Genomic DNA, 119,345 nt, shown 5'->3' with positions numbered 1-119,345 from the left:
CTTCCCCTCCCACTCTCATTATTTGTTTGGTGCTAGGGAGTGAACTTCAGGGCCATGCTCACACTAAGCGTATGTTCTATTGCTGGACTCCCTGTCCACCCTCCCCAGCCTCTATCTCATCCTGGCCGTCTGGGTGATGTCAGAAAATGACGAGGAGTCCAAAATATACCCTGTAGCTCTGCAGACATAGCCCCACTTATTAGGGGTGCTCTGAAAAGACAGTACAGGAAACTGAGGTACTACCAGTTAAGAGAACCTAAAACCCTGCTGGGCATGGTGGCACACGCCTGTAATTCCAGTACTTGAGAGACAGACAGGAGAATTGCAGGTTTGAAGCCAGCCTTAGCAACTTAGAAAAACCCTATTTCAACTGGGCATCGTGGTGCATGCTTGTAATCTCAGTATTTGGGAGGCTGAGACAGGAAGATCTGGGTTCGCAGCTAGCCCCAGCTACTTAGAGAGGCCCTTTGCAACTCAATGAGACTCTGATTCAAAAATAAAGAATAAAAAAATAGGGCTGGGAGTGGAGCTCAGAGGAAGAATGCACCTGGGGTTCTATCCCCAGTACCACAAAAATGTAAATTAATTAAATTAAAAATTAAATTAAAAATAAAAAGGACAGGAGGTGTAGTTCAGAGATAGAATGCCCCAGGTTCAATCCCCAGCACCAAAAAAAGAGAGATAACCTAAAAACCCTGACATTTCTTCCCCTTAGTGATCTCCCAATCAAGAAGAGGTAGAAATGGAGGGAAAAGAATTTGGGGACCGTGTATAGAAGTTAAGGATCCAGTGGCTGGAAGAGATGAGAAATTGGAAGATTAGCAAACAATTCACCTATTAATCACCTCTTCCCATTAGGGCTCCAAGTTATGGATCACCAGAGAGGGAGCCCAGAAAGGGACCATGCCTGACTGAGCCTGGCCTTTTTGCTGTGGGAGTGGTGGTGCTGGGCTTGGAACCCGGGGGTGCTTTACCTCTGAATTACATTCCCAGCCTTATTTTATTACTAATTTTGAAACAAGGTCTTACTAAGTTGCTGAGGGCCGTGCTGAATTGCTGGGGCTGGCCTTGAACCTGTAATCCTCCTGTGTCAGCCTCCTAAGTACTGGGATCATAGGGTATACCTCCATACTTGGCTGGCCTTGCTTTTTTTTTTTTTTTTTTTGGTGGTACTGGGGTTCCTGGAAATCCTTCTACCTCCGGGCTATACTCCCAGACCTATTTTTATATTTTTATTTGGAAACAGGATCTCACTAGGTTGCTGAGAGCCTCACTAAGTAGCTGAGACTGGCTTCAAAACTGTGTGATCCTCCTGTCTCAGCCTCCCAAATACTGAGATTACAAGTGTGTACCATGCCTGGCCCTTCTTTTCTTTTTATTTATTTATTTATTTAGTTAGTTAGTTAGTTTTGTGGTACTGAGGGTGGAACCCAGAGTCTTTCTACCTCCAGGCTATACTTTCAGAACTATTTTCTATTTTATTTGGAAACAGGGTCTCGCTAAGTTGCTGAGAGCCTCACTAAGTAGGCTAAGGCTGACTTCGAACCTGTCTCAGCCTCCCAAGCGTGTGGATTACAAGCGTGTGCCACCACGTCTGGCTTATTTATTTATTTACGTGTGTGTGTGTGTGTGTGTGTGTGTGTGTGTTACTCAGGATTGAACCCAGGGGTATCCTACCTCTGGGCTACATTGCTAGTCCTATTTTATTTTTATTTATTTATTTATTTATTTTGTGATACTGAAGGTGGAACCCAGGGGCTTTTCTACCTCCGGGCTATACTCCCAGACCAATTTTTTATATTTTATTTGGAAACAGAGTCTCACTAAGTTGCTGAGAGCCTCACTAACTAGCTGAGGCTGGCTTCGAACCTCTGTGACCCTCCTGTCTCAGTCTCCCAAGCGCTGGGATTACAAATGTGCGCCACCACGCCCAGCTCCTATTTTATTCTTAGTTTTGGAACAGGGTCTTACTAAGTTGTGGAGGGTCTAAGTTACCATGTGCTAGCTTCGAACTTGAGATCCTCCAGTCTCAGCCTCCCACAGGTGTGGGCTACCACACCAGGTTTCTACTTTTTCCTGGTACTGGTGATAGAACCCAGGGCCTTATGCATGCTATAAGTGTTCTACCATTGAGGTACACTCCCAGCTGGCCTTAAACTTGTGACCCCTCTATTTTGCTCTCTACATATGTGCACCACTACGTCCAGCCTTTTCGTGTGTGTGTGTGTGTGTGTGTGTGTGTGTGTGTGTGTGTGTGTGTGTAAGAGAAAGAGGATTTTTTTTTTTTTTTTTTTTTTTTGTGGTATTGGGGATTGAACCCAGGGGCGTTCTGAGCTACATTCCCAGCCCTAGTTTTTTTTTTTTTTTTTGTACTGGAGGTGGAACCCAGAGGCTTTCTACCTCCGGGCTATACTCCCAGACCTATTTTATACTTTGTTTGGAAACAGGGTCTCACTAAGTTACTGAGAGCCTCACTAAGTAGCTGAGGCTGGCTTCGAACTTGTGTGATCCTCCTGTCTCAGCCTCCCAAGCGCAGGGATTCCAAGCGTGCACCACCATGCCTGGCTCCCAGCCCTATTTTTTTATTCTTTATTTTGAAACAGGGTCTCACTAAGTTGTGGAGCGCCTCACTAACTAGCTGAGGGTGTCCATGAACCTGCGATCCTCCTGTCTCAGCCTCCCAAATGCTGTGATTACAAGTGTGTACCACCATGCCCAGCAAGAGAGAGAGAAAGAGAGAGAGAGAGAGAGAGAGAGAGAGAGAGAGAGAGAGAGAGAGAGAGAGGATTTAATATATGCCAGGTAGCCAGGTATTGCTTGAAGCTCCTGGCTTCATTTTTCCCTAAAGCCCCCCACCCCACATCTTGTCTTTGCCAACAGGAGAAAGAAAAGGAAGGGGTCGAAGACATTCTACTTTGCTGCCAGAATTTGGAGCTTACCATCCTGCAGCCCTCCTCCTCCAGTTAGAGGAGAGGAAGGGGCAGAGCTGTGTGGTGGTTACAGTATAGAGTGGCTCTCAGGGGCGGCAGGGATGGGCAGTAGAAAGGAAGAGACCTGCTGGTCTCCCTTCCTGCCTCTCTCATCAGACCTCTCCTTCCCCTCTGTGCTGGGAGTATGGAAAGGGAAGGCGTCCCCAGCATGGAGAGGAAACTACCCTGAGAGTTGGTTCAAATTCTGCATTTTGCCAGGCATGGTGGCGCACGCTTGTAATCTCCTCACTTGGGAGGCTGAGACAGGAGGATCGCAGAAGTTTGAAGCCAGCCTCAGCTACTGAGTGAGGTTCTCAGCAACTTAGTGAGACCCTGTTTCCAAATGAAAATATAAAATATTGTGTGGGAGTATAGCCTGGAGGTAGAAAGCCCCTGGGTTCCACCCCCAGTACCACCAAAAAAAAAAAAAAATTGCATTTCATTCTCCTAGAGCAGTATGAAGACAGAGGCAGGGATCTGGGGACCCGGAGCTGTCTCTGTGGTATAGCCACTCCATAAGGTCATATAGGACTCTTCCCATCATCCTTTCCCCCAGATAAATAGAAAGGAGGGATTTTTATTTAGGAACTGGTAGGGAGAAGAAACTGTTTTGTAAATAGCTGTGTATGAGTGTGTGGGAACAACTCTCCCCATCTTCCCATTGTGTGTGTGTGTGTGTGTGTGTGTGTGTGTGTGTGTGTGTGTGTTGCTGAGGATTGAACCCAGGGCATTCTATCTCTGAGCTACACCCCAGCCAGTATTTAGAAACAGTTTTGCTAACTTGCTGAGGTACTTGCTAAATTGCTGAAGATAGTCTCAAACCTGCAATCCTCCTGTCTCAGCCTCCTCAGTACTGGGTTTACAGGTGTGCACCACCACGCCCAGCTTACAACTGTCATTTTTTCCCCATCAACCTGCTGCTCATAGTGTGTGTGTGTGTGTGTGTGTGTGTGTGTGTGTGTGTGAGAGAGAGAGAGAGAGAGAAAGAGTCCTTTCTTCCTTCCTCCCTTCCTTCCTCCCTCCCTTCCTTCCTTCCTTCCTTCCTTCCTTCCTTCCTTCCTTCCTTCCTTTCTTTCTTCCTGTAGTGGGAATTAAACCCAAGGGCATCCTACCTCTGAACCATACCCCCAGCCCTTTATTACTATTACTATTATTATTATTTTGTGGCAGTGGGGATTGAACCCAGGGGCATTCTACCTTCAAGCTACACCCCCATTCCTTTTTATTGTTTTTTTTTTTAAACAGGGTCTCTAGGTTGATGAGAGTCTTGCTACATTGCTGAGGCTGTCCTTGAGATTGCAGTCCTCCTGTCTCAGTCTCTCAGGTATTGGGATTGCAGATATGTGTCACCATGTCTGGCTCCTTTTTAATTTTATTTATTTTGGTACCAGGGGATAGAGCCCAGGGGCATTGTACTACCAAGCTATACATATCCCTAGGCCTTTTTAAAAAAAAATATTTGTTTTGAAACAGGGTCTTGCTAGGTTGATGAGAGTCTCACAAAGTTGCTGAGGCTGGTCTTTTTTTTTTTTTTTTTTGTGGTACTGGGGGTGGAACCCAGAGGCTTTCTACCTCTGGGATATATTCCCAGACCTTTTTTATATTTTATTTGGAAACAGGGTCTCACTAAGTTGCTGAGAGCCTCACTAAGTAGGTGAGGCTGGCTTCGAACCTGTGCGATCCTCCTGTCTCAGCCTCCCAAGTGCTGGGATTACAAGCGTGCGCCATCACGCCCGGCTGCTGAGGCTGGTCTTGAACCTGTGATCCTGCTGTCTCATCCTCCACCACATCTGGCTTATTTTTTTTATTGAACCTAGAGGCATTCTACCTCTGAGCTATACCCCCAGACTTGTTTTATTTATTTGGAAACAGGGTCTCACTAGGTTGCAGAGAGCCTCACTGAGCTGCTGAGACTGGCTTTGAACTGCAATCTTCCTGTCTCAACTTTATTTTGAAACAGAGTTCCACTAAATTGCTGAGGCTGGCCTCAAACCTGCAAACCTCCCAAATACTGTGATTATAGGCATATGCCACCATGCCTGGCTAAAAATGCTATATCTTATATGCTTACTAACGATTTCAGTGTTTCTGGGTTTTTAGGTCTGGATTTTTGCCACTTTTTCTTATACAGTCTTTACTAACCTAGATAAGGAAAGTCCCCTTCCCCTTGGGTACACAAAACCCTGTTTCTTACAATATCTTTCCCTGCTCTGGCTTGGATGCCTTTTTTATTTTTGGTACTGGGGATTGAACCCAGAAGCTTTCTACCTCTGAGCTACATCCCATCCTTATTTAATTGTTATTTTGAAACAGGGTCTCACTAAATTGCAGAGGGCCTTCACTGAGTTGCTGAGGCTGGTTGCAAACCTGTAATCCTCCTATCTCAGCCTCCCAAGTACTGGACTTACTGACAAGCCGTGTACCACCACACCCAGCTTAGCCGATATATTCTTTTTTGCTCCACCCCAGCCAGTATTTAGAAACATTTTTGCTGACTTGCTGAGGGGCTTGCTAAATTGCTGAAGATAGTCTCAAACCTGCAATCCTCCTGTCTCAGCCTCCTCAGTACTGGGTTTACAGGTGTGCACCACCACGCCCAGCTTTCCACTTGCCCCTCTTCTCCAGCAAGACCCCATTCCCAATAAGATCAGCCAATAAGATGAAGATGTTGGGGCTCAGGTGTCAGGGTTGGGAGAGCAGAGCTGAGATCCCAGCCTCTGTTCCTGCTGAAGGACAGACAGTGGAGCAAGTAGGGGCTTTTGAGAAGGAGGAGGATTTTCTCTGCATACCTAGAGAGCGGGTCTACTCTCATCCTCTGGAAAATTATCATGGAGGCTTGAGCTTGTGGTGAACAAGCCAAAGAGCTCGAGGGTCCCCACGAGGATGTTGTGGAGGGCTTGAGGTGATGTAGGAAAAGGGTTGTCTCTGGTATCTAAAGAGGAGAGAGGCAGGAAGGTCAAGTCCTTAGGGAGACCCTGCCAGGCCTAGAGAAAAGACTGCTGGTGAGTGGTAGGGGGACAGGAAAGACAGGGGTCTGACTACAAAAGCAGCCTCCCCATCACTATGAAGTGGGGAAGATACACCTCTCTAGAAATCTGCCAGGTTTTCCATCTAAGGGGATGGTTTGAACTCAGGGTATCACTATCCACAGGGTCCAAATACTGCCCCCTTCCCATGGGTCTGGATCCAACACTCACTAAGTCAGTGTTGGACAGTCACAGAGTTGACAACTTCTTCCCAAGAAGGGGAGTTTGGGCTATTAGAGTTGGGGAAGAAGCCGGGCATGGTAGCTCACACTTGTAATCCCAGTACTTAGAAGGCTGACATAGCAGCCAGCCTCAGCTACTTAGCGAGGTCCTCTGCAATTTAGTGAGAAGCTATTCTCAAAATAAAGAATAAGCCGGGCATGGTGATGCAGGCTTGTAATCCCAGCATTTGGGAGGCTGAGACAGGAGGATCGCAGTTCAAAGACAGCCTCAGCTACTTAGGCCCTTTGCAACTCTGAGAGCCTGTTTCAAAATAAAGCATAAAAAAAGCCGGGCGTGGTGGTGCATGCTTGTAATCCCAGCATTTGGGAGACTGAGACAGGAGGATCGCGGTTCACGGACAGCCTCAGCTACTTAGTGAGGCCCTCCGCAACTCAGTGAGACCGTTTCAAAATAAAGAATAAAAAATTGGGCAGGGGTTGTAGCTAGGAAGTCAAATGCCTCTGGGTTCCATCCCCAGACCCACAAAAAAGTAAATAAATAAATAAAAAATAAATAAATAAATAGGGCAGAGAGTATAGCTCGGAGGTCGAATGTCCCTGGATCCAATCCCCCAGATCTGCAAAAAAAAAAAAAAAAAAAAAAAAAAAAAAAAAAAAAAAAGAATATAAAATAGGGCTGGGGGTGTAGCTTAGAGGTACAATGCCTCTGGGTTCCATCCCCAGTACTGGGGGGTGGGGAGGAGAGTTGGGAAAGGAGATGCAGGATTCAGAATATCCTCAAGGTAGGGGGGCAGCAGGGGCTTCTTAGGTTGCTACGGTGGAGGCAGGCACAGGTGGAATGGGGGGCCTGGGGAAGAAGGGACGCTAGCTCTGTGAGAAGCAGCAGACGCAGGGCTTGTGGTGGTGTCCAGCCTAAGTGCGGCAGGGTGACCCTGAACTAAGCAGGAGACTCTGGGTTCTCCTTCTTTTCTGCTTTGGAAGCTTCAGCTACACATATTTGGCAGCTGTTTTGTATAAACACTGTTCCCCAGTTGTGTCAATTGGACAGGCTCAAAGGGAGCAGGACGGAGGGGGTGCGGGTGGGGATCTGGAGTGGGGAGAGCCATAGGCAGTTCCAGTCTTAGAGGGATGTGGTCTGGTCCTCCTCCAGCCACACTCCTCTCCCCTTCAGACAGGAATCCTTGTCTCCCTATTTAGACCATGCTCTGGATACACAAGACCCTGCTATTCTCTGCCCAAATGGCCAGAAGGCCACTTCCAGAGCCTGAGTGGGACGCTCTTCCCGATTCATCCTGACTTTCATACATTGGTGGCAGAGAGGAGCTTGGTATGGTTGTGCATGCTTCTGATCCCAGCTACTCAGAAGGCTGAGCCAGGAGGATCACAGGTTCAAGGCCAGCCTGGGCAACTTAGTGAAACTCACTCTGTCTCACAAGAAAGAGAAAGAGAGAAAGAAAGAAAAAAAGAAAGGGGGAGAGAGAGAGAAAGAAAGAGAGAAAGAAAGAAGCTGAGCCTGGTGGCGCACGCTTGTAATCCCTGCACTTGGGAGGCTGAGACAGGAGGATCGTGCAGGCTCAAAGCCAGCCTCAGCTACTTAGTGAGGCTTTCAGCAACTTAGTGAGACCTTGTTTCTGAATAAAATATAAAAATAGGTCTGGGAAGCCGGTCGTGGTGGCGCACGCTTATAATCCCAGCATTTGGGAGGCTGAGACAGGAGGATCGCGGTTCAAGGATAGCCTCAGCTACTTAGTGAGGCCCTTTGCAACTCAGTGAGACCCTGTTTCAAAATAAAGAATTAAAAATAGGGGGGTGTAGCTTGGAGGTCGAATGCCCCTGGGTTTCATCCCCAGACCCGCAAAAAAAAAAAAAAAAAAAAAAGTCTGGGAGTATAGCCTGGAGGTAGAAAGCCCCTGGGTTCTACCCTCAGTACCACCACCAAAAAAAAAAAAAAAAAAAAAAAAAGAAAGGAGAAAGGGAGAGAAAGAAAGAGAAGCAAACTGGTACTCTGGTGCGCTCCTATAATCCTGGTACTTGGGAGCCTGAGGCAGGAGGATCTCAGGATCAAGACTAGCCTGTTTCAAAAGAAAAAAATAAAGCCGGTTGTGGTGGCGCACCCTTGTAATCCCCGTACTTGGGAGGCAGAGGCAGGAGAATTTCACAGGTTCAAAGCCAGCCTCAGCTACTGAGTGAGGCTCTCAGCAACTTAGTGAGACCCTGTTTCCAAATAAAGTATAAAATAGGTCTGGGAGTATAGCCCGGAGGTAGAAAGCCTCTGGGTTCCACCCCTAGTACCACAAAAAACAAAAAAAGAAAAAAGAAAAAAAAAAAAAGAAAAGAAAATAGGGCTGGAGATGTAGCTCAGAGGCAACGTGCCCCTAGGTACAATTCCTAGTAACACACACACACACACACACACACACACACACACACACACACACACGAGGAGGAGGAGGAGGAGGAGGAGGAGGAGGACGACGACGACGACGACGACGACGACGACTATAGTTATAGTTTTTGGGGATTATAGATGGAGCTTGATTACTGAACTGGGATTCATGTTCCTCAAAATGGGAATGGGAATTAAAAGAAGGCTGGCAGGACACTGGTTGGGGCCTCCATGTCTACTCTTATCCCTGGTTGTAAATGTTGGGAAGACTTATCCATAGTACAGGTCAGGCAACAAATCTGTTTATAGAGAGGCTCTGACATTAGAGCCAGAGTAGATAATATGTGGTGTTGGGCATCTCATTAACAAAGGCTAATGCTAAGAGATGTGGACATAATAATCTGCAATCTGGTTCTTGGTGAAATAAGAGATTTAAAAAATAAATTTAAGCCAGGTGTGGTGATGCACACTTGTGATCCCAACATTTGGGAGGCTGAGACAGGAGGATCCTGGTTTGCGGCCAGCCTTAGCTACTTAATCAGGCCCTTTGCAACTCAGTGAGACCCTGTTTCAAAATAAAGAATAAAAAATAGAGGTAGGGGTGTAGTTTGGAGATAGAATGTCCCTGGGTTCCATCCCCAGTACTGAAAAAAAAAAAATCAAAAACGTTTATAGGAGCCTGGCGTGGTGGTGCATGCTTGTAATCCTAGTATTTGGGAGGCTGAGACAGGAGGATCACAGTTTGCAGACAGCCTCCCAAATACTGGGATTATTGGGATTATAAGCGTGCACCACCACGCCCAGCTATTTAGTGAGGCTCCTTGCAACTCAGTGAGACTCTGTTTAAAAAAAAAAATAAAAAAAATAGGGGCTGGGGGCTTAGTTCAGAGGTATAATGTCCATGGGTTCCATTAAAAAAAGTTTATGAGCCGGGCGTGGTGGCGCACGCTTGTAATCCCCGCGCTTGGGAGGCGGAGACAGGAGGATCGCACAGGTTCGAAGCCAGCCGTGCTGGCGTAAGAGACCCTGTTTCAAAAATATAAAATAGGTCTGGGAGTGTAGCCCGGAGGAAGGAGGGCTTCCAGGAACCCCAGTACCACCAAAAAAAAAAAAAAAAAAAAGTTTATGGGGGGGTGGTAAATTGGCCCAGACCACCCTCCCCATAACTATTTTCTGTATTTCTATCTTTTTAATAAACTTCTTTAAATCTTCAAAAAAAAGTTTATAGTATATAAAGATTGAAGATACTAGAGTGTCCCCATATACTATTTACACGATGCTTTTTTTTTTTCTGTGCTGGGGATTTAACCCAGGTCTTCTGAAAGTGCTCACTTGCCTCCAGTTTCCTTTTTTTAATTTTCTCCCCCTGTGGTACTGGGGCATTCTCCCTCTGAGCTACACCCCCAACCCTACTTTTTTTTTTTTTGTGTGTGTGTGGTACTTGGGGTGGAACCCGGGGGCCTTCTACTTCTGGGCTACACTTCCAGACCTATTTTATATTTTATTTGAAAACAGGGTCTCACTAAGTTGCTGAGAGCCTCACTAAGTAGCTGAGGCTGGCTTTGAACCTGTGTGATCCTCCTGTCTCAGCCTCCCAAATACTGGGATTATTGGGATTATAAGTGTGCACCACCACACCCAGCTTCCCAGCCCTAATTTTTTTTTTTTTTTTTTTTTTTTTTTTTTTTGTGTGTGTGTGTGTGTGGGTCTGGGGATGGAACCCAGTGGCATTCGACCTCCAAGCTACACCCCTTGCCCTATTTTTATTCTTTATTTTGAAATAGGGTCTCACTGAGTTGCAGAGGGCCTAAGTAGCTGAGATTGTCCGGGAACTGGGATCCTCTAGTCTCAGCCTCCCGAATGCTGGGATTACAAGCATAAGCCACCATGTTCGGCTTTTTTTTTTTTTTTTTTTTTTTGCTACTGGGGATGGAATCCAGGGGCATTCTACCTCTGAGCCTAGCCCTATGTATGTATGTATGTATGTATGTATGTATGGTCCTGAGGATGGAACCCAGGGCTTTTTACCTCTGTGCTACACTCTCAGACCTATTTTATATTTTATTTTGAAACAGGGGCTCACTGAGTTGCAAAGGGCCTGATTCAGTAGCTAAGGCTGTCCACAAACCAGGATCGTCCTGTCTCAGCCTCCCCAATGTTGAAATTACAAGTGTGCAACATGCCCGGCTCCTATTTTATTCTTTATTTTGAAACAGGGTCTCACTAAACTGCAAAGGGCTTCACAAGTTGCTGAGGCTGACCATGAACCTGCAATCCTCCTGTCTCAGCCTCCCAATTATTGGAATTATAAGCGTGCACCACCAGGCCTGGCTTCCCTAGGCCTTCTTGCACTCCCTCCCTTCCTTCCTTTGTAGCCCCAGGGATTGAACCCAAGGGCATTCTACCTCTGAGATACAGCCCCCCCAGCCCTATTTTTCTAACTGGATCTTGCTAGGTTGGTGAGAGTCTCAGTACTGCCTGAGGCTGTCCTCCAACCTTCAATCCTCCTGTCTCAGCTTCCCAAGAACTGGGATAATCTGCTTGATTGTTTAGTTCTTGCTTTTGAACCCGGGGGCTTCTTTTCTACCTTCGGGATATCCTCTCAGACCTATTTTATACTTTATTTGGAAACAGGGTCTCACTAAGCTGCTGAGAGCCTCACTAAGTAGCTGAGGCTGGCTTTGAACCTGTGTGATCCTCCTGTCTCAGTCTCCCAAGCGCTGGGATTACAAGCGTGCACCACCACGCTCAGCGGTTTTGTTCTTGCTTTAACAATCTCAGTTTCCTTCTTACTCCCCCCTGCATGCAAACAGTTTGCAGGTTAAGAGATTCTTGGAAGAACTGTCAGATTTAGGGGTGAAGTGGTTAGTGCAACTAACTACCCTTTAGTGTCGCTTCTGTAATACAGGTGTGGAAATGAGAACTCTGGTACCTGTGGCTTAGGAGACACACACACACACACACACACACACACACACACACACACACACACACACACACACTTGGGAAAGAACGTTTTTTGCTGAAAGCCACACCCTTGCTGTGCCTACTAACTAGAGGATAAAGGTGTTGGGATATGATTGAAGGCCCGGTATGCAGTGACGTCATTGGGCGACGCCCGGTTGTTTTTCTAGCCTCTAAATCTCTGTGGTGTCTCAGTTCTTTGGAGGTTCTCCCTTAACGGAGAGAAACAATGCTGGCGGATGAGATTGATCTCAGCTTTCCCTGGAGTTCAAACGCGGTCGCGTTCTACGAAACTACAATTCCCAGAAGACACTGTGGCAGGCCCTGCCTCTTGTTGCGTTCCTATTGGTTAGTGTCTGTTCCCCGCAGCCAATAGAAAAGGAGCTCCCTTATAGGTGCCAAAATGGCGCTGCCTAAGATCTAGAACTCGATTGTCCGGTAGGCTTAAATTTGGGGAGGTGGATGGAAGGGAAATAGAGAATTATAATTGCAGGAGAAGGTAGAGGAAAAGAAGGGGAAATCAGGATTGGGGTGACAGTGGCTGAAGGACACAGCCAGAGCTAAGGGCATAACTAAGCACCCAGAGCTTGCTTAACCCCTCCCTACCCTCTTTAGTTTTGGTATTGAGACCAGTTCCAGGAAGGATGGTTTGGGAGGGGAGATCCTGACAGGTTATCTACCTCGTAGTCTATCTGTCTGTCTCTCTTTTCGTCCGGCTCTTTTGCCTTACTTTAATCTTTTGGAATTTCCATTCTCTTTATTTTATTTTTATTTATTTATTTTTGCGGGTCTGGGGATGGAACCCAGGGACATTTGACCTCCGAGCTACACTCCCTGCCCAATTTTTTATTCTTTATTTTTGAAACAGGGTCTCACTAAGTTGCAGAGGGCCTCACTAAGTAGCTGAGGCTGTCCGCGAACCGCGATCCTCCGGTCTCAGCCTCCCGAATGCTGGGATTACAAACTTGCGCCACCACGCCCGGCTTCCATCCTCTTTAATTCTGCCTTCCTAGTTCTTTGCTTCAGAACCTCATCTCTCCTCTGGTTCCATTTCTCTCACATCAGATCCTGGAGGCCACTGGCCTCGCTCCCTCAGAGTGAAGTCATGAAGGTGGTGAACCTGAAGCAAGCTATTTTACAAGCGTGGAAGGAGCGATGGAGTGACTACCAATGGGCAATCAACATGAAGAAATTCTTTCCCAAAGGAGCCACCTGGGACATTCTCAACCTGGCAGGTCTCAAATGAAGTGGGAAGGAAGGATGGGAGGGTTAAACCCAGAGGAGTAAACCCTCGGTCTTACTTTGTTGTTATTCTTGCAGAAGCACTATTGGAGCAGGCCATGATTGGACCTTCCCCAAATCCTCTCATCCTGTCGTACCTGAAGTATGCCATTAGTTCCCAGGTAAACTGCCCCAGTCCCCAAAGAGTGGGGGGTTTTAGAGATAAAACATTTGAAATGGAATTGTCACTACACATTTATTTATTATTTATTTATTTATTTATTTATTTATTTATTTATTTTGCGGGTCTGGGATAGAACCCAGAGGCATTTGACCTCCGAGCTACACCCCCTGCCCTATTTTTTTATTTTTTTTATTTTTATTCTTTATTTTGAAACCGGGTCTCCCTGAGTTGCAGAGGGCCTCACTAAGTAGCTGAGGCTGTCCGGGAACCGCGATCCTTCGGTCTCAGCCTCCCGAATGCTGGGATTACAAGCGTGCGCCACCACGCCCGGCTGTCACTACACTTTTAAAGTGAATTTGTGTGATCAGATCACTTCTTTGAGCTTCGGTTTTCTTGTAAAAAATAATAGTATTCCATTTATTGTGATGGAGATGACATTCACTTGATGTTTAAAGGTAAGTGCTTACAGATGCTTATGTTTGCCACACAGTATTAGGCTGTGGGGACATAACTGAACAAAAGCTGATCCTAGCACAAAAGGACTGGAGTGTCTAAAAGAAGTCACAGGATAGGGCGGATTATAGGGGACATGGGAGGGACGGTAAGAGAAGGATTTCTGGAAGAAGTGATGTTTATTTTTAACTTTTTTTTCTTACGGTGGAACTGGGAATCGAACTCAGGGTAAAGCAAATGCTTTACCACTTACTCTACCAGTGCTTTCCTAGCCCTTTTTATTTTTATTGTATTTTATTACTTTGTGGTGCTGGGGATTGAACCCAGGGACATTTCATCTCCATGCTATACCCCCAGCCCTTTTTATTTCTTGTTTTGAAACGGCTTCCCTAGGTTGCTAAGAGTCTTGCTATGTTTCTGAGGCTGGCTTCACAGTCCTTTTGTCGTAGCCTCTCAAGTACTGGGATTACAGGCATGTATTACCACCCTCAGCTCCTTTTTATATTTTATTTTAATTTTGAGACAGGATCTCTCAGCTAAGTTGCCCAGGCTGGCCTTAAATTTGTGACTTTCCTGCCTCGGCCTTCCAAGTAGCTTGGTACAGTGCTGTACACTGTTTGTTTGTTTTGTTTTGTTTTGCAGTTCTAGGGATGGAACCAAGGGGCATTTTACCTCTGAGCTACACCCCCTGCCTTATTTTTTATTTTTATTTTTTTGATGGTACTAGGGGTGGAACCTAGAGGCTTTCTACCTCCGGGCTATACTCCCAGACCTATTTTATATTTTATTTGTAAACAGGGTCTCACTAAGTTGCTGAGAGCCTCACTAAGTAGCTGAGGCTGGCTTTGAACCTGTGTGATCCTCCTGTCTCAGCCTCCCAAGCGTGGGGATTACAAGTGTGTGCCACTACCCCTGGCTCTATTCTTATTTTGAAACAGGGTCTCGCTAAGTTGCCAAAGGCTTCACTAAGTAGCTGAGGCTGTCCGCAAACCACGATCTTCTGGTCTCAGCCTCCTGAATGCTGGGATTACAAGTGTGCACCACGGCCAGGCGTGGTGGCGCACACTTGTAATCCCAGTATTTGGGAGGCTAAAACAGGATCATAAGTTCAAGGCCAGCATGGAGAACATAAAAAGGGATGGGATATAGCTCAGTGGTAGAGGACCCCCTGGGTTCCACCCCCGATACTGAAAAAAAATTGAGACTTACATGGACCTTTTGTTTATGTACATGGTATGTATTCATATTTACCATCTGAGAAATTCAAGGTTGTTAAAGCAAGAACAAAACTTGTAATCCCAGCATTTGGGGGGCTGAGACAGGAGGATCGCACAGGTTCGAAGCCAGCCTCAGCTACTTAGTGAGGGTCTCAGCAACTTAGTGAGACCCTGTTTCAAATTAAAGAATAAAAACTAGGGCAGAGGGTGTAGCTCGGAGGTCGAATGCCCCCTGGTTCTATTCCCAGACCTGCAAAAAAAAAAAAAAAAAAAAAAAAAATATATATATATATATATATATATATATATATATATATATATATATATATATATATATATATTCAGAGAATGTAGTCCCGGGGGTAGAAAGCCCCTTGGTTCCATCCCAGTACCGTGACAACAACAACAAAAAGACCAGTCTCAGCAAAAAGACCAGTCTCAGCAGCTTAATGAGACTTAGTAACCTAATGAGACCTGTTTCTAAACAAAAATAAAATAGGGCTGGATGTGTAGCTTGGAGGTAGAATGCCCTTGGGTTCAATCCCCAGTAACACACACATCATAGTACATGTGGAACAGTATGCAGCAGTTCAGAAAAATAAAGTAAGTCAATATGTGCTACCATGGAAAACAGACATAATTCCAAGAGGAAAAAGGAAGTGTATTATGTGTCAACTGAGGAATACTGTTCTTAACTAAAAAGAAAAAATGAACTACTGACATACACAAGATCAATATAGCCTAGTGGGTACAAGGCCTGAGTTCAATCTACAATATTGCAAAAAATATATATTGTAAACATCGTTGTAATCAATGTAGAACATTGTCATCACTCCCAAAGAATTCTTAGTGATTTTTTTTTCTTTCTTTTTTTTTTTTTTCTTTGTGGTACTGGGGTTGGAACACAGGGGCATTTTACTTCTGAGCTACACTCCCAACACTATTTTTTATTCTTGATTTTGAAACAGGGTCTGAGTTGCAAAGGGCCTAAGTAGCTGAGGCTGTCTGCGAACCATGATCCTCCAATCTGAGCCTCCCAAATCCCGAGATTACAAGCATGCGCCACCATGCCTGGCTTCTTGTTTTCCTTGTGGTGCTGGAACTGGAACCCAGAACTTCATACATGCTAGACAAGCACTCTACCCCTGAGCTACACCCTCAGCCCAGAATTTTTTTTTTTTTTTTTTTGGTGGTATGGGGGATGAACCCAGGGATATTCTACCTTCAAGCTACACCCCTAACCCTATTTTTCTTTCTTTTCTTTTTTTTTTTTTTTGGTGGTACTGGGGTGTGGAACCCAGGGGCTTTCTACCTCTGGGCTATAATCCCAGACCTATTTTATATTTTATTTGTAAACAGGGTCTCATTAAGTTGCTGAGAGCCTCACTAAGTAGCTGAGGCTGGCTTCGAACCTATGCGATCCTCCTATCTCAGTCTCCCAAGCGCAGGGATTACAAGAATGCACCACCATACCCAGCTCCCAGCCCTATTTTTTATTATTTATTTTTTGTAACAGGGTCTCACTGAGTTCCAAAGGGCCTCACTAAGTAGCTGAGGCTGGCTGCAAACCTGGATCCTCCTGTCTCAGCCTCCCAAATGCTGGGATTAAAAGAGTGCTCAACCACACCTGTCTCAGAAATCAATAAATCAGTATTTTTGTTCAGACTCATTCTTCTTTTTTTTTTTAAACCTGTGTGGCTTTTATCTTGCATAAGGACTTCTCTGCTCCAGAATAAATATATTCTCTAGCCAGGCGTGATGGTGCACACTTATAATCCCAGTACTTGGGATGCTGAGACGGTGGGTCGCAGCTTTGAAGCCAGCCTTGGCAACTTAGTGAGGCTCTCAACAACTTAGTGAGACCCAGTTTCCAAATAAAAAAATAAAATTGAGTCAGGTGTTTTGGCTCATGCTTGTAATCCCAGTATTTGGGAGGTTGAGACAGGAGGATCACAGGTTTGAAGTAGCCTCAGCTACTTAGTGAGGCTCTCAGCAATTTAGTGATACCCTGTTTCAAAATAAAGAATAAAAAGTCTTATGTGCTGGCACAGTTTATAATCCCAGTAATTGAGAGGCTGAGACAGGAGGATCACATGTTGGGGGGGGCAGCCTCAGCTACTTAGTGAGGCCCTCTGCAATTTAGTGAGACCTTGTTTCAAAATAAAGAATATAATAGGATGATAGGATGGGGGTGTGTGTCTTGGAGGCAGAATGCCTGTAGGCTCTAGGTTCAATCCCCAGTACCACCAAAAATAAGAATAAATAAATAGTTGGGCGTGGTGGTGCATGCTTGTAATCCCCGTGCTTGGGAGGCGGAGACAGGAGAATTGCACAGGTTTGAAGCCAGCCTTGCTGGCTTAAGAAACCCTGTTTCCAAATAATATAAAAATAGGTCTGGGATTATAGCCCAGAGGTAGAAGGGCTTCCAGGAACCCCAGTACCACCAAAAAAAAAAAAAAAAAAAAAAAAAAAAAAAAAAAGAAAGAAAGAAAAGAAAAGAAAAAGAAGTGATTGGAGTGGGGAGAAGGTGGGGAGATGGAGACAGTGAGTGTAGTGAACTCGTGTTTGAAGAGCAGCAGAGGGAGGGTGGTGGCTAAGTGGAAATGTAGGGTCTGTGGGAAGCTCATTTAAAAACAGAAGAATCTTGAGATGTGTAAACACCGAGGAGAAAGGCAAGAAGGAGAAAGAGGCTGAAGACAGAGAGAAATAAATATACACGACAGACCTTCGTGACCTGTCAAGTGCTATGCAAAATTAGGAATTTATTCTTCCTTCCGAGTCAAGAGGCTCTTGGGTTCAGCCTTGTGCCTGGAGAGGGCACTTAGGAGGAGCTTGGGGTGTTGGGGATAAAGAAGAGCACCGAGAGGGTTAGAGAGCAGCTGCAGGGTCAGGCTGGGCATGCCGCTGACCTGCAGCCTCGGGGGTCATGGTGGCCAGAGCTGTGCTGATGGAATGATTAAGATTGGAATAGCCGGGTGGCATGGTGGCGCACGCTTGTAATCCCTGCGCTTGGGAGGCGGAGACAGGAGGATCGCGCAAGTCGAAGCCAGCCACGCTGGCTTAAGAGACCCTGTTTCCAAATAAAAAAATATACATATATATTAAAAAAAATAGGTCTGGGAGTGTAGCCCAGAGGTAGAGGGTTTCCAGGAACCCCAGTACCACCACCAAAAAAAAAAAAAAAAAAAAAGATTGGAATAGGTTAAACTTACTGTGAGAAACAGTTCACCACCATGTGGGGAGTATTTTCAGGTCTCTGGAGGGGTGCTTTATTGATACACTTCGCAAAAACTTAATGAAGGTACAGAGTTAAGAACTGAAGACCATAAATTCATGTTGTCTGACGCTATCCCCCAGAACAAACAGAATCTGAGGTGTCGCTCCTCAGTGTGGGGTGCAGTTTCAGTGGGAACATCCAGCTCCCCCTACAGGTTGGCATCCAGCAAGGCTCAATTCTTTGCCAAGCTCTTGCTATGGGGACATCAGTTATAAATAAACAAACACTAGCCTGGAAGTGTATGGTCATTCCGCCCAGGCAGGCGCCCAGCTTTCTGATCACTGTCAGACACCGGCTTTGGCCTCACAGTGCGTCCTGCTGGTGGTAGTCCTGAATGCTAATTGTTTTTAAGCCCTCTTGGTGTTTTGCTCCTGTTCATCCAAGAATTCTAATTAAAGATGTCTGAACAGAGAGCAGTCTGTTCAGGTGATGGAGAATTTATACGTGGAAGGAAAACTTGACATACACAGGACACTGAGCGTGATGTAGCTTTTTTTCTCAAATCTTTGGAGGTTTCTACTCCTTCAGCAGAGACAGCCCAGGACGACGGTGATTTTTTTTTTTTTGTTAGTTTTTATCATATTCTGCTATTTATTTATTTATTTATTTATTTATTTAGTGGTGGTTCTGGGGATTGAACCCAAGGTTATTTTACCTCCGAGCTACACCTCCAGCCTTATTTTTATTTTGAAACTGGGTCTTGCTTGGTTGATGAGAGTATCCCTACTTGCTGAGGCTGTCCTCAGACCCGTTATCCTCCTGTCTCAGCCTCCCAAGTGCTGGGATTACAAGCATGTGCTACCATGCCTGGCTTAAATACATTTTTTAAAAATTTATATTTTGTGGTACTGGGGATTGAACCCAGGGACATTCTACTTCTGACCTATACCCCAGCCCTAGTTTTTTATTCATTTATTTATTTACTTTATTTGGTGGTACTGGCGTTCCTGGAAGCCCTTCTGCCTCTGGGCTACACTCCCAGACCTATTTTTACATTTTTTATTTGGAAACAGGGTCTCCTAAGCCAGCGCGTGCTGCTGGCTTCGAACCTGCATGATCCTCCTGTCTCTGCCTCCCAAGCGCAGGGATTACAAGCGTGTGCCACCACGCCCAGCTTTTTTTTTGTGTGTGTGGGTCTGGGGATGGAACCCAGGAGCATTCTACCTCTGAGCTACACCCCCTGCCCTAATTTTTATTCTTTTTATTTTGAAACAGGGTTCTCACTGAGTTGCAAAGAGCCTCACTAAGTAGCTGAGGTTGGCAGCGAACCGTGATCCTCTTGTCTCAGCCTCCCAAATGCTGGGAACAAGCAACCCGCTTCTTATATATTCTTTTTTTTTTTTTGTGTGTGTGTAACTGGGGGTATAACCAAGGGGCTTTTCTACCTCTGGGCTGTACTTCCAGACCTATTTTATGCTTTATTTGGAAACAGGGTCTCACTAAGTTCCTGAGAGCCTCACTAAGTAGCTGAGGCTGACTTCGAACCTGTGCAGTCCTTCTGTCTCAACCACCACACCCGGCTATATATATTCGTATAATGTGTGCTTAGTATGTAGTAGGCCCTGAGTTTGATTCTCAGCACACACAAAAAAAGTTTCAGGAATAAAGTAGAATCACCTCCACTCTTACTGATTCTTTTTTCTTTTTTTCTTTTTCTGGTACTGGGGATGGAACCCAGGGATGTTCTACCTTCGAGCTATACCCCCCCAGCCCTGTTTTTTATTCTTTAGTTTGAAATAGGGTCTCACTGAGTTGCAAAGAGCCTCATTAAGTAGTAGTAGCTGAGGCTGTCCACGAACCATAATCCTCCTGTCTCAGCCTCCAAATGCTGGGATTACAAGCGTGCGCCACCACGCCTGGCTCGCTCCTACTGATTCTCTACCTACTGGTGGCCAATTAAATCTTCCTTGTTGGCCAGGCATGGTGGCGCATGCCTGTAATACTAGTACTTAGGAGAATTGCAGGTTATAAGCTGGGGGTGTAGTTAGGAGGTAGAATGCCTCTGTGTTTGACCTCTAGTACAACATATATATACAAGTAGCATGTGAAGGTGAAACATGACACCTTTGAGGACCCCCCCCCCCAATCATCAGCTCCGTGGGCTTGTGCTGATGGCATCCTTTTGCAGTGAGTGATAGAAGTGGGAATAGGGACGATGGCTGGCATCATGCCATGTCTTTGAGTGGGTTGAAGAGGCTTGAAGGAATCACAGCACAGAGCACAGCACATTAAGGCTCAGTGTTCCTCTCAAGTAGGAGACTAGTTGTCTGAGCGTTATCTTCCTCTCTTCCCTCTAGATGGTGTCCTACTCCTCCGTCCTCACAGCTATCAGTAAGGTATGATCCTAGCCACTTACCAGCCAAGTGGGGGGCAGGGGCCAGGGCTCTGGTGGTGACAGACAAGGCCCGTCTCCTGACTGCTCTGGTCATCCGACCCCTGAGGCCGGGCAGGCAGCACGTGACCCCCTCTGGCTGGTGTTGCTGGCCTTCCCCCGAGAGAGGAGGTCCTGGGCGGTGGGGGCTGGCAGTTAGGAGTCAACTCCCAGTATTGAGAGGGTGCTGAGTCTGAAACTTGAGGTTGGTGGAAAGAGAAACAGGAGTCCTCCGTGGACTGGCTGTCCCACGTGTGAGACTCAGGGGTTGACTGGGGCATCCTGGAGCCTCTCCAACTGTTCTTTCCACAGTTTGATGACTTTTCCCGGGACCTGTGTGTCCAGGCTTTGCTGGACATCATGGACATGTTTTGTGACCGACTGAGGTAAGGCTGGGTGAGGGGCTTCCAACCTCCCAGCATTCTCTCAGTGCAGAGAAGCTCCTAGCACATGGGTTGAGGTCAGCTGTGGGGTCCCAGTTCCCTTCTCCCTCCCTGCCCATCCCCATCCTTTCTCTGTATTCCCTTAGCACAAGATGCCTCTTAACTTGGAAAAGCTCATTTGAGATCTTGTCCAGTGGAAGTCAGCCAGGCTAGGTGTCTTCCCCAGGACTCTGCTAGTTTTCCAGCTCTGTCCCTAGTAGGGGCGGGCCAGAAGCTCTGGGGAACATTGGCGCGGGTCAGATTTCAGCCTTGGGAGACAGATGTTTGTGCTCTTTCCTTGTAGCTGTCATGGCAAAGCTGAGGAGTGCATTGGGCTGTGCCGAGCCCTGCTCAGCGCCCTCCACTGGCTGCTGCGCTGCACGGCGGCCTCCGCAGAGCGGCTACAGGAAGGCCTGGAGGCTGGCACGCCCGCTGCTGGGGAGAAGCAGCTTGCCATGTGCCTGCAGCGCCTGGAGAATACCCTCAGCAGCACCAAGAACCGGGCCCTGCTGCACATCGCCAAGCTAGAGGAGGCCTGTATGTCCCCGATTCCCTTGCGCCCTGACTGCTGCTGTTCCGTAGCTGGTCCTTTTAATTGAGAGGGGAGAGGCAGGATGCCATCCCATTTCTTTCAAGGAAGATCTGAAACCATCCCACTTCCTTTTTTCTCTCCCCATAAGCATTGCATACATCCCAGGGACTTGGGCAGGGTGGCACCCGAGCCAATCAACCAACAGGTATTTACTGAGCATTGTTGTCTGCCCGGCACCGCACTAGGTGCTGGGGGAGGGGGGCGGGGGACTCCCAAAGGAGCATGTGGCAGGGCCCCTGCCCTCAGCAAGCGTACACACTAGTGGGGAGCAGGACTGGTGCATCCTGTGTGCAGACCCGTGAGGGGACGAGGCGAGCACGCCGCCTGCTCTCGCCTCCGTGCTGCTCATCCTCTGGAAGCAGATGACTCTTGAATTTGAGTGCGACCTGAAATGTCCCCTTAGAACTTGGGGCCTGTCCGCTGTCAGGCCTATATGCTGTCCACCTCCTGACTGAGTCCAGATGTTAAATATTGGAACTTTCCAGAGCCTGGGAACAGACAGGTCGGGACGGGAGGGGGTCTTCCAGCAGCGAGGTTCTGAAGCCACAGCCTGGCTTGAGCCAAGGTGGCTCAGGACCACCTCAGGAGCTCTTTCAGGGACAAGAATGCTAGAGTGGGTGAGAGCCAGAGTTTTCAGGGCAGGGTCGGAGAGCTCGTAAGAGGATTAGTGTGTTTACTATTTCTCCAAATATGTTTTATCGTCTGGAACAAGTCCAAAGAGAGAAGCACTGCATCAAAATGGGCTATATTGACTGTTTCTTATCTACCTTGAGCACTTGATAAGTGTTGATTGGCTGAAAAGTGGATGAATATTTAATCTGAAGGGTCTCAGGTCTTGTTGCCCCACCCCCGGCCCCGCTGTGCCACCTGGCGGTTAATGGGCTAGTTGGTGCCATTATTCATCGCTTGACCCTCTGGAATTGTAACTAGAATAAGCGACTTGCAATTAAATGCTAAATATGTGGTGCAGACCCTGAATATGGGCATTCAGGAGAGGTTGGTGCATCAGACCAGTTGGGCAGGTCAAGGAGCAGCGCCTTGGATGTTGTCTAGGGGCAAGCCCTGAGGCCAGCCCAGACGAGGGTGGTGTTGCGGAGGAACGCAGCTTGCCTAGCGTAGATGGGTGGCCATGGTGGGCTGGCTGTTTGGAGTGGCCACTCCTGGCATGATTTGTGGACGCTCCCTCTGGCTTCCCTCACCGCCCTCTCCCACTGCCTGTGTATGCCTGCCTAGGCTCTGGATCAGTCAGGTGCAGCCCCTGGAAATCAGGCCCTTGGGAGAGGTTTTGAGGGGCTCTGGCCCTTGGTGCTCACCCCCCCTCATGCATGCTGCCCTTACGGCCCTGGCCTCCATGTTGCCCTCGGGGGAGCCTCCCTGCGTGGCTCCGTGGGCCCCGGGGTGCCGTAGCCCAGGCATTCGGGCCTAGGCTCTGCCTCTCCGCTGTTTCCCATCTTGGTTCTGCATTTCCTTTTCTCCGCCAGCCTCCTGGACCGCCATTGAGCATTCTCTCTTGAAGCTCGGGGCCATCCTGGCCAATCTCAGCAACCCCCAGCTCCGGAGCCAGGCTGAGCAGTGTGGCACGCTCATTAGGAGGTACCAGCTCTCCGGGTGAAGGTGGAGGGAAAGAGGCAGGGACCTGGGGCGCGGGGCTGGTACCGGGTCTGGCCCTCGCTCTCCCTTCACTGCCCCGCGCCGCCCCGTGTGTCTGCTCCCCTCAGTATCCCCACCATGCTGTCAGTGCACTCGGAGCAGCTGCACAGGACTGGCTTCCCCACCGTCCACGCGGTGGTCTTGCTTGAGGGCACCATGAACCTGACCGGCGAGACGCAGCCCCTGGTGGAGCAGCTGATGATGGTGAAGCGCATGCAGGTGGGGCCCGGGCCTCCTGTTTCCTTCCCCAGGATGGGCCAGCCATCGGGGGCAGGAGGGTGGATTCTTCTGGTACTTCTTGGGAAGAATTCCTTGCTCTCCGATGGGACAGGCTGCCAGTCTTGCACAGCTCTGTCGTTTGAGTGTATGTTCTCAGCACTGCAGCTAGGGAGTGACTCTGCTGCGCAGCCTGGGAGGGTGAAGAGGCCTTGGCACCCTCTTCTGCCTCACCCTTGCGTTTCCCCACAGCATATCCCTACCCCGCTTTTTGTCCTGGAGATCTGGAAAGCCTGTTTTGTGGGGCTCATCGAGTCTCCCGAGGGTACAGAGGAGCTGAAGTGGACAGCTTTCACCTACCTCAAGGTAGGACATGTGAGCAGCGGAGTCGGTCAGGAGCAGTTCTCAGCAGAAGCAGTGATGTGCTGGACTTTTGCCCTGTGTGTCCCCTGCTGGCCTCAGGCTCAGCGGGCCGAGTCCTCAGCGTAGGCGCCGTTTGAGTGTGTCTGTGGAAGTCGCAGGACTCGGTTGTTTCTCAGCATGGGTCTGTGTGGCCTGTCACCAGCCACACTGGTGCAGGGCAGCTGAGGGGCCAGGGAAAGTGGCCCTGGCCCCCGTGGAGCTGGGGTTCCGCCTCTGCTTACGGCATTTTGATCAGTAGACGTGAGAGGCCCCTGTCCTGCGGGTGCCCGGGCTTTCTGACCAGGCTCTGATATCACTCTCACTTCCAAGGCTGAGTGTTTCTGTGCCCGGGTAGAGACGGGGCTGGGGGCAGGGGCTTTGGTGGCAGATGAAAGAGAAAGGAAGTTGATCTTTCTGACTTCCCTCCCACCTTACTCCCTAGATTCCACAGGTTTTGGTGAAGTTGAAGAAATACTCTCATGGGGACAAGGTGAGTTGGAGAAATGAGAGGGGAGGAGCAGGTAAAGGTATTTCTTCTCTGTAGACAAAGGGCAAGGGAAGGGTCCTTTAGGCCCTAGGTGGGCAGCAGTGTCTCATGCCCAGGAGAAGGCTGGAAGCACGCCACACATCCTCACACACGTACCTAGGATCCAGATGGAGGAGGCTCGGGTCAGTCCCTCCAGCAGGCCGGCTTGCCCACCATGATTGAGCCCAGGTGGCCACGGGGGCTCAGCGATGCCTCAGGCGTCTCCCCACCCAGCCTCTGGGGACTCGTGGTGGGAGCGGCCCACTTCAGGCTCTTGTACTCTGCCCTGCGGGCTGCAGGAGGCATGGAAGGCCCAGAACCCAGGCAGAAGTTTCGGATTCTTTGTAGGACTTCACAGAGGATGTCAACTGCGCTTTTGAGTTCCTGCTGAAGCTCACACCCTTGTTGGACAAAGCTGACCAGCGCTGCAAGTACGGGCTCCCCTCCTTACCTTCCTGCGGCTGCAAGGTGTTCTGGGCCCCATCCTGCTCTCTGCCACACAAGCTGCAGAGCATGCAGTGTCCTTATTGGCTGCCCACGGCAGGGGCAGCAGCTCCATAGTTGCCGAGTGCCCACAGGCTCTCTGTCTTCCAAATTGTCTTCATCCTGAAGGAGGGAGGAGAGCGGGTAGAAACTCACTGTTCCCATCCCTCAAAAAACACTCATCCTTGTCCCCCACAGCTGTGACTGTACAAACTTCCTCCTCCAAGAATGTAACAAGCAGGGTCTTCTGTCTGAAGCCAATTTTGCCAACCTTGTGGCCAAGCGGTAAGCCTGAGTGCACTTGGGCTGTCTCGAGGGCCCTTGACCGGCTTCTCTAGTGCCAGCGTGGTAGCTGGTACCTTTCTCACTCCTGTTCAAAGTCTGGGCAAGTGACTGGGACTGTACCTGGGGTACCAGGAGCCAGAAGGAAAAGAAGATGCTGATTTTATCAGACCAAAGTTTTACATACCTTGTTGTTGCTTTTTAACTCACCTCTGTGATCAAAGAAAAAACTCAATCCCTCTTTAATCTTAAATGAACTTTCAAAGTAGATAAAATGACTAAACTAAAATGATTTAGTCATTACATCTGTTTTGAAAGATTTTAATTTATCATTTAGTTTAATGATAAATTAAAGTGATGGCAATATTGGGTACCCTTTTATAAACGTCACCCCAACCCCAGTGGTGTTTTGGTTTGTTTTTTCGGTGCTAGGGTGGAAGGAACCCTGGGCCTTGCATACATGGGGCTGTGCCCGAGTGCCCCGAAGCCCAAGACCTGTGTGCCTCCCACCTCCTCTGTGCTTGTGCTTTGGTGTTGGACTAGGGAGTGTCAATAATTTCTCTTTGTTCTTGTTCCCTTCTCTTGGCCAATCGGTTATGGCCATAGCTCAGCAGACCGGGAGCACGCACCCCAGCAGAAGTCATCAGAAAATGCCAACATCCAGCCCAACCCTGGGCTGATCCTGCGGGCAGAGCCCACGGTCACAAACATCCTCAAGGTGAGCACGCCCTTCCCTGGCCACCAGGACTTCCCTTCTTTCCACTTTTCCTCTACTTCCAGATAAATAAACAAGTCTCATGGTCCTCCCTCTTGTCTGGTTTCTGTACGTAGTTACTTTGGAAGTAGAGAAAGGCGAGCCCTGACCTCGCCTCTCCCGCCAGCATCTTGCCAGTGTAGTTGAGAGGGATGGATTATAGGACAGTAATAGATTGTGGAAATGATTTTCCAGATTGGCGTCATGCAGATGCAGATTAAATCGCAGGGTGTGGTGTGCTAGTCAGTGGAGACACATGGAGAGAGAAAATGTGGCTAGGCTGTACCTGGGGGGTCTTTAGTGTTCTTCAGGACTTGACTTCCTGTCCTGTCCCCAGACGATGGATGCAGACCACTCCAAGTCCCCAGAGGGGTTGCTGGGCGTCCTGGGACACATGCTATCCGGGAAGAGTCTGGACTTGCTGCTGGCTGCTGCTGCCGCTACTGGGAAACTTAAATCCTTCGCCAGGAAATTCATCAAGTGAGGACAGCTGGACCCCAGACCTCGGAGGGGAGGGAGCGCCTGAGGGAGGAGGAGGCAGAGCAGGAGCAAGGCACTGGGTCCAGGTCTCCCCGAGATGCAGGCCGGGGCAGAGGAGCGGGCGCTCTTCACTGGAAGAGCTCTTTCCTCTTGAGCCGAGGAAGGAGTAGAGATGGTTGATAAGGTGGTAAGGTGTTGAACGGTAAGCATGGAGGAATTCCATGTTTGCCCAGTTATTAAATAATAAGGGGCTCCCAAATTCTATTGCCTTTTTAGGTTGACCCGGAATTAGACATAGAACATTATTCCATTCAATGAGCTATTTTCTACGCCTTAGAAATCTTTTTATATTTTTTATTTATGTATTTTTTTGGCGGTACTTGGGATAGAACCCAGGGGCATTCTACTCCCAAGCTACACTTCTAGCCTTGTTTTTATTCTTTATTTTGGACAGGGTCTCAGTAAGTTGCGGGGGCCTCACTAAGTAGCTGAGGCTGTCTGTGAAGCATGATCCTCTGGTCTCAGCCTTCAGAATGCTGAAATTACTAGCGTGTGCCACCACGCCTGGCAGAAATCTTTTATATATTTTTTTTTATCTTTTTTTTTTTTCTGGTGGTAGTAGGAATTGAAGCTAGGGGCATTTACTTCTGAGCTACACCCCCAGCCATATTTTTTATTTTTATTTTTTTTGTGTGTGTATGGTACTGGAGATGGAACCCAGGGGCATTCTACCTTTGAGCTATATCCCCAGCCCTATTTTTTATTCTTTATTTTGAAATAGGGTCTTACTGAGTTGCAAAGGACTTCACTAAGTAGCTGAGGCTGTCCGCAAACCGCAATACTCCTATCTCAGCCTTCCAAATGCTGGGATTATAATCATGCACCACTACGCCCGGTTCTATTCTTTATTTTGAAACAGGGTCTCAACAACAGAGGCTGGCTGTGAACCTGTGATCCTCCTGTCTCAGCCTCCCAAGTACTAGGATTATAAGTGTGCACCACCATGCCTGGCTTCCAGAAAACTTTTTTTTTTTTGCAGTACTGGGTTTGGAATCCAGGGGCAGTCTACCTTCAAGCTATAGCACTGGCCCTATTTTTTATTCTTTCTTTTGAAACAGAGTGTCACTAAGTTGCAAAGGGCCTCACTAAGTAGCTGTAGGCAAACCGGGATCCTCCTGTCTCAGCCTCCCAAATGCTCAGATTACAAGCATGTGCCACCACCCCAGAAAACTTTTACTAATAGAAGTAATTCTTTGTTTCTGTTGTGCTAGTTCCCATTTTAAGTTTTTTTTTGTTTTTTTTTTTTTTTGTTTTTTTTTTTTTTGGTGGGTCTGGGATGGAACCCAGGGGCATTAGACCTCTGGGCTACACTCCCTGCCCTATTTTTTATTCTTTATTTTGAAACCAGGTCTCACTGAATTGCAGAGGGCCTCACTAAGTAACTGAGGCTGTCCGCAAACTGCAATCTTCCGGTCTCAGCCTCCCGAATGCTGGGGTTACAAGGGTGCACCACCACGCCCGGCTCCATTTTAAGTTTAACCTGTAGTTCAGACTCTAGTGACCAGCCCTCGGGGCGCGTAGCCCCAGTGCCTGGCTGTTGCTTGGCTCTTACCCTGGTTGATGCTGCCTGACTCCATTTCTTCCACAGTCTGAACGAGTTTACAACCCACGGCAGCGGAGAGAGCAGTAAGTAAGCTTGTTCTGAAGACCCCATTTGCACTGAGGAGGGGCGGGGGGGCATGGAGCTTGGGGGAGCAGTAATGCTGGGAAAGAGGGGCTTCGAAAGCTGGCCTTTTGTCCTTTTCTGATTTGTTTGTGTGTTAGAGGGAAGGAGGGTACTGGAAGTCTTGGATTCCAAGGAAGGGATGATGTTCTAATTGAGACTCAAGAAAAGGATTCTGAGACTCAGAGCTTTGAAGAAGCCCTGTTGTCCCTGACCTTCCTTAAGACAAAAGCTGGGGCCGGTGATACCACTAAGTGGAGAGAGCGTGCCTAGCACATGCGAGGCCCTGGGTTCAACCCCCAGTGCTGCGATGAAAAAGAATTCTAATCTCTGGTTCCAGGCAGGGGCTTTGGGCCCTGCCCTGGGCTGAGGGACTGGCCTCTCATCCTACCCACAGCCAAGACGGCCTCGGTCCGCGCCTTGCTCTTTGACATCTCGTTCCTGATGCTGTGCCACGTGGCCCAGACCTACGGCTCAGAGGTGAGTGAGTGAGAGCAGACAGCACCGGGGATGCCACGGGCAGGGCAGAGAGGAAGGAAGCAGCCAGTAGCGCCTGCCTCGCCGCCAGCCCCCTTCAGTCTCCCACGCTAGTTGATTTTGCTGGGCTCAGAAATGGGGCGGCCGGGCGTGGTGGCGCACGCTTGTAATCCCCGCGCTTGGGAGGCTGAGACAGGAGGGTCACTTGGGTTCGAAGCCAGCTTCAGCTACTTAATGAGGCTTTCGGCAACTTAGCTAGACCCTGTTTCCAAAAAAAAAAAAAAAAAAAAAAAAAGGTCTGGGAGTATAGCCTAGAGGTAGAAAGCCTCTGGATTCCACCCCAGTACCACCAAAAAAAATGTGGTGGCCACCCTAGGGGAAGTGAATAGGTGACCCTTATGTCCCAAAGCCTTTAGTGCCACATTCGCACCAGCCACTAGATGGCAGCATAGCCCCTGTCTGCCTCCCTTCGCCAGGTTGTCCCAGTCCTCCAGGATGGAAAGGGGGTAGGTGACTGAAGCCCAGTCCCAGGCTCCGCTCTGGCAGGCTCATGCCCTCTGCACTGCTGGTACCTCTCATTCCCTGCTGCCCAGGTGATTCTGTCCGAGTCGAGCACAGGAGCAGAGGTGCCATTCTTCGAGACCTGGATGCAGACGTGCATGCCGGAGGAGGGCAAGATCCTGAACCCTGACCACCCCTGCTTCCGGCCTGACTCCACCAAAGTGGAGTCCTTGGTGGCCCTGCTCAACAACTCCTCGGAGATGAAGCTGGTGTCAGTGGCTGGGCGCCTGCTCCAGGGGTCGTGGTGGGGGCAGGTCCAAGACCCTCTCTCCTAAGCCCATCTGCTCCCCGGTGTTGATCTTTCTCCCACCTCCAACCCCGTGTAGGCAGATGAAGTGGCACGAGGCCTGTCTCAGCATTTCGGCGGCCATCTTGGAAATCCTCAATGCCTGGGAGAACGGGGTGCTGGCCTTCGAGTCCATCCAGGTAGCCCCACCTTTCCAGCAGCCTTTTCTCTTCCCTGAGACACACAGGCAGTCAGTGATAGCTTAGTATATTTTATAAGAGCAAAGCCAGGTGTGATGGAGTACACAGATAATCCCAGTACTTAGGAAGCTGAGACAGAAGGATTACAGGTTCGCGGACAGCCTCCGCTACTTAGTGAGGCCCTTTACAATTTAGTGAGACCTTGTTTCAAAATGAAGACTGAAAATAGGGCTGGGGGTGTAGCTCGGAGGTAAAATGTAAAATGCCCCTGGGTTCAATCCTCAGTACCGCAAACAACAACACGACCCTTAATCCAGAGCTCATGTATTCATCTTCCCTAGAGTCATAGTATTAGCCACTCCTTCCCGCTCGGGTAGCTCTGGGGAAATCAAACTTGTGGTGGAGAGAGCTGTGGAATGTGGCATGGCCGCCCACCTGCCAGACTCGGCTGCCCACAGAGGCTGGGGCAGTGGCGGCTGGGAAGGGAGAGCGTAGTCCCAGCCACCCTTTTTCCTCCCTCAGAAAATCACCGATAATATCAAGGGAAAGGTATGCAGCCTGGCAGTGTGTGCTGTGGCTTGGCTCGTGGCCCACGTCCGGATGCTGGGGCTGGACGAGCGTGAGAAGTCTCTGCAGATGATCCGCCAGCTGGCAGGGCCGCTGTACAGTGAGAACACCCTGCAGTTCTACAATGAGAGGTCAGCAGCCGGCCCCGCCCTCCCGGCCCCACAGGTGTGGTGGGGGCCCGCGCCTCCAGCACCAGCCCCTCCCCTCACGCCTTCCCGCCACGCGCCTGCGCTCTCACTCCCGCGCTTCCTCGTCTTCTGAGGTTGGCGCCCCAAGGTGGCGGGTGTTGGACGTTGGACTTTGCTCATATTCTTTTCTTTCTTACCCACCCCTCAGTCACTTGCGTCCTTTTAGCCTCTCAGCAACTTAGTGAGACCCTGTTTCCAAATAAAATATAAAATAGGTCTGGGAATATAGCCCGGAGGCAGAAAGCCTCAGGGTTCCACCCCCAGTACCACCGAAAGAAAAAACCCAAAGTCTCACTAGGTTGATGAGAGTCACTCCTTGCTGAGGCTGTCCTGGAAGGATCGCAGGATCCAGAGTGTTTTAATCCAGCACCTTCTGTGTACCAGAAGTGCACACCCCAAACAGCCGTGATTCTTTGCCTTCAAGGGCTCAAGTTCTAGAGGACTGAGCAGTAGAGCAGAAGCTTTATCCTGCTGTGCCACCTTCAGGGAACTATGAGCCATTTGCAGGTTTTACAGCCCTCCCCCGCCTGGGCTGTCCTCAGGACCATTTCACGCCCGGGCTCTTCAGGACGCGCAGGCCTCCCTTGTGGCATCCGCTCTGTTGAGTTCAGTGCTGCCGATTCATTCACTCGAGTTTGTTTAATTGTGACAAGAAACACATGAGATAATTTACCATCTCTCCCATGTTTAAGTCTGTAGTTCAGTCATGCTGAGCGTGTTCACATTGTTGTGAAACAGATTTCAAACTTTTTCATCTGGCAAATCTGAATCTATAGTCACTGCACAACAGCTTCCTATGCCCCCCACCCCAGCCCCTGGGAACCACCATTCCATTTTCAGACACTAGGAAGTTGACGTTTATTTTCTTATTTTATTTTTTGTGATGCTAGGGATTGAGCCCAGGGGCATTCTACCTCCAAGGTACACCCCTAGTCCTATTTTATTTTTACTTTGAAACAGGGGCTTGTTAGGTTGATGCAAGTTTCACCTCTTGCTGAAGCTGCCCTTGAACCTGTGATTCTCCTGTCTCAGCTTCCCAAGTGCTAGGTTACAGATGTATACCGTCATGCCCAGCTAAATCAACTCTGTTAGATCGTAACTGCAGTTAGGCAATAATTGTCTTTTTGTGACTAATCACTCAGTGTGATTTCCTCAAAATTCATCTATGTTGTAGCATGTGACAGGATTTTCTCTCTTTTATTAAGGATGAATGGTAATATCCCATTATACACATATGCCATATCTTGCTCACCCACTCGCCCCTCCATGCACACCTGGGTGCTTCTACTTCTTGCTGTTAAAATGGCCACTGTCATCCGGGCATGGTGACGCACGCTTGTAATCCCAGCAGTTGGGAGGCTGAGACCAGAGGATCGTGGTTCGCAGACAGCCTCAGCTATGTAGTGAGGCCCTCCGCAACTCAGTGAGACCTTGTTTCAATATAAAGGATAAAAAAAATAGGGTAGGGGGTGTAGCTCGGTTGAATGCCTCTGGGTTCCATCCCCAGACCTGCAAAAAAAAAAAAAAAAAAAAAAAAAATGGCCTCTATGTTGGGCATGATGGCCCATACCTGTAATCTTAATACTTAGGAGACTGACAGAAGAATCACAAGTTCGAAACCAGGCTCAGCAGCTTAACAAGATCTTCAGAAACTTAATGAGACCCTGTTTCTTTTTCTTTTTCTTTCTTTTTTTTTTTTGGTGGTACTGGGGGTGGAACCCAGAGGCTTTCTACCTCCGGGCTATACTCCCAGACCTTTTTTATATTTTATTTGGAAACAGGGTCTCACTAGGTTGCTGAGAGCCTCACTAAGTAGCTGAGGCTGGCTTCGAACCCATGCGATCCTCCTGTCTCAGCCTCCCAAGCGCGGGGATTACAAGCGTGCGTCACCACGCCCGGCGACCCTGTTTCAAAATTAAAAATAAGCTGGGTGTGGTGGCGCACGCTTGTAATCCCTGCACTTGGGAGGCTGAGACAGGAGGATCACGCAGGTTCGAAGCCAGCCTCACCTGGCTTAAGATACCCTGTTTCCAAAAAAAAAAAAATTATATATATATATATATAAGGTCTGGGAGTGTAGCCTAGAGTTATAAGGCCCCTGGGTTCCATCCCCAGTACCACAAAAAAAAAAAAAAAATTTTTTTAAATTAAAAATAAGGCTGATTGTGGTGGTGTGCACTTGTAATCCTAGTACTTAGGGGCTGAGACAGGAGAATTGGAGGTTCATGGCCAGCTTCAGCAATTCAGGCCCTTCAGAATTTAGTGAGCCCTTGATCAAAATCAGGAATAAAAATAGGGATGGGGTGTAGATTGGAGATAGAATGCCCCTAAATTCAATCCCCAGTAAGATACACACACACACACACACACACACACACACACACACACATCCATGTGAACATGGATGGGGCTATTATGTGTGTGTGTGCGGTACTGGTAATTGAACTCAGGCATTTTACCTCTGAGCTACACCCCCAGCCCTATTTTATTTTTGAAACAGGATCTCACTAGGTTTGATGAGAGCCTCACTACTTGCTGAGTCTGTCCAGGAACCTGTGATCCTCCTGTCTCAGCCTCCCAAGTACTAGGATCACAGGTGTGCACTACCACCTGGCCTTATTTTTATTTTGACACAGGGTCTTGCTAGGTTGAGAGTTGCACTACTTATGACTGCCCGTTGAGGGTGTTTTACGGGGGAGGTGGGGAAATGTGTATCTGGTGTAGGTTTGGGGCGGTGTGTGAAGTCATCTGCTTTCCCCTTGCTCTTTTTTCCGTTTTTCCTTTCCTCCCCCCACCCCAAGTGACGGTGCTCCGACACTGTTCATCATTAGCACCGTAAGTCCCACAGGGGGAGGAGTGAGGAGTAGGAAATCCGCAGTCGCATCATTTGGGTGGAAAAAGTGGCTCTGGGAGTGAGAGCGGCCTTCCTCGAGCCACGCAGGGTTCCAGGAACAGTTAGTCCTCAGAGCCGGGTCTTACAGTACGCCAGGCAAAGCCTCCCGTGACACGATCCTGGATATACACATGTGTTTGCCCATTACCCAGGGCCGGGAAGAGCCCTGCGGGGCAGCCCTGAGGCCTGCTCCTGGAAGTTACAGTTTACTTTGAAAGGAGGCCAAGGCTGGGTGGGGACCCCCCAAGCACTCAGTTCAGGGGGAAATGATTATGTTTATTTATTCCAGAGGGTTGGCAGGACTCAAGCCTGGGGGATGGGGAGTGTTTGAACGGGAGAAGAGGAGAGAGAAAATGCTGTTCCAATACTGGCTGCTGCCCTCTGCCTTTAATGGGCTTTGTACCCAGCAGGTGAAAGCCCGGGCAGGAGCAGGGCCGTGGGGTTGTCTCCTCCCCCAGCACAGAGTGGGGTTAGTTCCCAGGACTATTTCCGTAACCCAAACCCAGGGGAGAGTCTGACTCGCCTGTGTCCTCCCCGGCTGCCAGGGTGGTGATTATGAACTCCATCCTGGAGCACATGTGTGCAGATGTGCTACAACAGACAGCCACGCAGATCAAGTTCCCGTCCACGGGGGTGGACACGATGCCCTACTGGAACCTGCTGCCCCCCAAGCGGCCCATCAAGGAGGTGCTAACAGACGTCTTCGCCAAGGTGCTGGAGAAGGGCTGGGTGGACAGCCGCTCCATCCACGTCTTTGACACCCTGCTGCACATGGGAGGCGTCTACTGGTTCTGCAACAACCTAGTCAAGGTGCTTGGGCTGGAGCGGGTGTGGGCCAGACACGTGGACTGGGGCAGCAGGCTTCCTCCAGCGTGGGCCCAGCGCCCCACCTGGCCAGCAAGGTGCCTCTGATGGATGGCTGTGAGCGAGCTGGCCAGCCTCCCGGGAGTCCAGAGGTGGGGCCTCACCTCTGAGGCTGTGATGTGCGCTGGGCCGTGGCTCAGCACCGGGGGCCACCTTGAGAGCCCGCGGGGGTGGCTGGGGGGCCAGGGCCAGGGCCTACAGTGCCTCAGCTGCCTGCTTGCTTGCCCATCAGGAGCTGTTGAAGGAGACGCGGAAGGAGCACACTCTGCGGGCCGTGGAGCTGCTCTACTCCATCTTCTGTCTGGACATGCAGCAAGTGACCCTGGTCCTGCTGGGCCACATCCTGCCTGGCCTTCTCACCGACTCCTCTAAGTGGCAGAGCCTCATGGATCCCCCTGGCACTGCGCTGGCCAAGTAGGGTTCTCTTCAGAGTCTGCCAGGCTCCCCACACCCTGCGCCTCCAGCCCGGGCCGCTTGGAGCCGGGGACGTCGGCCTGGGGCACCTCGGGAATCTGGGTTGCAGGGAGTGCTTTCAGGTGGGGCTTGATCAGGGCCCCTCTAACTGTACCCCTCTCCTGGAACCCTTTGCCAGACTAGCTGTGTGGTGTGCCCTGAGTTCCTATTCCTCCCACAAGGGCCAGGCATCCTCCCGCCAAAAGAAGAGGCACCGGGAAGACATTGAGGTGGGGTCCTTGCTCCTTGTCCCCGTGTTTATTCAGCAGACATTTTCTGGCTGGGTGTGGTGGTGCACACCTGTAATCCCAATACTTGGGAGGCTGAGACAAGGTGGAGTACAGGTTTCAGGTCAGCATTAGCAAGTAGTGAGATTCTCATCAACCTATTTCAAAATAAAAATAAAATAGGGCTGGGAGTATAGCTTGAAGGTAGAATGCCTCTGGGTTCAATCCCCAGTGTAAATATTTTTTTCTGAGCACTTACTGGTGAGCAGCTCCTCCCCAGGCAGAGGGACCAGATGTGGAGCCTGCCCTTGGGTCAGCTGTGTTTGGGCCTCCCTGGTCAGGGGCTGGAGAGGTGCCTCGTGTGGGCCTCGGCTGCCCTTGGCGGGGGGCCACCTCTCCACGCGGGCGTGGAAGCCGAGCAGCAGCCAAGGCTGTCCAGAGTTGGCTCTTCCCACTCAGGCCTGTGCCCGGCCCTCTTTGCCGCTAACTGGAACTCGGGTGTGTAATAGTGAGTCTCCTGCCCTCCAGGATTACATCAGCCTCTTCCCCTTGGACGACATGCAGCCGTCGAAGCTGATGCGACTGCTGAGCTCCAACGAGGACGATGCCAACATCCTGTCGAGTCCTAGTGAGTGCCCGGAGGCCGCGTGGCCTCTCCTCGCTGGGGACTTGCTCTCCCCGGGAGCTGTGAGCGTCCACCCCCGCCGTGGGCCCGCCATGGGCGTCTATGCCGGTACTCAGAGTATGGCAGGGCCCAGCCATTCTGCCCCTGGAGACCTGGCCGCTGTTCCCTGTTCGTTCTCCCCAGGGGCTGCCGCTCTCCCGCCCGGTCCCCTCCCCCTTGCAGGGTTGAGGGGACAGCCCCAGCCTTTGACTCACCAGCTCCCGCCTTCCTTCCTTCCCCTGAAACTCCCGCGGTCTGGAGCAGGCCCAGGCGGGGACATGGGGCTGCGCCCCGCTCTTCCTGCTCCTGGAGCACCCTCCCCACCCTGCTTCCCCAGATGGCCGCACTTCCTCGCTGTCCTCCCCGCTCTGCCAGGCTTCCTGCCAAAGCATTTGATTTTTCTTGTTTCCAGAAGTTTCTCCCGAGCCTAGATGTTTCTCTGGATCCTTTTAGGGACTAGGGGACCAACTACAAGCTTGAGTAGAGGAAGCATGCTGGCTCTGCCACCTGCAGACCTGTGGCCTTTAGCTAGTTACTTAGCAAATCTGAGTCTTAGTTTCCTTATCTGTAAAATGGGCCTGCGGGGATAAGTGGTTAATCCATGTGAAGCAGGAGGCTGGCCCTGCGGGCGCTCACTGAGGTCAACTCTGTTCGCCCATCTGCTATGGAGATCTCTGCTTGGGGCTCCTCTGTGACTCTCAGTCTAAAGGTCTCTGGGCTCTGTATGCACCAACACCCGTGGGGTGGAAACGGGAAGGGCGGTTTTGAGCGCAGTGCTCCCTCTGCCCTGTCCACAGCTGACCGGTCCATGAACAGCTCCCTGTCAGCCTCCCAGCTCCACACCGTCAACATGCGGGACCCTCTGAACCGAGTCCTGGGTAAGGCCTCCTGCCAGCTCTGGGTCCAGGGCTGAGCTGGAAGGGGCCCCTTTCCTCGAGGGCGGGCAGGAGGCCTCTACAGCTGGAGGGGTCGTCCTGGTGCCCTCTTACCTGCCTGCTCCATGTCCCCTCCTCTGGCCCCCACTTGCCCTCCGTCTCCCCAGGCTCCTGATCAGCACCCCCCCCACACACACACATCCTTATTTGGGGCACTTTTAGCACTTCCTTTTGTCCTGTTCAGTCCCACCTCATCCCCTGGGCTGGCCTGCTCTCAGACACTCTGGTGGACTCTCCGTTGCTCCTCCCTCTGCACAGCCAACCTGTTCCTGCTCATTTCCTCCATCCTGGGCTCGCGCACGGCCGGCCCGCACACGCAGTTCGTGCAGTGGTTCATGGAGGAGTGCGTGGACTGCCTGGAGCAGGGCAGCCGGGGCAGCATCCTGCAGTTCATGCCCTTCACCACCGTGAGTACTGTCCAGGCCAGCGGGCCCAGCGGGCGGCAGTGGGCTGCGGCAGAGGCCACGGCTCTCCTTCGTCCTGGGACATTGCACCCCATGAGCTACCCCAGGAAACAGCTGTCCTTGCGTCTGTGGCAGGTATCGGAGCTGGTGAAGGTGTCGGCCATGTCCAGCCCCAAAGTGGTTCTGGCCATCACAGATCTCAGCCTGCCCCTGGGCCGCCAGGTGGCCGCCAAAGCCATTGCTGCGCTCTGAGGGCCTCAGGGTGGCCACGGGGTGGCCAGGAGGGCCCAGCGCCTCGGGGAGAGTGAGGAAGCCGAGCCATGGCTGCTCACATCCACATGCTGTGAGAGCTCTTCGTCAGTCTCCAGATCTTTCCTCCACTCCCGACTCCGGACATCTAAGCCACATCTCCCTCTTTCTTTTATAATATCCTTCTGCAGCCAGTTCCTGAAGAGCATGAGCAGCCCTGTCTGCTCACCCCACCCGAGGAGGAGAATTATCACTAAAGAACTTTATTAATGTGTAGTATGTATATAAGTATATATTTTTTGTAATACACGAGGGGGGTCCACCTCAGCACACTTGTAAATAAAATCCTTGTGGGTCCTTTACAACTTAAGTGCTGTTGGTGCTGGGCAGGGACCTGTCTTCTCCCTGGACTTCCTTGTGTGTTGGCCCCCAAAAGGCTCAGTACTGTGGGGAGGGGGAGGAGGAAGGGGAGCAGAGGCTGGCCGGCCTCCCTGTCACTGGAGGGGGGAGCAGCTTCCTCCCACAGACCCCCCTGGGGTGCGGGATGGGCACTGCCCTCCCTGCTCAGTCCTGGCCCCAGAAGGGAGAGGTTCTGGCGAGAGGCCCCAGGGGTGCTGGGGCAGGGTGCCCTGTCACACCCTGCCCAGTCTGTCTGGCCCACAGTTTGATCTGTTCCTTCCAGAAAAGGGATGTGGGGAGAGGGCTGGAGCTCCCGTTAACCCTTCCTTGCCCTGAGCCCCACGGCAGGGGGCTGACCTCCCTTATAAGGAGAGTTGGGGAGGGGTGGAAGTGACCGAGGACACCAGGTGGGGAGGGCTTGCGAGGAAGGGGCACCCCCCCAAACTTGCATGAGCCTCAGTTCTTCTACTCAGGAGGCTGAGCCCAGCAGGAGGGGTCTGGCTGGAATGAGCGCCCTCTGCCATTGTGTGGGTGAGCTTGATGAGGGAAAGACGGCCAAGCCTGAACTTGAGTTCTGACCCAGGTGGTCACCTGGAACTCAGCATCCTCATCTGTAACTCGAGTCTCCTGTCTATGGGGGGCTTGGTGGATGGGTGCAAGTTTAAGGCAGCTGGTAACGTGACCCTCCCTGTGCATGTATACAGTGTGCCCTGGCTTCAGCCCGATCTGGCCCGGTAAGCCTGTGCCTGGCCCCACACCCTCTCTGCGCAGGCGCACACGAGGCCAGGAGCGCACGCCTGGTCATCATTGCTCAGCCCCCGGCACAGTGCGGGGAGCAGGCAGGCGCCAGGCAGCAATGCTGCGGGGTGACTGCACCAAGCAGCAGCGCCACCCCGGGCCTCCTGTCCCACCTGCCGGCCACTCACCAGCCCCTGGCCTGGCTCCAGCACAACTCAAGAAGGAGGAAGGACATTTACTGGAGACAAACACTTTATTATCCTCAGACATGGTTACAGTGGGAAGGCAGGGCAGAGGGGGTGAGCAGCTGGCTTCCTACCCCCAACCCCCTTGTCTTTTCCCTCCCACATTCCCAACCCCAGCCCAGCAAGGTGAAGCCCAGCCCTAGAAAGAATCCCAGCCTTGGGGGGCAGGGGAGACACCCCAGGACATCAATGCCTGAGCTCCTTGTGCTGGGAGTCAAAACATGCCCCAAGAACCACAGAGAGAAACTAGATTTCCCCCAAATTCCAGGGCCGAGACTCCCAGCTCCGGCTGCCTCTGCCGGGGCATCTGCCCTTAGGAATGGGAATGCGGGGGACACAGGCCCGGGATGACAGAGTGACGGATATGAAGACCCACTGGGGACACTGCTGTTTAAATATTAAACAGGTCTGCCACATGGAGACCTCCTGAAACTCCCAGGGCCCCGGGGCCTCAAGATAGGCACTTTGGGGAGGGGCTGGCTGCCACGGTGGCTCTTGTAGTGGTGCCTCAGAGCCGGGCAGGGAGCAGTCTCAGGAATAAATACTTGGTATTTACCTATTTACCTCCCAGTCCAGGGGCCGGGAGGAGAGGAGCTCTTCCCACTGCTACAGGCAGGAGAAAAACTCGGGGACAGAGGGAAGGACACAGAACTCTCGGGCTCCATTCTCTCTTCCCTGTCTTTAAATATTAAGCTTAAATAAGCATAAATATTAAATAGAGATAAATACTGTGGGTGGGAAGATTTTGCTCAGGGCTTGCTAAGGTAGCGCAGGACGCGGTAGGCCAGCTCCAAGAAGCTCTGCAGGCGCGAGGCCACCAGGACGCCCCCTGCCCTGCGCTGGAAGGCAGAGGTGAAGGTCGGCATGGTGCCTTGGGTGGGTTGCACAGTAGGGGCCACCCCCAGGTCTTCCATCTGTGGGGGGAAAGGCGAGATCAGGGTCAGGCCTGCTGAGCAGGGGTCACTCCAAATGGGAGACAGCTAGGAGCTAGCAGTTTGGATTGTGGGCCATCGTACGTCCAGGTCTGTCTTAAGATCTGAGACCTGGCTCCTTGCACTCAGCTGGGGGACTGGAGGAAGGCCAGCCCCAGGAGGGTCCTGGGTGGGGACCGGCTGCCCACCCACAGGCCCTCTCTAAACCCTTGTGAAGCTTCTGGGATGCCTGGGCTGGGTGAGTCCAGCAAGACCCGTTCTCCATCCTCACCACTCTCCCTATGGGGCGCACCTGCTGCCAGATGGTGGTGGCAAAGTTGGCAACATCCAGCTGTAGCATGTCCACAGTGGGGGATAACTCAGGGGAAATGCCAGCCAGGGCCTGCAGGAGGCTCTGGTACAGGGAGAGGCCGCCCTGGAGTTGGCGCAGGCAGCCCACCTGGCAACAGAGGAGGAGAATTAGGTGGTGCTGCGCAGGGTGGGGCACTGGGGTGCAGGCCCAGCTCTCCCTCCTCCCCTCACCCTCCCCTCAGGGCACTCACCAGCTGCAGGGCCTGGCTGGAGCAGCTGCTCAGGGGAGCCCAGGGGATGCCCAGAGAATGGCTGAGCAGCACCAGCTCCTCGGGGTGGCAGAGATTGTAGGTGGCACACTGGGGATGAAAGGGTGCTGAGCGGACCAGCTGAGGCCAGGCTGCAGCTCCTCCATCCTGAGTCCTCCCCTCTCTCTGGGCTTCTGCTCCCTCTCCACCCTGTCCAGCTTCTAAGCCTCCTCTTGCTCTGTCCCCCACCTGGGGTTGCCCGGGGCCCTGTCCTTTCGAATGCTAGGCTTCCATGTCCATCCTGGCCAGTGCCCCCAGCCCTATTTTTTTTTTTTTTTGGCACTGGGGATGGAACCCAGGGGCATTCTACCTCCAAGCTACACTCCCACCCCTATTTTCTTTATTTTGAAACAGGGTCTCATTGTGTTGCAAAGGGCCTCACTAAGTAGTAGCTGAGGCTGTCCATGAACTGGGGTCCTCCTGTCTCAGCCTCCCAAATGCTGGGATTACAAGTGTGCGCCACCACGCCCAGCTTCCCCACCCTATTTTATTGTTTATTTTGAAACAGGGTCTCCCTAGGATGCTGAAAGTCTCACTACTTGCTGAGGCTGTCCTCGAACCTGCGATCCCCCTATCTCAGCCTCCTAAGTACTAGGATTACAAGTATATATCACCATGCCCAGTTACTCCCAGACTGCCTACTTATTTATTGTACTGGTGATTGAACCAGAGGCATTGTACCTCTGAGCTACACCCCCAGGCCAGTTCTTTCTTTCTTTCTTTCTTTCTTTCTTTCTTTCTTTCTTTCTTTCTTTCTTTCTTTCTTTCTTTCTTTCTTTCTTTTCCTTTTTTAAAATTTTTTTTGGTGGTACTGGGGTTCCTGGAAACCCTTCTACCTCTGGGCTACACTCCCAGACCTATTTTATATTTTTATTTGGAAATAGGGTCTCTTAAGTCAGTGAGGCTGGGTTCAGACCTGTGCAATCCTCCTGTCTCCGCCTCCAGAGCACGGGGATTACAAGAGTGCGGCAACACGCCCGGTGCCCAGTTTTATTTCTTATTTGGAAATAGGGTCTTGCTAAGTTGCTGAGAACCTCACTTAAATTGTTGAGGCTGGCTTTGAATTTGTAATCCTCCTGTCTCAGCCTGTCAAGTCTGGGATTATAGGCGTGCGCCACCACGCCTGGCTCTATTTCAATTTTTAATTTTGAAACAGGGTCTCACTAAGTTGCTGAGGCTGGTCTCGAACTTGTGATTCTCCTGCCTCAAGCCTCCAAACTACTGGGATTACAGGGGTGCAACACATGTTCCCTCCAGCCCCTTCCTGATGATGTGTCCCCGGAGATCCCTTCCCCTCTCGTGTCCTCTCTCCCACGCTCCCCTGGCGTCTCCTCCACCCCAGCTGGCAGCAGTTTCTCTCTGCTGCCTCTCACTCACCAGCTTCTCCTGCAGCACCATGTTGTGGGCCTGGATCTTCCTCACTTGTTCTGAGGACTTAAGCACGAAATTGTAGGGCAGGGACAGGGAGCTGGCAGGGCCCAGGGGCACGGCCGCGTGTCCTGTCCAGAGCGCTGTGTGCAGTAGCAGCAGCTGCAGGGCTGAGAGCAAGACAGGGCTCAGAAGCTCATTCTCACCTGAGTCTCTCAGGGCACACTGGGAGCCCGCGTCCCCATGCTCAGGACAGGGCCCAGCGGCCTCCCTCCCACACCCAGAGAGGTAGGTAGCCAGGACTCACCCATCAGCCTCCTGGGGCTCTGGGCAGCAGGTTCAGCCATGGGTCTTGGGAGAGGAGCTGTGGGCTCTTGTTATGTCGGGGACCAGCTCCAGAGGGCCTTTATACATAACCCCATGGAGGCCTGGGAGGGAATTACCTGGAGCTGCAACACAGGCTTAGTAATAACTTCCCAGGATTTATGCAAATTTGGTGTTCAGGACAATGCAGGGGGGTTGGAACAAAAAGCCCTTTGCGAAAGTTTTGTGAAATTATGGAATCTCTGATCCTTCTTTGACGTCTTGCCCCCTCAAACTCTCTCCTTCCCCTCCAGCCCCACCCAGGCCTGAGCTGCCTCCAGGATGTTTGAACAGAACAGCCATACAAAGGCTGAGCCGCTGGTCCTGGTCAAAGCCCTGGAGGCCAAAGTCTGGTCAGGCTGCAGGGGAAAAGGCAGATGAAGACGTGCTGGGGCAGTCCCCTTGGCCCTCTCCTGACACCTGTATCGTTGGTAAAAAAAAAAAAAAAAAAAAAAAAGATTTCTAAGCTAGAAGGAGGAAGGTAGTTAGCATTTTTACCCCCAGGCTCCTCCCAGGAGGCTGCCTCCTGCGGGGCCGGGGCCCATTGACTTAGACTCTGGGGTCTTGCCTCCCGTGCCCACCCCACACTTGGATAGGTACCATCTGTCCTGTCCCAAGCTGATTAGGTGGAAACTCCCCAGTAGCCCCCTGTGACTCATTCTTTTAAGCCCCTGGAATCCTGGCAGAGGCCTGAGGAAACCGGATGTCTTCCGAATAATTCAAGGCCCTCTGGGGGCTCTTGGCTCACCTGACCTTGGCCTTCCACTGGCCGGCCGGCACACTGCCCCTGACACACTGCCGCTTGGACAGCAGAGTCCCAGGGGCCGGAGCTGAGGGACTGACAATCTACTGCCCCAGTGAAGAGGCTGCTAGGGAGTGGATGCTGTCCCGAGGCGGACACGGCGTGGGAAAGGAGAAAGTGCAGGGTCTCCATGTCCTAGACCCTGTGGTGTTGGTGTTGGTCCTGAGAGCGACCTTGGGGTTTGCCCTGATCCTGTGAACTGGGCCCCAGGTCATGGGTAGCAGAGTCGGACTCACAACCTGGCCTCTAACTCAGTTCTAAGTTTTCCATGGGACATGGACCCTGCCGGGTCTGGATGAGAGCACCCAGGCTCTGAACTGATTTACCCCTCCACCCTTCCTACTAAGGGACACAGACCTCAGGGGGCAGAGCCTGAGTTTACCTGGGTAGGCCCATTGCTGAGGCTGGGGCGCCATCTGGTGGCCACAGCAGGCAGGGACGACACCTGTGGTTTCGCTTGCGTCCCCCACCTCTCAAGGTGTCCCGTGCTCCACCTCAGCTAGGCAGTTCACCGCCACACACTGCTGGCGCTCAGCTCCGTGCCCAGCTCCTCAGGAGTCGAAGGTGGGTTTAACAAAGCAGTGGCAGGTGGGTGGCTCTGTGTGTGTGTGTGTGTGTGTGTGTGTGTGTGTGTGCTTGTGGTACTGGAGATTGAACCCAGGGGCATTCTACCTCTGAACTACACCCCAAGCTCTTTTCATTTTGCTTTTAAAAAGGATCTAAGTTGCTGAGAGTCTGGCTACATTGCGGATGCTGTCCTCAAACCTGCAATCCTCCTGTCGCATCCTCTCAAGTACCGGGGATTATAGGCCTGGCTGGAAGGTTCACATTCTTAAACATGTTGGCTGCAACTACTGGGACCTCTTCTATGTCAGACAGCTTTCATTGACTTTATCGTTTCATCCTATCAGCTAACTGGTGTGGTATGGTTGAGGGTCTCAGGGAAGTGAAGGGCCTTGCCCAAGGTCGCAGAACTAGTGGGTGGCAGGCAGAGCCAGACAGGATCTGTAGCTCGAAGGTCTTCTCAAGCCCCTGCTCTTCCCACCCAGGGAGTGCACATCTTGGATAATGGCTCAGTCCAGACATTGGCCCCACCCAGAGGAGAGTAATGACCAGGGAGCAAGGGCTTGTTATGCCTTACACATAGGCTGAGCCGAGCTCTATCCCCTGCCCAATTTTATTTCACTTATTTATTTTGTGTACTGGGGTTCCTGAAACCCTTCTACCTCCAGGCTATACTCCCAGACCTATTTTTTATACTTTTTAAAATTTGGAAACAGGGTCTCTTAAGCCAGCGAGGCTGGTTTCGAACCTGCACGATCCTCCTGTCTCCGCCTTCCAAATGTGGGGATTACAAGCGTGCACTACCATGCCTGGAAGCCCAATTTTAATTTTGAAACAAGGTCTTACTACTTGCTACTTGCTGAGACTGTTCACAGACCTGTGATCATCCTGTTTTAGCTTTTAAGTATTGGACTTACAGGCTCAACCTTTTTATTCTTTATTTTGAAACAAGGTCTATGTTGTGGAGGGCCTCACTAAGTAGCTGATGCTGGCTGTGAACCTGCAGTCCTCCTGCCTCAGTCTCCCAAGTACTAGGATTTCAAGCATGCACCACCATGCCTAGCTTTCGTTTCTTTTCCTTTCTATTTTTTCTCTTTCCCTTGTGATGGGATGAAACCCAGGGCCTCATATAAGCTTTTTTTTTTTTTTTTTTTTTGCGGTACTGGGGATGGAACCCAGGGGCATTCTGAGCTGCACTCCAGCCCTATTTTTTATTTGAAGACAGGATCTCCCCAAGTTTCTCAAAGCCACACCAAGTTGCTGAGGCTGAGTTTGACTTTTTTTTTTTCCCCCAGTACTGGAATGGAACCCAGGGGTATTCTACCTCCAAGCTACACCCCCAGCCCTTTTTTTTTTCCTTTATTTTGAAACAGGGTCTGAGTTGTGAAGGCCCTCACTAAGTAGCTGAGGTTGTCTGTGAACCACGATCCTTCTGTCTCAGTCTCCCAAATGCTGAAATTATAAGTGTGTGCCACCATGACCAGTCTCTCATTTTAAAAATTTTTTTTGGTGGTCCAGGGGATTGAACCCAAGGGCATTCTACCTCTGAGACATACCTCAGCCCCAATTTTTTGAGGTACTGGGGATGGAACCCCACCTGTCCAGAATAAAAATTCCATGAGGGGCCATTTTCCTTGGAGGCATTCTCAGTGCCTCCCATGGGCATCCACATGGCCAAGGCTCAGACCAAACCAGTGGAGAACAGAGCAAGTTATGCCCTCATGCTACACCATCGATAGCAATTTAAAAATTCATGTGATTTTTTGTAGTAAAAGTCTAAAAGCGTATACTGGAAGGCTACCCATGGGTTCCAAGAGAGGGAGCAAAATGGACACCCAACTTAACTAAAAATGTTTTATTTCTTTGTTAATTAAAACATTTCACACAAGAATAAAATGTTAACATTGATTGAACTCAATAGCATTCTACCTCCAGGCTATACTCCCAGACCTATTTTCTATTTTATTTGGAAACAGGGTCTCACTGAGTTGCTGAGAGCCTCACTAAGTAGCTGAGGCTGGCTTCGAACCTGTGCGATCCTCCTGTCTCAGCCTCCCAAGCGCGGGGATTACAAGCGTGCGCCACCATGCCTGTCTGGAAACAGGGTTTTGCTAAATTGCTGAGGCTGGCCTTGAACTTAATCCTCCTGTCTCAGCTTCCTGACTATTGGGATTATAGGCATGTACCACCATGCCCAGCTTCTACATAATATGAAAAGAAAATTTATAATCTCATGAGTTAGGTTATCACCTCCAAGAATTGGTAACTACAAATGTTAACTCAGAAAATGCTGCAATGCCAGGCATGGTGGTGCATGCTAGTAATCCCAGCATTTGGGAGGCTGAGACAGGAGGATCATGGTTTGAGGACAGCCTCAGCTACTTAGGCCCTTTGCAACTCAGTGAGACCGTGTTTCAAAATAAAGAATAAAAATTAGGGCTGGGGGTGTAGCTCAGAAGAATGCCCCTGGGTTTCATCCCCAGTACCACAGGAAAAGAAAGAGAGAGAGAGAGAGAGAGAGAGAGAGAGAGAGAGAGAGAGAGAGAGAGAAGGAAGGAAGGAAGGAAGGAAGGAAGGAAGGAAGGAAGGAAGGAAGGAAGAAAGAAAGAAAGAAAGAAAGAAAGAAAGAGCTGCAGGTAGCCAGGCATGGTAGGGTATGCTTGTAATCCCAGTACCTGGGAGGCTGAGACAGGAGGATCGTAGGTTCACAGCCAGCCTCAGCTACTTAGTGAGGCCCTCCGCAATTTAGTGAGACCCTGTTTCAAAATAAAGAATAAAAAATAAGGCTGGGCGTATAACATGGAGGTAGACTGCCCCTGCAGGTAGTCTTGTGTGTGTGTGTGTGTGTGTGCACGCAGTACCGGGGATTGAACCAGAGACATTCTTCCTTCAAGATACAACTCAGTCCAATTTTATTTCTTATTTAGAAACAGGGTCTCTCTAGGTTGATAAGAGCATCAGTACTTGCTGAAGCTGTGCTCGAACCTGCAATCCTCCTCTCAGCCTAAGTACTGAGATTATAGGTATGCACCACCATGCCTGGCTTACTTTTTGGTTTTGAAATGGGGTCTTGTTAAGTTGCCGAGACTGGCCTTGAATCTGTGATCCTACTGTTTCAGCCTCCCAAGTACTGGGATTATAGGTGTGTGCCACTACACCTGGGTGAAAATCGGCTTTTCAGGTCAGAGGGACAACCACATGGCGACCCAAAACCACACAGAAGCCAACCAGATAATAGAACCCCAGACTAAGGCTGGCACACCAGGCATCAGGGAGGCCCAGGCCACTTGTCCCCCCACATTTGACCCAGGGGAACCCCCGTTATCCTAATAGCACCCCATGAGGTGTTCCATATCAGTGCCCCCTTCTGGAAGGGAATTGGGTAACTACTGGAGTTTTTAATTGGCCAGCCCAATTAAAGGATAAAATGGAGAAAGATTCAGAATCGTGAAAACAAATGAAAAATTTGGACTGTAGGATAGACTCATCTTCCATGAAGACTGGGGGAATCTTGGCAACAGGAAGCGATGCCAACTTCATGTCTCCCAGGCGGCATTAACTTAAGGATGTGGTGGTGCCAGCTCACTGTGAGTGGGGCTGAAGTCAGGAACTGAAGAAGGCCACAGCTGGGAGGAATGCATGGTGCCCCTTTCCTAACAAGCCAGGCTCAAGGGCCTGAGGTGTGCCGGACGCTGGGCAAGGCCAGGGAGGACGCAAAGGGCTCTCTCTAGGAGGAGCTTACTAACAGGCCGGGGAGACCCGGCTTTCCCAGCTACCACCTCCAAATCAGGCACTGGATTATTGAGTGAGGGGCCCCTAGCCTGGGAACAATCACATTCTGGAGAGCAGAATTCAGCAGGGCAGGGAAGGAGGCAGGGAAGCTGGAGACAGAAACCCGGTGTTTTTCGGAGAACAGAGCTGGTACAAAAGGATGCTAGCAACATCCCAGGTGCTACCAGGGAGCATGGGGAGTAATTCCACTGACCAACTCTGGGCTCTGTCATTAACCATGGGGAGATTGTAACCCACCAGTGCAGCTGGAGTCGGACCGGGACAACAGTCGGACAAACCCCACTGACTGCTCTGCGGTGAGCCGCTCACTCCCTACTGTGCAGGGCCAGAGGGCCGAACCCGTTCCAGCCTGCCCCGCTCTGCCCTGTGCCCCACCGACAAGTCCCTGAAGTCTAGCTTCCTGATTTCAGAGCAAGAAGGCCACTGGGTCTGACCCTTTGACAGCTATGGGAAATGGGTCTGAGAAGCGGAGATCTGCCCAATATCTGAGAGTCAGTCAGGTAAGAAAGAGTAAACCCCAGCTCAGGTTTCTTTACCTCCCCTGAGCTTCCCTCTCTGCAGACACACTGGGCCCTCTGGCCAAGAGAAAAAGCCTGGGCCTGTCAGTACTGCATCCACAAAAGCAAAGGACAGTGACTGATGCAATGGGCAAAGGGCTTTGGAGAACTTTTTATTGTTTAAAAATCATAATTGAAGCTTCAAAAAACATACAACCCAACACATGTTCCAACTCCAGGCCTTACTGCCTAGAAGAGCACGGGGCTGTCCCTCCCCTCCTGCTGCCCACACCACTGGCCAGGACCCTGCCCTGGGGAGGCCGCCGCCCGCCCTCCTGCACACCGTGAGCCAAGTCACCGCTGCAGGGGCCCTGGTGAGGCGGGGTGGCCGGCTCCCTGTACCCCTCACCCCTGCAATGTGCAGTCTGTGAGCTGTGTTTGGGGAAAGGGGCCAGTTCCCTGGGCAGAGGACCCCCAAGGGGGAAAGATAAAGAGCCAGTCCCCACTCACCCCCCTAGCCCCCCCTCAAGGGAAGCTGTCGTCATCATCTTCTGCCATCTCCTTGGCAAACTCCAAGTCCTGCTGCTCTCGCTCACGCCGCTCCTGGGGAAAGAGGCAGGTGAGGGCGGGGGCTCTGCCAGGACCTGGCCCAAGAGCAGGGACCACCTGCGCAGCTTGGGCCTCCAGACACCTCCCCTGCCCTCCGGTCCAGAAGGAAGGAAGCTCACCTCTGCAGACTCCAAGTCCTTGTTGTATGATTTGGGAGGAAACCGCATGGCCTGGGAGCATAAGCAGGAAGGGGAAGACAGTTGTCACTTGCACACGCCACCGCTCCCCACACCCAGATCTGAAAACCACGGGCCACCCCACGTCTAGCCCCGGGGACTGTGCACTGAAATGAGTTCTTACAGTTGGCAAAAGGGGACTGGGAGGACCCAGAAGGGTGCATGACCGACCAGCCAGCCGGGCAGGAGGGTTTGAAAAGGGAGGGAGGCTCTGGCTGTGGAAACAGGGGCGAGGCCTTCCAGGTGGAGGCTCATGGTGGAAGACCTGGCCTGAGTGGCACTAGTCAGGGGCAGAGGAGTGACAGGAGGCGAGGTGGGACAAAGGGATGGTACCATGAAGAGCACTGCATGTCCCACTGACTGTGGCTCTGGCTTATTTTTCTACCTTATATTCTACCTCCCTGATCTACACCTCTAGCTTGATTTTATTTTTTGTTTCATTTTTTTGTGGTACTGGAGATGGAACCCAGGGGCACTGTACCTCCGAGCTACACCCTCAACCCTATTTTTTAGCCTTTTTATTGTTAAAAAAAGGTCTCACTGAGTTGTGAAGGGCCTCGCTAAGAAGCTGAGGCTGTCTGCAAACCACCATCCTTTGGTCTCAGCCTCCTGAATGCTGGATTACAAATGTGCGCCACCATGCCCGGCTCCGATTTTATTTGGAAACAGGATCTCACTGGGTTGCTGACAGTTTAAGTTGCTGAGGCTGGCTCTGAACCTGCAATTCTCCTGTCTCAGCCTCCCAAGTACTGGGATTACAAGTGTGCGTCACCAGGCCCAGAGGCTTTGGTATATTTTAAGCAAGACTGGAGGGAGACCCAGAAAAAAAAAACCACTGTGGCCAAGCTCAGCACCTGACAGAGGACAAGGGGTATTATCTTTAGTGAAAGCACGCAGCCCGCGTCCTACTCAGTTCAGACATCGCGCGCTGCCCTCATCGACCCTGGGATCCAGGTATGGCAGGTGCCACCCTTTCATCAGCTTCACTGATTGGAGACCCAGGGTCAGAAATGTGCCACCGAAGCCAGGCATGGTGGTGCACACTTGTAATCCCAGTATTTGGCAGACTGCAGGTTTAAGACCAGCCTCAGCAACTTAGCAAGACACTGTTTCAAAATAAAACAATAAAACAGGGCTGGGGGGCTGGGTGTGATGGTGCATACTTGTAATCCCAACATTTGGAAAGCAGAGGCAGGAGGATCTCGGTTTGTGCACAGCCTGTTACTTAGTGAGGCCCTTTGCAACTCAGCGAGACCCCATTTCAAAATAAAAAGAATAAAAAATAGGGGGCTAAGCCGGGCATGGTGGCACATGCTTGTAATCCCAGCATTCGGGAGGCTGAAACTGGAGGATCGCGGTTTGAGGACAGCCTCAACTACTTAGTGAGGCCCTCTGCAACTTAGTGAGACCCTGTTTCAAAATAAATAAAGAATAAAAAATAGGGCGGGGATGTGGCTCGGAGGTCAAATGCCCCTGGGTTTCATCCCCAGACCCGCAAAAAAAAAAAAAAATAAAAAAAAATAAAAGGGCTAGGATGTAGGTTGGAAGTAGAATGCCCCTAGAAGTTCCAGACCCAGTACTGCAAAAAGCAAAGCAAAACAAAACAAACAAAAAGGGGTCTGGGTGTAGCTCAGGGGTAGAATGCCCCTGGGTTCCACCCCAGTACCAAAAAAGGAAGAAAATGCCACCAGATCTAGAGCCTTGCATTTGGAATTCCTGCCTGGCCTCCCTAGTGACCATACCCTGGCCAGCAGAAGGCACCACAGCCCTACAGGCAAGTGCGGGCTGTGAGTCTTCCCCTGCTGCACCTTGCCTGCATGGCAGTGGTTTCACAGAAGCGGGCTGGAAACTGGGCCACAGCTAAGCCGGCCTCCATGAGGAAGCTGGGGTGTGCCGGGAGGGGTGTGTGGTTGGCTAGCCCGATGCTGCAGCCGAGGGCTTCGCACCTTGACGGACATGTTGTGGATGTCCAGGCAGAAGGAGATGCGCTGGTGGAAGGCCAGCTGGGGCTCCCGGGTGGAGTAGATGTCAGTCATCTCCTTGGACTGGACGTAGCCCTTCTCATGGTTGATGCTGGCCTCAATGACGCCATCCCGGATGGCCTGTGGGCCCCCAAAGGGAGGAGGAAAGGTCACCAGGATGTCAATGTTCGGCGTCCAAGAACCTCTCCTCCCATCCTGTTCCTCTGTCCTCCTCACACACACTCACACTCACTCATGCTCTTTCTGGTCACTTCCTGGCTTCGCTGCAAACAATTGGTGCTCCCCTGAAGAGACCGTGCCCTACCTGTTCCCCTCTGGCCAGCCCCACTCTCCCGCCCGCTGAAATAGGCACCTTGGCAACAATGAACTCTGCGTCTTCTGGGCTATCCAGCTGCAGCTTCTGGGCGATGTCGGCCAGGGAGATGCGGGAGTAGGAGAGACTGATCATGCGCACACCTGGGGGGAAGGCGCAGTGGGGCAGGCAGGGTGGGTGTGGGCCCTTCTGTATCAGCGCCTCACAAGGTGGGCCCCGCCCCTCAGAGAAGCCCTCCCCGGGGGCCACTGAGACCATACCTGTCTTAATCACATTGTGTCGCAGTCGGATAATTAGAGTATAGGTCCCATCTGCTTGAAACTTCTCCCCAAACTGATCCAAGACCTGGTTGAACTTGGCTAGATTTCCTGTCCTGACAGCTGCAGGGGTACAGGAGTGGATCAGATACTGCAAACGGCAAGTGCAGCAGAGGCCCAGTGGAAGGGCACTGGAGGGCTCCAGGAAGGGACCAGCCTTACCTTGGGTGAGGAGGAAGTAGGGCATGAGCGAGCGCTTGAGGGAGGGCTGGCGGAACTGCAGCCGGTCCGGGATCTCCCCGAGCAACAGCTCCACCACAATCAGAAGCTTGTGCACCTGGACAGGTGTGGCAAGGGAGCACAGTGGGCAGGGGCCACACCAGTGGAAGAAAATGAAATGGGCCTTCAATCCCACCAGACGTTCTGGGGACAGGGAAGGGGAGCACTGTGATGAGGTTCTCAGGGAAGGAACCCCCCAGGACCCATGCTGGGCAGGAACCAAAGCCCCGCCTCTGCAGCCCGGTACTAGAAGTGACTGTCCCTTGGACCACAGAGCCCTTGGCTTAATTTCACCTGGTCAGCCAAGGCACACACTGCTCTGCAATGGGCGGGTCTTGCGGCTTGGAAGCCTAGGGAATGGAGGCTGACAGGGTGGGCAGAGGAGGGAGGGGACAACATGTAGAGCTAGTTATCCTGCTCCAGGCGGGACAGGAAGGGCCTGGCGCAACCTCAGTGAAGGAGCAGAGCATCTCAACACAGAAGGCTGGCTGGGAAACAGCCTTTCCTTCGCCACAGGATGGGGTGCTGCTTTTTCTTTTGAACTGGGAATTGAACCCAGGGGCGTTCTATCTGAGCTACACCCCAAGCCATACTTAATTCTTTATTTTTGAAATAAGGTCTTACTAAGGTGCTGAGGGCCTCGCTCTGTTGCTGGGCTGGCTGGAACCTACCATCCTCCTGTCTCAGCCTCTACCACATCTGGCTGAGATGCACCATCTTGAATGCTGAGCAGTGCAGGGCATGTACCCAGACTGCCTGAGGTCTTGTCTCTATTCACTAGCCAGACGTGCTGAGCATCTAGGTCCTGGGCTTCCTCATCCCTCCGAGGAGCATAATGAACCAGGTGTGATGCAGTATGCTTGTAATTCCAGTACTTGGGAGGTTAAGACAGGAGGATTGCAGGTTCAAGACCAGCCTTAGCAAATACTCTCATCAACCTAGTGAGACCCTGCTTCAAAAATAAAACTAGGGCTGGGATGTAGCTCGAAGGTAGAATGCCTCTGGGTTCAATCCACCACACACACACACACACACACACACACACACACACACACACACACAAAAAAAAAAAAAAAAAAAAAGAAGAAAAAGAAGAGCATAATAAAAACACTGAAGCAATGCATGGAGGTGCACGCTTGTAATCCCAGCATTCAGGAGGCTGAGATTGGAGGATTAAGGTTCATGGACAGCTTCAGCTACTTAGTGAGGAGTCCATTTGCAAGTTCAGTGAGACCCTGTTTCAAAAATGAAAAGACTAAAAAAATAGGGCTGGGGGGTGTAGAAAAGATAACACCTGGCCTGTCTGCCTCACAAGGCTTTCATGACACTTCACTGGGTGGAAGATGGGGAGCAAAGGAGGCTTCCAGGGCAAGGGAACGCCAGGCCCTGAGCTCTGCTTAGGTAGCAACTGCACAGAAGTAGGTGGGTAGAGGGAAGATCGTCATGGGATGGTCCAAAGTGTTCAGACCGTGAGTGCCTGAAATAAGGGGCTCACAACTTCAAAGAGCAGGCAACTATGGAAGGTATGGAGACAGCTGAGCAGTCAACTCAGAGATGGGGACAGGGGAGGCATAGGGATGGCCTCAAGGTTCCCACCTGGACGTGAAGAGCAGAAGGAAAGGCTGTAAGGGCCATGAGGAGTTTGTTCGGGACAAGCTAAGTTTAAGGAGTCAATGGTGCCTACAGTTGGGTTTGTAGGTCTGGTGTTCACAAGAAAGGCCAGAGCTAGTATTATGGGTTGCATTCTCCTTTAAAATCAGATGTTGAAGACCAAACCCCCAGGACTTCAGAATATGAATATATTTGAAAATGAGACCTTTAAAGAAGTAATTAAGTAAAATGAGGTCACATGGGTGGGCTGTCATCCAGTATGAGTGGTATCCTTATTAGAGAAAAGGCCACAGACACAGAGGGAAGATCATGTGAAAATACTGGGAGAAGATGGCACCTACAAGCCAAGGAGAGAAGTCTTCAGAAGCTGACCACGCGGACTCCCTCAGCTTCAACTCTGGTGGGAAGGGGCAGTACTAGGGACTGAACCCAGGGGCATTCTACCTCTCAGCTACACCCCCAAGCCCTATTTTATTTTTTATTTTGAAATATGGTCTTAGCCGGGTGTGGTGGCGCATGCTTGTAATCTCAGCATTCGGAAGGCTGAGACCAGAGGATCGCAGTTCGCGGACAGCCTCAGCTACGTAGTGAGGCTCTGTGCAACTCAGTGAGACCTGGTTTCAAAATAAAGAATAAAAAATAGGGCAGGGGTGGAGCTTGGAGGTTGAATGCCCCTGGGTTCCATCCCAGACCCGGAAAAAAAAAAAAAAAAAAAAGAAGAAATAACAGTCTTGTTGAATGCTGAGGCTGGTCTCGGACCTGATCCTCCTGTCTCAGCCTTCCAGGTACCATGATTACAGGCAAGCACTACCATGCCCAGCTTCAATCTTCTTTATCTCTTCAAAATACCATCCGTAAGAAATGCTATTTCTCAACCTTTCCTATACCTCATAGTACCTAATGCCAAAGTCAAAGCTCAAAACCCTTTTGGTAGCCTAGCGCGGTGGTGCACACTTGTAATCTCAGCATTTGGGAGACTGAGACAAGAAGATCATGGTTTGTGGACAGCCTTAGCTACTTAGTGAGGCCCTTTGCAACTCAGTGAGACCCTGTTTCAAAATAAAGAATAAAAAATAGGGGTGGGGATGTAGCTCAGAGGTAGAATGCCCCTGGGTTCCATCCCCAGTACTGTAAAAAACAAAACAAAACCTTTGGTGACTGACAGTGCATACATGGTCAAGAATTATTTATATCTAGCCGGGTGTGGTGGCGCACACTTGTAATCCCAGCATTCGGGAGGCTGAGACCGGAGGATTGCGGTTCGCGGACAGCCTCAGCTACTTAGTGAGGCCCTCTGCAATTCAGTGAAACCCGGTTTCAAAATAAAGAATAAAAAACCCCCCAACCCCCCCCAAAAAACAGGACAGGAGATGTAGTTTGGAGGTTGAATGCCCCTGGGTTCCACCCCTAGACCCAAACACACAAAAAAGAATTATTTATATCTGCCTGAGCCTATCAATCTTAGGTTCCCTGGCCACAGAAAACACTGACCTTAGGCGGTGTGTAAGAGGCTGGGACTTAACACAATCCAGGTTCATGCCTGGAATAACTACCAGGAGCACTCAAGAATATTTGAAAACCATCTTCCAGGACAATACTCTAAACATAAGCTGCTAGAAGTATAGAAGTGTCTGTTGGTTGGGCATGGTGGTGCACAGCTATAATCCCAGCACTTGGGAGGCTGAGACTGGAGGATCATAGGTTCACGGACAGCCTTAGCTAGTGAGGCCCTCCGCAACTTAGTGAGACCCTGTTTCAAAATAAAGAATAAAAAATGGGGCTGGGGGTGTAGCTTGGAGGTAGAATGCCCCTGGGTTCAATCCTCAGTCTGTCTCTGTGTCTGTCTGTCTGTCTGGATAGACAGACAGACAAACACACACAGCATCTGTTTACTGTGCTCTTCCTGGCAGCCTCTGGGATAAGGAAGGTTAAGCCTTCCCTGGGGTTTTTATGGGGAAGCAGAGGTGAGGTAGAATCAGACGAGAGAGGAAGAGGGGCGATGGGGACTGCTGTGCTGCTCACCGTCTGTTTGAAGCCAACAGCTGTGTGCTGAGGGGCCTTGCGAAGGGCATTGGTCATTGTTCTTCGGGCCTCTGAGTACTCCAGCTGGATGGCTTTGATTCGCCCTGGGGTGGAGGAAAGGAGAATGGATCAAGAGACTGGTGTCATCCAAAACTGGCAAACAGACAGCCAGGCAGATTCAACCCTCAGAACATCTGCATGTGATCCGGCAACCCTCCTGCTTTGTGGTCTCCCTCTGCTCACCTGTGTAGTAGAGGTACCTGGCCCACTCATTGTTGTTGGCCTGCTCAGGGAACACAGACTTGGACACCAGCTTCTCAGCCTGGTCATACAAGCTATAGTGTAGGTAATTCCGCAGCAGGAGGTTCAACAGGGTGGCCTGCCCATCTGCGTCATGCCGCAGGGTGGCTGTCCGGAGCCGGGCGTGCAAGAAGCTTCAAGGAGGAAAGAAAAAGGACATCAAAGGCCTCAAGCTACAGCAGTGAACTGCCCCTAACCCTTCACTCTCTCTCAACTCCTAAACACATGGTACAGACTAGTTTGCCAGCTATTCACTCAATATTCACCTATCAGCTGGCAGCTCTGTAGGCACTACTCTAGTTGCACAAAAGGACAAATTTTTCTCTCAGGGAACTTAGTGGGGGAGACAGACAGTCTCATGATGAGTAAGTATATTAAGAGCCAGATGTGCTGACACACGCCTGTAATCTCAATACTTGGGAGGCTGAGCCAGGAGGACTGCTGGTTCAAGGTCAGCCTCAGCAACATAGAGGCCCTGTTTCAAAATAAAACATAACAGAAAGGGCTGGGAGTGCAGGTTGGAGGTAGAATGCCTTGGGCTCAACTCCCAGTACCCAATTCTTCCCCCAAAAAGTTTATTAATGCAGCATGAGAGATGGCAGTGGGGTAAGAAGAGATCAGGGTAAATGCAATGAGAAAGGGGGTTGTGATTCAAATAGCTTGGCCACTGCAGAACTCACTGAGGAGGGTAGGCTTGGGGGAGTCTCGAAGGGGTCAGGAGGAATGCTCCTGGCAGAGGGGAGGCGCATGCCTTGCACGCCTAAAGAAGGGCTGAGGGGAGTGCGCATGTGGAGGTAGTGAGAGGGAGGCAAAGTCAAGGTGGTGGTGACAGGCACGTCATGCGAGGCCTTATAAACTATCCCGCAGACTCTAGTTTTTCCTTGGGGGAAATGGGGAGCGCGGCAGGCTTTGAGCAGATGAGTAAAATGTTTTCCAGCCTGTCCTTCCACCCTAAGCCACCACTCAGTCCTCCTGGAGATGGGACGGAGGGAAGAGCTGGGAGACAATAGCACCCAGCAGTTATCTCCAGCTCTTCATCCAGGATTATCCTCACCCAGCCCAGGGCATGCCAACTCTCCCCATCATCTGGGGCACCTTTCATCTACCAGCTCAGCACCTCTGCAGGCCCACAGGTGAGGTGATGAACAAGGCTGCGAGTGAGACCTGTACCTGCGCACCACGTCCAGCTTGTCCAGGAACTCATAGACCCGGGCGTGATAATAGTAACACTTTGCGGCCACAAGGTCCAGGGCCCGGCGGTTCTGAGTACTGATCTTCTGCATCAAGTCATCAGAGACTTTCTGTGCCTGGAAGGAAGCCAAAGGTAATCAGGCAGCAGTTCCTCAAAAGGTTAAATATGGAGCCACTACAAGGTCCAGTGATTCCCTTCCTGGGTATCTATTTGAGAGAACTGAAAACATGTCCACACAAAACATGCCACATAGCCATATTATTCCTAATAATCAAAAAGTGGAAGCCAGGTGTGGTGGCACATGCTTTAATACCAGTATGTGAGAGACTGGAGAATGAAAGTTCAAAGCCAGCTTCAGCAACTTAGTGAGACTTTGTTTCCAAATAAAAAAGGTCTGGGGGTATAGCCCAGAGGTAGTAGGCCCCTGGGTTCTATTCCTAGTATCAACCCCCCCTCAAAAAAAAGTAGAGAGTTGGGCATGGTGACACAAAACAAACAAACAACAACAAAAAACAACACACATACACACACACACACACACACACATACACACACACAAAACACCTTGTGCCAAGTGAAATAAGCCAGACTCAAAGGCCATATTGTATGATACCATTTATGAAATGACTAGAATAGGCAAATCCTCCATAGAGATGGAACACAGACTAGTGGTTACCAGGGGCTGGGGTAAGGGGAGGATGGGGAGTGACTGCTAACAGTATGGTGTTTCTTTCAGAATAAAGAAATCTTGAAATTAGTGGCGACGGCTGTGTGACCTCATGAGTATAGGAGAAGCCAATGAACTGGGGCTGGGGACGTAGCTCAGTGGTAGAGTACTTGCCTGTATACATGAGGCCCTGGGTTCCACCCCTAGCACCTCAAACAAAACAAAACACAGCTAAAACAAAAACCCACTGAACTGAGGCCGGGCATGGTAGCGCATGCTTGTAATCCCAGCATTCGGGAGACAGAGGCAGGAGGATTCGGGTTCGCAAACAGCAACAGCTACTGAGGCCCTTTGCAACTCAGTGAGACCCTGTTTCAAAAAACAAAAAGACTAAAAAATAGGGCTGGGGGTATAGCTCAGAGGTACAATGCCCCTGGGTTCCATCCCTGGTATTGCAAACAAAACAAAACAAAACAACACTGAATTGTACAGATCATAGGGGTGAATCTTATCTTAAAAATAAGCAAACAAGCCAGGTGGCGGAGCACACTTGTAATCCTAGTACTTGGGAGGCTGAAACAGAAGGATCAGAGGTTCAAAGCTAGCCTCAGCAATTTAGCCAAGCTCTCAGCAACCTAGTGAGACCATGTTTCCAAATGAGAAATAAAATCTAAATTGGGCTGGGGGTATAGCTTGGAGGTAGAATGCCTCTGGGTTCAATTCTTACAAAAAAAAAAAAAAAAAAAGCAACAAAAGAGTGGTTAAGAAAAGAAAAAACAAAATTGAATCGTTTTTTCAATTGAACTGAGAGTAGGAACTGTCCATCTTGGGCACCCTCCTGTGACCCTGGCCATGACTGACAAGGAAGCTGGCCTGAGACAGAGGATGTGTAAGTGCAGAACAGGCTCAATATCCCTTACTGGAAATGTTTGGGACCAGGAGTGTTACAGGCTTAGGGCTATTTTTTTAGATTTTGGAATATTTGTATACACTTAATAGAATATGGGATCTAAATCTAAACATGAAATTCATTTATGTTTCATAAATGAATTTGTATACTTTATACACACATTCTAAGATAAGTTGGTTAGTTTTTTTTTGTGTGTGTGTGTGTGGTACTGGGGATGGAACTGAGGGGGAATCTACTTCCAAGTTACACCCCTAGCCCTTTTCATACTATTTTTTTTTTTTTTTTTGGTGGTACTGGGGTTCCTTCTACCTCTGGGCTACACTCCCAGACCTATATTTTTTTATTTGGAAACAGGGTCTCTTAAGCCAGCACGGCTGGCTCTGAACAAGTGTGATCCTCCTGTCTCCACCTCCCAAACGCGGGGATTACAAGCGTGCACCACCACGCCCAGCTTCATACTATTTTTTCTTGCGGTACTGGGGATGGAACCCAGGGGCATTCTACCTTAGGGCTACACCCCCAGCCCCATTTTTTATTCATTATTTTGAAACAGGGTCTCACTGAGTTGCAAAGGGCTACTAAGTAGTAGCTGGGGCTGTTCTTGAACCGCAATCCTCCTGTCTCAGCCTCCCAAATGCTAGGCTTATAAGCATGTACCACCACACCCAGCCTTTTTATACTTTTTATTTAAAAACAAGGTCTTACTAAACTGCTGACAGTCTCACTAAATTGCTGAGGGTGGCTTTAAACCTGAGATCTTCTTGTCTCAGCCTCCCAAGTACTGGAATTACAAGTATGGGCCCTCATACCTGGCTCTGAGATTTATTTATTTATTTGCAGTACTGGGGATTGAATCCAAGGCCTTTCTACCTCTGAACTACAAACCCCAGCCCTATTTTTTAGTCTTTATTTTCTATTTTGAAACAGGGTCTCACTAGGTTACAGAGAGCCTCGCTAAGTAGCCGAGGCTGTCCAAGAATTGGGATTCTCTTGTCTCAGTCTCCCAAGTCCTGGAATTACAAGCGTGTGCCACCACACCCGGCTTCTTCTTCTTCTTTTTTTTTTTTTTGCTGTACTGGGTATGGACCCCAGGGGCTTTCTACCTCTGAGCTACACCCCAGTCTTGTTTTTTATTCGTTTTTTTTTTTTGAAACAGGGTCTCACTGAGTTGCAAAGGGCCTCACTAAGTAGCTGAGTCTGTCCATGGACTGCGATCCTCCTATATCAGCCTCCCAAATGCTGAGATTACAAGTATTTTTTTTTAATCCTTTATTTTAAAACAGGGTCTCACTAGGTTGTGGAGAATTTCACTAAGTAGCTGAGGCTGAGGCTGGCTGGGAACCTCAATTCTCCTGTCTCAGCCTCCGAAGAACTGGGATTACAAGGGTGAGCCACCATGCCCAGTTTGTACTAAGTATATAAGTATTCTTTTTTTTTTGGGGGGGGGCAGTGTACTGGGATGGAACCCAGGGGCATTCTACCTCCGAGCTATACCTCCAGTCATATGTGTGTGTGTGTGTGTGTGTGTGTGTGTTTTGTGTGATACTGGGGGTGGAACCCAGGGGCTTTCATCCTCCGGGCTATACTCCCAGACCTATTTTATATTTTATTTGGAAACAGGGTCTAAGTTGCTGAAAGCCTCACTCAGTAGTTGAGGCTGGCTTTGAACCTGTACAATCTTCCTGTCTTAGGCTCTCAAGCACTGGGATTATAAGCATGAACCACCATGCCAGGCTTAATTCTTTATTTTGAAACAGAATCTCACTGAGTTGCAAAGGGCCTCACTAAGTAGTTGAGGCTGTCCATGAACCGCGATCCTCCTGTCTCAGCCTCCCAAACGCTCTAAAGTATTTTTTTGTGTGAGTGTGGTACAGGGAATGGAACCCAGGGGCCTTCTACCTCTGGGCTACACCCCAGACCTATTTTATAATTTACTTGGAAACAGGGTCTCACTAAGTTGCTGAGAGCCTCACTGAGTAGCTGAAGCTGTCTTTAAACCTGCAATCCTGTCTTGGCCTCCCAAATATTGGGATTACAAGCATGCGCCACCACGTCCAGCTCTAAGTATTCTTATTTTTATTTTTCTTTTGTGGTACTGGGTGTGTGTGTGGGGGGGTGGAACCGAGGGGCTTTCTACCTCCGGGCTACACCCCAGCCCTACTTTATAGTTTATTTGGAAAGAGGGTCTCACTAATTTGCTGGGAGCCTCACTAAGTAGCTGGGGCCAGCTTTGAACCTGTGCAATCTTCCTGTTTCAGCCTTTTAAGTGCTGAGATTACAAGAGTGCGCCAACATGCCTGGCTTCTAAGTATTCTTAAACACACACACAAACACACACATTTTCTTTTTGGTGATAGGGATTGAACCCAGGGGCACTTTATCTCTGAGATACACCCAGGGGCATTTGACCTCTGAGCTACACCCCCTGCCTATTTTATATTCTTTATTTTGAAACAGGGTCTCACTAAGTTACAGAGGGCCTAAGTTACAGAGGGCCTCACTAAGTAGTTGAGGCTGTCCACGAACCACAATCCTTCATTCTTAGCCTCCTGAATGCTGGGATTACAAGAGTACGTCACCACATCCGGATTTTTTTTTTTTTAAAAAAGGTCTCATTAGCAGGGCGTGGTGGTGAACCCTTATAATCCCAGCATTCATGAGGCTGAGACCAGAGGATCGCAGTTCACAGACAGCCTCAGCTACTTAGTGAGGCCCTCTGCAACTTAGTGAGACCCTGTCTCAAATTAAAAAATAAAAAATAAGGCAGGGGGTGTAGTTTGGAGGTTGAATGCCCCTGGATTCCATCCCCAGACACGCAAAAAAGTCTCGGTAAGTTGTAGAAGGCCTCACTAAGTTGCTGAAACCTGTAATACTTCTGTCTCAGTCTCTCAAGTACTGGTATTACAAGTGTGGGCCATTATGCCCAGCTTAAACACACTATTTTATGTGCTTGCTTCAGTAGCATATATACTAAAATTGAAACGATACAGAGAAGATTAGCATGGTCCCTGAGCAAGAATGACATGTAAATTTGTGAAGTGTTACATAATTACTCAATTAATTTATTTATTTTGTGGTACTGGGGATGAAACCCAGGGGCATTCTACCTTTGAGCTACACCTCCAGCCCTATTTTTTATTCCTTATTTTTTTGAAACAGGTTCTCACTGAGTTGCAAAAGGCATTACTAAATAGCTGAGACTGTCCTCGAATTACTATCCCTGTCTCAGCCTCAGCTCCCAAGTACTGGAATTACAAGTGTGTGCCACCACACCTGGCTTATTCTTTATTTTTGAAACAGGGTCTCACTGAGTTGTGGAGGGTCTCACTAAATATCTGAGGCCGGTAGCAAACTTGCTATCTTCCTGTCCCAGCCTCCCAAGTACTGGGATTACATGCATGTGCCACCATGCCCAAGTTAGTGTTCCATATTTTTTTTTTTTTTGGTGGTACTGGGGTTCCTGGTAGCCCTTCTACCTCCAGGCTACACTCCCAGACCTATTTTTTATATATATTTTTTATTTGGAAACAGGGTCTCTTAAGCCATAGAGGCTGGCTCCGAACCAGCGCGATCCTCCTGTCTCCGCCTCCCAAGCGCGGAGATTACAAGCGTGCGCCACCACGCCCAGCTGTGTTCCATATTTTTAGTTTTTATTTTTTGGTGGTACCGGGGTTCCTGGAAACCCTTCTATCTCCGGGCTACACTCCCAAACCTATTTTATATTATATTTTTATTTGGAAACAGGGTCTCTTAAGCCAGCGAGGCTGGCTTTGAACCTGCATGATCCTCCTGTCTCCACCTCCCAAGTGCGGGGATTATAAGCGTGCGCCACCAGGCCCGGCAGTGTGGCACTGGTGGCGCACGCTTGTAATCCCCGCGCTTGGGAGGCTGAGACAGGTTCGAAGCCAGCCTCAGCTACTTAGTGAGGCTTTCAGCAACTTAGTGAGACCCTGTTTCCAAATAAAATATAAAAAGGTCTGGGAGTATAGCACGGAGGTAGAAAGCTTCTGGGTTCCACCCCCAGTACCAAAAAAAAAAAAAGAAAAAAAAAAAAATATATATATATATATATATATATATATATAATTTTACATAAATACCTAACAACAATCTTGTAAACGTGCACATTGTTATTTTCATTTTACATACAACTATGAGACATTAATATGCCTGAGGTAAAATCGAAATTGGAACCTAGGTCTTCAAGTCCCCTACTTTTCCCAAAAGAGTCTATTATACACCTATCAAGCCACAGATGGGAACAGAATGACCATGGCCAGCCCTTTCCCCTAATGCCCACAGCAGGAGTGGCAGGGCCTTCCTTGATACGAGGTCCACATGGGTGAATAGCCTGGGGGATAGTTCTTAAAAAAGAATGCAGTAATCCAGGTGTGGTGGTGCACACTTGTAATCCAGTACTTGGGAGGCTGTGACAAGAGGATTGCAGGTTCAAGGACAGCCTCAGCAAGTAGCGAGATTCTCATCAACCTAGAAAGACCCTGTTTCAAAATAAAAACAAAATAGGGCTAGGGGTGTAGCTCAGTGGTAGAGTGCCCCTGGGTTCAACCCTCCAGGACTGAAAAAAAAAAAAAAAAAAAGAAAAGAAAAGAAAGAAAAAGAATAAAAGACTGCAGTGGATCATTCCTCACAGACATAGAAAAATCAGTCCTTAAATTTATCTGGAATAACAAAAAGCCCAGAATAGCCAAGGTAGTTCTCAGGAACAAAAACCACGCAGGAGGAATCACAATACCTGACTTTAAACTATACTACAAAGCCATTGTAATAAAAACAGCATGGTACTGGCAAAAGAACAGATATATAGACCAATGGAGCAGAATAGAAGACCCAGAAACAAGTCCACACACTTTCAGCCAATTGATTTTTGACAAAGGGGCCAAAAACATACACTGGAAAAAAGATAGCCTCTTCAACAAATGGTGTTGGCAAAACTGGTTAACCATATGCAGAAAATTGGATGTTAATCCCACTTTTTCACCCTGTACAAAAGTCAACTCACGATGGATCAAAGACTTGAAAATTAAACCAGAGACCTTGAAGCTCCTTGAAGAGGGCATAGGTCCAACACTACAACACATAGGCACAGACAAACATTTCCTCAACAAGACCCCAAAGGCACAACAAATTAAAAGGAGAATCAATACATGGGATTGCATGAAACTGAAGAGCTTCTGTTCAGCAAAGGAAACTATCAAGAATCTCAATCGAGAGCCAACAGAATGGGAGAAGATTTTTGCCACCTACACAACTGATAGAGGACTAATATCTAGAATATACAGAGAACTCAAGAAACTCAACACTAAGAAAACAAAGCATCCAATAACAAAATGGGCAAATGAACTAAATAGACACTTCACAAAAGAAGAAATTCAAATGGCCAATAAATGCATGAAAAAATGCTCAATATCACTGGCAATCAGAGAGATGCAAATCAAAACTACCCTGAGATTTCAACTAACTCCAACTAGAATGGCCATCATTCAAAACACAAACAACTACAGATGCTGGCGAGGATGTGGAGAAGTGGGAACTCTAAGACATTGTTGGTGGGATTGCAAATTAGTGCAACCACTTTGGAAAACAGTATGGAGAATCCTCAGAAGAATGGGAACAAATCTACCATTTGATCCAGCAATACCACTGTTGGGTATCTACCCAAAAGAAAAGAAACCAAACTACCAAACTATTGCATGTGTATCTATGTTCATAGCTGCACAATTCACCATAGCCAAACTATGGAACCAGCCAAGATGTCCATCAACAGATGAATGGATTACAAAACTGTGGGATATGTACACAATGGAATTTTACTCAGTCATCAAAAAAAAAAAACTCAAGGGCCGGGCGTGGTGGCGCACGCTTGTAATCCCCGCGCTTGGGAGGCGGAGACAGGAGGATCGCGCAGGTTCGAAGCCAGCCGTGCTGGCGTAAGAGACCCTGTTTCAAAAATATAAAAAATAGGTCTGGGAGTGTAGCCCAGAGGAAGGAGGGCTTCCAGGAACCCCAGTACCACCAAAAAAAAAACAACAAAAAAAAAAACTCAATTACATCATTTTCAGGGAAATAGATGGAACTGGAGGACATTATGCTAAGTGAGATTAGTCAGGCACAAAAAATAAGAAATCAGATGCTTTCCCTAATATGTGAGAGTTAGGGAGAAAAGAGGAGCAAACAAGACAACCTAAAGGAGGAGAAATGAGGTGGGAAGAGGAAAATCTCTAAAGCTCACAATGTACTTAAACATATTGAAGTCAATCACTAAGCCAAGCAAGGGAGGGAGGGGCGGGGAGGGAATGGGGTGGGATTTGGGTAGGGGTTAAATCAGCGATGAGTACATGTTTGTACACACAAGTTTTTTACCCCAATAAGTTGTATGAATATAATGTACCAATAAAAAAAAAAAAAAAAAAAAGACTGCAGTGAGTATCTCCATTTCTTCAACTGGGACAATCTATTACAGCCCCACCCCCACACTGTGCATCCTGGAGAGGTACCTCTTTGTAGCGCTTGCTGTTCATCAGGAAGATGACCATGAGGAGCTGGAGATAGGCTTCCACTTCAGGCAGGAGGGGTGCTGACGCAGCTTTGCCTGTGCGGGGACGGAACTGTAAATCGGCTTCTGTGTCCATGGGCTAGGAAAGGACAAAGTCACCATGAAAAAGCTCAGTCAGATTAATTGAACAAAAATTTATTGAGTACCTACAAAGTTTCTCTTTGTGTGTGTGTGTGTGTGTGTGTGTGTGTGTGTGTGTGTGTATACACATATTTTCTTTTCTTCCTGTGGTACTAGGGATTGAACCCAGAGGCATTCAACTTCCAAACTACCCTCTCAGCCCTTATTTTTATTTTTAACACAAGTTCTCACTAAGTTGCCCAGTCTAACCTTGAACCTGTGGTCCTCCTATTCAACCTCCCTAGTACTGGGATTACAAATTCGTGCCATCACACCCTGCAAAGTGATCTAATTCTAAAAATGAAATCAAGAGTAATGAAAGAAACCAGATGTGGTGGCAAATGCCTGTAATCCCAGCTACTTGGGAGGCTGATGCAGAAGGACTGCAAGTTTGAAGCCAGCTTGGGCAACTTATGAACACCTGTCTTGAAATAAAAATACAAAGGGCTGAGGATGTTGCTTAGTGGTAGAGCTCCCCGGGGTTCAATCCTTAGTACTGAGGGCTAAGGGGGAAAAAAGAATGAGACAAGCCTGGCGTGGTGGCGTCTCACAAAGTAGCTGAGGCTGGCTGAGAACCTGCAATCCTCCTGTCTCAGCCTTCCAAGTACTGGGATTACAAGTGTGTACCGCCACGCCCAGTTACAGTACTTATTTTTCATCTAGTCACTGACACTGGAAGAAATAATGTGTAAGCCAACCCCAAAATAATCATGTGTGGTGACCTTAGATATGTAAAGGTTAGAAACCACACAAGATGGGGCTGGGGAGGTTATGCTTTTCCCTTCCCTTTCCCAGACAATAAACTCTTCATTGTTTTCACATTTGCAGAGTGTGAGCACACTGGATTTTTAGGGAGACATCGGTGGCTGGAAGATCTAGGAAGCTTAGAAGGCTAAGACCTGGATTGTACCATAAACAGCAAGGGGAATTTCACAGTTATAAAGGAGGAGTGGTCTACCCTGGCACAGAGACCACCACCACTTTCAAAATGACTCCATCAACATCCACTAGAAACCAGGCTCTCGAAGCCAGGCGTGGTGGTGCAAGCTTGTAATCCCAGCATTCGGGAGGCCTGAGACCAGAGGATCGCGGTTCGCAGGGGTGTAGCTTGGAGGTCAAATGCCTCTGCGTTCCATTCCCAGACCCACAAAAAAAAAAAGAAACCGGGCTTTCCTCATACCTCTTCCCCTCTCCCAGTCTGCTCATCACATCTAGCAAATGAACAAAATGAGCCACAGGGAGGTTACATCATCACCAAGCCCCACAGGTACTAACTGGTAGACTCTGGATTCAACAACTATTTCCAAACCCATGCTCTTAACCACTGTTCTGTATTCCCTCCATGGCAAAGCTTCAAGGCAGAGACACCTCCTGTGACATCAGAGACCCTTTCGCAATCTGAAGAGGGCGTGGGGGACAGTGGGAGGTAAGCTTGGCTGGGAGGGGCTGGATGCCCTGACAGAATAATGACAATACAGGGGAGAAGACAGTTTCCTGTGGGCAAATGAGTGTTCCAATGGGCTGCCCTGGCTTCACTCCCTGAGCCACAGCAGGTAACAAGACAGGTCTTCAGGGCGGAAACAATTTTATCTTGGGGGCTGAGGCTGAGCCCACACCCTTAAGCTGTCCCGCCCCCTCTCACCTCTTCTAAGAAGGGGAGCAGGAAGTCTCGAGTGGCGTTATTTGAGGTGAAGAAGCCATGCACGGCCTTGTACAGAACATAGTGGTTGAGGCGCCGTGACGTGGAAGGCAGCATCCTCAGGGCCCTCAGCACAAATCTGGGCTCCTTGCCTGAAACAGCCTTCTCCAGCTGCTTCACGTGCTCCTTGATGTCTGTAGAGGGCCGAGAAATGAGGAGACAGAGGTGAGAAGAAAGATGCTATTTTCAACTCCTCTTCCACCCAGGTATGCAGTTCTAGGGAGCCTCTTTCAGAGGGGCAGAATGTGTGATGACCTCTTTTGCCCTAAGACGGTTCAGCAATATTTATGGATTACATTCACTGATTTTAAGATATAACCAAGAGGCAAGAAAAAAATATATAGTTGGGGGTGACAGAAAAAGGAAGGGAAAAATAGTAAGAAACAAAGCAAAATAAACACATGGGGATTTATCAGATCTCAAAACAGGAAGACATTCTAAATATAAACAATGAGAGAAATTATATACATACACACATACACGCAAACGATGAACGACTTCACATAAAAAAATTCTTTTTTTGTGGTACTGGGTATGAACCTAACGGCATTCTACTTCTGAGCTATACCCCTAGCTCTATTTTATTTTTTTAATTTTGAAATATGATCTAAGTTGAAGAGGCTGGCTGTGAACCTGTGATCCTCCTGTCTCAGCCTGTGCCACCATACCTGGCTACAAAAAAAACCTTTTGATTAACTGTGAAGAGAAATAAAAATATTGCAAAAATATGACCAAAGAGCCTTATTTTCATTCTACAAAGAGCTTGTATAAATGGTTGAGAAACACTACTGCTATAATTTCAACATGAAAATGGACATAAGTAGATGTAATCAGAAGAGGAAAGACAAATAACTATTAGATATAAATTTTGCAAATTTTTGAATAGTCGTGAATGGAAATGTTTATACTACCAAACTAGCTTCCTTTCTTTCTTCCTTTCTTCCTCTCTTTCTTTCTTTCTTTCTTTCTTTCTTTCTTTCTTTCTTTCTTTCTTTCTTTTTCTTTCTTTCTTTATATCTGCGGTACTGGGGATGGAACCCAGGGGCATTCTACCTCCAAGCTACACACCCAGCCCTATTTTATTCTTTATTTTGACACAGAGACTCACTAAGTTGCAAAGGGCCTCACTAAGTAGCTGAGGCTGTCTGTGAAACCATGATCCTCCTGTCTCAGTCTCTCAAATGCTGGGATTACAAGCGTGCACTACCACACCCAGCCAAATTAGCAATATTAAAAAAATAAAAACATAGACATTATAGTGAAAAGTGCATTTCTGCTGGTATAATAGAAATCAGGATTTCTGGACAGTATTGAAAATTAGAAATGTACCAGGTGTGGTGGCACATGCCTGTGATCCCAGTACTTGGAAAGCTGAGATAGGAGGATCAAAAGTTTGAGGCCAGCCTCAGCAATTTAAGTGAGACCCTGTTTCAAAATAAAGAATAAAAATAGGGCTCGGGGTGTGCTCAGAGTTAGAATGTCTCTGGGTTCAATCCCCAGCACAACAAAATAAACAAATAAATAAACAAATAAATAAATAAAATTGAGTTGGGGGTGTAGCTCAGGGTAGAATGCCATTTGCTTCAATCTGCAGTACCACACATGCACATACAACCACCAAAATAGAAATATTCATCCTTTTTAACTGAGGTATACAGATTCTGAAAACCTATACTTAATAACTATATGAAAAAGTATATTAAGGAACTTGGGTACAAAGATGACCATTGCAAAGTTATTTTTTGCTGTACTGGGGATGGAACTCAGGGGTACTCTACCTCTGTGTGACACCTCCAGCCCTACTTTTTATTCTTTATTTTTATTTATTTATTTATTTATTTATTTATTTATTTATTTATTTTTGTGGTACTGAGGGTAGAAACCAGGGGCTTTCCTATCTCTGGTCTATACTCCCAGACTTTTTTTTTATACTTTATTTGGAAACAGGGTCTCACTTAGTTGCTGAGAGCCTAAGTAGCTGAGGCTGGCTTCAAACCTGTGCAATCCTGTCTCAGCCACCCAAGTGCTGGGATTACAAGTGTGCGCTACTGCACCCGGTTTTTATTCTTTATTTTTGAAACAGAGTCTCACTGAATTGCATAGGGCCTCACTCCATGAACTGAGATCCTCCTGTTTTAGCCTCCTGAATGCTGGGATTACAAGCCTGTGCCACCATGCCTGGCTGCAAAAATTAGAAATATTTTTATTTTTAGGGGGCTGGAAATCAGGGCTTTGTGCACACTAGGCCAGCATGTTCCCACTGGGTTATACAGGTATTCCCTAGAAACACTTTATTATTTATGTTTTTTTTTTTTTTTTTTTTTTTTTGCGGGTCTGGAGATGGAACCCAGAGGCATTCGACCTCCAAGCTATACCCCCTGCCCTATTTTTCTTTCTTTCTTTTTTTTTTTTTTTGGTGGTACTGGGGTTCCTTGAAACCCTTCTACCTCCGGGCTACACTTCCAGACCTATTTTATATTTTTATTTGGAAACAGGGTCCCTTAAGCCAGCGAGGCTGGCTTCGAACCTGTGCAATCCTCCTGTCTTCGCCTCCCAAGTGCGGGGATTACAAGCGTGCACCACCATGCCTGGCCTCCCTATTTTATTTTTTGCGGGTCTGGGGATGGAACCCAGGGGCATTTTACCTCTGAGCCACATCCCCTGCCCTATTTTTTATTCTTTATTTTGAAACAGGGCCTAAGTAGCTGAGGCTGTCCACAAACCGCCATCTTCTGGTCTCAGCCTCCGGAATGCTGGGATTACAAGTGTGCGCCACCATGCCTGGCTCCTAGAAACACTTTAAATGTGTAGCAGCAATAGAATGCAATAAATTGATAATTTCTTAATCACTTTTGTATACTCAGGGTGCCTGGAATACATTAATGATATACCAATAGCTAATATTTATGAAGGGTTTACTATTTGTTTATCATGTGTTAGGCACAGTTCTAAGCATTTTAATGTTCACAACAACCCAGTGAAGTAACTACTATTATAGTATCTCATATATACAGTATCTCATATATACAGATAGGGAAACTAATTACAGAGTTTATCCTCTTAATCACTACACTAGGTTTTCAATAAATGTTTCTGGAATAAATTGAATGCTATGAGCCAGGCGTGGTGACATATGCTCATAATTCCAGTGCTTGGGAGGCTGAGACAGGAGGATTGTAGCTTCTTGGCCAGCTTCAGCTTCTTAGTGAGGCCCTTCACAACTTAGTGAGACCCTGTTTCAAAATAAAGAATAAGCCGGGCGTGGTGGCGCACGCTTATAATCCCAGCATTCAGAAGGCTGAGACTAGAGGATCGCGGTTCGCGGACAGCCTCAGCTACTTAGTGAGGCCCTCTGCAACTCGGTAAGACCTGGTTTCAAAATAAGGAATAAAAAATAGCTCAGAGGTTGAATGCCCCTGGGTTCCATCCCCAGACCCGCAAAAAAAAAAAAAAAAAAAAAAAGACCCTGGGTTCCAACCCCAGTACCTCAAGAAAAAGAAAAAAAAAATTAAATGCTATGTTCACGAATATGTTAAATTAAAAAAAACACAAAGTGTGAAATATCTGTATTTGTATATGTTATATACATATAAACTGTATACGTAATTTAGCCTCAATCAAGGGAAAGCATCTCAAAATTTATAGGAAAAAAAATTAACCACAGGTGAATTTTTTTCCGGGCTACTTTAGTCTGAAGTTTCCCAAAATTTCTACAAGAAACTTAAACTACTTTTGTTTGTTTTACAGTACTGGGAATGGAACCCAGGGACATTCTACCTCTGAGCTACATCCCCCAGCCCTATTATTTTATTCTTTATTTTGAAACAGGGTCTCACTGAGTTGTAAAGGGCCTAAGTAATAACTGAGGCTGTACTCGAACCATGACCCTCCTGTCTCAACCTCCCAAATGATAAGATTACAAGCGTATTCCACCATGCCCGGCTTCCAGCCCTATTTTTTATTCTTTATTTTGAAACAGGGTCTCACTGAGTTGCAAAGGACATCACTAAGTAGCTGAGGCTGTCTGTGAACCAAGATCCTCCTGTCTCAGCCTCCCGAGCACCACCATGCCAGGCTTGGAACAGGAAGTACTTTAAAACAAGAAAATGGCCGAATATGGTGGCGCATGCTTTTAATCCAGCATTTGGGAGGTTGTGACAGAACGCGATCCAGGTTTGCAGCCAGCCTCAGCTACTTAGAGAGGCTCTTTGCAACTCAGTGAGACTCTGTTTCAAAATAAAGAATAAAAAGTAGGGTTGTGGGGTGTAGCTCAGAGATAGAATGCTCCTGGGTTCCATCCCCAGTACTGCAAAAAATAAAATAAAAATAAAAACAATAAAATGAAGTGTTTCTAATAAACACATGTGTATACCCAGCAGGTAATGCTGAGTGGCACCTTTTCCACTCACTAGCATTATTTTGGGTAAAAGGACCTTTATGAGATATGATCCTGTTGCCCAACTGTAGAGTAGGAGCTGATGCAGCAGTCAACAGGACTACATCCTCAAAAGCACCACCCAGGACTATAACTTTGCTTTTATCAACATTTTGAGGTAGTTTCTTATGCAGTTGAGTCAAAAGATAACCCAGTAAGCTGGGCATGGTGGCACATGTTTGTAATCCCAGCATTTAGGAGGCTGAAATAGGAGAATCACTGTTCGAGGACAGCCTCAGCTACTACTTGGTGAGGCCCTCTGCAACTCAGTGAGACACTGTTTCAAAATAAAGAATAAAAAAATAGGGCTGAGCCAGGCATGGTGGCACACACTTGTTATCACAGCGCTTGGGAAGCTGAGACAGGAGGATCTCACAGGTTCGAAGCCAGCCTCAGCTACTTAGTGAGACTCTCAGCAACTTGGTGAGACCCTGTTTCCAAATAAACTATAAAATAGGTCTGGGAGTGTAGCCCGGAGGTAAAAAAAAAAGCCCCTAGGTTCCACCCCCCAGTACCACACACACACACACACACACACACACACACACACACACACACACAATAGTGCTGGGGGTGTAGCTCGGAGGTAGCATGCCCATGGGTTCCATCCCCCATACGGCAGGAAAAAAAAAAAAAAAGGTAATCCAGTAAGTAGTCCAGTCTTACTTGATTCAGAATCCAGAAAATAGCATCAGGATCCCGGTGGGAAGTTCTCACTCTACCCACTCCAAATGTGGACAGGCTGCTCCAAGTGTAAAAGTAAAACAGAGGCTTAGAAGAACACACACAGAGGATGGCAGAAAACAGAAACTGGCCCCAAGAAGAAAAGAGATGAAGATACTGCCTTGTAGGAGTTGAGGTCAAAGGGGATTATTAGGAACTTAAACAAGGATGACAGAAGTGCAAACAAAGCTGAAAGTGTGTATGTATGTAAACACTTCAGACACTGAGTGGGAGTAAGGACCTGAAGGAAGAGGGAAGAAAAACCAAAAAGAGCAATGGGACTGTTTGGGCGCTTCTACGAGAGAAACAGGGAAGCAATATAAGAGGTAGAGATGGTGCTTTCTGGGGGGTTTGTTAATGGCAGCTATGGCAACAGAAACTTTTGTACACTCTTAAAACTAAGATGCCTGTGTAGTCTGTTATCCTAGCCCCCTTCACACAAATACACACACTGGTTTCTAGAAGGACCAATCATACATTTAGGGTGCTAGAATCATTCCGGTAGGATGTAAATGGAGTAGGTAAGACAGGAAGATTGAGAGAGAGGGTCCCCAGGCCCAGTGCAGGCTGGATCCAACCCTAGATGGGGCAGAAAGATGTGAAGGGGGATCCCACAGCCTGGAGAAGGGCTCAGCCCTTGGGGCTGGGGTCGGGAGTGTCAGGGTGGTAGGGGCAGGCACTCCAGACCCCACTATCAGCGACTGAACCCAAGAACCAAGGTTGGTGGAGGCTGCGCCGCGGACCCCGGAGGAAGCCGCATCGCCGGGGTCGCTGTCACCGTGACTGTGGTCCGTCCCCGCCCCGGGCTCCCGTACCCTCCAAGGTGACGGTGTCCAGCTCTCGCTGGGAGTGTTCAGCCGCCGCCGCCGCCGTCTTGCCGTCTGCCTCCCCCGTGGACCCACTACCCGCCGCCGCCTCCTCTTTCATCTCCACGTCTTGAGGGGCCGGAGGCGGTGGTGGTTCCTGCTCCCCTCCGCCGGGCGGCGGCTTCGCCTTGTCCGCACCGCGGCGCCGCGCCGAGCCCTCCTGCTTCATGGTGCCCGGGGTCGCGGCCTAGTCCGGGGACCGAGGCCGGGGCCTCGCGTGAATCCTCGCACCAGGGACCAGGAACCGAGCCGGGCCTGCACGCGAGCGCGGGCTCGCGTCGGGCCGCACGATGACGGAGCAGCTGCAAACCCCTTCCCGGCGCTGGGTCTTCTGGGAAACGCCAGGCCCGGCGGGCCGATGGCCGAGTCGACAAAGGGGAAAGAAATCAACAGCCTAGATGCCGGATGGAGGCGGATCTTGGAAAGAATGGGGAGGAGCCTGTAAGAGTTTGTGGGGCTTTCTTTAAACTGTGGAAGTGTTGATTTTTTTTCTCTCTCTCTTGAGTACATTTCTGTGGATGTCCACGAGAGGTCCCCTCGGACTCCAAACTGGGCTACAACGGACTCCCGGAGCACCCCAATCAGCGTCGAGTGCGAAGAGCCTATCCTAGCGAGAGGGTATGATGACGTCACGAGTTGCCGGGCGGGTTTTGCGCTCTAGCTCGCCCAATATACTCCCGGCTGAGTCCTCTTTGAGCTCCCCCAGGCTCGTGCTTAACCGCCGCCGGGTGCATTCTGCTCCAGGGAAGAGGACAGACTTGGAGCTAGGCTGTTGGGTCTTAAATAAAAGGAATTGGAAAATAGGAAGAAACCCATGGCATCTGGACTTCCTTGTTAGATTTTAGTTTGGTGCTGAAAATAAGGAATCAAATCTCTGCAGCCTGGAAGTGTGGATGGAGCGGGGTGCGTTTGTGTAGAATCACTCCAGTTTAATAAAAGATAGGGGTCCACTCTGTTGACGGTTCGGGGCTAGCACATGCTGGGTAGAAAACTCAGTTCAAGAATGCAGTATAATAGCCCAGTGTGGTGGCACACGCTTGTAATCTCAGTACTTGGTCAAATGCCCCTGGGTTCCACCCCAGCCCCGCAACACACACACACACACACACACACACACACACACACACACACACGTACATAAGGCAGTCCACTGGTTGAAGAGGCCTTCACCTATCCAAACACTGTTGTGAAATGGGAACAGAATAAGTGTGTACTTTGCAGGGCGTGACAGTACACACTGGGAATCCCAGTACTTGGGAAGCTGAGACAGGAAGATTGCAGGCTTGAGACAAATGCCAGCAACTTCATGAGCTTCTCAGCAACCTAGCAAGACCATGTTTCAAAATAGAGAATGAAAAGATCTGGGAGTATAGCTTAAAAGTCGAATGCCCCTTGGTTCAGTCCCCACTATCTCCTCCCCCTAAAAAAGAATTGTGCACTTAATGGTGTATCTAAGGCATAATAAATTGGACCAGAAACAACCCTGCCCAATTATTTTTCAAAGGACTCCCCCCAGTGATTCTGTAGGGTAGGGGATACAGGTCTCAGTTTCTTAAAAAACAAAACGGTATCTTGGAACCATGACTTCTTTCATAAGTGGAAGTCCTGAGTTTTAGACCTTAGGTTGACCCTATACACAATCTAGCCCTGTTGTAAGGACCTGGGGGCAGGTGTGTGTGTGTGTGTGTGTGTGTGTGTGTGTGTGTGTGTGTGTGTTACTGTGGGTTGAACCGAGGGTCATTTTACCTCTGAGCTATACCCCCAGCCCTATTTTATGTTTTATTTTGAAACAGGTCTCACTAAGTTGTTAAGGGCCTCGGTAATTTGATGAGGCTGGTCTTGAACCTGTGATTCTCTTGTTTAGCCTCCCAAGTACTGCGATTCCAGCCATGTACACACACACACACACACACACACACACACACACACACACACACACTCTATCCTACTTATCTTTTATTTGTGTGTGTGGTACTGGGGTTCCTGGAAACCGTTCAACCTCTGAGCTACACTCCCAGACCCATTTTTTTTTTTTTAATTTGGAAACAGGGTTTCTTAAGCCAGCTAGGTTGGCTTCGAACCTGTGCAATTCTCCTGTCTCTGCCTCCCAAGCGCAGGGATACAAGTGTGTGCCACCACGCCAGGCCCTACTTATCTTTTATATTCTTTTCATAATATTGCTGCAAATAATTTCCTGTATGAAACAGCTATTTGCCAAATGGAAAAACATGTGCCCCAGCTTCAGGAGCCATTCTCTGACCAAGTCCTCCCTAACTGTCCTCTTATCTCCCAGGGCTGGAGGCTGGATAACGGGTCTTTTGTTTGTTTGTTTGTTTGTTTTTGTGGTACTGGGAGTGGAACCCAGGGGCATTCTACCTCCAAGCAACAACCCCAGCCCTATTTTTTATTCTTTATTTTGAAACAAGGTCTCACTAAGTTGTAGAGAGCCTCACTAAGTGGTTGAGGCTATTTGCGAACCACGATCCTCCTGTCTCAGCCTCCCAAATGCTGGGATTACAAGCGTGTGCCACTACGCCTGGCTTTTTCTTCCTTCCTTCCTTCCTCTTTCTTCTTTCTTTCCTCTTTCTTTCTTTCTTTCTTTCTTTCTTTCTTTCTTTCTTTCTTTCTCTTTTTCTTTTCTTTTTTTTTTTGTGGTACTGGGGGTAGAACCCAGAGCCTTTTTACCTCCAGGCTATACTCCCAGACCTTTTTTATATTTTTATTTGGAAACAGGGTCTCACTAAGTTGCTGAAAGCCTCACTAAGTAGCTGAGGCTGGCTTCGAACCCATGCGATCCTCCTGTTTCAGCCTCTCAAGCGCGGGGATTACAAGTGTGCGCCACCACGCCCGGCTTTTCTTTCTCTTTTTCAATACTGGGGATTGAACCCAGAGGCATTCTGCCTCCGAGATACACTCCCAGCCCTATTTATTTTGAAACAGGGTCTCATTGGAGGGCCTTAGTATCTGAGGCTGGCTCCTCCTGTCTCCTCCTGTTTCAGCCTGTCTCAGCCTCCCAAGCGTGGGGATTGCAAGCGTGCACCACTGTGCCCAGCATAACGGGTCTTTTGAATCATCACTGGAATAAACACCCTGAAGTGTCTTCTTCACGACACCATACCTGAAAGCGGCGAGAATGGCTGAGACAGAAAGCAGACCAGCTTTGTTGTTCCTGCGTACCAGCAGAGTTACCATTGTGGATGGGCAAAATGTTAGCTCACCTCTCTATTAAGTTTACATCACAAGAGAAAAACAACCAAATCAGAAGGTAACAAGCCAGTATATCTGTGAGTAATATGGTAAGCTTTTGGAAGATGCCCAGAATGTGGGCGGTTGGCTTCACACACAGCTTTTGGCAGTTGGATATGAATTTATTTATTTATTTTTGCAGTACTGAGGATGTAACCTAGGGGCATTCTCCCTTTGAGCTACATCCCCAAGCCCTATTTTTTTGTTCTTTATTTTGAAACTGGGTCTCACTGAGTTGCAAAGGGCCTCACTAAGTAGCTGAGGCTGTGCACAAACTGTGATCGTCCAGTCTCAGCCTCCCGAATGCTGGGATTGCAAGCGCGCACTACCACACCTATCTGGATATGAAGTTTTTGGTGAGTGATGGAACTAGCTTGGGCAAGGAGGGCAAAGAAGGGAAGAATCTGCCTTGTAGGAAAGAAGACTCAAAGAAATTATTCCACCCATAATACTACTTTAAGAGAGATTGGTGAGCTGGGTGTGGTGGTGGATGCCTGTAATCCCGGTACTTTGGAAGCTGAGACAGGAGTATTTCAGGTTTGAAACAGCCTCAGCAAGTAGTGAGACTCTCATCAACCTAGTTAGACTCTGTTTCAAAATAAAAAAAGGAATAAAATAATAAAATAGGGCTGGGGGTATAACTTGGAGATAGTTGCCCTTGGGTTTTATCCCCAGTACCACAAAACAAAATAAGGCTGGGGGTATAGCTCAGAGGTAGAATGCCCCTGGGTTTACTTTTTTTTTTTTTTGTGGTACTGGGGTTCCTGGAAGCCCTTCTATCTCCGGGCTACACTCCCAGAACTATTTTATATTTTTTATTTGGAAACAGGGTCTCTTAAACCAGAGAGGCTGGCTCCGAACCAGCACGATCCTCCTGTCTCTGCCTCCCAAGCACAGGGATTACAAGCGTGCGCCATCACGCCCGGCCACCCCTGGGTTTAATCTTCAGGCAGGGCTACCACATACACACACACACACAAAATCAGATTTTTGTGGGTGTGTGTGTGTGGTACTAGGGATTGAACTCAGGGACGTTCTACCTCTGAGCTACATACCTACCCCTATGTTATTTTTTATTTTGAAATAGGGTCTTGCTAAATTGCTGAGGCTGGCTACAAACTTGCAATCCTCTGGTTTTAGCCTCCCAAGTACTGGGATTACAAATGTGCACCACCACCCCTGACTCCAGCTGCAATTTTTATTCAATAAACTTGAATAGAAACTAGACAAACTTGAAAGTTTTCTTTTCTTTTCTTTTGGGTTTGTACTGTATATCTCTAGACTCTTTCCCCACCCCTACCCCTGAACCTGGGTGCTAGAGGAGTCCAAGTGTTTTTTCTTTTTCTTTGTAGTACTGGAGATTGGATCCAGGGGCACTCTACCACTGAGCCACATCCCTAGCCCTTATTTATTTATTTATTTATTTATTTATTTATTTATTTAACTTTAAATTTGGAGACAGACTTGCTAAGTTGCCCAGGCTGCCCTCGAACTTGGAATCCTCCAAAGGTTCTTCTTTGAAGAGGAGCTATTTTGATGATCTTCTCACTCTAGATTCTCCTTTTTATATCCTCAGAGTTCTCTGAGCATTTCCCAGCAGGCCTGAGGACAGTACAGAGTAATATCCTGTGCAGATATGATCTATAGATAGTAGAATAATGTTGTGTTTTAAACTTTTTCTGGCACAAATTAAGAATTTCCTTAGCCGGGTGTGGTGGCGCACGCTTGTAATCCCAGCATTTGGGAGGCTGAGACTGAAGGATCTCGGTTCGAACAGCCTCAGCTACTAAGTGAGGCCCTCCGTAACTCAGTGAGACTCTGTTTCAAAATAAAGATAAAAAATTGGGCAGGGGGTGTAGCTCAGAGGTCAAATACCTCTGGGTTTCATCCCCAGACCCACCCACACACAAAAAGAATTTCCTTATGAAAAGTTCTTTAAAGAAAACCACCAAAGGACAGGTCATCCTAAAATCAACATAATATTTTCCATTAATTCCTGCAAACTTGTTTTTTGGAAGTACAAGTGAGAGAGATCAGAATAGGAAATTGATTTTTCATTTTTTTCTTTCAGTTTTGCAAAAATGGCTCATAGTTTAAAGGTCAAGGGCTTCTACTTTTACAGGATCTAAGCATGGGCAGATGGGCTCGGTGGGTTGTGGGAGCGAATGCCAACGCTCCCACAAGATGGTAGGGCAGGTAGAGATAGGCTACTCTGGGTGACCAGCTAGGATTATGATTATCCTCTGCCTGGTAGCTCTGAAATGCCCTTGGGTGGTCAGGGCATGCCACAGGGAAGTTGGGAAGGCGCTGGGGAAGCTGGGAGCAGACAGCCGGGCACTTAGGAGGCCTTGGTCAGCAGCTGAAGGAGGGAGAGGCCAGCGTACAGAGCACAGAGGTGGGGGAGAGTGTCTGGGTCCCACATGTACTGGGGGCCTGACCGCTGCACTTCCAGGCCGCTCAGTCCCACCACAGCTTCTGTGAGGGTCAGTTCCTCTTCCCCAAGGGAGGACAGCAGCTCGGGCCGCAGGGGGAAAGTGCCCTCTTTATCCTGCAGGAAATTCTGTTGCAGCGCACTCTCCACCTGCAAGGAAACAAAATAGGATGGGAAGAAAGAACTGGAGGGCTCTCGTCCTGCTGCCCAACTTACAAAAATCACAGAGGAGCCCACATTTCCCTTATCAAAGCTCCTTCCCTCGCATTACAATTCCTTATGGGTCTTTTCACGGCCCTCCACAGGTGGGCTGGACATTTATTTGTAGTGTCATTTGATAGAGAAATAGATTCAGAGATATTAAAAGATTTGCTTACATCGGCTGGTTAGGAATAAGCAAAGTCACCATTTCTGTCTCTTCTAAGAAGAGGCTGATAAACCCAGACTAAAGTCTAAAATTCACTCTTCTACCTTCTTGTGAAGGAAAAGCAAACGTGGAGGGAAATGTCCTGGGATAGGCAGGGGCATCCAGGACATTTCTGTGATCAGGCTCATCTGCATCAGCCCAGTGGTTCCCCCTGAACTCTCCGTGACATCAGCCCAATGGTTCCCCCTGAACTGTCCCTGACACCTGCTGTTTTTTCCTCACCAGCTTTAGCTGCACAGGCAGGATCTTTTTCTCCACAGATTTTACCAGGAGCTTCTGTTGGGCTTCACTTAGCACTGGAGTAAAAAGGAGAGAGAAAAGTATGTTGCTGGTGCAGAGGGGACCACGGACTTCACATAGTACACTCTTGGAATTCCAGCACGCACGGATTGACTCACTCATTCTTTCCCTCATTTGAGGTTGATGCCTGCTCAGGTCAGCCACCTTCACTGAAGGAATTTGCAGTATTGCGGGGAAGACAGTAACGTGTAATGACTATGGGTTATCAAGAGCAGTGATCTGTGCTGGTCTTGGCATTTGAGAACAGGTTTCTGTGTGTGTGTGTGTGTGTGTGTGTGTGTGTGTGTGTGTGTGTGTGTTTCTGGGGATGGAACCCAGGGGCATTCGACTTCTGAGCTACACCCCCTGCCCTATATTTTTATTCTTTAGTTTGAAACAGTGTCTCACTAAGTTGCAGAGGGCCTCACTAAGCAGCTGAGATTGTTCAGGATCCTTGATCCTCTGGATCCTCTGGTCTCAGCCTTCCAAATGCTGGGATTACAAGTGTGTGCCACCATGCCCGGCTTCTATTTTTTTTTTTTAAACTTGGAAACAGGGTCTCACTAAGTTGATGCAAGCCTCACTGAGTTGCTGAAGCTGGCTTCGAACCTGTGAGCCTCCTGTTTCAGCCTCCCAAGTACTGGGATTACAGGCATATGCTACCATCCCCGAAGAGGGCAGGTTCTGTGTGTGTGTGTGTGGGGGGGGGCACTGGGGTTCCTGGAAGCCCTTCTATCTCCGGGCTACACTCCCAGACCTATTTTATATTTTTTATTTGGAAACAGGGTCTCTTAAACCAGTGAGGCTGGCTTCGAACCTGCGGGATCCTCCTGTCTCCGCCTCCCAAGCGTGGGGATTACAAGCGTGCGCCACCATGCCCAGCGAGGGCAGGCTTCTTAAGGAGATAAACATCTCATCCTTTCTACCTGTCTTTGCGTGTGTGTGTGTGTGTGTGCATGCACGTGTGCACATGTGTGTGTGTGTGTGTGTGTGTGTGTGTGTGTGTGTGTGGTACTGGGGATTAAACCCAGGGGTGTTCTATCTCTGAGACACACCTCCAGATCTTTTTATTTTTTGTTTTGAAACAAGGTCTTTTTTTTTTTTTTTGCGGGTCTGGGGATGGAACCCAGGGGCATTTGACCTCCGAGCTACACCCCCTGCCCTATTTTTTTTTTATTCTTTATTTTGAAACAGGGTCTCACTCAGTTGCAGAGGGCCTCACTAAGTAGTTGAGGCTGTCCGCGAACTGCGATCCTCTGGTCTCAGCCTCCGGAATGCTGGGATTACAAGCATGCGCCACCACGCCTGGCTGAAACTAGGTCTTTCTAGGTTGCTGACAGTCTTATATTGCTAAGGCTAGTTTTGAACCTATGATCCTCCTGTCTCAGCCTCCAATTTTTATTTATTTATTAATTGATTGATGGTACTGGGGGTGGAACCCAGAGGCTTTCTACCTCTGGGCTATACTCCCAGACCTTTTTTATATTTTATTTGGAAACAGGGTCTCACTAAGTAGCTGAGGCTTGGCTTCGAACCTGTGCGATCCTCCTGCCTCAGCTTCCCAAGCGCGGGGATTACAAGCATGTGCCACCACTCCCAGCAGCCTCCCATTTTTAAAAACATAGATATGAACGACTCAGCTGTACTATAATACTCTGGCATTCATTCATTCATTCATTCATTCATTCATTTTGGAATTCACTCAAGATGATTCATTTCTATCACTGAAAAAGCGAAGGCCTTCTCTCTCATTTACCTGTTAGTGCTCCAAGGAAATAGAGGACGGCGCCCATAGCTTCCTTTGATAGGAGGACATCTTTAGGGAGTGCCTCCAGGGTCACTTCATGTCCCTTGTCTAGAGCCCCTTCAAGCTGTGGGGAAAGGTGGGAGACTAAGACACCGCAGGTAATGGAGCCGGCATGGTGCCTGACACATAAGCCGCTTCACCCATGGTAACTCTTCCATTTCCCTTTTCCTGTCTTGGTGGTAGCAAGTCCTGGAAAGCATTAGATTGCTAGATTCCTTGGTCCCTGGGTTCTGGACTCTGGAAAGCTTCCAGTTCCTTCCAGCAGAAAGCCCTTTGACCTGCCGCCTACCCTCTGCCCATCAAAGGTGCATTGCCCCCGGGGACTCGTACTGTTTGCCTTTACCGGGGGACAGAGGGGGCAGTAGTGGCCTGGCAGTGGGGGGCACTTGGCCAGTCTTGGGGAAGGTATTCCCCTGCCCTGGCCACTTTCAGCCATCGTCATATCCCAACCAGCTGCAACATGCCCACTGCCACTTCTACGAAACCCCCTCCTGCACCCCAAACCCCACTGGGCCTCACCGTGAGCTCCAGGTCTTGAAGCTCCTTTTTCTTCCCTAGAAGTTTGCTGAGGGAGGTGAGCAGGGAGCTTCGCCCCACCTGACTCATCTTCTCCACTTCTTGGGTTTCTCTTTGAACCTCTTCTTGTAGTGTCTTGAAATCCTCATGTACCTCCCCTGTGGGGACAATAAATGTAGCAGCCAGTCCACCCGGCACCCTCCCTTCCCATTCAGTAGGCATTTCCCTGTAGGCTCCTTCCTGCGCCCTCCTCAGGGACCCATGCCCTGCTCCCGACTTGGGCCTGGCTGTTTTTGTTTTTTAGTAATGGGGATTGACCCCAAGGGCGTTCTACCTTTGACCTACACGCCCAGTGGGGTCTCACTAAGTTGCTGAGGGCCTTGCTAAGTTTCTGAGGCTGGCCCCAAACCTGTGATCATTCTGTCTCAGCCTCCTTGGGGCTAGGATTATAGGCATGCACCCTGCCTGGCGAGCTTGGCTTTTTTTCTTTACCAGGGATCATGGTTATGGGGTTATCCTCCAGCCTGACATGAGGGCTACGGCAAGAAAGTGGGCTGGGCTCCATATTCTCACCTAACCCAACAGGTAATCATCCCTGAGCGCCCAGGTCGCATCCTGTGTCCATATATAACTGACTCCATGTTCTCAAGGACTTTAGTTGAGAGAGAAGGTCTATTCCCCTTGAGTTAGTTGACAAAGAATGACTTTGGTGACTGAGTAAAGGCCAGCATGGGGCTGCTCCAGAGCACTGGGTCTGTATCCAGGAAGAGTGAGAACCAGTCTGTCCCTCTAGGGATCTGGCCTCCCGGGAACATGCTCATGTCACCCTGGGGAGAGCGGCTCCAAACCCTCGAACCTGGGACTCAGCCTTTGCCCTCCTCCCTCCACCCTAGTGCATCTTTCCCAACCTGCAATGCCAAAGTCTTGGGAGAAACTCAAAAGTCCTTACCAACATCAGATGCCTGGATCACTGAGAACATAAGAAAACACACAAATGAAAACAGGTAAGAACTCAATCCTTCAGGACGGCAGCCATCCCAGGTGTGAGACACTAAGGACCAAACCCATCTATGTCCTGGGAGATCCCAGCTCTCTTAGGGATAGATACTCTTGATGCATTCCTGGGAAGCAGGAACGGGCCAGGGGAAGACCTGATGTGATGTGAAAAGGGGCTCTGGTCTGAGTTGGCATCCCGGTGACTCAGCAGCTCCTGCCCCCTTCCATGGGTGGCAGAGTGGCAGATAGGTGCGGAACAGGTTATAGCTACCAAAGCCCTTGGGGACAAAGGTCCGAGGCATCAGACCACCTGAGCATCTCATCCAAAGGTCTCCCCCTTCCCTACATTTTCCTAAGCCCCTGGGGTTTCTGCTACGTGTTAGGAACAGTTGTGGGCTGAGACCTGCTCCGCCATCTTCCTGGTCAGTCCCATGCAGGAGGGAAGAAGAAGATGGGGTTTTAAGCCTGAGCTGGGAAAGTTGCCAGGGAATGAAAGGAAGACTTACGTGTGGATTTCCCCTCTCCTGGCTTTTCTGAAGGCAGAAACAAGGCACATTCGTCAGCACAAAACTCTCTTTTGCCTTTTTGTCTAAAGCATTTGTCAAGGCAGCTTCATTGAGCACAGAGGTCCTGTTAGCTCCTCCACCCACAGCTTGGGAACACACCCTGTCTCCAAGCCTTCTCTCGGCTTCCCACTGTGCCTCTGGTCTCTGTCTTTCTATTTCTCTTTCCTTTGGGGGAGGATTTATATGCCTTTATCTGCCTTTCCTAAAGTTGAGGATATATATGTACTGGGGATGGAACCCAGGGATATTCTACCTCTGAGCTACACCCCTGGCCCTATTTTTTATTCTTTATTTAGAAACAGGGTCTCACTAAGTTGCAGAGGGCCTCACTAAATAGTTGAGGCTGTCCTGGAACCGTGATTCTCCTGTCTCAGCCCTCCAAGTACTGGGATTACAAGCATGTGCCACCATGCCTGGATCTGAAGATATAAGTTGGTAGGGACTTGAGAAACAAAATAGGGGCTCCCAGCCAGGGGGAGGGGATTATAGAATCTACTATTAGAGGGTGGGGAGTTCCGCAGCTAAGTCAGGGCCAGGGCTGATGTGGGGAGCCGATAAGCAGGTATACTTACCTCCAGGAGGGAAGGTTTGCATGCTATCATTGCAGATGTGTGGAATATCTGTAAGGAGCAAGAAGAGGTCACTTACTAGCTGCCCTACCCTTTTCCTATAGTGTCAGGCCCAGAGGCTCTGCTCAGGGATAGTCAGTCCCTCAAATGCCCTATCTAATTCTTCACTCAACCTCCCTTAAAGGAAGTTGTAAATTCTCTCCTATCTTCAAACTATTTCCTATCTTGCACCCTAGGACTGACATCAGTGTCTCTTCCTTTTTCCTTTGATTTTTTCCTTTTGCAGTACTGAAGACTAAACCCAGGGGGCGCTCTACCAATAAGTTACATCCTCAGCCTTTTTTATGGTTTTTGTTGCTTGTTTTTGCTGTACTGGGGATAGAACCCAGGGGCATTCTACCTCTTAGCTACACCCCCAGCCTTATTTTTTATTCTTTATTTTAAAACAGGGTCTTACTGAGTTGCAAAGGGCCTCATTAAGTAGCTGAGGCTGTCCGTGAATCTACAATCTTCCTGTGTCAGCCTCCCAGATGCTGGGATTACAAGAGTGCTCCACCACTCCTGGCTCCTTTTTTATGTTTTGACAGAGTCTCACTCATTTGCCCAAACTGGCCTCTAATTTTAGAATCCTCTGCCTCAGTCTCCTGAGTTGCTGCACGCGCCAACGTGCCCGGCCCGGCCCTCTTTCGACTTCTTAAGAGCAGAAGCTGTGCTTTGCCCATTTCTGTGCTCCTCCTTTCAGCTCCCACAGCTCGGGGAGCCCCTTCACCCCTCCTCCCGAGAACTCCCTGTAGCTCTGTTGCAGAGAGGCAATACACTCATCCTGTCATGCCCCGATTTCGCCACAAGAGGGGGCCAGATGCCTCCTACAAGCCTTGGGGAAAAAAAACGCGCGGGTCTCTGCTCACCCCACTCGTCTTTGCCATTGACCATCAGCTGTCTCACTCGAAAAGCCAGGACGCAGCCCTTGGGGATGGTCACCGCCTCCTTGTGGTTTACGGATCCCTAGGATTAGACAATGAAGATTTGTGAATCTGCAGAAATCCCGAGTATGAGACCTTGGGAGTGGGGGTAGGGACAGGTGGAAAGGAAGTTGGGGGACCCATCAGCGGTGCCCTTCCTCATCTTTCCGCCTGGTGTGGACTCGTTGGGATGGACTTCAAAGCGCTTCCACTCATTCCCGGCGATCATCCTTTAACCATCTTCTTGGTTTAGGCGCCCGGGTTCAGACAGAGCGGCCTGCTTCCTCACAGGCGGCTCCATCACCGCCGGGCTCCATCCAGGGCCTGGATTCTTCTTCCTGTTCGTCATCTCTCCCTTGCTTGCCTCACTCAGGAAGCCTTCCATGACTAACCCCTCCTCCTCACTCCAAATTCCAAGTCATCCCTTGACTATTTATACTTGCTAAATACAGGTATGATAGCCTTATTTATTTGCACTGAATTTTTTAAGCCTGTGTTCGTTGAGCTTTAAGCTATATGGCTCTATGTCTTGTCTGTGAGGTTGAGAATATTCTGGAAGCACGTTTAGCTTGCTTTTTAGCTTGGGAAAGATATTCATGGATGCATTTCCCCTTCCTCTATATTCCCTTTGGCATGAGGCACAGGGATCTATGTGCCTCGGGCACCATGATTGGCCAGCTGGAATTTGAATTTTTTTTTTTTTTTAACATTGGGGATTGAATCTAGGAGAATTCTACCTTCCAGATACCTGTAGCCCTTAAAAAAAAAATTTTTTTTGTCTTAAATCACGGTCCTGCTAGATAGGCTGTCTTCAGCAATTTAGCTCAAACCTGCCATCCTCCTGTCCCCAGCCTTGGCGTACTAGGATTACAAGCATGCACCGCCACACCTGGCTCGGGGTTTGGATCTTGAGGAGCAGGAGAAAAGCGGGTCCTCTTTAGTATCTTTTTTTTTTCTTCAGTACTGGGGATGCAACCCAGAGGTTTTCTACCTCTGAACTACATTTCCAGCCTATTTTTACTCTTTATTTGGTTTTTTTTTTTTTTTTTTTTTGGTGGTACTGGGGTTCCTGGAAGCCCTTCTATCTTCGGGCTACACTCCCAGACCTATTTTTACATTTTCTTTATTTGGAAACAGGGTCTCCTAAGCCAGCGCGCGCGGCTAGCTTCGAACCTGCGCGATCCTCCTGTCTCAGCCTCCCAAGCGCGGGGATTACAAGCGTGCGCCACCACGCCCGGCTTTACTCTTTATTTGGAAACGGGGTTCACTAAGTTGCAGAGGGCCTCCCTAAGTAGCTGAGGCTGGCCACACACCTGTGATCCTCCTGTTTCAGCCACCCAAGTACTGGGTTTACAAGCGTGTGCCACCACGCCCGGCTTCTCTTTAGTATCTTGAATGGGCACTGATCCCACAGTTAATAGAGCCACGGGGAAGGGTGTGTGTGTGTGTGTGTGTGTGTGTGTGTGTGTGTGTGTGTGTGCCATACCTGTAGTCCCAGTGGGGCGAAGAACGGGAGGGAGAAGCAGCCCTCTGCTTTGCCAGCTCTCTCCAGCGTGACCTCCTGCACGGTCTCCACCACCTCCATCACCACGTACAGGTTCTCCTCTCGCTCTCGCATCTCCTTCAGGAACGGGTGGTCCGCTGCCAGCTTCCTGCGGCAGGAGAGAGAAGCACGGGGGGCTGTTGAGAGCATTTCCTGGCCTGGGCCATCTTTTTCTCTAGACACTAGACACGGTGGTGTCAGAAGGAAGGAGGACTCTGGAGTCAGACTGAGGTGGAAGCCCAGATCTCCCGCTTCCTGGTAGGGCAGCTTCTTTGAGTCTTTATTGCCTCATCTATAAAACTAGGGTAATGACACCTACCTCCAGGGATGCAGAGATGAAGTGGGCAGTCATCTGGGACAGCACCTGGCCTGGGCCAGGGCCCCATGGTCGCTTCCTTCTCCCCCAGGATGGATTCTCCTGCCCCCTCAGCCCCGTCTTCATCTCTTTCTCCCCATCTCTTATTTCCTTTCTTGCCATCACCTTTAATCTCACCTTCAGTTTCTTGAAATGTCATGACTAGCGTCAAACCCCATAGTCATCTTTGACCAGACCTTCGTCCTCACCCCTCAGTCAGCTGCCGGGTCCATTCTCCTGCCCTTAGCAATCTGCCTGCGGCGGTTCCTCCCTCTTTGTGCCCACCGCTCTTCCCCAGCTCACGTCCTCATTCTGTTCCTCTGATGAATGGTGGAACAGGGACTTTCCTGGTCTTCAGACCCGTCCCTCTTCCTCTACCCAGTACACGTCCTCCGCCCTGTCATGGGGCTCAGCAGACAGAGGCCAGGCTCTCACGTCAGAGCCCTCAGGTCTACCTCCTTGACCTGACCCTGCTCTCCTTCCTGCCTGTCCCTCTTGTCTCTCTTCAACACCTGCCAGACCAGCTGTTCATGGTACCCCCTTTTATGTGGTCCTGGGTAATGTACGCAGGGGTGCCCTATTTATTTATCTTATTCATCTATTCATTCATTCATTCATTCATTCATTCATTCATTATTCATTCATTCAGTGGAACTGGGGATGGATCCCAGGGGCATTTAACCCCTAAACTATTCCCCCTAGCCCTGTTTTTATTCATTATTTTGAGACAGGGTCTCACTAAGTTAGGGGAGGGCTCACTAAGTAGCTGAGGCTGGCTGAGAACCTGCGATCCTCCTGTCTCAGCCTCCCACATACTGAGATTACAAGCATGGGCCACCATGCCCCTCCTTCCTCCTCCTCCTCCTCCTCCTCCTCCTCCTCCTCCTCCTCCTCCTCCTCCTCCTCCTCCTCCTCCTCTTCTTCTTCTTCTTCTTCTTCTTCTTCTTCTTCTTCTTTGGTGGTAGTGGGGATGGAACCCTTCTGCCTCCGGGCTATACTCCCAGACCTATTTTTACATTTTTATTTGGAAACAGGGTCTCCTAAGCCAGCGCGCGCGGCTGGCTTCGAACCTGAGTGATCCTCCTGTCTCTGCCTCCCAAGCGCGGGGATTACAAGTGTGCGCCACCACGCCCAGCTGGCTTTCTTTCTTTCTTTCTTTCTTTCTTTCTTTCTTTCTTTCTTTCTTTCTTTCTTTTTGAGACAGCATCTTTCCAAGTTACTCAGGCTGGCCTCAAACTTGCAATCCTCCTGCCTCAGCCTCCCAAGTACTGGGTTCACAGGTGTGTGCCACCATACCCAGCTCCCTTACTGGTTTTGAGATGCCCTACCTGTGTGCCTCTGTAATGCCCTTCTTCCAGCCCTGTATGTTTAATTTCTACTCATCTTTCAAGCCCTAGGTCAAAGGCCACCACCTCTGTGAAGTCCTTCCTATTCTCCAACCAGAAGTCCCTGGCCTGCCACCAGACTCAGCTGGATCATTCCCAGGACATCTGTTGCTTCTTGCCTTGGATTTTAGTTACCGTAGCGCATTATTTTCCACTCTCCTTGATCACAAGGTTCTTGGACAAAGGAAGATGTTCTAGGTACATCCTAGCACCTTGTAGGATGCTTGGCCTCCAATGAGAGCCACGTAAAATGGATGACTTCCCAAGCACCTCAGCTCTGCCATTCAGCCTCCCAGTTCTTGCCTGTCTTTCAGCCTCTAATTAACTACTTGAAAATCAGTTCCCCTGTCAAGCTGAACGCATCAAGGTTGCATCTGCCACACCCCCAGTGCTGCTGAGGCAGCATTGCTGAGGAGTGCCTGGAGTGTGCGTGGGGGGGGGGGCAGGCCGGAGGCTTCATTATGGGAGCAGAATGATCTGCTCAAGCTGCAGTAGAGAGAGGCTAAGACCAATGCCCCCTGCCCTTTTCTGTAGCACTGGGGTTGCCAGTATTCTACCCATGACCTACATCCCTACTCCATTCTTTTTTTGTGTGTGTGGTGCTAGGGAGTGAACCCAGGGATGTTTTGGCTCCAAACTATACTTTGAGTCTTTTTTATTTTTATTTTTTGGGGTTCTGGGGATTGAACCCAAGGTCATTTTTCCTCTGAGATATACCCGCATCCCTATCATTTATTTATTTATTTATTTATTTATTTATTTAGTTAATTAGTTAGTTTTTTGGTGGTACTGGAGTTCCTGGAAGCCCTTCTACCTCCGGGCTACACTCCCAGACCTATTTTTACATTTTTTAATTTGGAAACAGGGTTTCCTAAGCCAGCGCATGCGGCTGGCGCCGAACCTACGCGATCCTCCTGTCTCTGTCTCCCAAGCGCGGGGATTACAAGCGTGCGCCACCACGCCCGGCTATTCTTTTATTTTGAAACAGAGTCTCAGTAAGTTGCAGAAGGCCTCACTAAGTAGCTGAGGCTGGCCATGAACCTGTGATCTTCCTGTCTCAACCTCCTAAGTGCTGGGATTACAAGCGTGTGCCACCACGCCCAGCTTTTATTTTTTATTTTGAAGCAAGGTCTCGCTAACTTGCTGTTGGTCTTGCTAAATTGCTAAGGCTGACTCTGAACCTATGATACTCCTGCCTTAGCCTCCCAAGTACTGGGATTGCAGGCATGTACCATGGTACACTGCTATTTCTAGCTCTTTTTATTTTTTATTTTAAAACAGGGTCTCTATAAGATACTGCGTATTGGTCTAGAACCTGAGATCTTCTTGTCTCAGCTTCAAAAGTACTGAGATTAGAGTTCTGTGCCACCTTGCCTGGCTATCCCCAGCCTATTTATTTATTTATTTATTTACATTTTTATTTATTTATTTTAATTTTTTATTTTTTTGGTAGTACAGGGGTTCCTGGAAACCTTTTTTTTTGGTGGTACTGGGGTTCCTGGAAGCCCTTCTACCTCCGGGCTATACTCCCAGACCTATTTTTACATTTTTATTTGGAAACAGGGTCTCCTAAGCCAGCGCGCGCGGCTGGCTTCGAACCTGCGCAATCCTCCTGTCTCTGCCTCCCAAGCGCGGGGATTACAAGCGTGCGCCACCACGCCTAGCTCCTGGAAGCCCTTCTACCTCCGGGCTATACTCCCAGACCCATTGTTTAATATTTTTTATTTGGAAACAGGGTCTCTGGCTTCGAACCTGTGCGATCCTCCTGTCTCCACCTCCCAAGCACGGGGATTACAAGTGTGCACCACCACGCCCAGCTATTTTTATTTTTGAATAATAGGGGAGAGCGTGAATGCAGTTCCCCCACTACCACAAATTATGCAGTCAAGTCTCCCACATTTGGGGAAATCGCAGGGGTCAGCACAGCAGGAGTGCAATGGAGAAGCCTCACCCTGGGAAAACCACCTTTGTGATCATGGTATCTCCCCTGCCAGGGAAGCATTCCCCAGCCTATTTTAAAAGATGATTGTTATTTTCATTTTGAGATAGGGTCTTGCTCAGTTACCCAAGCTGTCTTCAAACTTGTCTTCCTTCTGCCTCGGCCTTTTGAGTCCTGGAATCACAGGCGTGCACCATCACACCCAAGGACTCTCCCCTTTGTAGCGTACTTTTTTTTTTTTTTTTTTCCGCACTGGGAATTGAATCCCAGGGCCTTCTATTTCTGAGCTACATCCCTAGCCCTATTTTATTCTTTATTTTGAAACAAGATCTCCCTAAATTGTAGAAGGCCTCACTAAGTATCTGAGCCTAGCTGTGAACCTAGATCTTCCTTTCTCAGCCTCCCAAGTACTAGGATTACAAGTGTGCGCCACCACGCCTGGCTCCTGTAGTGTACTTCTAATCCCATTATCTTTCTCTGCAGGAAAGAAAACTGAAGTTCTAAGAAATGACTTTCCCAAGGTCACGTATGCAGTGGGGAGGTGTTATTGTAGGCAGAGGAAGGACAGAGCAGAGTGATTGGGAAGTGGCCTGGGTACACCCATGGGCCAGAGGGTCATCTTCAAGAGCTCCCTGGATGTGGCACAGGTCAGCATGCCCATCCACAGGTCTCTGCCTTCCACTCAGGGCCCAGCGCACCCTCTCAGGTCACAGCCCCCTCCCTGCTGTCCCGGCAACCCCCCAGCCTGGCCGCCCTCACCTCTCCTTGTGCAAGGTCTCCAGGGCCTTGGGAGCCACGCTGAGGGTCTGTACCTCGAGCGTGCTGTTCCGGGACAGCCCCGCGGTCCCCTTCACCTTCACCGTCTTAGGCACATCCACTTCTCCTTCCACCCGGGCGTCCAGCATGTTCTTAAAGCCAAAGTTCCCTGAATCTGTTGGCTCTGCGGGAGGGGGAAGACAGAAGGTGCTGGGCATTCCTCGTCCCCCCTGCCCCCATGCCTCAGCTCTCAAGACAACGCTGGGCTAGATGGTACCTAACCCTGGTGGTGCAGCGGGAGCTTGGAGGTCCTCCTGGGGGGCCAGGTGCCTGGCCGGGGCCCCGCAGGATCCCATAGAATCCAGCCCATGCCCGCAGCTGACCTGAGGGTGAGTCCCCGGGCTCAAGCACATCCAGGAGGGTGTAGTCAGTGCGGACGTAGCGGGCCCCCCAGAACAGCGTGCTCTTCCTCTTCCTCAGCACCAGGCAAAAGGGGTGGAAGCGCTTGAAGTCAATGAGGCTGTCCAGGGGCGTCAGGTCCCCTCGTGGGTTTAGCTGTTTAGCCAAGGCCCGGGTGACATTTTCAAACATTGTCATTGTCTCTGTGAAGAGGGAGATGGGGACTGTCAAGGATGACTGCCAAGGATGCCAGGTTGTGGTAAGGCCCCTGCAGGGAGGGGTCCCCAACTCTGGGGCAGGGGGAGCTCTTTTGTCTGTGTGTGTACACGCACGTATATGGTGCTGAGGATTGAACCCAGGGGCATTCTACCTCTAGTTTGCTGAGGCTGGCTTTTGAACCAGTGATCCTCCTTTCGCAGCCTCCCAAGTACTGGGATTACAGGCCTGTAATACCTCACCTGCCTAGGAGGAGCTCTTAAACATGCCTGAAGTGGCCGGGAGTGGTGGCGCACGCTTGTAATCCCCCATACTTGGGAGGCTGAGACAGAAGGATTGATTGCACAGGTTCGAAGCCAGCCTCAGCTACTTAGTGAGGCTCTCAGCAACTTAGTGAGACCCTGTTTCCAAATAAAATAGAAAATAGGCCTGGGAGTATATAGCCTGGAGGTAGAAGGCCCCTGGGTTCCACCCCCAGTACCACTAAAAAAAAAAAAAAAAAAAAAAAAAAAAAAAAAAAAAAATTAAATAAATGAATAAAATGATGCCTGGAGTTAGCCAGGTGTGGTGGTACACGCTTGTAACCCCAGTACTTGGGAGGCTGAGACCAGAGGATCGCAGTTTGCGGACAGCCTCAGCTACTTAGCAAGGCTCTCAACTTAGTGAGACCCTGTTTCAAAATAAAGAAAAAATATGGCAGGGGGTGTAGCTTGGAGGTTGAATGCTCCTAATTTCATCCCCAGACCTGGAAAAAAAAAAAAAAAAGATGCCTGAAGTCAAGCTGGGGGTGGTGGCTCACACTTGTAATCCCAGCATTTGGGAGGCTGAGACCAAAGGATCAGCTCATGGACAGCCTCAGCCACCTAGTGAGGCCCTCCACAACTTAGTGAGACCCTGTTCAAAAAAAAATAAATAAATAAAAATAAAAAATAGGGCAGGGGGTGTAGCTTGGAGGTTGAATGCCCCTGGTTTCTATCCCCAGACCCACAAAAACAAACAAACAAACAAACAAATAAAATGCCTGGAGTCTCAAATGTATGAGCTGGAAAAAACCCTTGTGCTCCAGAGCTCACATGGCCGGAGAGAACCCCCCCCCACCCCCCCGCCCTGTTCTTTGTCACGGGCTCTTTTCCCATTCTACATTTATCTTCTTCACAGTCACAAAATGCTAGATTGTGTGTGTGTGTGTGTGTGTGTGTGTGTGTGTGTGTGTGTGTGTCAGTACTGGGGATTGAACCCAGAGGCACTCTACCTCCATGCCCTGATGGCTGGAGCATTTTATTGGCAGTAGAAGGGAAGCCTCCTCCTACACCACAGAGTGGCCGTAGCCAGGACCCGAGCTCACCAGGGGAGGGAAGCCACCGACACTGGGGCTGGCTCTGCGCCTCCCTGGTGCCCCTTCCTTGAGGGTACACGCCCCTGCCCTGTACTTCCCTTGTGCCTGAGATGTCTAGACCACTCCTGCCATGAGTAGACTCCTTGCCTCAGGAGCTGCCCCACAGATCCAGGCATCTGGACGCCCTTGGCCTTTGTCTCCTTACATATCTTCTCCCAAGCCAAAGGATCTCTGTTGGTCCCGTAAGTCTCAATTCAGGTCACTCCCTGGCAACCCTTCCACTCAATTCTTCAGGCATCCGGTGACTCCACCTGCACTCCACCTGCACTCCCAAAGGGATGTGTACATCCCTTTCTGAAACACCTGCCACTTTGGGCTGTGATCTGTCCACCTGACTCTCTCACCTACTATACTGTGACCTCCCTGGGGGCAGGAAATGGGTCTTAGTCATCTCTGCAGCATCAGCACCAAGTATGGTGCTTGGCACAGAGTTGGAGCTTGGCAAATCCGAGTGGAAAAACAAAACAACAATAATGAATGAACGAGAGAAGCCCTGGAGACATACGCTGGGGTGAGAGGCCCCGGAGAACCCAGGCTCTGAAAGAGCCTGAGCGCCACCATCTTAGGTCTGTCTTTGATGTTGGAGTCCAGGGGCTCTGGTGGGAAAGCTGGGGACATGCCCAGATTATTGAAGGGGGAAAGGTGGTAGAGGAGGACACACCGGCTGGCCTGGAAGTGCCTCCCCTTTCCTGTGGTGCCTCAGAGAGCCAGAGAAGTGGGCGGCACAGGCATAGATGCAGGGGGCCATTCTTCCAGCTCCATTGTTCAGGACTGACCCTTACTCCTGGGATAGATGGGATCAGACACCAGCTGAGTGAGAAGGGCATCTCACCAGAGGGGTACTCACAGGGCTACCTCCCCTTCCATCCCTAGACCTATCAGGATACCTACCCCAATGGATTCTAGTGGAGTCCCAGGTCCTTCTTGTCCCACCCATCTCCTAGATCCCCCTAAAATGCCCTCTCCCTCCTCCACTGTACCAAGTTCTTACCAGGGAGTGATGCTGGGTCCTGCCAAGCAGCGGGGTGTGAAGTGAAGGATCAGAGCTGGCTTCTCCACCAGTTTGAGAGGAGGACTGTCCTGGGCCAGGACAGATTGCTTTATGCCTCTGTAGAGGCAGGGATATAGGCCTCCAGGAACCCCGCCTGCCCCAGTGACCCCACCCCTGTCCTATTCTACTTCCGGGAGAACAGCATCAACCTGTTCCAGGTGTGTCTTGCCCCAGGCCCTGGGCTCTGGCCTTCAGAGAGCTGAGGGGGTGGGCGGGAGCTGCCAGGCAGGTGCTAGCGTAGGTGGAAGCAGCCAGGGCAGAGAGACAGGTGGCAGGTGAAATTTGGCTTGTGGATACTTTTGCGGGGTACAGAGAGAGGCAGTGTAAGTTGGGGTGAGTGGGTGGGTGTGGGTACAGGCATGTGTGTGCATGTATGTGTGAATGAATGACAAGGGAAGGCTTTTCTGTTTTGATGTCAACATGGTTTATCAGGAATCATCTGGGATTCATGGTTGGCTTTGAGAGTGTGAGGAGGGGAAAGAAATCCTGTGTGTACAGAGATTCCAGCAGAGAGCAGAGCAGCCGAAAAGCTGTCCTTCATCTTTCTGTGCATCAGCCTCCCGATCCCTACCTCACTCCATTTTTTAATTTTTAATTTTTATTTATATCTTTCTTTTTGCAGTACTGAGGATGGAATCCAGGGGCATTCTACCTCTGAGCAACACTCTCAGCCCTATTTTTTATTCTTTATTTTGAAACAGGGTCTCACTGAGTTGCAAAGGGCCTAAGTAGCTGAGGCTGTTCATGAAACACAATCCTCCTGTCTCAGCCTCCCAAATACTGGGATTACAAGCGTGTGTCACCACACCTGACTTATCTCTTTCCCATATCTTAAATCACAACACCATGCCTCTCTCCCTCTGGTCCCTGCCCTTATCTTTTTGTTCACCTCCCTTCCTGTGTGTCCCATGCCCATCTTGCATAGGTATCAAACACTTCTTTGACAGTGCTGACCATTAAATACATCATCATATGTCCCTCCTCTTAGGAGAGGTGGAGATGGGAGCTGGGACATGTGGGAAGATTATCATTGGTCATTTGGTCTCCGTCACAACTGTACACATATGCAGAAATGTGTTGTATGTGTTCTCTCTCTCTCTCTCCCTCTCTCTTCCTCTGTGGTTCTTCCTGGATTTCTGACTCTTCGAATCACTATGTTGATAAGACACCTGTAATCCTGTATAAAGTCCTGGGCTCGTGCCATCTCCCATCCTGTAATCAGCTCCCAGGAAGGTGGCTCCACTCCCTGCCCTAGAACCAGCCCATCATAGCCTCAACCAGACACTCGTTTCTTCCTAGTGTCTACCCTCCTTACACTGCCTGAATGCCAAGCTTTCTGGTCTAGCTTATCCTCCAAAGATCTGGAGAACACAGGTTTAGGAAAGTCATGTATGTTTCAGCTCTCCCTGAGGATTCAAAAAGTCTATGTTGCTGGGCGTGGTGGCACACGGTTGTAATCCCAGCGCTTGGGAGGCTGAGACAGGAGGATCGCACGGGTTCGAAGCCAGCCTCAGCTACTTAGTGAGGCTCTCAGCAACTTAGTGAGACCCTGTCTCCAAATAAAGTATAAAATAGGTCTGGGAGTGTAGCCCGGAGGTAGAAAAGCCCCTGGGTCCTACCCTCAGTAACACACACACACACACACACACACACACACACACACACACAAAAGTCCGTGTTGCTGGCTCTTTTTTCTGTGACCCACAAGTCTTATTCTTTTCATCTTTCTTTTCTTCCTTCATCTGTTCTGCTCTGTCCAGGCTATTCTTATTCCCCTTGTTCCATATCCACTGCCTAATGAAGATTTATTTATTTATTTATTTATTTATTTATTTATTTATTTATTTATTTTTGGTGGTACTGGGGTTCCTGGAAGCCCTTCTACCTGCGGGCTACACTCCCAGACCTATTTTTTACATTTTCATTTTGGAAACAGGGTCTCCTAAACCAGCGCGCGCGGCTGGCTTCGAACCTGCGCGATCCTCCTGTCTCTGCCTCCCAAGCGCGGGGATTACAAGCGTGCGCCACCACGCCCGGCACCTAATGAAGTTTTAAAAAAATTTTTTTAGTGGTGGTATTGGGGGTTGAACCCAGAGGCATTCTACCTTTGAGCTTCATCTCCATCCCTTTATTTTTATTTATTATTTTTTTGGGGGTACTGGGGATGGAACCCAGGGGTATTCTACCTCTGAGCTATACCCCCAGTCCTATTTTTTTTATTCTTTATTTTTAAACAAGGTCTCACGAAGTTGCAGAAGGCCTCACTAAGTAGCTGAGACTGTCTGTGAACCGTGATCATCCTGTCTCAGCCTCCCAAATGCTGGGATTACAAGTGTGTACCACCATGCTCGGCTTAACCTCCATCCCTTTTTATCTTTTGTTTTGAAACAAGGTCTTGCTAGGATGCTGAGAGTCTTGCTAAATTGCTGAGGCTGTTCTGGAACCTGTGATCCTCTCGTCTTAGCTTCCCACCACGCTTCACTGATGGATGGAGTTCTTTTTCTTTTTCTTTTCTTTTTTTTGTGGTGCTGAGGATTTAACTGAGGGACATTTTATCTTTGACACCCCCCCCCCCAGCTCTATTTTATTCATATTGGAAACAAGTTCTCATAGGGTGATGAGAGTCTCACTACTTGCTGAGGCTGTCCATGAACCTGTGATCCTCCTGTCTCAGCCTCCCAAATACTGGGATTTCAAGCATGCACCACCATGCCTGGCTTGTCTATTGGAGTTCTAAGCATGGGGTTTGAAGCGTTCTAGGAAGAGAGAAGATATAGGGCTTGTGGGGTCGGCCAACCTGAATGGAATGAAATTATCTATGGCCCCTTCCTCCCATCCAGGATGCCCTCTTTTTTTATTTTTTGTGGTACTGGGGGTGGAACCCAGGGGCTTTTCTACCTCCAGGTTATACTCTCAGACCTATTTTATACTTTATTTGGAAACAGGGTCTCACTAAGTAGCTGAGGCTGGCTTCGAACCTGTGCGATCCTCCTGTCTCAGCCTCCCAAGCTCTGGGATTACAAGCTACACTCCCAGACCTATTTTATATTTTTTAATTTGGAAACAGGGTCTCTTAAGCCAGCGAGGCTGGCTCCGAACCAGCGCGATCCTCCTGTCTCCACCTCCCAAGCGCGGGGATTACAAGCGTGCGCCACCATGCCCGGCGGGACAGAATTTATTTTATCTTATTTTATTTTTGTAGTGCAGGGGATTGAACCCAGGGATGCTCTCCCACCAAGCTGCACTCTTAGCCCTTTTAAATTTTTGTTTTGTTTTGGATTCAGGGTTTTGCTAGGTTGTTGACAGTTTCACTGAGTTGCTGAGTCTAGTCGGGAACATGTAATCCTTCTGTCTCAGCCTCCCAAGTACTGGGATTACAAGCGTGCGCCACCACACCCAGCTGGGACAGAATTTAAATTTGATGAATCTATAAGAGCTCTTTTTTTGTGTGTGTGGTACTAGGGATGTAACCTAGGGATATTCTACCTTCGAGCTATACCCCCAGCCCTATCTTTTAAATTTTATTCTTTTGTTTGGAAACAGAGTCTCACTAAGTTGCTGAGGCTGGCAGTGAATCTGCAATCTTCCTGTCTCAGTTTCCCAAGTGCTCAGATTACACATGGGTGCCTCCATGCCTGGCTTAAAAAACTCTTTTTAAAAAATACTGGAATTGGATCCAGGGACATTCTACCTCTGAGCTGGGGTCACCCCAGCTCTTTTTATTTTTATTTTGAAGCAGGATCTCACTAAACTGCCTGTCTCAGCCTCCCAAGTAAATGATATTACAGGAATGTGCCACCATGCCTGGTTTGTTTGTATGTATGTATGTGTGTGTGTATACACACACACACACACACACACACATATATACATATCAACCTGGCTTCATGCTGGTTGATAACATCTCTTTAGGTCTATTAAAAGTGATTAAACAAAGCCAGGCATGGTGGCTCACGCTTCTAATCCCAGCGCTTGGGAGGCTGAGACAGGAGGATTGCACAGGTTCGAAGCCAGCCTCAGCTACTGAGTGAGGCTCCCAGCAACTTAGTGAGACCCTATTTCCAAATAAAGTATAAAATAGGTGTCTGGGAATATTGCTCAGAGGTAGAAAAGCCCCTGGGTTCCACCCCCAGTAACACACACACACACACACACACACACTGTGATTAAACACTGAAACAGGAAGCCGAAGGGGTGCAAAGTTTTGAGGCAGGTGGTAAACTTTGCTCTCCGTCTTCCTCTGATGATCAGTCAAGGTAAATAATAGGAGATATTCATTTCCAGTTTTAGGACTAGGTTTATAATTTGTGTGGGGTTGCTAGATGGGGCTCAGAAAGGAAACTAACTTAGGGAAGGAAGCCCCAGCCACCTGCTCTTTGGGAGCCTTAGTGCCTCTCTGACCCAGAGTGCTCCACAGGCAGACACAGACATTGAGACAGGACGTTATTTACTTATCCATCTTCCTTTTTTCAAATTGTTGACTTTTCCCTTAGGAAAGGACCAACAAGGAAAGAGATGGACAGACTGTGATAGAAAGGGGAAAGTCACTGACCCTGGCAAGAATGTGAAGAGGCTGGAACTCTGGGAATTAATTAGTGGGCAGGGAGAGGGCCCAGGAGCACACTTGTGAAAATGGGGCTCATAGCTGGGCGTGGTGGCCCATGCCTGTAATCCCAGCATTTGGGAGGCTGAGACAGGAGGATCGTCGTTCGTGGCCAGCCTCAGCTACTTAGTAAGGTCCGTTGCAGCTCAAATGGGACACTGTTTCAAAATAAAGAATAAAAAATAGGGCTGGGGGATGTCGCTTGAAGGTATAAAGTCCCTGGGTTCCACCCCCAGTACTGCAAAAAAAAAAAAAAAAAAAGAAAGAAAAAAATGGGGTTCACTTGTAGGGTGTGGGATGGCTGAAGAATCTGGAGGCAGGGACCCTCACACAAACATACTTCCAGACCATCTCTGAGTAAAATGAGGTGGAAAGGCTGGAGATGAAGACAGGCTGTAATGGCCGCGTGACTGTCCAGTGGAAAGGCAAGAAGGATGCTCCCCAGGACATGCGTTTACATCTCACAAGGCAGGCTGGAAGTTTTGGGGTGCAGATCACAGACCAGGAACTATATTTCCACAAATTATTCTTTTGGAACAGAGTAAAATTCCTGCCCTTCTTTTTTTTCCTTCTTCATAGCGCTGGGGGTCAAGCCCAGGGACTCACAGGCGAGGCAAGGATGCGACCATTGAGTAGACCTCCATCTCCCACGCCCTCTCCTTCCTTCCTTTCTTTCTTTCTTTCTTTCTTTCTTTCTTTCTTTCTTTCTTTCTTTCTTTCTTTCTTTCTTTCTTTCATGGTACTGGGGTTCCTGGAAACCCTTCTACCTCCGATCTACACTCCCAGACCTATTTTATATTTTTATTTGGAAACAGGGTCTCTTAAGCCAGTGCGGCTGGCTTGGAACCTGCGTGATCCTCCTGTCTCCGCCTCCCAAGTATGGGGATTACAAGTGTGCACCAGCATTCCACGCTCTTTTCTTTATCTTTTTTTTTTTTTTTGGTGGTACTGAGGATGGAACTCAGGGGCATTCTACCTCTGAGCTATACTCCTAGGCCTATTTTATTTGTGTGTGTGTGTGTGTGTGTGTGTGTGTGTGTTACTGGAGGTGGAACCCAGGGGCTTTCTACCTCCAGGCTATACTCCCAGACCTATTTTACATTTTATTTGGAAACAGGGTCTCACTTAGTTGCTGAGAGCCTCACTAAGTAGCTGAGGCTGGCTTTGAACCTGTGCGACCCTCCTGACTCAGCCTCCCAAGTGCAGGGATTACAAGGGTGCACCACCACGCCCGGCTTATTTTATTCTTTTATTATTTGGAAACAGGTTCTCACTAAGTGGCAGATGGCCTAAGCTGCTGAGGCTGGCCATGAATCTGCCATCCTCCTGTCCCAGCCTCCCAAGTATTGGGATTACAAGCATGCACCACCATGGACGGCTCCCACACTCTTTTATTATACCCTAAAAATATTGAGGTTCTTTCCAAATTTCCACATCAGCTTTGGAGTCCAAGACAGCCCTAAACTCCTGGCTGATGTTTAGCTCAAAGTGCACTGAACTCAGTATCAAACTTCAAGGTTCAGCCCTCACTGTCCCCAGCCCTCCACTGCCAATTCCCCCACCCATTAGGGTCAGCTGGCACTCAGAGAGGCCTCCTCTGTCAGCTGATCTACCTGAACCCCAGCTCTTCCTGGGCTCCTGCTGGCGAGACCTCCAAGGTGTTTGGGGCTCCCATCCATCTCATGGGCTTCCTGATGGGATGCTGCTGAAATTGTTAGACCCTTCTTTCTTTTTTAAATTTTACTGGGAATTGAAAGCTCAGGGGCATTCTACCTCTGGGCTACACCCCCAGCCCTATTTTTATTCTTTATTTTGAAACAGGGTCTCACCAAATTGCGGAGGGCCTCATTAAGTAGCTGAGGCTGGCTGTGAACCTGTGATCCTCCTGTCTCAGCCTCCCAAGTACTGGGATTACAAGCCTGCACCACCATGTCCAGCTTGCTAGACCCTTCTTGATGAGACTTGGTTCCCAGGTCTTTGCTAAAGAGAATGGTTTCCAGGTGGAGCTTCAAAGCTAAGGGAAGCCTGGAGCCATAGCTGCTTCTCTCTCTCTCTCTCTCTCTCTCTCTCTCTCTCTCTCTCTCTCTCTCTCTCTCTCTCTCTCTCTCTTCCTTTTGCGGTACTGGGGATGGAACCCAGGGTTATTTTGCCTCCGAGCAACACCCCAGCCCTATTTTTTATTCTTTATTTTGAAACAGGGTCTCACAGAGTTGCAAAGGGCCTTACTAAGTAGCTGAGGCTGTCCGTGAACTCCAATCCTCCTGTCTCAGCCTCCCAGATGCTGGGATTATAAGCCTGCGCCACCATGCCTGGCTTGCTTCTCTATTTTTACCAGCTCCCCCAGGCAAGGCATGAGCAAGAATTAAAAATCTGAAGATCTGAGTTCTGTAGAGAGCTCTTCTGGAAGCCTGCATATAGTCCTGAAGTTTCCTAGACTGTCAGAGTCTCATAGCGCTCACCCACGAGCACGTGGGTGGAGCTGAGTGAGCTCAAACTCAACTTGGTCCTAGTTGCCAGGCCCAGCCTGCAACCCCAGATGGCAACCAGCTGTGTGTGTTGGGGAAGGGTCTCCTCCTTCATGGACATGGCCAGCAGCTGCTGTTCCCTGCTTGGGGCTGCAGAGGTAAAGCACGAGACAGGGGCGTGCTCTTTCCCGGCAGGGCACGATGGGCGTGGGCATGCACCTAGCGGAGTGGGCAGCTGATTTCCCCTTCCCCTTTAGCAGAGATGAGAGGAGATTCCTGGAAAGATATCTTGTAAAAAATGAGTGGGGCGGGAGGAGGTAGATGGGCTTGCACCTGTTTGCCTTTCCCTTTGAGATGGGGACAGCAAGGTCTGCACTCTGCTCTTCTCCTTGTCACTAAGTATCAGGGTCGGCTTCAAGCAGGGACACAAGGCCTCAGGTCTGCTTTAATGCCTGGCTGCTGCCATCTTGAGTAATAATTCATTTTTTTTTTTTGAATATTGGAAGTTGAACCCAGAGGTATTCTACTTTTTTTTTTTAAAACTTTTTATTTTATTTTTTTTATCTTTATTTTATTTTATTTTATTTTATTTTTTTTAATTTTATTTTATTGGTGCACTGTATTCATACATCATAGTGGGATACAAACTTTTATAGACATACATGCACACATCGCCCAGTCAGCCCCCACCCGATCCCCACCCCATTCTCTCCCCATCCCTCCTTCCCAGGCTTGGCTTAGTGGTTGACATCTAGTATTATAGCAATTTATCCAAAATTAAAAATGATAATCTCACATAACAGTTTCATTTGTCTGATACCAAGCGTTTGATGATTTAAAGATAGCATTTCAATATTTCTTTTTGCTTTCTTTCTTACTAGAGCATATTTTTTCCTGTTTTTTTTAGGTGAAACTATCATATATTTATATATTTATTTTTCAGAAAAAAATCTATCCTAATATGAAATATGAATTCTAGATACCCAAAACGATCTTGAAAAAGAACAAAGCTAGCAGATATATATTTTCTGATTTCAAACCATATAAAGCTACAATAATTGAAACAGTGTAGTACTGTTCTAAAGGCAGATATATAGACCATTGGAGTTAAATACAAGCCTAGAGCTAAATTCTTCCCTATATTGTCAAGTTATTTTTGACAAGGTTTCCACGAACATTTGTTGGTGGAAATAATAATCTTTTAACTAAATATTGTTGAAAAATAATAATTACATGGAAAAGAATAAAATTGGACCTTTACCTAATCCCATATACAAGTATTAACTCAAAATAGATAAAAGACCTAAATATAAATCTTAAGACTATAAACTTTTAGGAGAAAATCTGGGTCATAAAACCTCACAACATTGAAATTGGCAGTGATTTCTTGGATATGATTTCAATGGCACAGGCAACAGAAGAATATACAAACTCCCTAAAAAATAAAAGAAAATATTGTATATCCAAAGACAATGTAAACAGAGTTAAAAGTTACTAATAGAATTGGATAAAATATTTCCAAATGCTATATCTGAAGGTATATTAATATTCCAACTAGAAATCCTAAAAATTAACAACAATAAAGGCAAACAATACAACTTAGAGATAGGTAAAAGACTAACATAAATAATGAATCTCCACAGATAACCAATCTTAGTTGTCTGTTGGATGGAAACTCTTGTTTCTCTGGTTCTGGTGAGTGTTACCTATTTCTTCTTTGTAGTTAATCTCTTTGAGTATTTTCTCTAGCGCTGGTTTTGAAGACATAAATTCCTTCAGTTTCTGTTTGTCATGGAAGCTTCTTATTTCTCCATCTAATTTGATAGAAAGTTTTGCTGGATAGGAAATTTTTGGCTGGAAGTTGTTTTCTTTCAGAGTTTGGAATATGTTACTCCAAGCCCTTCTGGCTCTCATGACTTGGTTTGGGAAGTCTGGAGTGATTCTAATTGGTTTGCCTCTGAATGTCACTTGGCCCTTTGTTTTTGTTGCCTTTAAGATTCTCTGCTTGGCTTCCACATTGGTCATTTTGACAATTATATGGCGTGGGGATCCTCTTCTCCGATCCTGTCTAAAGGGAGTTCTATAAGTTTCCTGGATCTGTGTATCAACCTCTTGCTCTAAATTTGGAAAATTTTCTGCTATTACTTCCTTGAAGAGATTGTTGATCCCTTTGGTATCACTTTCTTTTCCCTCCTCTATTCCAATTATTCTTAGGTTAGCTCTCTTAAGATGGGCCCATATTTCTTCAATGTCAGATTCCTGCTGTTGGATATTTTTTTCTAGATTAGAAACTATGCATTCATTTTTGGATTGCTCATCTTCTAAGAGCGAAATTCTGTTCCCCATGTGGTCTAATCGGTTGTTTGTGCTTTGAATTGAGGCCTTTACTTCATTAATTGCATCCTTTATCTCTTTTTGGCTCTCTCTGAGTTCTTTTCGAAGCACCTCTATTATTTCTACAGTTATTTTCCTGATTTGATCTTCTAGAAATCTCTGATTTTCTGTTTTTATCAGGTTCTGATGTTGTGGGGTTGTGCACATTCATTACTCCAGTGTTATTCCTCTTTCCCATGATTTCGGAGGTTTGTGCCTTCTCTGGGTTCTTCCCTTGGGTCACTATGGCTTCACTTAAGGTGCTCTGGATCTCGAGTCTGTATTATCTCAGACCCCACTACTCCTTTACTGGGTTGTATCACAGAGTCTCCGACCCAGGGAGTCGATAGAGGCTGCTTTAAACTATGGGGGGTGCCAGGTTGGGCGTTCTCCTATGGTGTGATATCTCTGCCACCACCACTCCCTCACTGGGTCAAGTCCCAGGAGGCACAATACTGGGATTTCTCCTCTGTGGCCCACAATTTGACTCACTGTTCTTGAGTACGTAGATGTAGCTGTACTGGACTCGGTGAATTCACTGCTGCTGCCGCCGCCGGTGGCAATATGGTGCCTCTGCCACGCCCTCGGCCATGAGGCTGGCGTATTTTTTCTTCTCTGGTTTTGATTTCCACTCTGAATCCCTCCAGCGTGTGCTGAGCTCAGCCACTGGGAGCTTTAAATGCTGTCTGCGCCGAAAGATCCCGCCTGGCTGTTCCGAATCGGCTCACCTCGGCTTGCTGTAGCCGTCCGCTGAGTTCGCCGCTGCCGCCGGCAGTATGGCGCTGCTGCCGCATCCTCGGGCGCGTGTGTCTCCTCTGTGGCCCTGAGCTCTGTTCTCAGTCCGCTTTCTCTCTGGAGCCTGGTGGTTTTTTTGTTTTTCTGGTGATGGTGTTTTCTGGCTATGAAAGGCGCTCTTTTTGTGGTAATGGAGATTGGTTGTTAGCGGGACTCTTAAGCCCCGCTTTTCTCGGTGGCCATCTTCCCGGAAGTCTTTTTAAACTTTTTAGATGATCCATTCCCAGCCCTATTTTTATACGTTCTCTCTTTCTTTATTTTTCTTTTTGGTGGTACTGGGGGTGGAACCCAGAAGCTTTCTACCTCTGAACTATACTCCCAGGTCTATTTTTAAAATATTTTGTTTGGAAACAGGGTCTCACTAAGTTGCCAAGAGCCTCACTAAGTAGCTGAGGGTGGCTTCGAACCTGTGCGATCCTCACAAGCGCAGGGATTAGAAGCGTGCGCCACCACGCCCGGCTTGTATTCTGCTTCTGACCCACAACCCCAGCCCTATTTTTTCTATTTTAAAATAGGGTCTTACTAAGTTGCTGAAGGACCTAAGTTGCTGAGGCTGTCCTTGAACCTGCAATCCTCCTGTCTCAGCTTCCCAAGAACTGGGATTAAAGACATGTGCCACCATGCCCAGCTTGAATAATTCTCTATAATTTTTTTAAACAATGAGCTCTGCATTTTCATTTTGCACTGAGATCCATAATTTAGGTGATAAATTCTGCTTGGTACCATTAAGCTGAATGATAGGCCAAACACATCAGGGACTGCACTCACCTCACCCTGGCCTCACCACACAGAGCCCTCAGCAGGTGAAGGCTGTTTCAGCAGCTTAGACCTGAGTTGCTAGAAGTCTCCTGCAGCGTGTGTGTGTGTGTGTGTGTGTGTGTGTGTGTGTGTGTGTGTGTGTGTTACTGGGGTTTCTGGAAGCCCTTCTACCTCCGGGCTACACTCCCAGACCTATTTTATATTATTTTTATTTGGAAACAGGGTATCTTAAGCCAGCACGGCTGGCTTCGAACCTGCGTGATCCTCCAGTCTCCACCTCCCAAGCGCGGGGATTACAAGCGTGCGCCACCTCGCCCGGCTTCCTGCAGCCTTTGGAGGACTGCATTTCCACTTCCCCCTCCTAGAACCGCTGTTTGCTAAAGAGCCAGGAACCCGATCACCTGCCAGAGAGATGGAATGTGATGAGCCTTGGAGGTACTCCTGCCTTTAGAGACAGGGAGCGTCCGGCGGAGGAGCGTGGACATTCCTTGGAGCAAGGGCCCAGTCTCTCCCTCAAGCTAACCAAGTGTCCTGGGACTAACATCCCCCTAGGTGAGCCGAGTTGGGTCAAGAACCATCCAGCCCTTCTCCGGCCCTGGCGGCTATAGCTCTGCCCACGAACGACCGGCCACACCCCCAGATAGTTTAAGCCCCGCCTCTCGCCATTAATCCCGCCAGCCTCATCCAGCCCCGCCTCCGCCCACCTCAAGCTCCGCCTTCTGTTCCTTAGCCAGGCAGACACCACGACTGTAGCCCGGCCCCCGGCTAAGCCATCGAAGCCCCGCCCACACCGTGCCGGAGTGGGCGGGGCCAAGACGGTGGGCGGGGCGCCCAGTGCAGCTGCAATTGGGTTCTCCGCGCTGGCTGTTAGCCTTTGGGGTCAGGCTCAGCACTGCAGCTCGTCCTGCACTCCAGCCTGCAGCCCCGGAAATGCTGAACTCTGGGTACAGGACAGTGGTGTCCGAGGCTTACCAGCCTCTAACCGCCTCGACGTCTTCATCCAGTGAGTCCTCCGCTCCCACGCACCCAGGAGGTCCCTTCCTAGGACTTGGTGTCCCTCTTCCTTTCTAAGACACCGCCTGCCAAGGAATGAGGATGGGGCAGACCTTGGCGTGGGGTGTGGGCGCAACTCCTTACAGTGTTTTCCAATGGCTTTGAGGATCCTGTGGAAGGAACACACCCTGTCGCCATGAGGGATTTTCATAGACAGACAGAAGCTCTGAGAGCTCCAGGGAAGAGGGTTTCTGCACCTCAGAGTTGCCTGGGTGGATTTAGCCTCAACCTACCTAGAGTGGCGTGGTGGAGGCTGGGGAGGGGCGGAGAGGACAGGATGCACCGGGAAGGGCCCGCGAAACTGTGCCTGGGATCGTTGTCACCGTGTCCTGCCAAAGTCCGAGGGCATCCCACCTACCATCACCCCAGGGTCTTTTTTTTGTGTGTGGTACTGGGGACTGAACCCAGGGGCATTCTACCTCTGAGCTACACCCCCAGCCCTAATTATTTTTTATTTTTATTTATTTATTTTTGTGTGGTCCTGGGGTTTGAACCCAGGGGCATTTTACCTCCAAGCTACACGCCCAGCCTTATTTTATTGTTTTTGAAACAGGGTCTTGCTAGGTTAATGAGAATCTCACTACTTGCTGAGGCTGTCCTGGAACCTGTATCTTCTAGTTTCAGCCTCCCAGATACTGGTGTTACAGGCATGTACTACCACATCTGGCTTCCCAGTTATTTCTTATTTTGAAATAGAGTCTCACTAGGTTGTTGAAAGTCTTGCTACATTGCTCAGACTGTCCTCAAACCTATGACCCTCCTGTCTCAGCCTCTCAAGTACTGGGATTACAGATGGGTGCCACCATGCCTGGCTCCAACCTTTCTTACTTCAGCGTGGCTCCTAATGCCTGGCCTCAAGGTGTGGGAACTGTCCCTAGGATGTCCGTCTACCCTTCTCTTTCCCATGTTCCACTCAAACTCCTATCGGGTACCCTGTCTTCTCTGGTGATCACTGCTAGAGGGGGAAGACCAAAAGAGGGCTCCGAGACAGGTTCCTGGTGAAGTTGAGGCTGAGGGAGCCTGAGAGAAAGCAGCCAGGCAAGCCGGGTGTGGTGGCATGTGCTTGTAATCCCAGCATTTGGGAGGCTGAGACAGGAGGATCTGAATTCACAGCCAGCCTCAGCTACTACTTAGTGAGGACCTTTGCAACTCAGTGACCCTGTTTCAAAATAAAGAATGAAAAATAGGGTTAGGGGTATAGCTCAGAGGTAGAATAATGCTCTTGGGTTCCATCCCCAGTAACACACACACACACACACACACACACACACACACACACAGCCAAGCAAAGGGGCAGGGAGCAGATGGGACAGGAGAGAGCAGGGAACACTGGAAGTGGTACAGCTGGAGGGGAAGCGTCGCCGGGGAGTTGGGAACGCCAGTGTGGTCCAGCAAGGCCCACAGGCTCCCGGCCTGGCCTGCAGCTGGTGACCTTGGGTGAGCTGCTGGGCTTTTCCAAGTATCGTTTCCTAAGCACCGTGTAATGGGGATCGCAGTAGCAACTTAACCTTCCTCATAGGATTCGTGGTAATTGATAGATGGAAAAGTGCCCAGAAAAGCACCATCATGAAGGAACTGGCATAAGATGGTTGAGGATGCAGGGAGAGTGGGCAGTGAGGGAGGGAGGGGCCAGTTTGCACGGGTGAGGTGGGGCAGGGAAGCACCCTGGGGTCCCAATCTGAGTCCCATAGCAGTGAGGACAGTCAGGGACTACTCCTCTGGCCCTACCTCTTCCCCAGCATGGCTTCCTTCAGCCTTCCACAGTCTCCATCACCATGACAGGCGCTTCCCGCCCTCCCAAAGTTTCTGTAGGAAGGACTGTTGAGCCCTTGGGCTTCCAGAGGTGGGTAGGTGAGACTGGACTAAGAGGCTCTGAGCAGGAATAAAATAAAATAAAAGAGGCTCTGAGTGGGTCGGGCCCTCTTCCCCTTTGAGCTCCAGCCCTAGAGTCATTGGTCCCTTAGAAAGGGGGTGACTGGCCGGGCTTGGTGGCGCACGCTTGTAATCCTCGCGCTTGGGAGGCGAAAACAGGAGGATCGCGCAGGTTCGAAGCCAGCCGCGCTGGCTTAAGAGACCCTGTTTCCAAATAAAAAAATGTATAAAATAGGTCTGGGAGTGTAGCCCAGAGGTAGAAGGGTTTCCAGGAACCTCAGTACCACAAGAGAAAAAAAAAAAAAGAAAGAAAGGGGGTGACTGGGCCCCAGAGGACAGGGGCTCTTTGGGTTCTAGTCTTGGTCCCTCCAGCCTCCCCGGGTGTCTTTGGCTCCAGGCCCTTGGCTCCAGCGTGCTGGCTTGCTGTCTGTCCATCTCCTTTCATAGATAAACGAGGCTTTGGACATGCTTATTAAGTCTATGTCTGGGGAATGTCTTGGTCTCATTAGGTTCAGGACTCCCCAGAGAGGAAGGACCCTATTTCTTCCATTAGCCTGAGAGTTTTCTAAGTGTCCAGTCATTTCATTCCCCCTGAGACTGGGGGCTCCCTGAGGGTGGTGTGTGCTCTGGGGTTCAGCTCTCCAGGGCAGAAAGCAGCTGACTGGGAAGGCCGTGAGGGTCTCTCCTCTCCTCCCAATCCTAGCCACGTTCCGTTGGCTCGGGGATGCGGCATGTCCACACCAGGCTGGGGCGCACCTCAGGGTGCCTGGGTTCTTGCATCACAGCTGGGCTGGGCAGCTGGCTGGGCTCTCTTGGTACCTAACAAATCCCTGTGGAAGAGATTAATCTTTCTCTTCCACTGTATTGGGTAGAAGTGGGCAACGTCAGTGAGGCCAGCTGCTTCACAGCGCCCAGTGGCGTCTCAGAACCGGGCCCCACCGTCCCTGGTCCTGGCAGAGGTGAGGATGGAGATAAAGCCAGTTATGCCGCCCCTCCCGCCTGCCAGGTGGACAAGCACAAACATGGCCAGGCGTTGAAGGAAGGCCCAAGGGGTTCAGTGGCTCTTGTTCTAGACAGTTCCCTCTGTCCAGTCTCCTGTGGTGGGCTGAGTTGAAGCTATAGCTTCTGGAATCTTCCTCCACCAAGTTTGTGTGTGTGTGTGGAGGGTACTGGGGATTGAACCTGGGGTGTTCTACCTCTGAGTTACAATTCCTGACTTATCTTGTTATTTATCTATTTTATTTTTTGTAGTACTGGGGATTGAACCCAGGGGGCATTCTACCTCTGAGCTTATACCCCCAGCTTGATTTTTTACTCTTTAATTAATTAATTAATTAATTTATGGTACTGGGGATGGAACCCAGGGGTATTCTACCTCCGAGCTACATCCCCAGCCCTATTTTTTATTCTTTATTTTGAAACAGGGTCTCACTGAGTTACAAAGGGCCTAAGTAGCTGAGGTTGGCTGCGAACCTGGATCCTCCTGTCTCAGCCTCCCAAATGCTGGGATTACAAGCGTGAGCCACCACGCCTGGCTTATTCTTTATTTTAAAACAGGTCTCACTGAGTTATAAAGGGCCTCACTAAGTAATAGCTAAGGCTGTCTGGGAACTACAATCCTCCTGTCTTAGCTTCCCAAATGCTGGAATTACAAGAGTCACCACACCCAGCCCTCAGCCCTATTTATTAGTTTATTTGTTTATTTATTTTTGAAACAGTGTCTTTACACTTTCAGCATATTTTATTGTTTTATTTTGAAACGGTGTCTCAGTAAGTTGTGAAAGACTTCATTAAGTAGCTGAGGCTGTCCTCGAACCTGTGATCCTCCTGTCTCTGCCTCTCAAGTACTGGGATTATAGACATGGGCCATCACACCCTGTGCTCCACTGCATTCTGACTCGGGGTTCCAACTGGCTGAGGTGGAAAGGTCTCTTCTTGGGGAGCGGAGCCAATGAAGTATTTCCCCCTCCCCCTCTGCAGCCCCTGATTTCTGTGTCTTCCCCTTCCTCTACCATCCCTGCTGTCCTAGGTCTGGAGAGAAAAAGGCACCGGAGCCAGAGCCAGAGCTGGAGCCAGAGAGAGGCTGGAAGAATTGGTGGAACATTTATTGGGGGCTCAGGATCCCTCCTGAGCTGGGCTACAAGCAAAGCCCCTTCCCAGGATCCTTTCCTGCTCTGAGGATTGGGATTAGTTGTCACAGGGGAGGAGCCGGCTCTTTACAGACCTTAAAGATGCAGTCTCCGTGCTCAGGGTGAGAGCTGAATGAGGTTCCAGGAACGGGCAGAGACACGATGCCCCATTCTTCCCTGCCCTCCCACCCCCAGAGGAGTACACAACCTATTTCCCAGCACCCAGTGAGGAGTCCCAATTGGATTCTAGTATGAGCTGGGGGAGCAGAGTGGGACATTCCTGGAGAGCAGCGGGTCAGTGACCACGGTGGTTTTGCTGGGGGTGAGCCAGGATTCCCAGGCCTAGGCTAAGGTGTGGCCTGAAGATTCCCGTAGGTTAGGATGGAAAGGACTCTTTATTCCTGAGCATTCAGGGACTTGGGGAGACCTGAAAAAAGATGATGGGAGAAGGCAGATCCCAGGTGTTTCTGGGATGATACCAGTTGAGGTTTCCTGAGTGAAATCAGGGCACTCAGACTCTGAGTGACTGTGAGGGGGTAGTAGCCCCAGTGATGTTGAGAATGGGAAAGCCACACGGTGGTGCATGCCTGTAATCTCGGCTACTTGGGAGGCTGAGGAGGGAGGATCTCAAGTTCGAGACCAACCTGTGCAACTTGGCAAGACCCTGTCTCAAAACAAACTGGGCGTGATGGCGCACGCTTGTAATCCCAGCGCTTGGGAGGCTGAGATAGGAGGGTCGCACAGATTAAAAGCCAGCCTCAGTTACTTAGTGAGGCTCTCAGCAATTTAGTGAGACTCTGTTTCCAAATAAAGTATAAAAATAGGTCTTGCAATATAGCCCGGAGGTAGAAAAGCCCCTGGGTTCCACCCCCAGTACCACACACACACACAAAAAAAAATAATAATAATAAGCAGGGGTGGGGGGGGGGCTGAGAGCCAGGAGTGGTGGTGCATGCTTGAAATCCCAGTATTTAGAAGGCTGAGGATTGTGGATTGCAGACAGCCTCAGCAATTTAGTGAGGCCCTTTGCATTTGCAACACAGTGAGACCCTGTTTCAAAATAAAGAATAAAAAATTGGACTGGGGGTATAGCTCGGAAGTAGAATGGCCCTGGCTCCAGCCCCAGTACTGGGGGGCGGGGGGAAGGCCTGAGAGTTGGGGCCTGGGATGTAGCTCAGTGGTAGAATGCTTGCACAAGGCCTAGCATGCACAAGGCCCTGGGTTCAATCCCCTGCACCACTAAATAAATATATAATAAAGTAGAGCTCGAAGTGTAGCTCAGAGGCAAAAATACCGGTGTTTAATCCCTAGTAAAATAAAAAGTTACATTAGAAAAAAATAAAGTTACATTTTTTAAAAAAAGGGCTGAGGGTATAGCTCAGTAATAGAGTGCCTCTGGGTTCAATTCTTAGTACCACAAAAATAAATAAAATAACACCGGGCGTGGTGGCGCACGCCTGTAATCCCCGCGCTTGGGAGGCAGAGACAGGAGAATTGCGCAGGTTCGAAGCCACCCACGCGCGCTGGCTTAGGAGACCGTTTCCAAATAAAAATGTAAAAATAGGTCTAGGAGTGTAGCCCGGAGGTAGAAGGGCTTCCAGGAACCCCAGTACCACCCCCCCCCCAAAATAAAAGAGCTGGGTGTGGTGGTGCACGCTTGTAATCCCAGCATGTGGGAGGCTGAGACAGGAGGATTACAGTTTGCGGACAGCCTCAGCTACTACTTAGGCCCTTTGCAACTCAGTGAGCCCCTGTTTCAAAATAAAGAATATCCCTATTCTTTATTTAACTATTTTCTTTATGTAACTATTTTCTGTATTTCTATCTTTTTAATAAACTTCTTTAAATCTTCAAAAAATAAAGAATAAAAAATAGGGCCGGGGATATAGCTCGGAGGCAGAATGCCCCTGGGTTCCATCACCAGTACCGCAAAATAAATAAATAAATAAATATATAAATAAATAAATAAATAAATAAATAAATAAGAACAATAAGAGATGAGGGCATTCATGAGAGAGACTTTATTTGGTTGCCCATGATGTTTGGGGGTCTCCTTCCTCCCCTGGCTCTCCAGTTACTCATCTGCACCTCAGTCCTAGAGGAGACACCTGTCCCCCAAGGGAAAGGGCACATTAGGAGATAAAGTTTCAAGGAGAGGGCAGAGAGATCAGGAGTCTCTGGGAGAGGAAGTAGGGGATTCTGAGAAGGGGATTCCTGATAGAAGGCACAGGCAGAGGAGCCGGGGACAAGAGGGAGCCAAGAAGCAAGGGGAGCCTCTCAGCAGAGGCAGAGGGAGCAGAGAGAAGGGCCCCAGGGTCCTCCTCAGTCTAGCCACCCCAGATCACCCACCATCCACTTGCCCCTCTCTGCACTCTCTCTCCCAGCCCGGAGGCTGGTACTGCCACTGCCCGGAGGTCCCTAGTCATTCCACATCTTCCCTGCCTTTGGACATGACCTTCCTTCCACTTAGGGCCCCTGCTCTCTGCTCTCTTTCCTGCCAAAACCCCTCTTCATTCTTTCAACATCAGCTAACAGATTTTTTTTTTTTCGGTCCTGAGGATGGAACCCAAGGGCATTCTACCTCGGAGCTACACCCCTAGTCCTATTTTTTATTCTTTCTTTTGAAACAGGGTCTCACTGAGTTGCAGAGGGCCTCACTAAGTAGCCGAGAACCGCGATCCTCCTGTCTCAGCCTCTCAAATGCTGGGCTTACAAGCATGCACCACCATGCCTGGCCAGTTCATACATTTCTACAGCGATACCTCCAAGGTCACCCATGGCTAGGCCCAGCTCCCTCCTCCATGCTCCTCTGGCTGCTTCTACCTCTGAATGGGAGCACACACCGCCTGGGTTTGTCTCTGTTCTGCTGTCCCCCAAAACCATGGACTTGGGAGGTTTGGGTTCTCTGAGTCTAGCACAATCCAGGCACAGAGGGTCATTCAAAAACCCACACACAGCCAGGCATGGTGGCACTGGCTTGTAATCCCAGTACTTGGGAGGCTGAGACCAGACAATTGCAGGTTCGCAGTCTGCCTCAGCTACTTAGTGAGGCCCTCCACAACTTAGTGAGACCCTGTTTCAAAGTAAAGAGTAAAAAATAGGGCTGAGGGTGTAGCTCAGAGATAGAATGCCCCTGGGTTCAATCCCCAGTACCACAAAAAACAAAACAAAAACCCAGGCACTAAATATGGCATTGGTAGAGAGAGAGGAGAGAGAGAGAGAGAGCGAGAGAGAGAGATATTTAGAGGAGACAGGAGGGAGCGTGGGGTGTGGCCACAGAGGATACAGAGATGCCAAAGGAAAGGAGAGAGCCTGGGTCTAGAGAGCCATCAGACCACTGTGCTGAGCGTGGAGGAGTCCTCGGAGCGCACGGGCAGCACGGGGACCCGTTTGAGGGGCCGCCGGGTCTCATCTCGGTTCTGCCACACATAGTGGACGAGATAAGCCACCACGAGTGTCAGCCAGCCCCCCATGGTGACCAGCAGGGCCACATCGGTGCTCCTTTGGGCCCCGCCCCGCCCCGTCCCACACAGCTCTTCCTCCCCAGCCAGCAGCAGAAACTCTTGCCCCACGAGATCTGGCCGGGCTCCGGGGCCGCACACGATGCCTGTCCCAGTGCCCGGTGCCAGCCTCACCTGCCTGAGCACTTCCTGGAGGGCACAGTCACAGCGCCATGGGTTGGCAGACAGGTTCACTTGGATCTGCAGCCCCACGAAGGCCTCCACAGGCACCGAGGCCAGCTGGTTGGCAGAGAGGTCGAGGTGGCGCAGAGTGCCTGCCAGGCCCTGGAAAGCGGCCCCGGAGAGGTGGGCAAGGGCATTGTGGGACAGATCCAGCTCCTCTAGGACGGACAGGTGCTGGAAGGCACCAGCTGGCACGGATGCCAGCTGGTTGGCATCCAGGTAGAGCTTGCGGGTATCGTTGGGGATGCCTGTGGGCACGGCACTCAAACCTGCCTGGCTGCAGCGGAACGTTCTCTCACCGGCTTCTTCTGCCACGTAGCAGCCCTGGGGAGGCGCCCGGGGGCTGGGCACAGGACCCCCTATGCCTGTCACCAGAAGGAGGGGCAGGAGGTGAACTGCTGACGTGAGCATGGCCACAGGTTGGCATAGTCCTGGGTGGAGGAGGATCTGGGGAAGAGAAGACCACATGAGGAGAGCAGAGAGCCATTGCCGGGGCTCCCTCTGTGGCAGGTGTTTGGGATGGGGCTCTTTGGGGACTCTCTCAGGCCCGGGTGACTTTTTTACTCCCTCCTTGCGGTGTCTGTCTAAGGGTGTCTTCTAGGGTAAAGAGTCCCCTGGGCTTGAGACTTAGAATCTGTTCATCCTAGAAGGTTAATCTATGAGGCCTCTTGGTCCAAGGCCCTGTTGGTGTGAATCTGGGGGCTTCTGAGTTTCTGCCTGTGCCTGGGTATTGATTTCCCTTGTTGGAATAAAACCTTTCCTTCGATCCACCAGGTGGGTGCAAGAGAGTCTGGTTGACACTACTGTGAAGGAGGCATGACAGCCAGATCGGCAGGAGGACTTTGGTTGTCCAGTGAGGCAAGGTGACTAGGTACAATGTACCTCCGGCCTCACCTGCTCTGACCAGGAGCATCCGCCCCTCTGCCTGCCCCAGCTCTGTGCTGTCTGCCCTGCCGGTCCTCCCTCCTCCACCTCTCCCTCCTTCTCCCTTCCTCTCACCCCTGTTGGTGGCAGGGTCCTCCTGTGCTGCCGCCCTCTCCCCGGCAGTAGGCTCCCTGCTGCTCAGCTCTGGAGACCCCTGCCTCCTCCAGAAGTCCTGCTGCTCGCGGCAGCTGGAAGCTGCGACCTGGGGCCCAAGTGTATTGGGTTTCCTGGCATGTGACTCTGGGCCCCAGGTGTCAGATACCTGAGCCATGGCCTGGCCAGAGAGAGCAGATTCTGGACCCTGATAAACTGGGCCATGGAAGACCAAGCCCAAGTTCCATTTCCTGCCTTGGGCTCCCCTCCCAAGACCCCATCACTGCCGTCCTGCATCGCTGCTCTCCCAGCTGGCACGGTCTTGCTGCCTCCTAGAACCTCCCTCCTTGCCCAGAGCCCGGCTAGGCAGGACTGCTGCTTGGCAGGCCAGGGAGACAGAACTGTGTGGGCCCCCTCTCACACCCATCGTCTCCCACAACCTGTGTCCCCTAGCTCCACCTCTCCCCCTACTCTTCTCTGCCCTCCTCCATACCTGTGGCTCCTTCTTCCACAATGAGCAAACTTCCCTCAGTCTTTCCCTTGGAAAGCATCTCTTCTGAGGACCGCATCTGGCTCCCTACACTGCCAACTCTTGCTGGCCAGGGGGCGCTGTGGTCCAATTTTAGTTTGTCTCCTTCTGGGTTGAAGGTCCCTCCTTTAGGAGTTGAAAGGGTTTGTTTTTGGTACTAGGATTGAACCCAGGGACATTCTACCTCTGAGCTACACTCCTAGCCCTATTTTATTTTATTTATTTTGAAACAAGGTCTCTCTATATTGTGAAAGGCCTCACTAAGTTCCTGAGGCAGGCTGCAAACTAGTGATCCTCCTGACTCAGCCTCCCAAGTACTGGGATTACAGGTGTGTACTACCATGCTTTTTTTTTTTTTTTTTCTGTACTGGGTATTGAACCCAGGGTCTTGCCCATGCTAGGTAAGTGTTCTACATCTTAAATGTACTGAACTACATCTCTAGCACCCCCTTTTTTGTTGTTAAAATTACTTTTATTCAGGATGAAAAATTCAACATGTAACCAGATTAGATGATACATCTCTAGCCCTTTTCATTTTATTTGTTGTAAGTTTTGTTTTATTTTTTATTTTTGTGGTACTGGTGATTGAATCCAAGGACATTATACCTCTGAACTATACCCCCAGCTCTATTTTTATCTTATTTATTTATTTATTTATTTATTTATTTTTGGTACTGGGGATAGAGCCCCAGGGGCATTCTACTTCCGAGCTACACCCCCAGCCCTATTTTATTTTGTTTGAAATAGGCTCTTGCTAGATTGATGAGAGTCTCCCTACTTTCTGAACCTGTGATCCTACTGTCCCAGCCTCCCAAGTAATGGGATCACAAGTGTATGCCACCACACCCAGCTGCCCGACTCCTTTTCATTTTATTTAAGACAGGGTCTTAATTTTATTTAAGACAGGGTAGCCTCAAACGAATGATCCTCCTTTGTCAGCTTCCCACGTTGCTGGGGTTCCAAGCATGTGCCACAAAGCAGCATCTGGGGTTTTTTATTTTGTTTTGTTTTGGTTTGGTTTGTGGTACTGGAGATGGAACCCAGGGGCTTTCAACCCCCGGGCTATACTCCCAGACCTTTTTTTATACTTTATGGAAACAGGGTCTCACTAAGTTGCTAAGAGCCTCACTAAGTAGCTGAGGCTGGCTTCCAATCTGCGCAATCTTCCTGTCTCAGCCTCCCAAGTGCTGGGATTACAAACATGCACCACCATGTCTGGCTTTTTGGAAGGGGTTTATGGAGGTGCCTGAAGTCAGGATGGCTGATGGGTTCTTCTGCTGACTCTACAGTCTGGATCAGATGGCTCAGGCTTCCTCCGTATGCTGGGCTCTGGGCTCCCAGATTAGCACTCAGAACTCTTCCTCATACCTGACAACCAGAGAGGGCTTATTCCCTGGGGCCTCTTCATCCAACTATCATGTGTAGCCCATGCCACTCCATCCTACCAACCTCCCCTAATGTCTACTGCCCTGTGGAGGGAAGCGTTTGAAGCCAGGAGACGTGTTTTGTGCGTGCTGTGGGGACGCCTGCCTCGGAGCCCTCAGAACTGTCTTTGTGAGTGAGCTCTGCTGCAGGGCTGAGAGAACCATGGTTGAATGGACGTGAGGCAGCTCTGCAGGGGCTGTGCCGCTGCTAGCTGCTGTGATCCTGACTTCCAGTGCCTCCTGCAGGTTTCCCCCTCTCTATCTTATTTCCTACATCTAGCAAAGGCAAGTGTGGAGAGGAGTCATAACCATTGAACGACTCACCTAATACCGTAGCTCCTGGTGGCTTTTCCTCCGTAACTCCTTTGCCCTCAGGCCAACTACCTTGGCTATTTTGACCACCCCAAAGCCGTGTGTGTGTGTGTGTGTGTGTGTGTGTGTGTGTGTGTGTGTTACTGAGGATAGAGCCCAGGGGCATTCTACCTCTGAGCTACACTCTCATCCCTTTTTATTTTTTTGTTTGGAAGTAGAGACTTGCTAGGTTACCGAAGGCCTCATTACATTGCTGAGGCTGTCCTTGAACCTGTGATCCTCCTGTTTCAGCCTCCCAAGCTGTAGGGTTACAAGTGTACACCACACTGCATGGCTCCAAAGTCTCATTTTGTATGGTACCATCCTACCCACACTATCTCCAGTTTAGTGCCAGATCTAGGGTGTCCATGATTCACAGAGTTCAAAGGCAAGGTCCATCTGCTTGAGCTTTCTTAGATCGCAGACTGGTAAACTGAGGCCCAGAATGTGACCAGAGTGAGTCAGTGGCCTGACAAAGACCGCAGTCCAGTTTCCTAATTCCTTCTCCAACCATTTCCCATTCTATTGGTGCCTCTACCACCCCGGTGCCACACTCGCCAATCCCCTGTGCCCTTGCCTTTTGGCCCCATATGATACGCAAAGCATTGTACGGAAGCCTGCCCATTCCCACTAGATGGGAGAGGTGGACGAGAATAGAAACCTGGGGTGTCACAAAGATGGGGGCAGGAGGGTGGCACAAAGGAGGATGAAGTCAGATGCCGTGCAGACCTTGTGGAGGAGGAAAACCTTGCTGAGTTTTGTAAGAGATCATGGATGACCAGGACCACACACATAATTGTAGGGCCCTGTGCAAAATGAAAATATTGGACCTTTGGTTCAAAAAAGAAAAAAGGGTAAGAATTTCAAGATAGTAGCAGTGCGGGGGCCTTCCTGAGCACAGGGTGGAGCCTCATGTGACTGTCTAGGTCAGGCTGTGTCCGCGTGAATGAAGTCAACCTGTTATCTTGTTATCTTTGAAGCAGTTTCAGAAGTGTGACGGGGCCAGAACCAGGTGGCAGGGCACCAGATGGCTTCGCCTCGAGGATGTTCTCAGCCCGACTCCTTCTCGTGACATGAACCCAGCCATTCTTCAGGCTTACACTGGTCCTGCACCTGGGCAGGAGAAGTGAAATGTTTCTCTGTGGGTTTCTTATTAGCTAGCCCAGGCACTCTGACCCTGAATACTTGGATGCCCATTTTGGGGCCGTGGCTGAACGTGGTATAGAAAGCTGTGAGCCGGGCGTGGTGGCACACGCTTGTAATTCCAGCATTCAGGAGGCTGAGACAGGAGGATCGTGGTTCACAGCCAGCCTCAGCTACTACTTAGTGAGGCCCTATGCAACTTAGTGAGACCCTGTTTCAAAATAAAGAATAAAAAATAGGGCTGGGGGTGACACTCAGAGGTAGAATGCCCCTGGGTTCTGTCCCCAGTACCGCAAATAAATAAATAAATAAATAAATAAATAAATAAATAAATAAAATAAAGAAAAGTGTGGAACTCTCGCCCTGTTGCTGTCTTCTCTCGAATTGGGCAGGGGGTTTAGCTAAGGCATAAGGGTTAAGCCTGTCTGTTGGTGGAGAGTTATCTCCTTCTTGGACTAGGGCAGCTGCCAGGCAAGTGTGAGGCTGGGTATCCAGCACAGCAGGGAGGGGAGGTCACCTGGAGCTGCGGAGGTGAGTAAATGGAGAGGCTAAGTGCAGGGCTCAATAAACTGGGGCGGTCTGAAGGGACGGAGGAGCCACAGGGAGGACGGTTCTCTGCCTTCACTGTTCTGTTCACTCATGCAGTGAGGAGTTTCTGGGAGCACTATCTTCCAACTCCTGTGCTAGTTGAAGGGGGTATAGTACGGCATGTTCTTTTTTTTATTCTTTATTTTGAAACAGGGTCTCACTGAGTTGTAAAGGGCCTCACTAAGTAGTTTGAACCTCCATCCTCTTGTCTCAGCCTCCCAAATGCTGTGATTACAAGCTGCGCCACCACGCCACGCAGGCATGTTCTTAAGGTGCTGGGTCCCACATACTGGGATTATAAGCGTGTACCACCATACTCAGCTTGTGATGGGAATTTTAAAGAGCTGTTTAAAGAACTGTATGTGCCAGGAGTGATGACACATACCTGTAATCCTAGTGCTTGGGAGGCTGAAACAGGAGGATCACAGGTTCAAGGCCAACTTCAGCAACTTAGTAAGAACCTCAGCAACTTAGAGAGATCCTGTTAAAAAAAAAGAAAAAGAAAAAGGGCTTGGGGTGTAGCTCAAAGGTAAAATGCCCCTGGTTCAATATTCAGTACCAAACCAAACCAAACCTGTTTAGGTGATCAACCCAAAGTAAGAATAATCGCTTCGCTTCACTCCGGTGTTCTGTGGCTTTCATCTGAGAGCATTCTTCACAGGGAGGCTATCTTCCCCAGGACAGCAGGGACGGCTTCACTAAGGAGTCACCTTTGAGCTGGTTTTCAAGGCTGGGTTCATCGGGAGTGGTAGCCGACTGCAGAGCAAGAAGCATGAAAACTTGGCTTCTAGACTGTAGAGGGGCTGGAGGCAAAGTCTATGGTAGAGAGGTGGGAAGGGACCCAGTTCTTGTGGGCTTGTATATCATGTGAGAACTGGGACTTGTTTCAGTATCTGGAGGACTGAACAGTTTTCCCCTTTCTTTCTTTCTTTCTTTCTTTCTTTCTTTCTTTCTTTCTTTCTTTCCTTCTTTCTTTCCTTCTTTCTTCTTTTGTGGTACTGGGGGTCTAACTCAGAAGCTTTCTACCTCTGGGCCATACTCCCGGACCCATTTAATATTTTATTTGGAAACAGGGTCTCACTAAGTTGCTGAGAGCCTCACTAAGTAGCTGAGGCTGATTTTGAACCTGTGCGATCCTCCTGTCTCAGCCTCCCAAGTGTGAGGATTACAAGCATGCGCCACCACGCCTGGGTATTTATTTATTTTTTGCGGTACCGGGAATGGAACCCAGAGGCATTGTACCTCCGAGCTACACCCCCAACCCTATTTTTTAGTCTTTTTTAAATTTTTGAAACAGGGTCTCACTGAGTTGGGAAGGGCCTCCTCACTAAGTAGCTGAGGTCGCCCACAAACCGTGATCCTCCGGTCTGTCTCCCAAATGCTGGGATTACAAGCTTGTGTCACCATGCCTGGCTATTCTTTATTTTGAAACAGGGTCTCACTGAGTTGCAGAGGGCCTCACTAAGTAGCTGAGGCTGTTCGCGAACCATGGTTCTCCTGTCTCAGCCTCCCAAATGCTGGGATTACAAGTGTAATCCCTGGCCCCTATTTTTTATTCTTTATTTTGCAATAGAATCTCAGCTGAGGCTGGCCGCAAACCTTCAATCCTCCTGTCTCAGCCCCCCAAGTACTAGGATTACAAGCGCGTGCCACCTTGTCTGGCTGAACATTTTTCAAATTGTATTTAATATTTGGGTCACTCTGCTGGTTGTGTGCAGTATGTATTAGTGGCAAGAAGACCAGTTACAGCAACAGTCCTGGTGGGAAGTGATAAGGAAGCCGTGGTATACTCGAGTGGGGCATTCGATGCTTTGCTGTGGCTCCAGAGTGTATGGGCCTATCCTTGAGCAACCCAAGACTCTCATCAGACATCTGAGCTGTGAGGCACATTTTTCTCCAATACACTCGAACCTTTGGTTCTCTGGACCTCAAGCTCTGAGATCCCTTCTAGCCTGATTATCAACGCGTCAATCATGGTGGCGGAAGAAAAGCCTGAGCCA

The 119,345-nt window shown here is 49.3% G+C and overlaps 5 protein-coding genes across 9 annotated transcripts; 1 reads left to right on the top strand and 4 right to left on the bottom strand.

Moving 5' to 3' along the window:
* Positions 1-12,617: 12,617 nt before the first annotated feature.
* MED24 (mediator complex subunit 24) lies at positions 12,618-36,691 on the top strand (the record flags this gene model as incomplete). 3 transcript variants are annotated; one of them, XM_080712156.1, is made up of 26 exons in its annotated part: positions 12,618-12,762; positions 12,848-12,930; positions 20,177-20,215; positions 20,563-20,636; positions 20,977-21,209; positions 21,353-21,409; positions 22,746-22,857; positions 22,983-23,133; positions 23,383-23,496; positions 23,975-24,022; positions 24,407-24,489; positions 24,740-24,826; positions 25,430-25,541; positions 25,915-26,057; positions 27,706-27,743; positions 28,178-28,260; positions 28,851-29,033; positions 29,149-29,244; positions 29,767-29,942; positions 33,438-33,702; positions 33,989-34,170; positions 34,349-34,439; positions 34,965-35,064; positions 35,898-35,978; positions 36,294-36,442; positions 36,575-36,691. In XM_080712156.1, 26 exons carry the CDS (start codon positions 12,633-12,635, stop codon positions 36,689-36,691), a joined length of 3,027 nt encoding a protein of 1,008 aa, XP_080568282.1. The 3 variants fall into 3 exon arrangements, with proteins under 3 accessions (XP_080568282.1, XP_080568283.1, XP_080568281.1); XM_080712157.1 differs by lacking the exon at positions 21,353-21,409 and having other exon boundaries at positions 12,624-12,762; XM_080712155.1 differs by lacking the exons at positions 20,177-20,215; positions 21,353-21,409 and having other exon boundaries at positions 12,633-12,762.
* Positions 36,692-38,819: 2,128 nt separating this feature from the next.
* CSF3 (colony stimulating factor 3) lies at positions 38,820-41,383 on the bottom strand (the record flags this gene model as incomplete). The annotated part of the gene is made up of 5 exons (XM_080712953.1): positions 41,277-41,383; positions 40,979-41,139; positions 39,545-39,652; positions 39,295-39,441; positions 38,820-38,984 (listed from the first exon to the last, which is right to left on the bottom strand). Exons 1-5 carry the CDS (start codon positions 41,314-41,316, stop codon positions 38,820-38,822), a joined length of 621 nt encoding a protein of 206 aa, XP_080569079.1. The 5' UTR covers positions 41,317-41,383.
* Positions 41,384-47,512: 6,129 nt separating this feature from the next.
* PSMD3 (proteasome 26S subunit, non-ATPase 3) lies at positions 47,513-71,891 on the bottom strand (the record flags this gene model as incomplete). Its single annotated transcript, XM_080712612.1, has 12 exons — positions 47,513-47,590; positions 47,716-47,766; positions 49,719-49,874; positions 50,107-50,210; positions 50,328-50,447; positions 50,547-50,661; positions 54,237-54,340; positions 54,480-54,670; positions 55,707-55,843; positions 63,821-63,958; positions 65,642-65,832; positions 71,672-71,891. The coding sequence occupies 12 exons, from the start codon at positions 71,889-71,891 to the stop codon at positions 47,513-47,515; spliced, it is 1,605 nt and encodes a 534-aa protein (XP_080568738.1).
* A 5,415-nt stretch (positions 71,892-77,306) lies between these two features.
* On the bottom strand, positions 77,307-90,099 carry GSDMA (gasdermin A; the record flags this gene model as incomplete). Of its 3 annotated transcripts, XM_080714241.1 has the most annotated exons (11): positions 77,307-77,549; positions 78,049-78,122; positions 79,862-79,976; positions 80,432-80,586; positions 81,378-81,398; positions 81,931-81,957; positions 82,563-82,610; positions 83,468-83,564; positions 85,008-85,173; positions 89,503-89,683; positions 89,883-90,096. In XM_080714241.1, 11 exons carry the CDS (start codon positions 90,094-90,096, stop codon positions 77,307-77,309), a joined length of 1,341 nt encoding a protein of 446 aa, XP_080570367.1. The 3 variants fall into 3 exon arrangements, with proteins under 3 accessions (XP_080570367.1, XP_080570369.1, XP_080570368.1); XM_080714243.1 differs by lacking the exons at positions 81,378-81,398; positions 81,931-81,957 and having other exon boundaries at positions 80,432-80,654; positions 82,559-82,610; positions 89,883-90,099; XM_080714242.1 differs by lacking the exons at positions 81,378-81,398; positions 81,931-81,957 and having other exon boundaries at positions 80,432-80,631.
* Positions 90,100-111,939: 21,840 nt separating this feature from the next.
* Positions 111,940-112,751, bottom strand: LRRC3C (leucine rich repeat containing 3C; the record flags this gene model as incomplete). The annotated part of the gene is made up of 1 exon (XM_080712611.1): positions 111,940-112,751. Exon 1 carries the CDS (start codon positions 112,702-112,704, stop codon positions 111,940-111,942), a length of 765 nt encoding a protein of 254 aa, XP_080568737.1. The 5' UTR covers positions 112,705-112,751.
* Between the last annotated feature and the right edge of the window lie 6,594 nt (positions 112,752-119,345).

This window comes from Muscardinus avellanarius (genome assembly GCF_963383645.1).
Source record: "Muscardinus avellanarius genome assembly, chromosome: 16".
NCBI lineage: Eukaryota > Metazoa > Chordata > Mammalia > Rodentia > Gliridae > Muscardinus > Muscardinus avellanarius.
Note: the sequence above shows the minus strand (reverse complement) of the source record. Positions and strands in the feature narration are given on the sequence as shown.